Raw genomic sequence first — 144,179 nt, forward strand, 5'->3', positions numbered from 1 at the left:
ATAGTGACATCAATAGGTTCTATCTCAAGAGGCGCAATCTCATCTTTGATTTCATCATATAAGGATTGAGGTATTGCACTAACACTAGCACCCACGTCACATAAACCATGATAACAATGATCTCCTATCTTAACAGAAACAATGGGCGTGCCAACAACAGGCCTATGTTTGTCTCTAGCATGTGGTTTAGCAATTCTAGCAGCATCTTCACAGAAGTGAATATCATGGACATCAACATTGTCGGACAGGAGATCTTTGATAATAGCAATGCTAGGTTCAACTCTAATTTTCTTAGGGGGTGTAGGTGTTCTAATGTAGCCCCTACGTATCACAATTGAAGCTTTAGAATGATCCTTTATCCTAACAGGGAAAGGTGGTTTCTCAATGTAAGCACTGGGAACAATAGGATTATTATAGGCAATGACTTTCTCTTCAACTGGATTGGGTTTAACTACATTGACTTCTAAGGGAGGATGATATTTAAACCACTTCTCTTTGGGGAGATCAATATGAGCAGCAAATGATGCACACAATGAAGCTACTATTTTAGAGTCAAGTCCATACTTAGCGCTAAAATTACAAAAAATATTTGTTTCCACAAAGGATTTAACGCAATCAAACTTGAAATTCATACCTCACTCCTTACCTTCATCAAGCTCCCAATCTTCAGAGTTGCGTTTAATTCTCTCCAATAAATTCCATCTGAAGTCAATATCCCTCTTCATAAAAGAACCGGTACAAGAAGTGTCAAGCATGGTGCGATCATCATGAGAAAGCCGAGCATAGAAGTTCTGAATGATAATTTATCTCGAGATCTCATGGTTGGGGCATGAATATAACATTGATTTAAGCCTCCCCCAAGCTTGAGCGATGCTTTCTCTGTCACGAGGCCAAAAATTATAAATATAATTCCGATCACGATGTACTAGATGCATAGGATAAAACTCTTGATGAAATTCCAATTTCAACCGATTGTAGTTCCATGATCCAGTATCATCACATTGCCTATACCATGTCAATGCCTTATCCCTCAAAGATAAGGGAAATACCTTCTTCTTGACCTCATCCTCGGGCAAACCTGCAAGCTTAAATAAACCACAAACTTCATCTACATAGATTAGATGCAAGTCTGGATGTGATGTTCCATCTCTTGTAAAAGGATTAGCCAGCAGTTTCTCAAGCATACCCGAAGGAAATTCATAGCAAATATTTTCAGTAGGTGCAGCAGGTTGAGGAGAAACTCTTTGTGCTTCCGTTCGAGGTGAAGATACTCCGAACAAGCCCCTCAACGGATTAGTTTCCATAGTGACAAGTGACGATAAATTTCAGCACACTACATAAATGTTTCCTTACCAATTTCCACTTACCAAAGGCGCTTCACTCCCCGACAACGACACCAGAAAAGAGTCTTGATGACCCACAAGTATAGGGGATCTATCGTAGTCCTTTCGATACGTAAGAGTGTCGAACCCAACAAGGAGCAGAAGGATCTGACAAGTGGTTTTCAACAAGGTAGTATCTGCAAGCACTGAAATTATCGGTAACAAGTAGTTGTGTGGTGAGATGATTCGTAACAAGTAGCAAGTAATAAAAGTAACAACGGTGCAGCAAAGTGGCCCAATCCCTTTTGTAGCAAGGGACAAGCCTGGACAAAGTCTTATAGGAGGTAAAACGCTCCCGAGGACACAGGGGAATTTTTGTCACGCTAGTTTTCATCATGTTCATATGATTCGCGTTCGCTACTTTGATGGTTTGATATGTGGGTGGACCGGCGCTTGGGTACTGCCCTTACTTGGACAAGCATCCCACTTATGATTAACCCCTCCCGCCAGCATCCGCAACTATGAAAGAAGAATTAAGACAAAGTCTAACCATAGCATTAAACAAGTGGATCCAAATCAGCCCCTTACGAAGCAACGCATAAACTAGGGTTTAAGCTTCTATCACTCTAGCAACCCATCATCTTCTTACTACTTCCCAATTCCTTCCTCTAGGCCCAAATAATGGTGAACTGTTATGTAGTCGACATTCACATAACACCACTAGAGGAAAAACAACATACAATACATCAAAATATCGAACGAATACTAAATTCACATGACTACTTATAGCATGACTTATCCCATGTCCTCAGGAACAAAAGTAACTACTCACAAAGCATAATCATATTCATGACCAGAGAGGTAATGAGTAGCATCAAGGATCTGAACATATAATCTTCCACCAAGTAATCCAACTAGCATGAACTACAAAGAGTAATTAACACTACTAGCAACCTTACAAGTACCAATCGGAGTCGCGAGACGAAGATTGGTTAATAGAGATGAACTAGGGTTTGGAGATGAGATGGTGCTGATGAAGATGTTGATGGTGACGAGTCCCCTCCGATGAGAGGAGTGTTGGTGATGACGATCGCGACGATTTCCCCCTCCGAGAGGGAAGTTTCCCCGGCAGGACCGTCGTGCCGGAGCTCTAGATTGGTTCTGCTCAAGTTCCGCCTCGTGGCGGCGGCGAATCCACCAAAAAGCCTCCTCTTGATTTTTTCAGACTGAAACCCTTCTTGTAGCAAAGGGGGGGGGAGCCAGAGGGCCAGCTGGGAGCCCACAAGCCCCCTAGGCGCGGCCAGGGGGTGGCCGCGCCTAGCAGTCTTGTGGCCCCCTGCTGGAGCCCCTTCGGTACTTCTTCGGCCCAGTAATTTTTATAAATCCCAAAAAAAATCCACGTTGATTTTCACGGCTTTTGGAGTTGCGCAGAATAGGTATCTCAAACTTGCTCCTTATTCAGGCCAGACTTCCAGCTGCCGGCATTCTTCCTCTTCATGTAAACCTTGCAAAATAAGAGAGAAAAGGCATAAGTATTGTACCGTGAAGTGTAATAACAGCCTAAAAAGAGATAAATATCAACATGAAAGCATGATGCAAAATGGACGTATCAACTATGAAGCTATAGGCCGGGTCAAACCCTTAGCTGAGTTATAAACGTGGGGAATATCACCAACGGTCGTATAAGTTGATTCCTACCCACACATGCACATGAATGAATCAATTGATTCCTATCCACACAGTACGGGAGAAGGAACCGGGAAGGAGACCTTGTCCATTCGGTGTTCTTTTTATTTAGCCCATACAGTTTCTAAGAACTAAGTATTGGTCTGTCGTTTGCACCATAGCCCTGATAGGTTATAAAATTATCTGATGTACATTATCACTCTTGCTAAATTTGTATTATAACCCTCAGGTTATACGTATATTGTGCAAACACATATTTTCCTCAATACATATGCATACGACTCTTGGGTCATTCTAAATTAAATACGACATAATTATACACGATTTTACAATGGGTAAAATTCTCATTTGAAAACCTAATGCCTTCATATATTTGCGTAAGTATGTAAATTAACTTTTACACGTATATGTATTACCGTAGTAATACTGTGGCAAAAGGATATGTATATATATTTGCTTACATTCTGTGGAATTTAAGAAATTCATGCGTCTTTACCTCTCGCATTACATGCGATTTATGACAACAATTACATTTGCAAAAATGAAATTAACTTTCTTTGCAAATTTTGATGTAATTCAAATAAGAATTATAAGTATCATTCTTAATATGACTAGCCCAAAAATTATTTGTTAATCACAAGGTATTGGTTGCATCTACTGCACCATTTGAAGATTATCCATCTCTACTGTGAGGTCTACATCATGTCATTTCGACAAGATGACTATCTTAAACGTGCTCTTCCAAATATTAATACTAAATGTGACTACCTCAAGATATCATAAGGTAATACTGGCATCTACTGCAAATTTTTGCAGACAATCCACTATTACTGCAAGGTCTACATCATGTCACTTTGACACATGGTTACCTTCAAAGTAATTTGATACATTCAGCATAGCATAAGGTAATAGAATTATAAACATCTACTCACAAAAGTTAGACTATGTTTTCTATTACTGCGAGTCCTACACCATATTGGTGATTATCTTCAAAGTGTTATCCTATATCACTTGAGGTCTACACATAAGGCTATAAGGCATAAGCGATACAAAAATTTGCTCCTCTGAAGCACTTATGTTGTTGTTCACCAAAATATTTTACTCTCGTAGTAAAATACCATTTATGGATAGTCACTACATGCTGAAATTGTATTTTTGTGCCAATATGAATTATTCAAGCCTCAATTTTCTTGAATGGGTCTTGGAAAATTATGCAAATATTTGCATACTCCAACAATTACCTTCTATTACATTGGTAAAATACATGGCACTGGAGCCTATGTCACTATTTGTGATTATAGTGGCGTCCATCAATCAAGATGGATACCATAATTTATAGCAAATATCTCAAACACTGTTGGAATGTCCACATCACATTGTGGTTAGAATTTCATAGTGACTAATCAATGTTAAACATGCAATGTTTATGTTTTTGGCAGTGACTCTAAAGGTATATATTTCCTCGAGAATAAAGTCCAAAATGTTATCAATGATTTCATCACATGCGTTGCATTGAAGGATACACCGAGGTTCACCAAGGATTACCTTGGCGATGATTGTTCTCAAGAAAAATCGTTTTATCCATATATATATCGCTTACTCTTAGAAGTAAATTAAATAAATGCATGAGCATTTTCATGTAACACATGAGTGACATGTCCAAATGTGAATTCATGTTAGGTGGGAGTGTTTATTTTAAGATGATTCATGATACCAATCATTGTATCCATCTACAACATTTGTAGCCATATAGCTCATCCTTCAGGAAAATGTGTTATGGATATTCTCTTAATAGCTAAGTATGTAATTATGGCATTTTATATGTCATCAACTTCACTTAGTTCTCAAGCCAAGTACATAATGGATGAATATTTATTCTCCTTGAATATATCATTTTCAAGCGATCACAAAGACAAATCTCAAGTTTTTCAAATGTGTGATTATATGAATATAATACCTATGATTACCAAACCCAAAAACATATAGTCAAACCACACCATAAATTTATTAAAATGGCAAATAAGTTCATTGGGATATTTGAAAATTTGCAAACATACAACTGATACTCGTGATCTGCGTTGGGTTTTCCGTGAAGAGGAACAGGTTATCATAGCACAAAGTGGGTAAGTATTTCCCTCAGTAATGAAACCAAGGTTTATCAAACCAACATGAATATCAACCACAACCGTGTTCCGCGGCTGCACACAAAATAACAAACAACTTGCACCCAACGCAGGCAAGAGAGTTGTCGATCTTCTTGTCTTGTTATTTGCAAGCAAGTGAGATGTGTAGATAATTGTAGATAGCAAGATAAAATAAAAACAAGTAAAATAACAACAAGGTAATGAAGGTTTTATTAGTATGTTGTGAATAGACCCGGGAGCCATAGCTTTCCCTAATGGCATCTCTCATGAAAAATAGCATACGGTGGGTAAACAATTTTTTGTTGGGCAACTGTAAAAAAACACAAATAGTTATGCCATATTCATGGCAATGATTATGTGTATACATGCATCACGTCCATAAACAAATAGGTCGACTCCTGTGTGCACCTATTACTATTACTCTATTCATTGACCGCTATCCAGCATGCATCTAGAGATTAAGTAAAACAGAGTAATGCATGGAGAACAATGACATGATGTAGACAAAGTAAACTCAAGCAATATGAATAAGCCCCATCGTTTTATCCTTAGTAGCAACAACACAAAGACGCATCTTGTCCCTTTCTGTCACTGGGATATATAAATTCACCAGGTTGAACCTACCACCACTCACCTCTCCCACCGAAGAAATATTGATCTAGTTGGCCAAACTATTTCAATAGATCGGAGATAATTATGAAGATATCATAATCATGCACATACGAATCATATAAGTATTCAGATTTGACTAAAATATTTATCATGAATAATTTGAACATAAACCCACAATTCATCGGATCCCAATAAATGCACCGCACAAAAGGAAATACATCATATGGATCAAAGTGAAGATGCGATGATCATTGTATTGAAGATCAAAGAGAGAGAGAGATTGCCATCTAGGTACTGACTATGGACCCATAGGACTGTCGTGAACCACTCACACATCATCGTGAGGGAAGAAAGGTTGATGAAGAGGTCCTCCGTGATCGAACACCCCTCCGACAGGGTGTCGGAACGGATCTCCAAATGGCCTACCGTCGGAACCCACACTTGTATTTCGGGACTACCTCTGGTATTTTTAGGGTACACGAATTTATAAGGCAAAGAATGGAGTCGTGAGGGCCACGAGGGAGGCACAAGACAATAGGGCACCCCGAGGCCGCACCCTGTTGGCTTGTCGGCCCCTCATGAGGCCTCCAACTATGGCGCTCCGCCTCATTACCAATGTAGTCAGACGGTCGCCACGCATACCATCCCAAGAAATCACTGTGGCATGCATGTTTACAACAAGTATCATGAACACATGCATTTCTATTAATGAATATAAGAGTTTTACATGATGAACTACAAGGGTGATGGCAGCGGGAAAAGCTCTATCTAAGGTAGCATGGTGCTGGTGCGGCTCCAATCCACAGGGATCTGACTACGTTACTCTTCTAGCCCGCGAATGCTCCGGTTCCTTGGCGATGGACGACGGATCCTTATGTGAACCTGACCATGTTAAAAGCCGCTGAGTACTTTTGAATGTACTCGCAAGCAAAACAAGCTAACATATACATTACTCAATGCAATCCATGGCATTCAAGCATGCATAATTGTTAGAGCAATATTAATTATCATGGCATGGCTTACCTATCTAACATGATTTAATATCACGATATAATAGGATTATCCAACAAGATAACTACTAAACTAAATACGTTAAGGTAAAGCACATTAAGTAAATGACATATACTTCGAATATTATCACGATCCAATATGAATCTGTTCCACATCCAATCCAACTCATGTGGTCCTCTGACCATGTTGGGGAATGTTGCATGGGAAACAAATATTTTCCTACGCAGACGAAGACCTATCATGATGATGTCATCTAAGAGTGGAGGTTGGATCTACGTACCCTTGTAGAATCCACAGCAGGAAGCGTTAAGAAACGCGGTTGATGTAGTGGAACGTCTTCACGTCCCTCAAACCGTCCCACGAACCGTCCCGCGATCCGTCCCGTGATCCGTCCCACGATCCATTCCGATCTAGCGCCGAACGGATGGCACCTCCGCATTCAGCACACGTACAGCTCGACGATGATCTCGGCCTTCTTGATCCAACAAGCAAGACAGAGAAGTAGATGAGTTCTCCGGCATGATGACGACGCTCCGGTGGTGGTGATGATCTACTCCTGCAGGGCTCTGCCCGAGCTCCGCAGAAATCTGATCTAGAGGTGAAACTGTGTGGTATAGGCTAGAGTTGCACGTGGCAAAGTTGTGTCTCAAAAAGCCCTAAACCACCACTATATATAGGAGGGAGGGGGAGGGGCTAGCCTTGAGGGACAAGCCCCTCAAGGTTCACCGGCCGCCAGGAGGAGGAGGACTCCTCCTCTAATTCTGTTTGGGAAGGAGGAGTCCTCCTCTTCCTTCCCACCTCCCTCTTTCCTTTTTCTTTTCCTTTTCTTTTGGTATTTTCTTTATGTGGCGCCATGGACTCCTTGGGCTGACTCCACCAGCCCAAAAAGGACTTGTGGCACCACCCTAGGGCCTTGGGCTCACTCCCGGTGGGTGGGCCCTTCCCGGTGAACACCCGGAACCCATTCGTCACTCCCGGTACACTGCCGGAATTGCCCGAAACTTCCCGGTGACCAAATGAAACAATCCAATATATCAATCTTCGTTTATGAACCATTCCGGAAACCCTCGTGACGTCCGTGATCTGATCCGGGATTTCGAACAAGATTCGGAAACCACACATATAACTTAACTATACTAAAACATTATCGAACCTTAAGTGTGTAGACCCTGCATGTTCGAGAACTATGTAGACATGCCCCGAGGCACTCCTCGATCAATATCCAATAACGGGACCTGGATGCCCATATTGGATCCTGCATATTCTCCAAAGATCTTATCGGTTGAACCTCAGTGTCAAGGATTCATATAATCCCGTATGTCATTCCCTTTGTCCTTCGGTATGTTACTTGACCGAGATTCGATCGTCGGTATCCGCATACCTATTTCAATCTCGTTACCGACAAGTCTTTGTACTCGTTCCGTAATACAAGATCCCATTACCTACACTTAGTCACTTTGCTTGCAAGGCTTGTGTGTGATGTTGTATTACCGAGTGGGCCCCGAGATACCTCTCCGTCACACGGAGTGACAAATCCCAGTCTTGATCATACTAACTCAACGGACACCTTTGGAGATACCTATAGAGCAACTTTATAGTCACACAGTTACGTTGCGACGTTTGATGCACACAAGGTATTCCTCCCGTGCCAGTGAGTTATATGATATCATGGTCATAGGAACAAATACTTGATACGCAGAAAACAATATCAATAAAACGACACGATCAATATGCTATTTCATTGTTTGGGTCTAGTCCATCACATGATTCTCCTAATGATGTGATCCAGTTATCAAGTGACAACACTTGCATATAGTCAGAAAACCTTGACTATCATTGCTCAACTGGCTAGCCAACTAGAGGCTTGCTAGGGACATTGTTTTGTCTATGTATCCACACATGTATCTATGTTTTCATTTAATACAATTTATAGCATGGATAATAAACGATTATCTTTAAACAGGAAATATAATAATAACTATTTATCATTACCTCTAGGGCATATTTCCAACAGTCTCCCACTTGCACTAGAGTCAATAATCTAGTCCTCACATCGCCATGCGATTTACATTGTAATAAATCAAACACCCATACAGTTATGGTGTTGATCATGTTTTACCCGTGGAAGAAGTTTAGTCAGCGGATCTACTACATTTAGATCCGTGTGCACTTTGCAAATATTTACGTCCTCTCCTTCGGTGTAGTCGTGGATGAGGTTGAAGCGTCTTTTGATGTGCCTGGTCTTCTTGTGAAACCTTGGTTCCTTTGCTAAAGCAATGGCACCAGTGTTGTCACAGAACAGAGTTATTAGATTTAGTGCGCTCGGCACAACTCCAAAATCCGTCATGAACTGCTTCATCTAGACACCCTCCTTTGCTGCCTCCGAGGCAACCATGTACTCCGCTTCACATGTAGAATCTGCTACGAAGCTTTGCTTGGAACTGCACTAGCTTACCGCACCCCCATTAAGAATAAATACGTATCCGCTTTGCGACTTAGAGTCATCCGGATCGGTATCAAAACTTGCGTCGACATAACCTTTTACGACAAGCTCTTCGTCACCTCCATAAATGAGAAACATTTCCTTAGTCCTTTTCAGGTACTTCAGAATATTCTTGACCACCATCCAGTGATCCACTCCGAGATTACTCCCAAACCTGCCTACCATACTTATGGCCAAGCTGACGTCTCGTCTAGTGCACAACATTGCATACATGATAGAACCTATGGCTGAAGCATAGGGGACAGAACTCATTTGTTCTCTATCTTCCGCAGTTGTTGGGCACTGAGTCTTACTCAATTTTATACATTGTAACACTGGCAAGAACCCTTTCTTGTACTGATCCATTTTGATCTTCTTCAAAACTTTATCAAGGTATGTGCTTTGTGAAAATCCTATCAGGCGTCTCGATCTATCCCTATAGATCCTAATGCCTAGAATGTAAGCAGCTTCTCCTAGGTCCTTCATAGAGAAACTTTTATTCAAGTAATCTTTTACGCTCTCCAAAAACTCCACGTTGTTTCCAATCAGCAATATGTCATCCACATATAATATTAGAAATGCCACAGAGCTCCCACTCACTTTCTTGTAAATACAAGATTCTCCAACCACTTGTATAAACCCAAATGCTTCGATCACCTCATCAAAGCGCTTATTCCAACTCCGAGATGCTTGCATTAGTCCATAAATGGATCGCTGGAGCTTGCACACTTTGTTAACATTCTTTGGATCGACAAAACCTTCAGGTTGCATCATATACAACTCTTCCTTAAGAAAACCGTTAAGGAACGCCGTTTTGACATCCATCTGCCAGATTTCATAATCGAAAATGCAGCTATTGCTAACATTATTCAGATGGACTTAAGCATCGCTACCGGTGAGAACGTCTCATCGTAGTCAACTCCTTGAACTTGAGAAAAACCCTTTGCCACAAGTCTAGCTTTATAAACGGTCACATTACCGTCTGCGTCCGTCTTCTTCTTAAAGATCCATTTGTTCTGAATAGCCTTGCGGCCTTCAGGTAGTACTTCCAAAGTCCACACTTTGTTCTCGTACATTGATCCTATCTCGGACTTCATGGCCTCCAGCCATTTGTTCGAATCTTGGCCCACCATTCCTTCCTCACAATTCGCAGGTTCATTGTTGTCTAACAACATAATTCATAAGACATGATTACCGTACCACTCAGGAGCAGAACATGATCTTGTCGACCTGCAAGGTCCGATAGGAACTTGATCCGAAGATTCATGATGATCATCATCAACTTCCTCCTCAACCGGTGTCACAATGATAGGGGTCTCCCCTTGCCCTACGCCACCATCTAGAGGGATTAGAGGTTCGATAACCTCATCAAGTTCTATCTTCCTCCCACTCAATTCTTTCGAGAGAAACTCCTTCTCAAGAAAATCTCCGTTTTTAGCAACCAACACTTTGCCCTCATATTTGAGATAGAAGGTATTCCCAACTGTCTCTTTTGGGTAACCTATGAAGACACACTTTTCCGCTTTGGGTTCCATCTTTTTTAGGCTGAAGCTTTTTGACATAAGCATCACATCCCCAAACTTTAAGAAACGACAACTTTGGTCTTTTGCCATACCACAGTTCGTATGGAGCCATCTCAATGGATTTTGATGGTGCCCTATTTAAAGTGAATGCAGCTGTCTCTAATGCAAAACCCAAAAACGATAGCGGCAAATCGGTAAGACACATCATAGATCACACCATTTCTAATGAAGTACGATTACGACGTTCGGACACACCATTACGGTGTGGTGTTCCAGGCGGTGTCAACTGTGAAACAATTCCACATTGGCTTAAGTGAGCACCAAACTCGAAACTCAGATATTCACCCCCACGATCAGACCGTAGGAACTTGATCTTCTTGTTATGATGATTTTCAACTTCACTCTGAAATTGCTTGAACTTCTCAAACATTTCAGACTTGTGCTTCATCAAGTAGACATAACCATATCTACTCAAATCGCCAGTGAAGGTGAGAAAATAACGATATCCGCCGCGCGCCTCCACACTCATCGGACCGCAGAGATCGGTATGTATGATTTCCAACAAGTCACTTGCACGCTCCATTGTTCCGGAGAACGGAATCTTGGTCATCTTGCCCATGAGGCATGGTTCACACGTGTCAAGTGAATCAAAGTCAAGTGACTCCAAAAGTCCATCGGAATGGAGTTTCTTCATGCGCTTTACACCAATATGACCTAAGCGGCAGTGCCACAAAAACATGGCGCTATCATTATGAACTCTAAATCTATTGGTCCCAATGTTATGTATATGTGTATCATTGCTATCAAGATTCAATATGAACAATCCTCTCACATTGGGTGCATGACCATAAAAGATATTACTCATAGAAATAGAACAACCATTATTCTCTGACTTAAATGGGTAACCATCTCGCAATAAACAAGATCCAGATATAATGTTCATGCTTAACACAGGTACTAAATAACAATTATTTTAGTTCATAACTAATCCTGATGGTAACTGAAGTGAAACTGTGCCGACGATGATTGCATCAACCTTGGAACCATTTCCCACGCGCATTGTCACTTTATCTTTCGCCAGCCTTCGTTTATTCCGCAGTTCCTGTTTCGAGTTGCAAATATGAGCAACAGAACCGGTATCGAATACCCAGGCACTACTATGAGAGTTGGTTAAGTACACATCAATAACATGTATATCGAATATACCTGATTTTTTTTCTTGGCCGCCTTCTTATCAGCCAGATACTTGAGGCAGTTGCGCTTCTAGTGACCCAGTCCCTTGCAATAATAACACTCTGTTTCAGGCGTAGGTCCAGCCTTGGGTTTCTTCGTCGGATTGTAAACAGGCTTGCCACTCTTCTTGGAGTTACCCTTCTCGCCTTTGTTGTTTGTCTTAAAACTAGTGCTCTTATTGACCATCAACACATGATGCTCTTTCCGGAGTTCTGACTCTGCGACTTTCAGCATCGCGAATAACTTTCCGGGTGACTTGTTCATCCCTTGCATGTTATAGTTCAACACAAAGCTCTTGTAGCTTGGAGGCAGTGATTGAAGAATTCTCTCACTGATAACCTCTTGCGGGAGTTCAATCCTCAGCTCAGCTAGACGGTTTGAGTACCCAGACATTTTGAGCACATGTTCACTGATAGACTAATTCTCCTCCATCTTGCAAGCATAGAATTTATCAGAGGTCCCATACCTCTCGATCCGGGTGTTCTTCTGAAAGATAAACTTCAACTCCTGGAACATCTCATATGCTCCATGATGCTCAAAGCGACGTTGAAGTACCGACTCTAAGCCATACAAGACTACACATTGAACTACTAGTAGTCCTCCTTACGTGTTAACCAAGCATTCTTAATATCTTGATCAGCCGTAGCATGTGGTTCATCTCCTAGCGCAACATTAAGGACATAATCCTTCTTCCCACCTTGTAGGAGAAACTTAAGATTATGAGCCCAGTCTACAAAGTTGCTTCCATTATCTTTCAACTTAGCTTTCTCTAGGAACGTATTAAAATCCAGGGTGACTGTCGCGTGAGCCATTGATCTACAACACAAATATTTCAAAGCGGACTTAGACTATGTTCAAGATAATTAGAGTTTAAGTAATCAAATTACTTGCTAAACTCCCACTCAAAAAGTACATCTCTCTAGTCATTTGAGTGGTACATGATCAAAATTCACTAACTCAAGTCCGATCATCACGTGAGTTGAGAATAGTTTTATTGTAAGCATCTCTATGCTAATCATATCAACTATACGATTCATGCTCGACCTTTCGGTCTCATGTGTTCCGAGGCCATGCATGCACATGCTAGGCTCGTCAAGTTTAACCCGTGTGTTCCGCGTGTGGAACTGTTTTGCACCCGTTGTATGTGAACGTTGAGTCTATCACACCCGAACGTCACGTGGTGTCTCGAAACGACGAACTGTCACAATGGTGCACAGTCGGGGAGAACACAATTTCATCTTGAAATTTTAGTGAGAGATCACCTTATAATGCTACCGTCATTCTAAGAAAAATAAGGTGCATAAAGGGATTACCATCACATTCAATTCATAAGTGACATGATATGTCCATCATCATGTGCTTCTTGATCTCCATCACCAAAGCACCGGCATGATCTTCTTGTCACCGGCTCCACACCATGATCTCCATCATTATGATCTCCATCAACATCTCGCCATCGAGGTTGTCATGCTATCTATGCTATTACTGCTAAAGCTACGACCTAGCAATATAGTAAACGCATCTACAAACACAAACGTTAGTTTAAAGACAACCCTATGGCTCCTGCCGGTTGCCGTAGCTTCGATGTGCAAGTCGATATTAACTATTACAACATGATCATCTCATACATCCAATATATCGCATCACGTCATTGGCCATATCATATCACAGGCATACCTTGCAAAAACAAGTTAGACGTCCTCTAATTTGTTGTTGCATGTTTTACATGGCTGCTATGGGTATCTAGTATGATCGCATTTTACTTACGCAAAAACCACAACGGAGATTTGCAAATTGCTATTTAACCTCTCCAAGGACCGCCTCGGTCAAAACAAATTCAACTAAAGTTGAAGAAACTGACTCCCGCCAGTCATCTTTATGCAACAAGGTTGCATGTCAATCGATGAAACCAGTCTCTCGTAAGTGTACGAGTTATGTCGGTCCGGGCCGCTTCAATCCAACAATACCGCCGAATCGAGAAAAGACTAAGGAGGGCAGAAAATCGAACATCACCGTCCACAAAAACTTTTGTGTTCTACTCAAGATGACATCTACGCATGAACCTAGCTCATGGTGCCACTGGTGGGGAACGTTGCATGGGAAACAAAAAATTTCCTATGCACACAAAGACCTATCATGGTGATGTCCATCTACGAGTGGAGATTGGATCTACGTACCCTTGTAGATCGCACAACAGGAAGCGTTAAGAAACGCGGTTGATGTAGTGGAACGTCTTCACGTCCCTCGAACCGTCCCATGAACCGTCCCGCGATCCGTCCCACGATCCGTTCCGATCTAGCCCCGAACGGACGACACCTCCGCATTCAGCACACGTACAGCTCGACGATGATCTCGGCCTTCTTGATCCAGCAAGCAAGACAGAGAAGTAGATTAGTTCTCCGGCAGTGTGACGACGCTCCAGTGGTGGTGATGATCTACTCCTGCACGGCTCCGCCCGAGCTCCGCAGAAATCTAATCTAGAGGTGAAACTGTGTGGTATAGGCTAGACTTGCACGTGGCAAAGTTGTTTCTCAAAAAGCCCCAAACCACCACTATATATAGGAGGGAGGGGGAGCGGCTAGCCTTGATGGAAAAGACCCTCAAGGTGCGGCGGCCGCCAGGAGGAGGAGGACTCCTCCTCCAATTCGGTTTGGGAAGGAGGAATCCTCCTCTTCCTTCCCACATCCCTCTTTCCTTTTTCTTTTCCTTTTCTTTTGGTATTTCCTTTATGTGGCGCCATGAACTCCTTGGGCTGACTCAACCAGCCCACTAGGACTTGTGGCGTCACCCTAGGGCCTTGGGCTTACTCCCGGGTGCGTGGCCCCCTCCCGGTGAACACCCAGAAGCCATTCTTCACTCCCGGTACATTGCCGGAATTGTCCGAAACTTTCCGGTGACCAAATGAAACCATCCTATATATCAATCTTCGTTTTCGGACCATTCCGGAAACCCTCGTGACGTCCGTGATCTGATCCGGGATTTCGAACAACATTCGGAAACCACACATATAATTTAACTATACTAAAACATCATCGAACCTTAAGTGTGTAGACCCTGCGTGTTCGAGAACTATGTAGACATGCCCCGAGGCACTCCTCGATCAATATCCAATAACGGGACCTGGATGCTCATATTGGATCCTACATATTCTCCAAAGATCTTATCGGTTGAACCTCAGTGTCAAGGATTCATATAATCCCGTATGTCATTCCCTTTGTCCTTCGGTACGTTACTTGCCCGAGATTCGATCGTCGGTATCCGCATACCTATTTCAATCTCGTTACCGACAAGTCTTTGTACTCGTTCCGTAATACAAGATCCCGTTACCTACACTTAGTCACTTTGCTTGCAAGGCTTGTGTGTGATGTTGTATTACCGAGTGGGCCCCGAGATACCTCTCCGTCACACGGAGTGACAAATCCCAGTATTGATCCATACCAACTCAACGGACACCTTCGGAGATACGTGTAGAGCACCTTTATAGTCACCCAGTTACGTTGCAACGTTTGATGCACACAAGGTATTACTCTGGTGCCAGTGAGTTATATGATATCATGGTCATAGGAACAAATACTTGACACACATAAAACAATAGCAATAAAACGACATGATCAATATGCTATGTTCATAGTTTGGGTCTAGTCCATCACATGATTCTCCTAATGATGTCATCGAGTTATCAAGTGACAACACTTGCATATAGTTAGAAAACCTTGACTATCATTGATCAACTGTCTAGCCAACTAGAGGCTTGCTAGGGACATTGTTTTGTCTATGTATCCACACATGTATCTATGTTTTCTTTAAATACAATTATAGCATGGATAATAAATGATTATCTATAAACAGGAAATATAATAATAACTATTTATCATTGCCTCTAGGGCATATTTCCAACATACCACTCATCTCATAGCCATCCCATGGCTAACATATCATATTCCCGACATCATTGGATGTCTCCACAAGACGAGTTCTTCCATCATTATTATTGCTGGTACAGTTGACCACCTCCCGAGGTCTGGATGGGCTTTCCAATACCATGGATGCGACTATTCGAATAGATTTGACACTCTGCAGAGGTTGCACACTTTACCCACACCATGGAGCACTGACTTCGTGATCCCATTCGGGTGGACTAGTGTTGCTCCAACGAAACTTGTCTGACCCATGACTCTTTCATCGTACCACCGGTATTCATTCTCCCCCGGAGTCCTGCCCTAGGTGGTGCTGTGTCCTTGCTACGGCAACAAAAGTCCTTCCCCGGCAACGCCAGGAATTCTTCTTTCTACTTCTCTTGCTTGCGGCGGTTTTTCCCTTGAAGAGGAAAGGGTGATGCAGCACATGAGCAGTAAGTATTTCCCTCAGTTTGAGAACCAAGGTATCAATCCAGTAGGAGAATCTCGTCAAGTCCAGAGTACCTGCACGAACACAAAAGAGCTTGCACCCAACGCTATAAAGGGGTTGTCAATCCCTTCAAGATTGTTTGCAAAGTGATATCTGAAGGCGAAAAGTGCAACGAAGTAAAAAGTGCAAGGCTGAAAATATGGTGTGGAGTAGACCCACGGGCCATAGTCTTCACTAGAGGCTTCTCTCGAAATAGCAAATATCATGGTGGGTGAACAAATTACTGCCGAGCAATTGATAGAACCGCACAAAGTCATGACGATATCTAAGGCAATGATCATACATATAGGCATCACGTCCGAGACAAGTAGACCGATACTTTCTGCATCTACTACTATTACTCCACACATCGACCGCTATCCAGCATGCATCTAGTGTATTGACTTCATGACGAACAGAGTAATGCCTTAAGCAAGATGACATGATGTAGAGGGATAACCTCAAACCAATAATGAAAACTCCATCATTTTACCCTTGATGGCAACAACATGATGCGTACCTCGCTACCCCTTCTGTCACTGGGTGAGGTCACCGCACGGTATGAACCCAAAACCAAGCACTTCTCCCATTGCAAGAATCATAGATCTAGTTGGCCAGACAAAACCCACAACTCGAAGAGAATTACAAGGTTATGAAATCATGCATAAGAGAGATCAGAAGAAACTCAAATAAGATTCATAGATAATCTAATCATAAATCCACAATTCATCAGATCTCAACAAACACACCGCAAAACAAGATTACATCGGATAGATCTCCATGAAGATCATGGAGAACTTTGTATTAAAGATCCAAGAGAGAGAAGAAGCCATCTAGATACTAGCTATGGACCCGTAGGTCTATGGTGAACTACTCACGCATCATCTGAGAGGTCATGGTGTTGATGGAGAAGCCCTTCGTGTCCGAATCCCCCCTCCGGCAGGGCACCAGAACGTGCCTCACATGGGATCTTGCGGAGACAGAAGCTTGCGGCGACGGAAAAGTACTTTTGATGATCTCCTGATTTTTTTCTAGGATTTTAGGGAATATATAGGCGCAAAACCTAGGGCAGAGGTGGCCCAGGGAGCTCACAAGACTGGGTGGCGCGGGCCCCCCTGGCCGCGCCATGAGGGCTTGTGGGGTCCCTGCAGGCCCCCTGCCTTGATTCTCCGGCTTCCCGATCTTTTTCTGTTTCGGAAAAAATCTTTTTGGCAGTTTCATTCCGTTTGGACTCCGTTCAAAATCCTCCTCTGAAAGGGGTCAAAAACATGGAAAAAACAGGAACTGACACTTGGCACTGAGTTAATAAGTTTGTCCCAAAAATATATAAAAGGCAAACAAAAAATCCAAAGTTTGACAAGATAATAGCATGAAACCATCAAAAATTATAGATACGTTGGAGACGTATCAGTCCTCATGACATGTGCCACCGTCCTGGCCAAACTAAATTGTCCCAAACGGGGATGGGTACCCACAAAACAACTCAACTGGATCACATGGTTATCACCGCCTACCTGATCAGGGTAGCGCGCGTGCATAACCCTCCCTCTTTGGAGGTACCGATGAAAGGGCACGCGATCAGACCAAGTCACGGCTGTCCCATACCGGCAAATGTGGTTGAACTGATAAGCCCGGACAGGTGACTCTGGATCAACCGACTACGTTTAGTTTTAACAACATAATTATCAAGCATGGTTGTTCATCAAGGATAACCTAACATGATAATAACTCTGTATGAGGTAGCAACGGTAGAAACACAACAACCTATCTCTATATGACCATGAGTCATTAATAAGACATGATGTAAATGGAAAGTTATTACTTTACAATTTCTAGCTGTAAGTTATGACCCTCGAAACTCTTACATAAAACCGGCAAATAAACCGGTAGGCACCAGAACGGTCTTTACAACACAAATCTTGGACATTACCGGAATAGCTCAACCCCGGCTCAAGACGGCTGGAAAGCAGCTCACAGCATGAGGCAGTGTTGATAAGAAGAATGTAGCAGTTCCCTAAGACGACCGAGGAACAACTCAGAGGGTAGGGTCACTTCTACGAAAAGAAATTCAACTGCTGCCCGGGACGACCGAAAAGCAGCTCAGAACACGGGCGAGTTGCTGACAAGAGAAATATAAAGTCGGCATCCACCCCAGACGGACGAAAGCAGCTCAGACTCAGGCATGGTGCCGTCATTGAAGAAAGTGCAAGCAAGGGTTCGTCAGCATCTCATACAACACACTTCTATGCACACGGACCTAAGCATTTTAATTAAATATGCAAGAAAACATAGAGCAAAGCTTGAGAGTATATATTAGATGGTCGTCTTGCCTCGGGGTGAAGGAATACTCCGGAGGAAGTGCGATCGCTTCGCGGAAGGATTCGCCGGAACGGTTCTCTCTCGGAGAGGGCTGATTTAACAATGTGAACACATTGTGAAAATGATACCAAAAGAACGCGCTCGATGAGACGAATATGTGGGCATTGGAATCACCTCAATCGGAGTTACGGTTGCCGAGATACGTTTGTTCATTCGTTAGGCATTCAAATAGACAAAAACTGTCCACCTTAGTCCTTAACGAGTGAACTTTCATTAATTAACTACTTCGGCAGCCGGCTGGAAAGATGAAAGCGCATTTTCCAGAGTACGCTTCTGATAACAGAAAACGTATTTTGGATAATACGTTTTCATTTAAAACTGGCTGGGTCAATGCTGAGAGGGTGACAAGTGGGGCCACGACATCTCGTTCCTCTCTCCTCGTTGGCCTTCTTCCACCTCGCGATGGAGGGCATAGTAGCGGGGGCGACGGATGGGTTCGCCACCTCATCACCTGAGAGGCCCGGACGGTGAGCGCAGGGGCTCATCCTCTCCACGCCGCCCCTGCTGGAGGTCGAGGGGGAGCTCAGGGCCGCGTGCACCACCAATGCAGCGGCTCAGGCGCCATGGTCAAAGATCCTCACCGGGGAAGGCGCCGGCAGGGCTTCCCTAACTGGACATAGGGCGTTAGTGGCTGCATGAGCTTCCAGGGGACGCCACCCATGCCAAAGGAGGAAGGGGGAATAATGGCCACATGGCCGGATTCGCCACGGAGGCCCGGCAGCCGCCTTCGGCCGTTGGAAAGGTGCAACGAGCTCAGGCTTGAGAAGAGGAACATAGGAGGTTTCTGAGGTTGGAGAGGACTTGGGGCGAGCTTAAATAACCGAGGAGAAGAGTAATGGAAGGCAGGGGAGGGTGGCCGAAGCTCCAGGAGGATCGGCGACGCTCCGGTGGTTGGCATATGCATCCATGGCAGGGGCATAGTGTTCTGGACGGCGCACGCGAGTGGTGGAGGCTTCCCTACGCTCGAAGACGAGCTTCGGCCTGCTGGAAGTGACCAAACGGCGGTTGTGGCTAGATGCACCAATTTTGCGCGCTCTGCGTGTGGTCACCGCCGGCACCGCATGTCCAGAGCGCCTATTTGACTCCACGCCATGTCAAATAGATGCATTAAAGTTTCTGGACTTGAGCTGTCTAGGTTTGGAGGGAAGTGGAGACATGGATTGACTGATTGGACCTGAGAAGGCAGGTAACCGCAAGGTGTTTGGAGTTAGGTGGGGGAGATTGAGCTGGAAGCAAACTCTCATTTTTGGCTGGGAGTGATCACTCACTAAGGTGATACTCTCCGCAAAATTTTAGCTCAACACGATGAGGATAAGTGGCACTTCCTTTGCAAACTTGCAAACTGGCCAGAAATAAAGATGGGGAAGCTGGGGTCAAATGGCTACATGAATTTGGCTATAATTGGGTGGAGAGAAGTTATTTGAATATATGAAGCTATTGTAAAAGTTTAATACCCTTTGGGGACACCAAAATGGTACTTCCTTCACAAAGCTTCCAATTGAATAGAAACTTGGGAAAAATGCTGGGAGATGATTGATAGAGGGATTGATCTGATTTTTGGTTTCCATGAGTGATTTAGCAATGTTAACCACCGTGAGAAATTTCAGCTCAAGGAGATCAAGGAATCAAGCACTTCCTTTGCAAATAGGAAATCTAGACAGAATTCGCAAAGGGATATTGTGCTCAAAATTTGAACAATAGAACTTGGAATATTGATGAAAATGGGGAATATATGGACAGGAGAAGCTCCACAAATTATTTGGGATTTTTCCTCGCTACCAAAATGGTAGTTCTTTTAGAAAGTGTCCAAAATGTAATATTGGCTCTAAATAGGAGAAGGCAATTTTTCCCCATTTAATAATGACCAATATTTTATCGGAGCTCAATATTATCACAAAGAATATCTCCAGAAGTTTTCATGAACTTTGGAGATGGATAGATATTTTCCTGGATTTAATTCCTTCAACTGGCAGAAAAAGTAATTAATTATAAATAAAAAATATTGCAAATGACTTGGCAATATTTTAGCATATCCAGGGTTCAAAGATGAAGGTTGATCACTGGGAAAAGTTTGGGAGTCAAAAGATCAAAGGAAGTTGGGGTTACTTTGTAACTGGAAAGATTAGGTTTCCCTTCCGGCAACTCGGAAGGTAGGGTTTCGACAGAAAAACCCTGAGAATAGATCTTGGGTGGCAAGGTTGGACAAGGGAGAATCTCTGGTTGGATAGGAAAAGCAAGGCTAAATGACCATCTTCACATACCCAAGAGCAAGAGAAATTCGATAACATCGGGAAAAAAGACAGGAGTCGAATCCCGCAAAGGAAAAAAAACATAAGCGAAAACTAGGGTGTTACAAACCTACCCCCTTAAGAAAATCTCATCCTCGATATTTCCAGGCTTACCTCCCAGGGAAGGGGGACTTACCTGTGTGCGACTTGGATCCATCAGTTGTCTTATCTTCGTTGGTTCTTTAACCCTTTAAGTGACTCTTCGGAGGGACCAGGTGTTGCCTCTGCACATAGCTTTCTTGAATCCTTCTCTTTCCTGTCAGGTGTATTCTTTGTCCTAGTAGCGGTGTTGTTGGGTGGGTAATACCAATAAATAGCTCGTTTTCCTAGCCTGGAAGTTACTGTTTGGGGTTCTATTATGATGCTTCGTATTGTGACTGTTACGGGCAAGGCATCCTTTCCTGGTACAAGGCTCACGTGCTCGTATGCCCTCGAGTGAATGGGAGTGGCGTTCCCTTTTTTCCATGTCAGAATGTCCAGTCTGTTTGTGGGTTCCATACCGATGTTTCTTTCTGTCTTAGGCATTCTGACTTTGCCCTTAGGTGATCCATTACTCAAAGAATCAACATGATTGAACTATGGCCACTATATCCTCAACTAAAATGTCAGGCGTGATCCCAAAATAATCATACACAATAATCTCTTAATGATGTCATGATGTCTCTGAGCTGGCTTTGAGCCATTCTATCAGAATGTCTTGTTTCAAACTTGTTCACCCGTGGAGATGGCCCTGTCATATATATAGCCTCTGCAGTCCTTGCTGTGACCACTGATATAAGCATAATATCATAATCATCTGGTATATCTTCTGGAGCATAACCTCTTATCTGGGTTGATGGCTCATATTCGTGAGGAGTGCGGCAAGATTGTTTGTAGCCATAGGTAGGGCATTGTTGTGGCCGCATATGCAAGAGCGTGACAAGAACTAGTAATACCTCTCTGTCTGTGAAGCTGTATCTTGTTGACCGTCATGGAGGTTGTTTGTCCACAACTTCTTTGGTTCTTGAAGGTTCATTTGATGTACTTTTCATGTCCTATCAACATTATTCCATGATATTTTCCCTGTGTGTTGGCTTGTTCTCACAACTTACTCTTGCATACCTCGTAGGGACTGTTGTGATCATATTCTTCCTTTCAACACATGGCCGGTGTTTCTCTGACACAGTTATTCCCATGTATGAGTGGCTTGCATGAACTGATCCACTAGACTGCATGCTCACCACATATGCAGGTGTACGATAAATCCTTTCATAACCACTGAGTTATGAGGCGGGTGTGTGTCCAGACTAGTTCTTGATTCTGACACACTTATTGTAGGCACGATGGCGAAGACTGAATTCCTTATGCTCGAAGCTTCTACTAGAGTAGCGTGCTGAAGAAGGTGGGTATCATACCTCAAAAGTTTTCCTTCATGTGCCTTACTGCTGCACGTCGGGTTCCTTATGTCGGAAATTTTCCGAGGTAGCACGCTATGCAACTTGGGAGTGCCGTCTCCGAGAAGTATCTTTCACTGAGTGACGTACCGAGGAGGATTGGTAGTAAGCTCTTCTTGGTAGCGTGTGGGGGAAGGTTGGGTTCCTTATACCAGAAGTCTTCTGCTGTGATTTATCGTCAGATCTAGGGCTGGTTCTGGCTACCTTTTGAAGTATTCGAAATTTTACCCATAGCAGAGCCACAATTTCATATAGGCCATACCTTGACTGGAAATATTCCATTGATCATGCACACCACTTGTCCTTCTGCTGGTGTGATCATTGCTGTTGCAGAGGCTGCAAAACTGATGCAGGCTTTATGTTGATAATTAATTCAGGATACCCTTTGCATTCAACACAAGTGTTGCTGATGGTAAGTAGTTAACAGATGATTTGGTTCAGCTGATCTTCCAAGCATGTGAAGGTCTCATTGATTCGCAAACTTATCCATATTCCTTGCAAACCTTGCTCATGGTGTCCGGAAAACTTTGTATTTGTACTGGTGATCTTCAAAATATGCTTTGAAATTTGTACCAACATACCGAAGTTTTGTTGCTGCTTTTGGCTCATTCACATTCTTGAAATATGTCCTCGGTGGGTGATAAATGATTCTTGGATCCTTTGAAAGAAAACTCAGGGTTCACCCCACTGACTGAAATAATCCTTGTATCACGGACGGAATAACTTGTCCCTACTGATGTTCATTCTTGGTAGCCCATCTGCATATTCCTTAGGCTGATTTGTTCTGAGGCAAACTCTCTCAGGTATACTCCGGCCTTGTCTGTTGCATATATATTCTACCTTTGAATCATTTTTCTTTCTTGATAGCTCCGGTGATAATGTTCTGAATACCAGGTAGTTGGATTGGCTTGACTCTTGTTGAATCTGGATTGTTGGGTATTATCCAAGTTGTATGCTGGTCTTCTTAGGCAACTCTTGCAGATGGATCCAGTCGGAGCGGAAAAACGGAATCGACAGAAGAAACAAGAACCGTGAAGGAAACCAAAAAGCAAATAAAGCTCAAGCGTTGCAGACCTTATACACATGGCCAAGGGTCGACTAGTATAACTATTATAGCACGCTCGATGTACCTCTAAGTATTTAGAAGCGAAACCACGCAATGCTCCTGATAGCATTGGTGTCAAGCTCCTACTACTTCCTTAGGGAGCATCCTACCCGACGCATGACCATAGCCAAAGTGGCTTAGTAAACGATCCTAGGGTTATCGGGGAAAGATGGAATTTATAAGCGTCTCCCAAAGGAAACTAGAGTAAGGAGAGAAATGCCATGGCTAGCAAGCAGGGGTAATGATATATGGTTTACCTAGGGGTTTCAGGGCTCACGGGTCGTTGTCGGGTGCAAGAATTTCACACCGGGGCAAGGGCCACGAGAGTTGGGGTGTGATGGAGGCAAAGACCTATGGGGTTGCCTTATGATCAATAGTACCCGTGCGAGATGGCAAAGATGGCTGGAATCCATCTAGGCTTTCTACTTAACACAAGACAAGGAAGTCTGGCTAGGGTAACATATAGACAGCCTTGCTGCTCTGATACCATTTGTTGTGGCACTCCGCGTGATTACCAATGTAGTCAGACGGTCCCCGCGCATACAGCCCAAGAAATCACTATGGCATGCACGTTTGCAACAAGTATCATGAACACAGGCATTTCTATTAAAGAATATAAGAGTTTTACGTGATGAACTACAAGGTTGATGGCAGCGGGAAAAGCTCTATCTAAGGCAGCATGGTCCTGGTGCGGATCTAATCCACACGGATCTCACTAGGTTACTCTTCTAGCCCGCGAATGCTCCGGTTCCTTGAAGACGGACGACGGATCCTTATGTGAACTTGGCCATGTTAAAAGCCGCCGAGTACTTTTGAATGTACCCGCAAGCAAACCAAGCTAACATATACACTAAGCAATGCAATCCATGGCATTCAAGCATGCATTATTGTTAGAGCAATATTTATTATCATGGCATGGCTTACCTATCTAACAGGACTTAATATCATGATATAATAGGATTATCCAACAAGATAACTACTAAAGTAAATACGCTAAGGTAAAGCATATTAAGTAAATGATTTATACTCCGAATATTCTCACGATCCAATATGAATCTGTTCCACATCCAATCCAACTCATGTGGTCCTCCGACCACTCATCTCATAGCCATCCCATGACTAACATATCATATTCCCGACATCATCGGATGTCTGCACAAGACGAGTTCTTCCATCATTATTATCGTTGATATGGTTGACCACCTACTGAGGTCTCGACGGGTTTTCTAATACCGTGGACGCGGCTATTCGAATATATTTGAGACTCTACAAAGGTTGCACACTTTACCCACACCATGTAGCACTGACCTGGTGATCCCATTCGGGTGGACCAGTGTTCCTCCAACAAAACTTGTCTGACCCGTGACTCTTTCATCGACCACCGGCATTCATCCTCACCCGGAGTCCTGCCCTGGGTGGACCTGTGTCCTCATGACACCTGCCACCGTCGTGGCCAAACTAAACTGTCCGAAACGGGGACGGGTACCCAGAAAACAACTCAACTGGCTCACAGTGTTATCACCGCTTACCTGATCAGGGTAGCGCGCATGCATAACCCTCCCTCTTTGGAGGTACCGATGAAAGGGCACGCGATCAGACCAAGTCACGACCGTCCCATGCCGGCAAATGTGGTTGCACTGATAAGCCCGGACAGGTGACTCTGGATCAACCGACTACGTTTAGTTTTAACAACATATTTATCAAGCATGGTTGTTCATCAACGATAACCTAACATGATAATAACTATGTATGAGGTAGCAAAGGTAGAAACTCAACAACCTATCTATATATCACCATGAGTCATTAATAAGAGACGATGTAAATGGCAAGTTATTACTTTACAATGTCTAGCTGTAAGTTACGACCCTCGGAACCCTTGCATAAAACCGGCAAATAAACCGGTAGCCATCAGAATGGTATTTACAACACAGATCTGGGACATTATCGGAATAACTCAACCCCAGCTCAAGACGGCTGGAAAGCAGCTCAGACCATGAGGCGGTGTTGATAAGAAGAATGTAGCAGTTCCCTAAGACGGCCGAGGAACAGCTGAGAGCGTAGGGTCACTGCTACGAAAAGAAATTCAACAGCTGCTGACAAGAGAAATATAAAGTGAGCATCCACCCCGAACGGCCGAAAGCAGCTCAGACTCTGGCGTGGTGCCGTCATTGAACAAAGTGCAAGCAAGGGTTCGTCAGCATCTCATACAGCACACTTCTATGCACACAGACCTAAGCATTTTAATTAAGCATGCAAGAACAACACAAAGCAAAGTTTGAGAGTATATATCAGATGGTCGGCTTGCCTAGGTGTGAAGGAATACTCCGGAAGAAGTGCGATAGCCTCGCGGAACGATTCGCCGGAACGGTTCTCTCTCGAAGAGGGCTGATTGGAGGCCAAGGGCAACATGGTCATTTTCACAATGTGAGCACATTGTGAAAATGAAACCAAATGAACGGGCTCGACGAGACGAAGATGTGTGCGTTGGAATCACCTCAATCGGAGTTACGGATGCCGAGATACGGACGTTCGTTAGTTAGGCATTAAAATAAACAAAAATTGTCCACCTTAGTCCTTAACGAGTGAACGTTCATCAATTAACTACTTCCGCAACTGACTGGAAAGATGAAAGCGCATTTTACAGAGTACACTTCTGATAAAAGAAGACGTATTTTAGATAATACGTTTTCATTTAAAATTGGTTGGGTCAACGCCGAGAGGGTGACAAGTGGGGCCACAACATCTCCTTCCTCTCTCCTCGTTGGCCTTCTTCCACCTCGCGATGGAGGGCAGAGCAGGGAGTGCGCGAGATGGGTTCGCCGACTCGCCGCTTGAGAGGCCCGGACGGTGTGTGCAGGGGCTCGTCCTCTCCACGCCGCCCCTACTGGAGGTCGAGGGGGAGCTCGGGGCCGCCTACAGCGCCAGCGCAGTGGCTCGGGCGCCATGGTTGAAGATCCTCACTGGGGAAGGCGCCGACAGGGCTTCCCTAACTGGACAGAGGGCGGTGGTGGCTCCATGAGGTTCCAGGGGACGGCACCCATGCCAAAGGAGGAAGGGGGAATGGCCACAGGGACGGATTTGCCGCGGAGGCCCGGCGGCCGCCTTCGGCCATTGGAAAGGGGAGAGAGATCCGGCTTGAGAAGATTGACTGGGGAGGTTTCTGAGGTTGGAGAGGACTTGGGGCAAGCTTAAATAGTTGAGGAGGAGAGCTCTAGAAGGCGGGGGAGGGTGGCCGAAGCTCCAGGAGGATCAGCGACGCTCCGGTGGTCGGCAGATGCATCCATGGCGAGGGGCAGAGGGTTCTAGATGGCGCACACGAGTGTTGGAGGATTCCCTGCGCTCGAAGACGAGCTTCGGCCTGCTGGAAGTGACCAAACGATGGTTGGGTCCACAATGCACCAATTTGGCGCCCTCTGCGTGTGGTCACTACCGGCACCGCGTGTCCAGAGAGCCTATTTGACTCCAGGTCAGGTCAAATAGATGCATTAAAGTTTCTGGAGTTGAGTTGTCTAGGTTTGGAGGGAAGTGGAGACATGGATTGACGGATTGGACCTGAGAAGGCACGTAACAGCAAGGTGTTTGAAGTGAGGTGGGGGAGATTGAGCTGGAAACAAACTCCGATTATTGGCTGGGAGTGATCACTCACTAAGGTGATACTCTGTGCAAAATTTCAGCTCAACAAGATGAGGATAAGTGGCACTTGCTTTGCAAACTTGCAAATTGGCCAGAAATAAAGATGGGGAAGCTGGGGTCAAATGGCTACATGAATTTGGCTCAAATTGGGTGGAGAGAATTTATTTGAATATATGAAGCTACTGTAAAAGTTTCATACCCTTTGGGGACACCAAAATGGTACTTCCTTCATAGAGCTTCCAATTGAATAGAAACTTGGGAAAAATGCTGGGAGATGATTGATAGAGGGATTGAGCTGATTTTTGGTTTCCATGAGTGATTTAGCAATGTTAACCACCTTGAGAAATTTCAGCTCAAGGAGATCAAGGAATCAAGCACTTCCTTTACAAACAGGAAATCTGGACATAATTTGCAAAGGGATGTTGTGTTGAAAATTTGAACTATGGAACTTGGAATATTGATGGAAATGGGGAATATTTGGATAGGAAAAGCTCCACAATTTATTTAGGATTTTTCCTGGCTACCAAAATGGTAGTTCCTTTAGAAATTGCCCAAAATGCAATATTAGCTTTAAATAGGAAAAGGCAATTTTTCCCCATTCAGTAATGGCCAATATTTTATGGGAGCTTAGTATGATCACAAAGAATATCTCCACAAGTTTTCATGAACTTTGGAGATGGATATATATTTTCCTGGATTTAATTCCTTCAACTCGCAGAAAAAGGAATTAATTATAAATGAAAAATATTGCAAATGACTTGGCAATATTTTTGCATATCCAGGGTTCAAAGATGATGGATGATCAGTGGGAAAAGTTTGGGAGTCAAAAGATCAAAGAAAGTTGGGGTTCCTTCGTAACTAGAAAGATTAGGGTTTCCCTCCGACAACTCGGAAAGTAGGGTTTCGACAGCAAAACCCTGAGAATAGATCTTGGGTGGCAAGGTTGGACTAGGGAGAATCTCTGGTTGGATAGGAAAAGCAAGGTAAATGACCATCTTCACATACCCAAGAGCGAGAGAAATCCGATAACATTGGGAAAAAGACGGGAGTCGAATCCCGCAAAGGAAAACACATGAGCGAAAACCAGGGTGTTACACCAACCTTATTCTCATGCTCGTTGGTCTTCTTTTGGTCCAGAAAAATCACCAAAAATATTCATGGCAATTGGACCTCGTTTGGTATGGAAAACCTGCAAAGTGAAAAACACACCGGAAATTGTAACTCGCATTGGGCACTGGGTCAATAGGTTAGTGCTTGAAAATAATATAAAAGTGTTAATAAATACCCCAAAAGTATTCTATATTGATAATATATGAGTATGTAACAATAAAAAATTATAGATATGTTGGAGACGTATCAAGCATCCCCAAGCTTAGTTCCTGCTCGTCCTCGAGTAGGTAAATGATAAAAAAAATTATGTGACATGTTATCCATGATGTAACCTTATGCATGTATGCTCATTGAGAAATGATGAATTAACGAACATTAACATATCAATACTTATAGGTAGAAGCAGCAAATCATTAACCTTTCAAAGTATACGGTCCTTGAAGATTGGTTTACCCCCCATCCTTCTTTATTATATTAGCAAGGCATGGCTCCATCTTCACCACATGAATACAAATGTCGAGGACCACGGTGTTCAAGTCAGTCAACTTGATCGTACTTTTTCGATATGCATCAACTTTTTATTCTTCACGCTATACATGAGTGTGAACCATTGGACATAGCATAAAGGTGGAATAGAATATGGTGGTAGGTGTGAAAGGGGTAAAAGTGGAGAAGATAGTCTCACATCAACTAGGCATACCAATGAGCTATGGAGATGCCCATTAGTAGATATCACTGCGAGGAGTAGGGATTGCCATGCAAACGATGCACAAGAGCAATAAGTGTATGAAAGATCCAGTGGAACTAAATGAGGTGTGCATCCAACTTACTTTCTCATGAAGACCTCAGGCATTTGACGAAGCCCGTTATCAGAATATACAAGCCAAGTTTATGAAAAAAGTGATTCCTACTAGCATATGAACGATATAACAAAGTCCATTATCTCATTTTCTCACATTCATTTTTTATTATGGGGGCTCATTTGGCCTCCCCCATTTTTTCCTCACCGGGACAATGCTCTAATAATGATGATCATCACACTTTTATATACTTACAACTCATCATGAAAACTGATAGGATGATATGACTCTGGATGAATGCCTCTGGCAGTGTACGAAGATGTGCAGAGATCTAGCATGACATGTATCAAAAACACGATGAACGGTGGCTTTGCCACAAATACTATGTCATCGCTATATGATCATGCAAAGCATTATAATGATGAACGAACTTGTCATGTGAAGTGGCGATGGCATTTGCATGGCAATATATCTTGGAATGGCTATGGAAATGCCATGATAGGTAGGTATGGTGGCTGTTTTGAGGAGGATTTAAAAATATTTATGTGCAACAGAGTGTGTCATGTCACGGGGTTTGGATGCATCGGCGAAAGTTGCACCGATCCTCAAGGTGAGAACGGGCGATGCATGGTACCGAAGAGGCTAGCAAATATGAGGAGGTGAGAGTATGTATGTCTATGGTGTCACATTAGTCATGAAAGCTCATATACTTATTGCAAAGTTGTATTAGTTTTATCACAAATCAAAGTACTACTCGCATGCCCCGAAGGAGAGGGTTGGTAGGAATTAACCATTGCACGACTCCGACTCAAAACAACACAAGGATTTCAACGAGGAATAGAAATGCTCACACATCATCTCCATGCCTTTTTAATTTTTTAGATGAACAAGAAGTTTAACATCTCTTAATATCAACACAAATCTTAATTAATAGTAATGCACTCAAACTTTCTCATATCACCACATCAATACCATTAACCCACGATTTCTCTATATGTGCTACATGATGGTTTTTGTCATCACTCACTGGATACTCATTATTTTTGATCTAGTCTTATGACCCATGCAAATTACCATAACTATTTGTCTAGCTCTCAAAAAAATATAAGTAAAGAATGAGATCATAATATTTCTATAAAATCTACACGCCACCATGCTCAAAAAGACATAAGTGAAGTACTAGAGCAACTGCTAAGTTCAAAAGATATAAGTGAAGCACATAGAGTATTCTTACAAATTGTGATGATGTGGTATCTCGCTCAAATAGGTGTGTCAAGCAAACAATGATAGTGGTAAACTTAAATTAAATGCAAACATAAGAAAACGACGCTCCAAGCAAATCGCATATCATGTCATGAATAAAAATATAGCTCCAAATAGCATACCGATGTATTGAAACGAAAAGAAGGGATGCCTTCCGGGGCATTCCCAAGCTTAGATGCTTGGGTCTTCCTAGAATGTTACCTTGGGTGCATTGGGTATCCCCAAGATTAGGCTTTAGCTTCTCCTCAATCCTTTGTCCATCGGGACAATACCAAAAACTTGAAAACTTCAATCACATAAAACTCAACAAAACTTCATGAGATCCGTTAGTATAAGCAACATATCAAATACTATTAGGTGCTGTTACAAATTGATTCTTATTTTATTTTAGCATAGGTTACTGTATATTAACTCCCCCATGGCTTATACCCTCCGATACAATCCATAGCATCATCAAAACAAGCAAACTACACATGTAAAAACAGAATCTAACTGAAACAGAAAAGTCTATAGTAATCTGTAATGAACCTATACTTATGTAACTCTAAAAATTCTTAAAAATTAGGAATGCCCGAGGAATTTGTATATCAGTACTATTTAAACAATTCATCTTTAAAAATGTTCCGGTAAAATCTAAGAAATTCTGCAGTGGATATCAAAGTTTCTGTTTTTGCACCGTATCAATTCTAATCATCATGCAAATCATCCCAAAGCCTTTACTTGGCACAAACAACAATTCTAACATAAAACACAATAGTTATATAGGAAATAATCATTTTATGACACAATAACATAAATAAAAAGAAAAAACCAAATATAACTATTGGGTTGCCTCCCAACGAGCGCTATTGTTTTACGCCCCTAGCTAGGCATATTGCATAGTTTCAAGTGTTGTTATCTTTGAAAGAATGACCCATAATTCTATAATCGTATTCCCTACTTTCAGCGGCAAGCTTTCTGATAGGTTAGAAAAAATAATTGAAGGGACTAAATAGCACAACATTAGGATCCAGAAGGTCTACTTCTAGAGGAACATGAGGCTCTTGCTCGGGTTTTTCATAAGTGATAGTTCCTCATTGTATAAATTCCTATGGAGGTATTTCCTTAATTTTGTTTGAAGCTGATGATCGAGTCGAAGTTTTTGTACAACAATTTTATCACCATGTTCAGAAATTTTATCAACTAAGATATTAAGCGGTACCTTCTTTCTAAGGTCCTCACCATAAGAAACATAGTGTGTGGATCTTAGTTTTCTTATTTCTTGCAACTCATAAAGAATTCCCTCTATGGGTGGGAACTCATTGTTAACCTTATAATGATAAAATATATCCCTAGCTTATTGTATGATATTAATATATTCTTGACAAAGGAATATAGTAGCTAGACGTTTAGTTGAAGCTTCATGGATATTAGAGAATTCTAGGAACAACCATTGTATAAAAGGATGCATGTGCACAAATTACCTCTCCAATTGTGCTATAAGCAAAGACATTGCATCTTCATAACTTGTAGTTCTAGCAATAGTAGTACCTCCTATCAAAGGTAATGATCCCGCACAAGTGAAAAAATATTGGTTCACACTCTTTACAATAATATTACCACTTATTATTCAGAATGTCTTAGTTTGCACAATAGGTTCCACCTGAGGAGGATCATCATTCGCAAGATTATCAAATTTTTCATTAGCAACTTCATCAAAATTTCTTTTAGCATTCTCATCGCGAGGTGAAGTTGGCCAATCAAGGGTTGCTGCACTAGAGTCAGAAGCATTACCAACTTCAAACTTAGACATGATAGCAACTTTCAAGTATACCAGAGAGGAAAAATGCAATCTAGTGACAAGATAAGCAAGCAAAGATAACTATTTTTGTATTTTTATTTTTTCATGATACAAACTGAATATACCATAAAATAAAAGAGGAACAATAGAATGAAATTTTGTGTGGAGCTACTTGGTAGTTGGTTATGATATTCCCTGGCAGCGGCGCGAGAAATCCTTCCTCATACTCGTGATCTGCATTGGGTTTTCCATGAAGAGGAACGGGTTATCGCAGCACAAAGTGGGTGAGTATTCACCTCAGTTATGAAACCAAGTTTTATCTAAAAAATAGTAATATCAACAACAACCGTTTTGAGCGGCTTCACACAAAAGAACAAACAACTTGCACCCAATGCGGGCAAGAGGGTTGTCAATACTCTTGTCTTATTATTTGCCAGCAAGTGAGGTGTGTAGATAATTGCATATATTAATATAAAATAAAAACAAGTACAAGGCAACAAGGTAATGAAGTTTTTATCAATATGTTGTGAATAGACCCGGGGGCTATAGCTTTCCCTAATGGCATTTCTCATGGAGAACAATGACATGATGTAGAAAAAGTAAACTCAAGCAAGATGAATAAACCCCATCCTTTTATCCTTAGTAGAAGCAACACAAAGACGCATCTTGTCTGCTTCTATCACTAGGATATAGATATTCTCTAGTTTGAACCTTCCACAATGCACCTCTCTCACGGAAGAAATATCGATCTAGTTGGCCAAACTATTTCAATAGATCGGAGAGAATTACGAAGCTATCATAATCCTGCACATAAGAATCATATAAGTATTTAGGGATGACTCAAATATTTATCATGAATAATCTGAACATAAACCCACGAATTATCGGATCCCAACAAATGCACCACACAAAAGGGATTACATTATATGGATCTAAGTGAAGATGCGATGACCATTGTATTGAAGGTCAAAGAGAGAGAGAGAGAGATTGCCATCTAGGTACTGACTATGGACCCGTAGGTGTGTGGAGAACTACTCACACAACATCATGAGGGCAACAAGGTTGATGAAGAGGCCCTCCGTGATTGATCACCCCTCCCGCAGGGTGCTGGAATGGAGCTCCAGATGGCCTCCTGACGGAACAGAGACTTGCGGCGGTGTAAAAAGTGTTTCAGGACTCCCTATGGTGTTTTAGGGTAGATGAGAATTTAACACAAAGAACAGAGTCAGGAGGGCCACGAGGGAGGCACAAGCCATGAAGGCACGCCCCCAGGTCGTGCCCTGTTTTCTTTTGGGCCCATCTTGAGGCCTCCAGCCTTCTTTCGAAGCTCGTTGGTCTTCTTTTTGTCCAGAAAAATCACCAAAAAGTTTCAGGGCAAGGGGACCTCGTTTGGTATGGAAAACCTGCAAAGTGAAACACATGCAGAAAACAACAACTAGCACTGGCACTGGGTCAACATGTTAGTGCTAAAAAATAATATAAAATGGTAAATAAATACCCCAAAATTATTCTAGAATGATAATATATGAGCATGGAACAATAAAAATTATAGATACGTTAGAGACATATCAACAACCAGAATTTTTCTTGGTAAGTGATTATTCTCAAATCTTCATGAGAAGGAGAACCAAAAATATTGTGCAACAAAGGAAAGATGAATACCTTTGCACCGATGATATGTTTGCATAATAAAATATTCAATAATATCTAAGAAGTCATGTCATCTCCTAATTATTTCCCAAATATCATTAGCATATACTTGTTCTACTACAAGTAGTGCGATATCCAATATCCTGTTTGTTGGACATGCTATAAAATAAATTAGAATGTATGGATCATCCCATACTCAATATTGTTGCATACACAATAATTTTCTAAATTTTAATAAATTAATATTTTTCTTGATAGCCTTAACATCCTAGTTTGGGGATGATTAGAAAATTCTTGCCAATTCTCTTGGTCACAATTTACCAAGTTGTAAAATCCCCCAAATCCTCATATTTGAGATGCACCATATGTGCTAAAGGGGAAATAAGATTGAAGTACCTCTCACCTTAAAATTCTAACTGAGCAACTCCTTCTTCCTTGAATACATTCAGGAGATATATGTGGGTTACTTAACGAGTATGTGGTATTATATAGATGCTTCATGGTACTCATAGAAAAATTTATAAATTGATTTCAAGTGTGTCTCTTGTCATACAAAACCATTAATGATATACCTAAATTAATTGATCAACTTATCATAGTAATATCCTCCTAAACAAGGTATAAATCCATTTGAAAGGACAACTTCGCTGAACTCATTTCAAAAGCAATGTCTAATTATAAATAATACTTTCTCTACATACCCAGAATGGTTTATATAAATATCTTATCAAAGATAGTTAAATTAATTACATGACCAATCTTAAAGAACTGTAAATTTACCAGCCTATTATTGGACACATACGACATTACACACCGCAAGTATGATCTAAATCATACCAACTACGTATCATACTACTTTACCCTTGTAGTAATTACATGGAAATCAACAAAGTATTTCCTATCTGCGATAATTCGGTTACATATCGATATTACCACTCGAGCATATATTAATGGGCCCTGAGAGAAAATTAGGGATCTATGTGAGAAATAACAATTTATCCATCAATCAAAATTATTCATAGCCTGTGTGCTGATTGCATGAGCAATAAGGACATTTCCGGTATTAGGGGGAGATAAGTACTACAAAGAATGATGAGAAATTAACTAGAAATGTTATTGACATGTAGTCCTTATATCCACGTACTCAAAGAATCCTAACTAGAAGTTTATAGAATCATATATTTGCAACAAATTGCAATCTGCCACATGCATTTACTGATGACAAAGGTGTCACTAAATTTTATATTCATGCAGTTAAGTGATAGAAAGAGTGGAGGTACCTGGTTAACAACTCTTCTTCCAAAATGAGAGCAACAGGGGGAGAAATCTGACTACATGAGATAAAATCTTGCATATGCTTCCACGGAAACAGAGGAATTCAAATCCTCAACCAATACGTAATTCAACATCAAGTTGAAAGACACCTCACTGGATGCCCATCATCTAAATCCCGACACAAATGTGCACAAAAGTTTTGGTGTCTGGACATAGAAATACCTTGACTCCATTGTTGTAGGAAATCACAAAGAGTTAAAAGGAATAAATACATTTCCAGAAATTTCATCGATTTCTCCATAATCATATAATATAACTTGTCGACATATATTTCTTCTCAAAATTGCTAAAACCTTTTGGGCCGTGAATCAAAATCCATGGTAGAGTGCCTCTTGCACTCATATTGGTTCACATAAAAGGAAGAAAGTAATAAAGAATAGCACTCGCTCTGCAAATGAGTGGTATTTGCCACATCAATACCTACTCCTCATAAGTATCTCCCATATGGAATACTAAAACTTCTCATTCATAGACAAAGTAAATGAGGTGGTGAGAAAGCAAGGCTTGTAGCAGAAGGGTTCACGCAGAGATCCGACATTGATTATGATGTAACATACCCTCTTGGTATGAGTGAAACTATGTTTCGACACTAAATATCATTAGCAAAAACAATATTATCCATGCAGTTGATGGATGAAGTGGCTACATACTCATATGAGTCAATCATTTTGGAAATCTATCTTCAAGTCCTTGAAGGGCTTACAGTTCCAAATCCAAAAAGAAATTGCAACATGTATTGTGTAAACCTTCATAAGTCAATCTATGGCTAGAAATAGTCGTGAATCATATGGTACTACCAACTAGATGAGTTCCTTATTCAAAGGATTACTCAAAGGATGATGATTTTTTATGTGTTAATAAAGGAATCGCAAAAATTTATATCCTTGCATCACCTTAGTGTATATCTATGATTCATCATCAATGTCTCTACGAGACATAAACATACACAAAATCATCTCAAGACAGAAAATTTGGATCCGACCAAATTTAGATTAAGTATACAACTTGATCATTCTATTAAGAACACGTGTCAATCTACATATATCCAAAACATATATAAGAAGTTCAGTGTGGATATGTCATAACAATAAAAAACATGCATGGTCATAGTACTTTGATAAGGTACAAATCCATTCATACCTAGCGGTGATAGTGAAGTGATACTAGGACCTGGAATTCTATATCTCGTTAATGTCAAAAGTCAAAACACTCATATAATTGCAAACTACGTCAGGCCTGACACAATATTTGCTATATGTATTCAGAGTGCAACCCCCAACAAAAAGGTATATGGTTGATATAAGTGTTGGGGAACGTTGCATGGGAAACAAAAAAAATCCTACGCACACGCAAGACCTATCATGGTGATAATCATCTACGCGAGGGTAGATTGGATCCACATACCCTTGTAGATCGCTAAGCGGGAAGCATTAAGAAATGTGGTCGATGTAGTAGAACGTCTTCGCGATCCAAATCGCAAGCCGTCCCACGAACTTCGTCCACATCTAGCAACGAACGGACGACACCTCCACGTTCAACACACGTACAACTTGATGACGATCTCTGCCTTCTTTATCCACCAAGAGGGGCGGAGAGGTAGACGAGTTTCCCGGCAGCACGACGTCATGGTGGTGGTGGTGATGAACTAATCCAGCAGGGCTTCACCAAGCAATGCAGGACTAATCTAGATGAGGAAGACGACGTGTGGAGGAGAGGGTAGCACGTGGGTTTTTCTGGTGTAGTTTGCCCTCAAAACCTCCACTATATATAGGAGGAACAAGAGGGAGGGTTGCCTTGCCTCCTACTCAAAGTAGGAGGGCTTCGGCCGAGCCAAGGGGAGGAATCCTCCAATTTGGTTTGGTGCAGGACTCCCTTCCCACTTGTCCACCTCCTTCCCTTTTCCCTTTTTCCTTTTATTTTTGCCTTTGGCTGAAATAGGTTATTGGGATGGCCTCACGAGCCCACAAAGGGCTGGTGCACCATCCTTGGGCCTACTAGGTCCTCTCCTGTGTGGGTGGCCCCTCCCTGTAAAACCCCAGAACCCATTGGTCACTCCCGGTACTTTACTGACAATGCCCGAAATCTTTCCGCAAGTCAAATGCAACATTCGTATATATCAATCTTTAACTCCGAACCATTCCGGAGCTCCTCGTGACGTATAGGATCTCATCCAGGACTCCAAACAACTTTTGATCACCAACATACATAACTCAATACTACCGAAACGTCACTGAACCTTAAGTGTCCAAACCCTGCGGGTTCAAGAACTATGTAGATATGACCGAGACACTCTCGAGTCAATATCCAATAGCGGGACCTGGATGCCCATATTGGATCCTACATATTCTACGAAGATCTTATCGGTTTAACCTCTATGTCAAGGATTCAGTTAATCCCGTATAACATTCCCATTGTCCTTGGGTATGTTACTTTCCCAAAATTCGATCATTGGTATCTTCATACCTATTTCAATATAGTTACCAGAAAGTCTCTTTACTTGTTCCGTAATACAAGGTCCCGTGGCTAACTCTTCAGGCACATTGCTTGCAAGGCTTGTTTGTGATGTTGTATTACGGAGTGGGCCCTGAGATACCTCTCTGTCATACGAAGTGACAAATCCCAGTCTTGATCCATGCTAACTCAACGGACACCTTCGGAGATACCCATAGAGCACCTTTATAGTCACCCAGTTATGTTGCGACGTTTGATCCACACAAGGCATTCCTCCGATGTCAGTGAGTTACATGATCTCATGGTCATAGGAATGTATACTTGACATGCAGAAAACAATATCAACAAAATAACACGATCACATGCGACGTTTATGGTTTGGGTCTTGTCCATCACATCATTCTCCTAATGATGTGATCCCGTTATCAACTGACAGCACTTGTCTATAGCTAGGAAACCTTGAACATCTTTGATCAACGAGCTAATCAACTAGAGGCTCACTAGGGACATTGTTTTGTCTATACATCCACACATGCATTTGTGTTTCCATTCAATACTATTATAGCATGGATAATAAACGATTATATTAAAACAGGAAATATAATAATAACTATTTTATTATTGCCTCTATGGCATATTTCCAACAGTCTCCCACTTACACTAGAGTCAATAATCTAGCTTCACATATCTATGTGATTTACAATGTAACGAATCTAACACCCATACAGTTCTGGTGTTGATCATGTTTTGCTCGTGGAAGAGGCTTAGTGAGCGGATCTGCAACATTCAGATCCATGTGCACTTTGCAAATATTTATGTCCTCCTCCTTGATATAATCGCGGATGGAATTGAGGTGCCGCTTTATGTGTGTGGTCCTCCTGTGAAACCTTGGTTCCTTGGCTAGAGTAATGGCACTAGTGTTGTCACAGAACAGATTTATTGGATCCAGTGCACTTGGCACAACTCCAAGATCTGTCATGAACTACTTCATCCAGACACCCTCCTTATCCACCTCCGAGGCAGCTATGTACTCTGCTTCGCATGTAGAATAAGCTACAACACTTTGCTTGGAACTGCACCAGCTTACCACACCCCCATTAAGAATAAATATTTATCTGATTTGAGACATAGAGTCATCCAGATTAGTGTCAAAGCTTCCATCGATGTAACCCTTTACGACGAGCTTTTCATCACCTCCATAAATGAGAAACATTTCCTTAGTCCTTTTCTGGTACTTCGGAATATAATTTACCGCTGTCCAGTGCTCCATTCCTGGATTACTTTGAACCCTGCCTGCCATACTTATGGCAAGGACGACATCCGGTCTAGTGCACAACATTGCATGCATGATAGACTCTATGGCTGAAGCATAGGGGACCACACTCATCGTTTCTCTATCTTCTGCAGTCACTGGGCATTGAAACTTATACCTTGTAACACAGGCAAGAACCCCTTCTTGGATTGTTCCATTTTGAACTTCTTCAAAATCTTATAAAGGTATTTGCTTTGTGAAAATCCTATTACGCACCTCGATCTATGTCTATAGATCTTAATGCCCAATATGTAAGCAGCTTCTCCCAGGTCCTTCATTGAAAAACTTTTATTCAAGTAATCCTTTATGCTTCCCAAAAGTTCTACATTGTTTCCAATCAGCAATATGTCATCCACATATAATAAACGCTATAGAGCTCCCACTCACTATCTTGTAAATACAAGCTTCGCCAAAAACTTGTATAAACCCGAACGCCTTGCTCACCTCATCAAAGCGCAGATTCCAACTCCGAGATGCTTGCAGGAGTCCATAAATGAAACGCTGGAGCTTGCACACTTTGTCAGCATTCTCTGGATCGACAAAACCTTCCACTTGCATCATATACAAATCTTCCTTAAGAAACCGTTAAGGAACGCTGTTTTGACATTCATGTGCCAAATTTCATAATCGAAAATGCAGCTATTGCTAACTTGATTCTGACGGATTTAAGCATCACTATGGGTGAGAAAGTCCCATCGCAGTCACCTCCTTGAACTTGTGAAAACCCCTTGCCACAAGTCATGATTTATAGACGGTCACATTACCATCCGTGTCCGTCTCCTTCTTCAAGATCCATTCGTTCTGAATGGCCTTTCCGCCCTCATGTAATACTTACAATGTCCATACTTTGTTTTCATACATAGTTCCTATCTCGGACTTCATGGCCTCTAACTATTTGTTGGAATCCGGGCCACCATTGTTTCTCCATAGTTTGTAGTTTCATTGTTGTCTAACAACATGATTGATAAGAAAGGATTCCCATACCACTCAGGAGCAGTACGTGCCCTTGTCGACCTACGAGGTCCAATAGCAACTTGATCTGAGAACCAAACTCGTAACTGAGATACTCACCTCCTGATGACCCACAAGTATAGGGGATCAATCATAGTCCTTTCGATAAGTAAGAGTGTCGAACCCAACGAGGAGCAGAAGGCTCTGATAAACGGTTTTCAGCAAGGTAATAACTGCAAGCACTGAAAGTAGCGGTAACAAGTGATGGTGTAGCGAGGTGAAACGTAGCAAGCAAAGAGTAACAAGTAACAAGTAGTAGCAACGGTGCAGCAAGTGGCCCAATCCCTTTTGCAGCAAGGGACAAGCCTGAACAAAGTCTTATAGGAGGAAAAATGCTCCCGAGGACACACGGGAATTTCTGTCATGCTAGTTTCATCATGTTCATATGATTCGCGTTCGTTACTTTGATAGTTTGATATGTGGGTGGACCGGCGCTTGGGTACTGCCCTTACTTGGACAAGCATCCCCCTTATGATTAACCCCTCTCGCAAGCATCCGCAACTACGAAAGAAGAATTAAGACAACGTCTAACCATAGCATTAAACTAGTGGATCCAAATCAGCCCCTTACGAAGCAACGCATAGACTGGGGTTTTAGCTTCTATCACTCCAGCAACCCATCATCTACTTACTACTCCCCAATGCCTTCCTCTAGGCCCAAGTATGGTGAAGTGTTATGTAGTCGATGTTCACATAACACCACTAGAGGAAAAACAACATACAACATATCAAAATACCGAACGGATATCAAATTCACATGACTATTATTAACATGACTTATCCCATGTCCTCAGGAACAGAAGTAACTACTCACAAATCATAATCATAATCATGATCAGAGGTATAATGAATAGCATCAAGGATCTGAACATAAACTCTTCCACCAAGTAATACAACTAGCATCAACTACAAAGAGTAATCAACAGTACTAGCAACCTTACAAGTACCAATCGGAGTCGTGAGACGGAGACTGGTTACAAGAGATGAACTAGGGATAGGAGAGGAGATGGTGCTGATGAAGATGTTGATGAAGATGCCTCCCCTCCGACGAGAGGAGTGTTGTTGATGACGATGGCGACGATTTCCCCCTCCGGGAGGGAAGTTTCCCCGGCATGATCGTCCTACCGGAGCTCTAGATTGGATCTGCTCAAGTTCTGCCTCCTGGCGGCGGCGAAACCATGAAAAATCTCCCGATTAATTTTTTCTGGAACGAAACCCTTCATATAGCAAAAGAGGGGGGCTAGTGGGCCGTCAGGGAGCCCACAAGCTTGCCCTCCGCCACCAGGGGGTGGCGGTGGCAGGGCTTGTGGCGCCCTGGCAGCCCCCCTCTGGTACTTCTTTGGCCCAGTATTTTTTATATAATCCCAAAAAATCCCACGTAACTTTTCAGGGCATTTGGAGATGTGCAGAATAGTGGACTAAGATTTGCTCCTTTTCCAGTCCAGAATTCCAGCTGCCTGAATTCTCCCTCTTCAATTAAACCTTGCAAAATAAGAGAGAGAAGGCATAAATATGGTACCACAAAGTAATATAACAGCCCAAAAAGCAATAAATATCAACATGAAAGCATGATGCAAAATGGACGTATCACCTCCTCGATCGGATCGTAGGAATTTGATCTTCTTGTTATGATGATTTTCAACTTCACTCTGAAATTTCTTGAAATTTTCAAACGTTTCAGACTTGTGCTTCATTCAGTAAATATAACCATATCTACTGAAATCATCGGTGAAAGTGAGAAAATAACAATATCCACGGCACGCCTCTATGCTAATTGGACCGCACACATCAGTATGTATGTTCTCCAACAATTCACTTGCACGCTCCATTGTTCCGGAGAACGGAGTCTTAGTCATCTTACCCATGAGATATGGTTCGCATGTGTCAAGTGATTCAAAATCAAGTGACTCCAAAAGTCCATCAGCATGGAGTTTCTTCATGTGTTTTACACCAATATGACCTAAGCGACAGTCCCACAAGAAAGTGGCGCTATCATTGTTAACTCTACATATTTTGGTATCAATGTTATGGACATGAGTGTCATCACAATTAGGGGTGGGCAAAAAAACCGAGAACCGAAGACCGGAGCCAAAAAAATCAAGACCGAAGTCGAAAAAACCGAGGACCAAAGATTCGGTTTATTGTTTGGTTAGCAATTGTGGAAACAAGAAATTACATCGGTTTGTTCGGTCATTGGACCCAGCTGGCCGAATTCCCCCCAGCAACCGAGGTATTGGAATTTGTGTGCAGGGAAAGCTCCATAGCCCATCCACGATAAAAAAGAGGTAATATGTACAGAAAGTATACTCAGCCTTTTCTCAACCCAATTCTTAGCCCAACACGCGTTGCGCTCACAGCTTATCCCTGGTGGCGGTGCGCTCCTTGACGCACGAAATCACGCAGTAGACGCAGCGCCGCCACCTCATTTTTCATAGATCGCAATCCAAGCGGCGGCCAGTGGCCAGCGGCGCCCGTGCTCTCCCTTGGTGGCAGCCGACTGCGCCCGTGCTCCTTCATGGTTGACGGCCAGCGGTGCCCGTGGCTCTCCGTCGGTGGCGACCGACAGCGCCCGTGCTCCTTCATGGTCGAGGGCCGGCGGCGCCCGTGGCTCTCCCTCGGTGGCGGTCAGCACCGTCTGTGCTCCTTCATGGTCGGCGACTGACGGCGCCCGTGGCTCTCCCTCGGCGGCGGCCGGCGGCGCCCGTGCTCCTTCATGGTCGACGGCCGGCGGCGCTTGTGTCTTTCCCTCGGTGGCGGCCGGCAGCGCCCGTGCTCCTTCATGGTCGATGGTCGGCTTGCATCCATATCATGTTGTATGTCTTTCCTCAGACCATTCACGTATGATATGCAAGGGAGACTGGGGTGGCCAGATTGTGATTGAGCCATATTACACAACGTTAAGCATGCTTTGATTAATTCCTTCTCTTGCGTTCATTGTTTCTCACTCAAATTTGACTCCCGATTTAATCCTCCATCTAGTATGGTTCTCTCTTCAAGTTTGTCAAAAAGGTGTAGGTTCTCTTCGGTTTTAACCAAGGACCGAGCCGAATTCTTAGTGGACCGAACGCCTTGGTTAGTGAATGCTTAGCAGACTGATCGGTTCATAAAATCAGGAAACCGAATTTAAAAATAAATCGAGGCACCGAACCAATCGGTTTGGTTTAACCGAATGCCCAGGCCTAATCACAATCGAGGTTCAACATGAACAAACCCCTCACACTGGGTGCATGACCATAAAAGATATTACTCATATAAATAGAACAACCATTATTCTCTGACTTAAATGAGTAACCGTCTCGCAATAAACAAGATCCAAATATAATGTTCATGCTCAACGCACGCACTAAATAAAAATTATTTAAGCTCATAACTAATCCCGATGGTAACTGAAGTGAGATCGTGCCGACGGTGATCGCATCAACCATGGAACCATTTCCCACGCGCATCGTCACTTCATCCTTCGCGAGCCTTCGTTTATTCTGTAGTTCCTGTTTCGAGTTGCAAATGTGAGCAACAGAACCGGTATCAAATACCCAGGCACTACTACGAGAGTTGGTGAGGTACACATCAATACCATGTATATCAAATATACCTTGCTTGGCGTTGGTTGCCTTCTTATCGGCCACATACTTGGGGCAGTTTCGCTTCGAGTGACCGGTCCCCTTGCAATAATAGCACTCAGTTTCCGGCTTGGGTCCAGCCTTGGGTTTCTTCGTGAGAGGGGCAACATCTCTTCCACTCTTCTTGGAGTTAACCCTTCTTGCCCTTACCGTGTTTCTTTAAACTAATGGTTTTATTGACCATCAACCCTTGATGCTCTTTCTGGATTTGTGAATGAGCGACTTTTAGCATTGCAAATAGCTCGGCGAGTGACTTATTCATCCCTTGCATGTTATAGTTCAACACGAAGCTCTTATAGCTAGGTGGGAGTGCCTAAAGAACTCTGTCAGTGATAGCCTCTTGCAGGAGAGCAATCCCCAGCTCAGCTAGACGGTAAGAGTACCCATACATTCTGAGTATGTGTTCACTGACATACCCGTTCTCCTCCATTTTTCAAGCATAGAACATATCGGAGGTTTCACACCTCTCGATTCGGTTATTCTTCTCAAAGATAAACTTCAATTCTTGGAACATCTCATATGCTCCATGACGTTCGAAACGTCTTTGAAGTCCCGGTTCTAAGCCATACAAAACTGCACATTGAACTAATGAGTAGTCATCCTTACGCGACTGTTAAGCGTTCAAAATGTCTTGGGTCGCCGTATCGGGTGGTGCATCACCTCGCGCTGGATCAAGGACATATTGATTTTTGGCAGTTGTGAGGATAAGACTCAGATTACGGGCTCAGTCAACAAAGTTGCTTCCATCATCTTTCAGCTCAGCTTCCTCTAGGAACGCATTAAAATTCAGGGTTGCTGTTGCGCTGATACGTCCCAAACCTATCTATAATTTCTTCTTGTGTCATGATCTTTTGGGTGACATTGTTATATGTTTTGCTACACTTTTATATCATTTTACACATATTTGGACTAACCTACTAACTAAGTGCACCTAGTGCCAGTTTCTTTCTGCTGATGTCTTTTTTTGCACGGGCTTTTACCCAATTTTCCGAAGCCCGAAAAAATCCAGGAAAATATATTAAAAAAACATCGAAACAGAAGCTTCGGGAACACCGAACGAGGGCTAGAGGGGGGCCAGGGGCCTCCGAGGCGGCCTGCTGGCGCAGCCAGGCTCCAGGCCGCGCCAGGAGGTCGTCTGGGTGGGCCCCATCAACCCCAGTGCCCTCCTTTGGCCTATATTTAGTGTTCCATGAGGAAACCCTCCCAGACTTTCTGGAATCGCGAATTTCTCCATCCTTCCGCCGCCGCAACGCTTCCGAGATCGGGAACATCAGGAAACCTCTTCCCGGCACCCTGCTGAAGGGAGGATTGACCTCCGGGAGCTTCTCCACCGCCATGGACGCATCCCGGACATGCCGTGAGTAGTCCTCCTTGGACCATGAGTCCATGACCAGTAGCTCGGTGATGTCTTCTCTCCAACCTTGTGCTTCAATAGTTAGTCCTTATGAGCTGCCCTGCATGATGAAGACATCTATGAAATTCTCTTGCTATTGCTATGCTCGGTTTGTTGGGATCCGATGGATTATGAGATTATGTTCAGATTGTTATGAGTTATATATTTGATTATCCTTTTATATTATGTTCCTTAGTGATTCTTGTATGTTCTCCGTTGTTTTTTATTGCTTTGGCCAAGTAGTAGATCATAACTCCAAGAGCGAGCGTTATGCATGATTGTGGGTTCGGGGTCCTCGATGTCTAGCTTGAGTGATAGAAACATGAGACTAGCGGATGTGTTTGTTGTCACCAGGGAGACAACAACGGTGCTTGTGACCACGGTTGCAAGGATTGTTTACCTTACGCATAGTTCGTTAATGCAGTTGTCCGCTGCTTTGAGTTTACACTTTGGGTGGGGCTCGTAACTTAATACGAGAGAGATGTTTTGGATAGATATCTCAAGGTGGATGATTAGTAAGTAGATGCTGATGAATAAACGGTCTACTTGTCTTGGTGTATTGCCCATTACTATTGACCTCTAACTACCAAGGATCATAATTATCATTGCGGTGCGATCATAATTTTGTCAATTGCCCAACCGTGATTTGTTTACCCTAGCATAGTTGTTTATCGTCTTTTGGGAGAGAGACATCACTAGTGAACGTCATGTGACTCCAAACCATATCACCATCATTGCTTACACATCCATCATTTACCGCTTTCCTTTACTTTTCCGTTGCAATCACTATTACCTTACTGCTTGTGTTTTGATCCTTTGCAAACTACAAGGCCGGAGAGATTGATAACCTCTCTGTACTCGTTGGGAGCAAAGTTATTTGTTGTGTGTGCAGGTCCATGTCTTCTGCTAGCGACAGGGTGGAAGACACTGATTGTTTTGTTGTTTATCCCTTGCAACGATGCCAGAAATAGTTGTGTCGACGGCACCAGGAATCCTTCAGCTACGTCTACGCCTTAAGGGACTTCCTAGGCAAGTATGCAAAGGATTTCCCCCGTGGTCTTGGAGCCTTGCGTTGGTGTTCCCTCGAAGCGGAAAGGATGATGTAGCACAACGACAGTAAGTATTTCCCTCGGTTTGACAATCCTGCACAAACACAAACACAAACACAACCAAGGTATCAATCCGGCGGAAGAGTATCACAAGATCCTGCACAAACACAAAAGCTTGTACCCAACGCTATGAAGGGGTTGTCAATCCCTTATAGATTGTTTGCCAAGTGAGAACTGAAAGCAACAAAGTAACAAAGCAAAGTAAAAGCAGAGATGTAAACGATGGATGTGAATAGACCCGGGGGCCGCAGTGCTTACTAGTGGCTTCTCTCATGAAAGCAAGTAGACGGTGGGTGAACAAATTACTGTCGAGCAATTGATAGAACTGTGCAGAGTCATGACGATATCTATGCAATGATTATTTCTATAGGCATCACGTCCGAAACAAGTAGACCGATACTTTCTGCATCTACTACTATTACTCCACACGTCGAAAGCTATCCAGCATGCATCTAGTGTATTAAGCCCGTAAGAACAGAGTAACGCCTTAAGCAAGATGACATGATGTAGAGGGATAATCTCAAACCAATGATAAAAACCCCATCTTTTTACCCTAGATGGCAACTGCTTGATGTGTACCTTGCTGCTCCTACTGTCACTGGGAAAGGTCACCACATGGCAGAACCCAAAACCAGGCACTTCTCCCATTGCAAGAATCATAGATCTAGTTGGCCAAACAAAACCCAAGACTCGGAGAGACTTACAAGGATATCAAATCATGCATATAAGAAATCAGAAAAGAATCAAATATATATCATAGATAATCCATTCACAAGTCCACAATTCATCGGATCTCGACAAACACACCGCCATGGAAGATTACATCGGATAGATCTCCATGAAGATCATGGAGAACTTTGTATTGAAGATCCAAGAGAGAGAGAAGAAGCCATCTAGCTACTAACTACAGACTCGTAGGTCTGAAGTGAACTACTCACGAGTCATTGGAGGGGCGATGATGATGATGAAGAAGCCCTCCACCTCCAAAGTCCCCTCCGGCAGGGTGCCGGGAAGGGTCTCCAGATGAGATCTCGCGGAAACGGAAGCTTGCGGCGGCGGAAAAGTATTTTTGAGGCTCCCTTGATTTTTTGCGGAATATTTGGGAATATATAGGTGCAAGACCTAGGTCAGGGGGCGGCCAGCGAGGCCACAAGCCTGCCCACCGCCGCCTCCCCCTGTTGGTGGAGTGGGGGCTTGTGGGCTCCCTGGAGCCCACCTGGCTTGGCCCAAAAGCCCCGTGGACTTCTTTCGTTCGGGAAAAAAATCATTTCGGGGTTTTTCTTCCGTTTGGACTCCGTTCCAAAATCAGATCCGAAAAGAGTCAAAAACACGGAAAAAACAAGAACTGGCACTTGGCACTGAATTAATAAGTTAGTCCCAAAAGATATAAAAAGGGTACATAAAACATACAAAGAAGGCAAGATAAGAGCGTGAAACCATCAAAAATTATAGATACGTTTGAGACGTATCAAGCATCCACAAGCTTAACTCCTGCTCGTCCTCGAGTAGGTAAGTGATAAAGAATGAATTTTTGATGCTTTCATGCTACCTACCATAGGTGTCCTTTGTAATTCCTCTTATGTGACGTGAATGTTCAGATCCATTAGATTCAAAACAATAGTTTGCTATTGATGTGGAAACACTAATAATTCAAGAAAACTAGCAAAATAATCATGAACTTTCAAAATAACAAGGCAAAAAGAAAGTTATCCCTACAAAAGCATATACTCTGATTATGCTCTATCATCATTGCACAACGAATTTAAATCATGCACAACCCCGGTATTGGCCCTAATTGTTTCACACCTTTACTTTCTCAAACATTTTCAACCCTCACGCAATACATGAGCGTGAGCCATGGTTATAACACTATAGATGGTGTGGAATGTGGTGGAGGTTGCAAGACAAAAAGGAGAAGATAGTCACATTAACTAGGCATATCAATGAGCTGTGGAGATGCTCATCAATAGATATCAATGTGAATGACTAGGGATTGCCATACAAATGATGCGCTAGAGCTACAAGTATGTGAAAGCTCTTAAAGAAAACTAGTGGGTGTGCATCCAACTTGCTTGCTCACGAAGACCTAAGGCAATTTTGAGGAAGCCTATCATTGGAGTATATAAGCCAAGTTATATAATGAGAATTTCCCACTAGCTATATGGTGGTGACAAAATGAGAGACTCTCAATCATGAAGATCATGGTGCTCAATATGCACAAGTGTGGAAAAAGTGGTAGCATTGTCCCTTCTCTCTTTTTCTCTCATTTTTTTGGTGGGCTCTTTGGCCTCTCTTTTTTATGGGCTTCTTTGGCCTCTTTTATTTCCTCACATGGGACAATGCTCCAATAATGATGATCATCACACTTTCAACTCAAAACTTAGAGCAATTATGACTGTATATGGAATGCCTTCGGTAGTATACCGTGGCAATGATCTAGCATGGCATAGACATCAACATCATGCTAGCTATCTTACGATCGTGCAAAGGCAATGTAGACGTGGTGGCACATATCATGGTGGTAGTTGCATGGCAATATATCTCAGAATGACTTTGAAATAGCCATAATAGGTAGGTATGGTGGCTGTTTTGAGGGAGGCTAATGGTGGGTTTTGTGCACCGGCGAAAGTTGCACGACACTTAAGAAGATAGTGATGGTGGAAGGTGAAAGTGCATCTAAACCATGGACTCAACATTAGTCATGAAGAACTCATATACTTGTTGCAAAAGTTTTATTAGTAATCGAAACAAAGCATTCAACGCATACTCCTAGGGGAAGGGTTGGTAGGTATAAACCATCGCGCGATCCCGACCGCCACGCAAAGGATGACAATCAATATACTAATCATGCTCAGATTTCATCACATAGCGGTTCACCATATGTGCATGCTACGGGAATCACTAACTTCAACACAAGTATTTCTAGATCCACAACACCTTACTAGCATGACTTCAATATTACCATAACCACAACTCAAAACTTATTGAGATGAATCAAACTTCTCTAACTATTCAATGCACATGAAGGTGGAAGTTTTCGTATCCCTTTGGATAACTACCCCTTTTGAGACTACTTTCAAAGCATAGATCAACTACCAAGCCACGCACCGCCGCGCTCTAAAAGATATAAGTGAAGCACTGGAGCAAAAGTATCTAGCTCAAAAGATATAAGTGAAGCACATGTGAGCTGAATTGTCTACCAAAAGATATAAGTGAAGCTCGACAAAATCACGGTGTGTGCATGTCTCTCTCTCTAGGATGATCGTGACACACCAAGAAAAATAAAAGACTCCTACGATACAAGACGCTCCAAGCAAAAACAAATAACATGTGGTGAATAAAAATATAGCCCCAAGTAACGTTACCGATGGATTGAAGACGAGAGAGGGGATGCCTTCCCGGGGCATCCCCAAGCTTAGGCTTTTACGGCATCCTTGAATCTCTTGGGGTGCCTTGGTCATCCCCAAGCTTGAGCTCTTGCCACTCTTTATCTTTTTGTCCAGAAGAACTTCACCCAAAACTTGAAAACTTCACAACACGAAACTTAAACAGAAACTCGTGATAACATTAGTACAAGAAAGCAAACCACCACTTCCTTAGGTACTGTAGCAAACTTAAATTCTACTTGTGCTGATGTTGGGCTACTGTACTTTCAATCTTCCATGGCTAATACCCCCCGATACTATCCATAGTTTCATCAAAATAAGCAACCATCACAACAAAAACAGAATATGTTAATAGCAGACCAGTCTGTAGCAATCTGTATGTTTCGTATACCTCTGGTACTTAAAAAATTCTGAACAATTACGACAGTCTGAAGAATTTGCTTAGAAATCAGAAGCAAAAAGAATCAACTCAAAAGCTCTTACATAAAAAATTGAAAATTCTTTTCGTGAGCAGAAAGTTTCTGTCTTTTCCAGCATGACCAAACGATCATCCCCAAGACTAATCATAACGGTTTTGCTTGGCACAAACGCAAAAAGAAACACAAAAAACACAATCATAAAAGAATTATGAAAGTTTGGAAAACAAAAAAAAGAAAGAAAAATGATAGATTCGTTGGGTTGCCTCCCAACAAGCGTTTTTGTTTAACGCCCTTAGTTAGGCATTCAATGATGCTCTCACAAAAGACAAGAATTGAGGCACAACGAGAGCATCCTAAAGTATGTGAAAACCACATCTAAGTCTAACATACTTCCTAGGCATAGGCATTTTATAGGAAAACAGATTGTCAAGACAACCAATAGTTGCCATATACAAGGAAGAAGAAAGAGACAAGAGCAATCTCAACATCACGAGAGGTGATTTGGTAACATGAAAGTTTCTACCAAAATATTTTCCTCTCTCATAGAAATTACATGTGGGATCATATTCAAATTCAACAACATAGCTATCCCATAGGATATTCTTTTCATGATCCACATGCATGCAAAGTTGACGCTCTTCAAAAATAGTGGGATTATCATCAAATAAAGTCATGACTTCTCCAATCCCACTTTGAGTATTGTTGCAAATATCATATTCATCATGAGGTTTGAACAAATTTTAAAGATCATAAGAAATATCATCACCCCAATCATGATTATTGCAACAAGTAGTGGACAAAGCAAAAGTAGCATCCCCAAGCTTAGGGTTTTGCATAATTTTAGCATGATTATCACTATTAGAATTTATAGTGAAACCATTGCAATCATTCTTTTCATCCAAGGAGCCCTCATGAATCACTTCATGAATTTCTTCCTCACAATTTTCAGATTCACGCATCTTACGCAAAACTCCAAAGAAATAGTCAATTGCCCTCAACTCACTAGCAATTTGTTCCACACGAGTGGGTCTCTTAAAGAGACTAGCAAGTGGATGAGGATCCATATCACTAGATTTTCAGCAAGCGAAGATGCAAGCATATTGAGGGCACATGGCACACAAGCGAACAGAAAGCAAGCGAGAAAAAAGGGCAAACGAAAAAAGCAAAAGAAAACGGCGAAGGCGAAACGCGAATTAAAACGGCAAATGGCAAGTGGGGGAGAGAAAAACGAGAGGCAACTAGCAACAAAAGTAAATGCAAGAGAAGAGTTTGTGAGACCTTCTTGGATAGATCTTGATTTCTCCTCCCCGGCAACGGTGCCAGAAATACTTCTGATTGTTTTGTTGTGTATCCCTTGGAACGGCGCCAGAAATAGTTGTGTCGACGGCACCAGGAATCCTTCAGCTATGGCTACGCCTTAAGGGACTTCCTAGGAAAGTATGCAAAGGATTTCCCCCGTGGCCTTGGAGCCTTGCGTTGGTGTTCCCTCGAAGCGGAAAGGGTGATGTAGCACAACGACGGTAAGTATTTCCCTTAGTTTGAGAAACAAGGTATCAACCCGGCGGAAGAGTATCTCAAGATCATGCACAAACACAAAAGCTTGCACCCAACGCTATGAACGGGTTCTCAATCCCTTATAGATTGTTTGCCAAGTGAGAATTGAAAGCAACAAAGTAACAAAGCAAAGTAAAAGTGGAGATGTAAACGATGGATGTGAATAGACCCGGGGGCCGTAGTGTTTACTAGTGGCTTCTCTCATGAAAGCAAGTAGACGGTGGGTGAACAAATTACTGTCGAGCAATTGACAGAACTGTGCAGAGTCGTGACGATATCTATGCAATGATTATTTCTATAGGCATCACGTCCGAAACAAGTAGACCGATACTTTCTGCATCTACTACTATTACTCCACACGTCGACCGCTATCCAGCATGCATCTAGTGTATTAAGTCCATAGGAACAGAGTAACGCCTTAAGCAAGATGACATGATGTAGAGGGATAATATCAAACCAATGATAAAAACCCCATCTTTTTACCCTTGATGGCAACTGCTTGATGTGTGCCTTGCTGCCCGTACTGTCACTGGGAAAGGTCACACATGGCAGAACCCAAAACCTAGCACTTCTCCCATTGCAAGAATCATAGATCTAGTTGGCCATACAAAACCCAAGACTCGGAGAGACTTTCAAGGATATCAAATCATGCATATAAGAAATCGGCAAAGACTAAAATATATATCATAGATAATCTGATCACAAGTCCACAATTTATCGGATCTCGACAAACACACCGCCAAGGAAGATTACATCGGATAGATCTCCATGAGGATCATGGAGAACTTTGTATTGATGATCCAAGAGAGAGAAGAAGCCATCTAGCTACTAACTACGAACCCGTAGGTCTGAAGTGAACTACTCACGAGTCATTGGAGGGGCGATGATGATGATGAAGAAGCCCTCCACCTCCAAAGTCCCCTCAGGCAGGGTGCCGAGAAGGGTCTCCAGATGAGATCACGCGGAAATGGAACCTTGCGGTGGCGGAAAAGTATTTTCGAGGCTCCCCTGATTTTTTGCGGAATATTTGGGAATATATAGGTGCAAGACCTAGGTCAGGGTGCGGCCAGGGAGGCCACAAGCCTGCCCACCGCCGCCTCCCCCTGGTGATGGAGTGGGGGCTTGTGGGCTCCCTGGAGCCCACCTGGCTTGGCCGAAAAGCCCCGTGGGCTTCTTCCGTTCTGGAAAAAATCATTTCGGGGTTTTTCTTCCGTTTGGACTCCGTTCCAAAATCAGATCTGAGAAGAGTCAAAAACACGAAAAGAACAGGAACTGTCACTTGGCACTGAATTAATAAGTTGGTCCCAAAAAGATATAAAAAGGGTACATAAAACATACAAAGAAGGCAAGATAACAGCGTGAAACCATCAAAAATTATAGATACGATTGAGACGTATCAGACACCTACTTGTTGAGCCTAGGAGTCCTCCTGGTTCGATAAACCTTACAGTCTCCATGTAAGGGAAATTTTCTACTGACTACATCTCCACCTTCCACTTGGGGTATCCAACGAGGGGCGAGAAGTATATACATCATCTCGTCATCAAGCGAATTTCTGGCGCCGTTGCTGGGGACTCCACTCTTGAAGATAGGGGAGTTGCACACTATCTTTTACCTTTGCTTTTCAATCTTCTTAGTTTGCTTTCTAGTTTTTGCTTTAGAGTCTTATACCCAAAAACCACAAAAAAATTAGTTGATTTGTTCTTGCTCGTTGCGGTTGCTATGGGTTCCGCTGAGAACACCATGTTGGGTGACTCCACTAGTCACAACAACAATGAGTACACTTTCTCCTCTATTGCTCCAGTTACCACCAAGGGTCTTTTTACAAGTAAACCATGTGACTATACTAGTCATTATGGAGAATTATTCACTTGGCATGGTTGCGTCGGAAAGCCACAAGATCTTTGGTTTGAAGTTGCTCCTAAACGCCCCCAAACTTGGGAAGACGTCCAAACTCTTATAATGGAGAGAAAATCAAATGTAGAGGATGACACTACAATTTTACTTAATAGCAATATTATTGATTTTGACAATTGTAGTCTCTCCGAAGTCATCACCTTTTTGCAAAGAATGGGTAAAGACCCCCACACTAGTACGCTTTATATTGCCTTCACCGAGCATATTACCAATGCTCTTATCAAAGCTAGGGAGGAGAAGCTCAAGCTAGATACTTCTATTCCTAGGAAGCTAGAAATATGGTTGGGTTCCTATGGTCAAAATTAAATTGAATAATATCTATTGCTTTGCTTGGTGTGATGTTGGAGCTAGTGCCTCCGTTATGCCCAAAATAATGTATGATATGCTTGATTGGAAACCTTATGATCCATGTTCTTTTGCTGTTCGTCTTGTTGATTCTTCCATAAAGAATCCTTTAGGAAGAATTGATGATGTGCTTATTATTGTCAATGATAATTATGTGCCTGTTGATTTTCTTATTATGGATATTGAATGTGATCCTTCATGTGCAATTATTTTGGGATGCCCTTTTCTCTGCACCGTTGGTTCTATCATTGATATGAAAGAGGGAATTATTAAATTCCAATTTCCTCTTAAAAAGGGAATGGAACACTTCCCTATAAAGAAGATTAAGTTACCTTATGAGTCCGTTACACGGGCAAGCTATTCTTTTGGAGTTGATAACACTAGATCTTCTTGCATTATGCCTAGCTAAAAGGCATAAAAGAAAGCGCTTGTTGGGAGGCAGCCCAATATATTTTTACTTTCTGTTTTAGTGGTCTTGATGTGTGTTACTACTGTAGCAACATCATTGTATCTTTATTTTTAAGCTTTGTGCCAAGTTTAAGCCTCAGATTTCAAGAAAGTCCAAAAATTGTGACATGTTGTCCAGAAACAGATTTTGTATACTTGACAGAAAAAATTGCCAACCATCACCAGATCATCTTTTTGATCTGAATTGTTTTGACATCAGGATCTATGTAATTGTCTTTCTGGCATATGTTCTGAGTTTTTTGATTTGAGTTGTAGAAGTGCCCCTAATAAATTATTAATTACCTGATGTTCTGTTTTTCACAGATGCTGCCATGTTTGTGTTTTCATTGTTTTGCGAATCCTAAGCTTGCTTTTTATTTGCGAAAATATTTTTTGCATTCATGAGAATCTATATTTCCAGCAGGTATTGAATTATTTTATTAAGGGAACTAACTACTATAATCAGCTTATGATGAGTTTTGTATGAAGGGAGTTTTCAAGTATTGCGATGGAGAGATGATGAAAGAAGATAAAGGAGTGTCAAATGCTTAAGCTTGGGGATGCCCCCATGCATCCCAAGAAATATTAAAAGGAGACTCAAGCGTCTAATATTGGGGATGGCCTCGTGCATCCCCCTTGTCTACAACAATCATCAGGTCGTCCATCCCCATACTATATTTTTATCACTTCATATGATATGTGCTATGCTTGGAGCGTCCCGCTATTTACTTTTTAGTTTGTTTTTGAAATTGCGTTATATCGACTGGAGGGGGTGAATAGGAGTTTTTTAGAATTTCATCACTGAGGAAATTCCTCACTGATGACTAACTTGCAGCGGAAACAACAAAGGATCGGGAGTGCAAAGTATCACTACAGCAGTTTTTCAAGGTAAAGAATATGAAAATTAGTTTGCATAGTATGCAGGTACAGAGACAGCAGGTGAAGAATTACTCGTGTTAAGAATTTGGGGTTGAGGAATTTCAGAGAAAGTCTTCAGCAAATTCTTCAAACAGTGGCAATGAAAGTCTTCAACATACAATGTGAGGAATTGAAAGAGTTGAAGAAATAGAACCTGTTTCACAGTGAAGAGAGTGGTTGATGACCCAGTTCCAACTGCTGTGACAGTTGTACATCTGGTTTGGAGCGGCTTGGTATTGAAACCAAAATACACATAGTGCCGGGACACACAGTCCCTACCGTATTCTCCTTGAGCTAAGAACACACAGTCCTCGCCCAACACTTGTGGTAAGTCTTCAGGGCAAACTTCCAAACCCTCACAAACTTGGTCACCTGGCAATCCACAATTGACTGCTGGATTATTCTAGACCATGACGCCTAACCATCTGGAGGATGCAGAGTCCTCAAAGGTAAAAGGATTCAGTCCCACACAGGAACAACTTCTTCAGTGATGCTCAATCACTTGGTTTTCGGTTTGTGGTTTGGTGTTTGGGGTATTTCCTCACTGATGAATTACTCTCGAAGACTCTGAGGAATTTGGGTTGCTCTTATGACAAGTGTCAGTTTCCAATGGAGTAGCCAACCTGCTAATGGTTGTGGGGCGGCTATTTATAGCCTGGGAGCATCCTGACATGATTTGACATTAATGCCCTTAAATAATATGACCGTTGGTGTGGATAAGATCACTGATGTGGCACGACTTGCGGCAATGGTTGGGACCCTCAACTGTGAGAGTCCTCATGTCTCTCATATTCCTCACTTGAGGCTTTCGGTAGGATTAGGCTTGGGTTGAGCATCATGAGGAAATTCATTCCGACGTGTTACTTTGACCCCCTTTAACAGTACGTTGTTCCTATGACTCAAAGGTGAAGAAAATAAAACTGACAGAATAAATCTTCATGCTTCAAAATCTTTAGATGGTTTTTCTTCGGGACACACCGAATTCCTCATCTTCAATTTCTTATGAGGAATTTCAATTTCATCGCAATTTCTTCGCGATTCAATTCTTCAGCTTCAGACCAATTTCTTCAGCCAAAGATATACATTTTTAGGGGTCGATATTCAACGAATATTTCAAACTCCTCAGCGACTTATAGATCATGTGTACACTCATGAACACATTAGATACTTAACATATAAGTCTTCAAACCACCAAAATCACTAAGGGGCACTAGATGCACTTACAATCTCCCCCTTTTTGGTGGTTGATGACAATTACACTACTGGAAAATAGTTTTTTGCCATCTGCCTAGTCTTTGCCGTCTGCTAGCTGATGGCAAAGAGTGTCTTTGCCGTCAGCTTCAGCAAAACAGACGGCACAGTATTGGCTGATGGCATACAGTCTTTTTGCCATCTGTCACCTCTTTGCCGTCTGCTAGCGGACATCAAATAGTCCGGGGGCAGACGACAAAGATATAGATAGGCCCACCTGACCGCGGGGTGGCTAGGTCAAACAGGAGTCGGACCTTTGTCGTCTGCTAGCGGACGGCAAAGAGTCCGGCGGCAGACGGCAAAGAGTCTAGACTCTTTGCCGTCCGCCGACAGACGGCAAAGCGCTAACTCCGTTAACGGCTCCTTCCCCCCCTCCCCGCCCCTCTCTCTCTGTAACGGCTCACCCCGCGCACCCTTCGCTCTCTCTCCCCACCCCGCGCGCTCCTCTCTCTGTAACAGCCGCCAGGACCACCGTCGCGCCGCTGGCCCCGTCGCGTCGCCGCCCCTATCGCCCCTGTCGCACCCCACTGCCGCCCCTGTCACCCCTGCCGCCGCCCCTCTCTCTCTCTCCCCACCTCGCCCCCACTGCCGCTGCCACTGCCCCACCACCGTCACGCCGTCGCCCCTGGCGCCCCCGGCGCCGCCCCGCCACCCCCAACACCCCGGCCCCTCCACAGCCGCCCCTCTCGGTGAGCCCCCACACCCCACCCCCAACCCCCCACCCGCATTATTTTTTACTAGTTTTATTATTTTTAGTAGTTTTAGTAGTTGTTATTGTTAGTAGTTTTAGTGGTAGATTTAGTTAGGTTAGTAGTTTTAGTTAGGTCAGTTAGTTAGCTTGGTTAGTTAGGTGGAGGAGGAGAAGAGGAGAAGAGGAGGAGGAGGAGGACAAGAAGAGGAGAAGAAGAAGAGGAGTAGGAGGAGGAGGACGACGAGAAGAAAAAGAAGAAGAAGAAGAAGAAGAAGAGGAGAAGAAAAAAATAAGAAGGAGAAGAAGAAGAAAAAGAAGAAGAAGAGAAGAAAAAAATAAGAAGGAGAAGAAGTAAAGAAGAAGAGAAGAAGAAGAGAAGAAGAGAATAAGAAAAAAAAATAAGAAGGAGAAGAACAGAAAAAAGAAGAAGAAGTTGATTTTTTATTGTTTGGTATTTAGTGGTAGCTAGATTCTTTTTTAGTTACTTAGTGGTAGATTCTGTTTTTGTTATAGTGGTAGATTCTGTTTTTGTTATTTTTTTGTTGTTTAGTGCTATCTAGGTTTAGCGATAGGTTTAGTTAGCTTGGTTAGTTAGGTTAGTTAGTTAGTTAGCTTACTAGAAAGAATAGGAAGAAGAAGAAGAGGAGGACGAGGAGAAGAGGAGAAGAGGAGGAGGAGGAGAAGAAGAAGAAGAAGAAGAATAGGAGGAGGAGAAGACAAAAAGAAGATCACATGCTTGGTATTTAGTTTTTTGAATTAATTAGTAGTTTAAGGGTAGATTCTGTTAGTTAATTAGTAGATTTAGTGGTAGATTCTCATAGTTTATTGGCCCATCATTATTGCTTAGGTTCAAGACTACTTCAAAGAAGATCACATGTTCTTTTGTTGAAATCAAGTCTGTCAAAATAATGTATCGTCTATATTTATTGGTACCGGAGCAAAACAGGACAACTTAAATAATATTGCCATGCTCAAATGTAGAAAATATCAAAAAGTTTTATATAAACTGAAAAGTAGTATAGGTAACCTGGCAACTTCTGGACATGCGAACTTTGCATGGTAGGTGCATGTCCATGCACCAGGGTAATTAACCCAACAATGACATAATTAGCCCATTTAGCTCCAAAATACCATAATAAGCTCAAAATGGCATAAGAACCTTTGTTAGCTCATTAAGATTATATACTTAGCTAGTTTTCCTCTAAAATGGGATAATTAGCCCATTTAGCTCAAAAAAGACATAATTAGGTAATTTAGCTCCAACAAGAGGAGAAGAGGAGAAGAAATAGGCAAAATGAAAAGAAAGAAGAAGAAGAGAAGAAGGAGAAGGAGGAGGAGGAGGAGGAGAAGGCCAAGGACCTTCTATCCTTCTCCTCCTTCTCCTCCTTCTTCTTGATTTCTTCTTTTTCTCCTCCTCCTCCTCTTCCTTCTCCTCTTTCATATTATCCTTGCTTTAATTAACCCAACAATGACATAATTAGCCCATTTAGCTCCAAAATACCATAATAAGCTCAAAATGGCATAAGAACCTTGGTTAGCTCATTAATATTATATACTTAGCTAGTTTTCCTCTAAAATGGGATAATTAGCCCATTTAGCTCAAAAAAGACATAATTAGGTAATTTAGCTCCAACAAGAGAAGAGGAGAAGAAATAGGCAAAATGAAAAGAAAGAAGAAGAAGAGAAGAAGGAGAAGGAGGAGGAGGAGGAGAAGGCCAAGGACCTTCTATCCTTCTCCTCCTTCTTCTTGATTTCTTCTTTTTCTCCTCCTCCTCCTCTTCCTTCTCCTCTTTCATATTATCCTTGCTTTAATTAACCCAACAATGACATAATTAGCTCATTTAGCTCCAAAATACCATAATAAGCTCAAAATGGCATAAGAACCTTGGCTAGCTCATTAATATTATATACTTAGCTAGTTTTCCTCTAAAATGGGATAATTAGCCTCAAAAAGACATAATTAGGTAATTTAGCTCCAACAAGAGGAGAAGAGGAGAAGAAATAGACAAAATGAAAAGAAAGAAGAAGAAGAAGAAGAAGAAGAAGAAGAAGAAGAAGAAGAGAAGAAGGAGAAGGAGGAGGAGGAGGAGGAGGAGGAGAAGGCCAAGGACCTTCTAGTCCTTCTCCTCCTCCTCCTTCTCCTCCTTCTTCTTGATTTCTTCTTCTTCTCCTCCTCCTCCTCTTTCTTCTCCTCTTTCATATTATCCTTGCTTTAATTTCCGCAACAATGACATAATTAGCCCATTTAGCTCCAAAATGCCATAATAACCTCAAAATGGCATAAGAACCTTGGTTAGCTCATGAATATTATATACTTAGCTTGTTTTACTCTAAAATGACATAATTGGAATATTTGTGTTGATCGGGTGGATTTACATGTGATAGTTGTCTCGTCGCTGTGAGGTCTGATGTGCGAAGACCTGCCCGTGCGTTGTACGAGCTCCGCCCTGCATTCGTGGGTCAGTACAAATTTCATCTCCTCCCCGCCCCTTCATTTACTGTGGCTCAGTTTCCGGATGAAACTTTCTAGATTTAGGTAATTCAATTAATTTATCAGTATGCATGACCAGTATGCGTCTCCCGTTCGAAAGGGTGACATCTATAAATATGCATGTCTTTGCATATTTATAACCGCCATCCTTTCGAATTGTACAACATTATCCATGGACAGCCCGAGTATGTGTAGATTGGGTTCGTTTTCCCGTATGTTGTGCTATGGATCCGATACGGAATTTCGTCAGTGCATCCCTCTTGTTCTCCGGATGCACATTCTCTCTGTTTATTGCGGAGACGTGTATCAGGAGAACAGCGGGGAGGTGCTGCCGAAATTTTGCGTTGGATCCGGAGGAGAGCATGGGAAAACGAACCCAATCTACACATACTCGGGTGGGATTAGGACCTATCTTTACCTATTAGCGTGTAGGTTGCCTGGACGTAATAAAAATGGCGAACCTGATTAACCGATGAATATAAATGCTAAATTATATATATATATATTTCTTCTGTCTTTAGTAGCTACGCAAGATGAGTGATCGTGCGTGGATGTATACCGGTCACCCTAGTCAGAAAGAGATGAGGAAAGAATTGTTTTTAAAAACAAAGGAATTTGTGAAAGCCGCATTCGCAAATAGCCAGGAAAGAAACTATTGCCCCTGTCCTGGATGCGACAACTATAAAAAGACGACAGAGGCTGTAATGATTAAACACCTATAGAGGAGGGGTTTTAAGCCTAATTATACGGTGTGGACATTTCATGGTGAGTCTATACAACGCACAAGAGCTGAGGTGGTCCGTCGTCGCACGGACGAGCATGGTACCGGGATCGAAGACATGGTGCAAGACTTTGATGATGCTCGGGATTCGGAAGATGAGATGGAGGAATCTGCAAAGGCCTTTTATGAAATGTTGGAGTCTTTGAAATGTCCTCTCCATGAGCACACCGAGCTCTGTCAGCTGGATGCAATTGCACAAGTAATGGCTCTGAAGGGTCAGTTCAACATGGGAAGAGAATGCTACGACGCGATGATGACAATATTTGGACGTTTCCTACCCAAAGGCCATGTCATGCGTGCAAACCTGTACCAGTCGGACAAAATACTTCGTGTACTTAAGATGCCCTATGAGAAGATAGATGCATGTGAGAAAGGATGTGTCTTATTTAGGAAGGAGTATGCACACTTGGACTATTGTCCCAATTGCGAGTCTTGCAGGTATCTTGTGGTAGACAACGGTATGGGTGAGAAGAGGCAAACCAAAATCGCAGTTAGTGTTCTTCGGTATATGCCAATCGTACCAAGACTTCAACGTCTTTTCATGGTCGAAGAGACAACCAGACAGATGACATGGCACAAATTGGACAAAAGAACCGAACTAGATGCGGATGGGAATAAGATGATGGTACACACATCGGATGGGGAAGCGTGGAAACATTCCGATGGATTGCATCAGGATAAAGCGGCAGATCCAAGGAATCCTCGAGTCTGCACCGCCACGGATGGTTTTAATCCCTTCGGCATGACAGCAACCCAATACAGTTGTTGGCCTGTATTTGTCATTCCACTCAATCCCCCCCCCGGGCAGATTATGCAAAGAAAGAACATATTTCTGACATTGATAATTCCAGGGCCCAATTATCCGGGGAAGAATATGAATGTGTACCTGCAACCGCTTAAGGATGAATTGGAAGAAGCTTGGGAAAATGGGGTCAAGACATACGATGCCGCTAGAAAAGAAAACTTCAAAATGCATGTGTGGTACATGTACTCTATGCATGACTTGCCAGCGTATGCGCTATTCTCTGGATGGTGTGTGCATGGAAGGTTCCCGTGCCCCCAATGCAAGGCAGCTCTTCAGTTTCATTGGTTGCAGGAGGGTCGGAAGTATTCTTCCTTTGACTTGCATAGACAGTTCCTGGATCCTGACCATCAGTTCAGAAAAGACAAGAAGAACTTTACCAAAGGTAAAGTTGTCAAAAACTTGGCACCACCTGCGTTCACAGGCCAATAGATCCTGGATCAGTTAAACGCCCTCGAGCCTGATCCAGAGCGTCCAGGGTATTTCAAGGGGTATAATTCAAAACACGCCTCGACTCACAAGCCATGCTTCTGGGATCTGCCTTACTTCAAAGACCTCCTTCTTCCACACAATATCGACATGATGCACACTGAAAAGAATATCGGAGAGGCTATTTTTGGTACATTGTTCGACATAGATGGGAAGACAAAGTATAATATTAAGGCTAGAGTCGATCAAGAGACACTATGTCATAGACCGTTACAAAACATGCGAGAAGGCAAAGGAAAGCAGAAGTGGTCGAAGCCAAAGGCCTGGTTCAATCTTGGAAGGCCAGCTATGAGGGAAATTATCTTGTGGGTCAAAATGCACTTGATGTTCCCCGATGGGTATACAGCGAATCTAAAGAGGGGAGCGAGTCTTGAAACATTAAAAATCTTTGGTCTCAAGTGTCATGATTGGCACATATGGCTAGAGCGGGTAATGCCGGTGATGTTCCGTGGCTTTATTCCTGAGGATGAATGGCTAGTACTGGCGGAGCTGAGCTATTTCTTCCGTGTTCTTTGTGCGAAAGAATTGTCGCCTGGCGTGGTAGAAGACATGGAGGAGTTTGCACCGGAGTTGTTGTGCAAGTTAGAGATCTTTCCACCGGGCTTCTTTAGTCCAATGCAGCATTTGATTTTACATCTACTGATCGAGGCAAGATTGGGTGGGCCCGTGCAAGATCGTTGGTGCTATGCAACTGAGAGGATGCAGAAGACCCTTCGAGCTAAATGTAAAAATAACATAGAATTGAAGCATCGATGGCTGAGGCATTCATTACTGAGGAGGTGGCAAACTTTGTGACAGCACACTACGAAGCCAAAAATCATCATTTGCATAATCCGAAGCCTCGGCACAATGATGGAGACCCTAAAAAAGGTGGGTCCAACCTCAGCCTATTCAAAGGGAAGCTCGCACCAGCCGGTGCTTCGAAACCAATAACGTTGGATATGGAAGAATGGTGGAACATTTCGTTGTATATCTTCAACAACCTAACAGAAGTGCGGCCGTACATCGAGTGAGTTCTCGGCACATTTTCCCGTAACTTCTAATTCATTTGAACTGCTCTTATTCCCGGATGTTTCAAACAGCCGTTACGTCGTCAAATTCTCGGATGGAGCAGTGATCGAAAATGATTCCGTCGAAGAGTATGAGCTTCTGTCAAAGACAGGAGGCGGCTATCCCGGTTTCATCTCTTGGTTCAAACAAACGGTAATTATCAATAATGGACCATTTCATTCTTGGTCTAACTTGCGGCTAATGCAACAACCGTTTCGTATTAAACTTGTAGGCTAATTCAGAGTCTATGGACGCCGAATTGAGACAAGTCGCTAATGGTTTTGACTATAAGGTCTGTTCATTTGAGAAATACAACATCAACGGGTATCTCTTTCGTACCTTTGGCAAAGAGCTATCTATGCCCGACCGGAAATCTACAAATTGTGGTGGCTCTGCTATCGGCGAAGGTGTTATCGGGTATTATGGAAGAGTTGAAGCAATTTATGAACTTCAATTCTATGGTGAAAACCCACCGAACGTCGTAGTCTTCAAATGTTATTGGTTCTAGCCGAAAAAGACTAGAAGGACTCATGAACATATAGGACTAGTCGAAATCAATCCAAACACCCATTTAAATGTTCCCGATGTCTATATTACGGCTCAACAGGCGACCCAAGTTTTCTATCTACCGTGGGCATGCCAAACGGATAAGAATCTGGAAGGTTGGTATGTTGTTTATGAAGTTCCACCACATGTCAGACCACCTCTCCCAAATGAACAGGATTATGAACCTCACATTAACCCAGACACATATGATGGAGAATTCTTCCAAGAAACACGCCTTTCCAAGAAACATTTCAAGAACCGCCGTGCTTCATCCAAGAACATAGAAGTAGACAGCGACAATGAATTCGACTCCAGCCCTGAGCCGGAACCAGAAGACCTGGAACTCGTAGAGGTTACTGATGCGGATGACCTGTCAATGCTTCAACGATTAAAGGAAGGCCTTTCACAACTTCACGCCGTTGAACCCGATGAGCACGTCATTCATGAAGACATGCGTGATAGTGATGATGATGATGCATTTATTGATGATGATTATTAGTTTGTAAGATTCACAACTTAAATTATATATATTTTAATCTTTATTATTCATGTACATATTATTATTCATGCCAGTCATTCAATTTTTTTATGTTGTACTAATTTCTTTTAATCTTTATCATGGCAGGTGTTGAAAGATGGTGGGCGCGGGTCCATAGCGCTCGATGGGTTCTTCCCAGGCGCCCCGCACGAGGGGTGGTACTTCCCTTCCACCCCTATCTCTCCGTAGAGCCTTGGCAGACAGTCTTTCGACACCAGCCAGGGGTTCTTATTTGTCGGCGGCATTGCCCACAGGGAGAGGTGCTGGTCGGGTAGGGAGGAAGGGGAAGGGTACAGGGAGAGGTGGTGGCCGCGGAAGATTCAGGAGGACTGTTGAGCCGTCCTCGCCAGCACCACCAGCTCATTCACCCGAGCATAGGACTAGTATGGTCGACCCGTTTGCGGAGGAGGCTACGGGGACTCCGGTCCAGGAGCCTGGTGTTCACGGGCATTCGTCCCATGAGACTCCGGTCCAGGAGCAGCCTCGGGTCGAGGTGCATTCAGCCCAGGAGCAGCCGGAGGAGACTACGGTTCCGGAGGCTTCACCCGACGTGGAGAGGCCCGGATGGGAGCCTTGGCCGGATCGTACCGAGTTGCCGGATTGGACCGAAGGTCCGGGTGGCTCAGGGGGCGGGGATGGCGGGGATGAGCTTACGGATAGTGAGGGCGATGTGCAGGTGGACGGGGCCACCGTGTACAAGAGTGGTAGTACACGTCTCCCGGTCGCCCCGGCTACCCGCGAGCAGAGGCCGGTGATTAAACCGGAAGGAGATAGGTAAGTACATTTACCCTTTTTTTAGCTTTTGCCATCAAGTTTGTTCAAATATCTAATGCGCTGACCTTATCATACTGCAGGAGATGGGTACACCCTCTTGGAGTCCGCAGGCTGAACTCCGTCCTTGGTGTGCTTTGCCGGACAAATTTCCCGGGGTTTGTCACGTTGCCTGGTGAGGGTCAGGTTCCTACACTAGGATTTACCTAGAGCACTACCAGGCTACGCAGGCCCCGCCGGAGGAGATTATAGATGGTGTCTTGTGCCACACGAGGGCCGAGATGGTGATCAAGAGCTTTTGGGTAAATTATCCTTTTACAGAATCTAAAATTAACAATATAGCTAATTATTGTACTAATCGGTGTTTTCACGTTTGATTGCAGACCTTCTATAGGTGTGAGGATGGATATGAGGAGGAGGCGGCCAGGGTTCTCGAGGTCGAGTGTAAGCGGTTACTACAGAACTTGCGCCACGAGGCTCGGCCGTAGGCTATTCGAGATTACTACGCCACGCGTGGTATTAAGAAGGAGAACAAGGATTGCCGCGGAAAGTTTCTGAAGAAGGAGCCATAATAAGCTCAAAATGGCATAAGAACCTTGGTTAGCTCATTAATATTATATACTTAGCTAGTTTTCCTCTAAAATGGGATAATTACCCCATTTAGCTCAAAAAAGACATAATTACGTAATTTAGCTCCAACAAGAGGAGAAGAGGAGAAGAAATAGGCAAAATGAAAAGAAATAAGAAGAAGAAGAAGAAGAAGAAGAGAAGAAGGAGAAGGAGGAGGAGGAGGAGAAGGCCAAGGACCTTCTATCCTTCTCCTCCTCCTCCTCCTCCTTCTTCTTGATTTCTTCTTCTTCTCCTCCTCCTCCTCTTTCTTCTCCTATTTCATATTATCCTTGATTTAATTAACCCAACAATGACATAATTAGCCCATTTAGCTCCAAAATACCATAATAGATCAAAATGGCATAAGAACCTTGGTTAGCTCATTAACATTATATACTTAGCTAGTTTTCCTCTAAAATGGGATAATTAGCCCATTTAGCTCAAAAAGACATAATTAGGTAATTTAGCTCCAACAAGAGGAGAAGAGGAGAAGAAATAGGCAAAATGAAAAGAAAGAAGAAGAAGAAGAAGAGAAGAAGGAGAAGGAGGAGGAGGAGGAGGAGAAGGCCAAGGACCTTTTATCCTTCTCCTCCTCCTCCTGCTTCTTCTTGATTTCTTCTTCTTCTCGTCCTCCACCTCTTCCTTCTCCTCTTTCATATTATCCTTGCTTTAATTAACCCAACAATGACATAATTAGCCCATTTAGCTCCAAAATGCCATAATAAGCTCAAAATGGCATAAGAACCTTGGTTAGCTCAGTAATATTATATACTTAGCTAGTTTTCCTCTAAAATGGGATAATTAGCCCATTTAGCTCAAAAAAGACATAATTAGGTAATTTAGCTCCAACAAGACGAGAAGAGGAGAAGAAATAGGCAAAATGAAAAGAAAGAAGAAGAAGAAGAAGAAGAGAAGAAGGAGGAGGAGGAGGAGGAGGAGGAGAACGCCAAGGACCTTCTATCCTTCTCCTCCTCCTCCTACTCCTTCTTCTTGATTTCTTCTTCTTCTCCTCCTCCTCCTCTTTCTTCTCCTCTTTCATATTATCCTTGATTTAATTAACCCAACAATGACATAATTAGCCCATTTAGCTCCAAAATACCATAATAAGCTCAAAATGGCATAAGAACCTTGGTTAGCTCATTAATATTATATACTTAGCTGGTTTTCCTCTAAAATGGGATAATTAGCCCATTTAGCTCAAAAAAGACATAATTAGGTAATTTAGCTCCAAAAAGAGGAGAAGAGGAGAAGAAATAGGCAAAATGAAAAGAAAGAAGAAGAAGAAGAAGAAGAAGAAGAAGAAGAAGAAGAAGAGAAGAAGGAGAAGGAGAAGGAGGAGGACGAGGATGAGGAGCAGGAGGAGAAGGCCTAGGACCTTCTATCCTTCTCCTCCTCCTCCTTCTCCTCCTCCTCCTCCTTCTTCTTGATTTCTTCTTCTTCTCGTCCTCCTCCTCTTCCTTCTCCTCTTTCATATTATCCTTGCATTAATTTCCACAACAATGACATAATTAGCCCATTTAGCTCCAAAATACCATAATAAGCTCAAAATGGCATAAGAACCTTGGTTAGCTCAGTAATATTATATACTTAGCTAGTTTTCCTCTAAAATGGGATAATTAGCCCATTTAGCTCAAAAAAGACATAATTAGGTAATTTAGCTCCAACAAGAGGAGAAGAGGAGAAGAAATAGGCAAAATGAAAAGAAAGAAGAAGAAGAAGAAGAAGAAGAAGAAGAGAAGAAGGAGAAGGAGGAGGAGGAGGAGGAGGAGGAGAAGACCAAGGACCTTCTATCCTTCTCCTCCTCCTCGTTCTCCTCCTTCTTCTTGATTTCTTCTTCTTCTCCTCCTCCTCCTATTTCTTCTCCTCTTTGATATTATCCTTGCTTTAATTAACCCAACAATGACATAATTAGCCCATTTAGCTCCAAAATACCATAATAAGCTCAAAATGGCATAAGAACCTTGGTTAGCTCATGAATATTATATACTTAGCTTGTTTTCCTCTAAAATGGGATAATTAGCCCATTTAGCTCAAAAAAGACATAATTAGGTAATTTAGCTCCAACAAGAGGAGAAGAGGAGAAGAAATAGGCAAAATGAAAAGAAAGACGAAGAAGAAGAAGAAGAAGAGAAGAAGGAGGAGGAGGAGGAGGAGGAGAAGGCCAAGGACCTTCTATCCTTCTCCTCCTCCTCCTTCTCCTCCTCCTCCTCCTTCTTCTTGATTTCTTCTTATTCTCCTCCTCCTCCTCTTTCTTCTCCTCTTTCATATTATCCTTGCTTTAATTAACCCAACAATGACATAATTAGCCCATTTAGCTCCAAAATACCATAATAAGCTCAAAATGGCATAAAAACCTTGGTTAGCTCATGAATATTATATACTTAGCTTGTTTTCCTCTAAAATGGGATAATTAGCCCATTTAGCTCAAAAAGACAAAATTAGGTACTTTAGCTCCAACAAGAGGAGAAGAGGAGAACAAATAGGCAAAATGAAAAGAAAGAAGAAGAAGAAGAAGAAGAAGAAGAAGAAGAAGAAGAGAATAAGGAGAAGAAGGAGGAGGAGAAGGCCAAGGACCTTCTATCCTTCTCCTCCTCCTCCTCCTTCTTCTTGATTTCTTCTTCTCCTCCTCCTCCTCCTCTTTCTCCTCCTCTTTCATATTATCCTTGCTTTAATTAACCCAACAAAGACATAATTAGCCCATTTAGCTCCAAAATGCCATAATAAGCCCAAAATGGCATAAGAACCTTGGTTAGCTCATTAATATTATATACTTAGCTTGTTTTCCTCTAAAATGGGATAATTAGACCATTTAGCTCAAAAAAGACATAATTAGGTAATTTAGCTCCAACAAGAGGAGAAGAGGAGAAGAAATAGGCAAAATGAAAAGAAAGAAGAAGAAGAAGAAGAAGAAGAAGAGAAGAAGGAGAAGGAGGAGGAGGAGGAGGAGGAGGAGAAGGCCAAGGATCTTCTAGTCCTTCTCCTCCTCCTCCTTCTCCTCCTTCTTCTTGATTTCTTCTTCTTCTACTCCTCCTCCTATTTCTTCTCCTCTTTCATATTATCCTTGCTTTAATTTCCGCAACAATGACATAATTAGCCCATTTAGCTCCAAAATGCCATAATAACCTCAAAATGGGATAAGAACCTTGGTTAGCTCATGAATATTATATACTTAGCTTGTTTTCCTCTAAAATGACATAATTAGCCCATTTAGCTCAAAAAGACATAATTAGGTAATTTAGCTCCAACAAATGATATATAGTTCACCACACATATACTTAGCTTGTTTTCCGCTAAAAATGACATAATTAGCTGAAAAACATCATATTTTGTTCTTCTTCTAACTTTCTTATTCACATTTTTGCAGATTGGATATACTACATGCATGGAAGCTGGCATTCATGGAGTTGAACAATGTCGATGGATGAACTTTATATGTATATCATCTAGTTTTCATTTGAGTTGATGAACAATGTCGAACTATATGTATATGTATATATGGATAAATAGTGCAATACTTGGTATGTTGGTTCTTTGGATATATGGGGATGTACATTGGTGAATCATATATGTGTGGTGAATTATATATATGTGTTGGCAAGTATATGTGTGGTGAACTATATATCATATATGTGTGGTGAATTATATAAATGTGCTGTCAAATATATATATATATATATATATATATATATATATGTGTGTGTGTGTGTGTGTGTGTGTGTGTGTGCTGTGAAATAATATAAAACAAAAAAAACAGGAACTATATGGTCTTTGCCGTCTGCCAGCTGATGGCAAAGACCTGTACCATCAGCTGGCAGACGGCAAAGGTGCCACATGGCACCCAGCTGTGCATTCTGGGGTGTCTATGTAGTCTCTTTGTCGTCAGCCTCCAGGGTGGGAAGACGACAAAGAAGAGGGAACATGGGAGGGGGAGGAGGAGGCAGACGGCAAAGAGTGGAGGGGGAGGGGAGGGGAAGAGAAGGCAGACGGCAAAGATGGACGGGGAGGCAGACTTCAAAGATGGATGGGGCGGAGGGGAAGAGAAGGCAGACGACAAAGATGGACAGGGAGGCAGACGGCAAAGATGGACGGGGAGGCAGACGGCAAAGCCTCCGTTAACCCCTAACGGAGGCAACGCCTGTCGGCTGTCGTCTCGAGCACTTTGCCGACTGCTCCTAAGGAGCTTTGTCGTCTGCTTTGGGGGGCAGACGGCAAAGAAGGTCCTATGCCGTCGTAGGCTGACGCAGAAATTTTGCCGGCCGTGAGAATCTTTGTCGTCTGTGATATTCTCTTTGCCGTCCGGGATATTGTCTTTGCCGTCTGTGATGGCAGACGGCAAAGAACCTTATTCCTGTAGTGTTAGGTTAAGTATTCAACGGGGATAAAAATATGAAGTTTAAATACTCATTTGAGGAATTTGAAATCAAGATTCAAAGAGACTCCCCCTGAAGATGTGCATATCTTGAGGATTTTGCTTTTCACAGCAAATGCACATTGATGATTTATATCATGGAGATCTCCCCCTGAGTCTTGTAAATCATGCATACATTTGACATATAGTATAAAGAAATTGAGAATGCATGATGAGAAATGGTATCTGACGAATTCCAGCATGCGTGCATAAATTATTTTGAGGAATAAGCATGCGAAGAAAAACGTTCAAAAGCATCAGAGTACCATCGGGCTTAACTTACAACTCATTACATAAAACACTTCAGAAGAGCCAAGAGTTTGTAACTTAAATAAAGTTCATAAGCCCCAAAATATATCCCGCGTGAAGACTAACTCTCACATTTCTCCCCCTTTGTCATCAAGTGACGAAAAGGGACAAAACTGAGGACTAACGCCCCGTGAAAACTTTCACTTCTTGGTAGTTGAGGAAGACGCGTGAGGATTCTTGGGAGCAGACTTCCTCCTTGGACCAGTGGCAGTGTCTTGTTGGTCTTCATCTAATTCTGCAATGCGGAAAAACGAACTGTCCTCAAGGTCTGGAACTGGAATTGGCCTGAATTTCTTCTTTGGCGGCCATGACCAGTCGAAGTCCTATGCAAACTCCAATTCTTCAAGTTCTGGTGGAGTCTTCAATTGAGCTAGTGTGTGCCAGGTGCAATCAAAAACCTCATAAAGACAATGATGATTAAGCTTCACAACATTCTGGGTCTCAGTGAGGGTTTTCACAATGGTGCCGAATTGGCGTTTGATCCACTTGTGATTTCGATCTACCTTTTGATGAAGACTGAGGAGAAGCTCTCTCGTATTCATCGCCCTTGGAGCAACATGACTTGGTGGCCGGATTTCAGTGTCATCCCATGAGGAATATGCATATGGCTCTCAGAACTGGCCATCAAGGGGCCAACTGCCTTCATCAATCACAGACTTGCCTTTTCCTTCAACAGGCTCGAAAGTCTTCTTGTTGACCCTTATTGGAGGCATATATCCAAGGTGATTATTGAAATCAGCATGATAGTTGATGCCTGACCTGCGTCTGATGAATCTCATGATCCATGGAGCATAAATCTTCAGGTCAAAAGGGGACATAGCATTTTCTGCCAGAGTCCTCAAGAAGAAATCGTGAGTGTTGATGGGAATGCCATGGATGATGTTGAAGAGGATATTCTTCATGATTCCTACGACATCTTCTTCATCATCATGGCCCTTGATTGGCGCAAGAACAGTCGTGGGTTCATACTTCAGCTCATGGACCAGGAAGGTTGTTCTTTGTGGTTGCCCCTTGGCCAAAGGCTTCATGAGGACTTCCATCAGCTTATTCGGCAGCGCCCGTTCATCATACATCTTTACAACCTGCTCTAAAGGAATTGACACAGGAAGTTCTCGCAGCAGCTCATTTGCACGGGCCTTGAAGTGTGTGTGCTGCGTCATCGAATCCAGCTTACAAGTGTTGATATCTGTTGGATCTCCAGAGATGTGCAGAGTTGCATAGAATTGAAGAACGATGTCATTGTTCCAATCACAGATATCAGAGCACAGAGGGAGCAGTCCTGCTTCATGAAGAACGTTGAGGACTGGGGCAAAGCAAGCAATTTCTTCAAGCTCAACATGAGGAATATGCTTGTGCTGAATTTTTTTTGTTTGTTCCAGAAAGCACATATGCATAGTAGTTGAGCTAAGTCCTGGTCCAAAACTCATATGCCTGATGCGAGGCTTTTCATAGGGATTTTCTCCGATGAAATACATGCATTCCTCAAAGAATGCTTCCTTCTGAAACTTTGGCCGCTTGGAGAAGGGCCGACGCTGCATTGGCTGAAGGTTGTGCTTCTTCCCTTGAGGGGAGACAATCATTGCAGTTTCTGGATTGATAACTACAAGAGCATTCTCTGGATTTGGTGCAAGGGCATTTTCTTCAGCATGTTCCTCAGGATGAGAAATTTCATCTTCCTGTGCTTCGGGCTAAGGATCTTGCTTTGTGTGAGGAATGTCATCAACTGGATCCTCTAGTTGAGGATTTTGCACAGGAGGAGGAATCTCTTCATCTTGAGCCTCGGGTTGAGGGTTTTGCTCAGGATTTGGATTTTCTTCAGGCTGAGGATTTTCTCCTTGGTTTTCCTCAGCTTGAGGGGTTTGCTTGGTGGGAGAGCCAAATTCTTCAGCTAGTGCAGCTGATCCTTGAGCAGGTTCTTCAGGAGGAATAAAGGTGTGAGGACTGTCATCAATCTGAATTTCTTCATCAGTGTGTTCCTCACACACAACATTCTTCATTTCCTCACCAGTCATGTGCTCCTTGTCTTCGCTTTTGAAGGGAGTCATCTCATAGGATGGAGCAATGTTGAGAGGCACAGGATCCAGAGGAGCATTTTCATCAAGAGATTTGAGGCGTTTGGCCTCAGTTGATTCTTCTGTTGAGGAAGCTTTTCTCTTCTTAGCTTCCTTTTCAGTAGCTCTTGTTTTCTTCACGTCTGATGCAGACGGAGTCCTTTTGTTCACCTTTGAAGGTTTTGGTGAAGGCATTTTCTCTTCAGGAGGCGGAGTTGTATCCTACCTGGTAGTTTCCTCAGCTGAGGCAGTTTCTTCAGCTGGGGCAGAGTCATCAGCTGGCTTAGAAGCATCAGCTAGAGCAGTTTCATCAGCTGGAGCAGAGTCATCAGCTGGAGTTTCCTTGGTGATTTCCTCACTAGCCAGTTCATCAGCACGGCTTTCTTGATGCATTTCCTCAGCAGGGGCAGTTTGTTCTTCTTCAATCTCAGGGTGCTGAGGTGTTGCTAGAAGGGCAGCCTTTTTGTTGTATTCATCAACGACATCAGTAGCCAACTTGATGGAATTGTTCTTGAGACTTTGATGATCAGATAGCTTGGTGTACTTGTCTGTCAAAGTATTCAATTCAGCCTGAGTGGACACAAGTGCATCAGGCGTCAGACTGAGAAGATTCTGTCTGAGGAATTTCTCCTTTTTTAGCTTCACAGCCTTTTCTTGTTTGGCTTGCGTCTCCTTCCACTTGGCCTCATTGATGAAAGTGGCCACCATGTGGCTGATGCGTGGGGAAGCTTCAAATCATCAATAGGTGTGTTGGGGTCATCATACCATATATTGATGTAATCCAAGAGGATTTTTGGGTCCATGGCCAGAGGAATGGCGCTGTCTGAAGCTTGTGCTACCCTCTCCTACTTGTTTCTGATGATGGCTTGCAGAGTCTCATCACCATATTCATCACTGCCTTCTGATGCAGAAGGGTTGCATGGGCTAGGTATGGTTCCTCTCACAGCAGTCACCTTAGTCTTCACTGGAGTTGGTGAAGACTTTGTTTCTAAGCTAGTTGTAGAAGGAACAAAGGAGCTAGAAACAGTCGGCAGTTGCTTCACAATCTGCTTGTGTTCAGGCTTTGAAGCCTTTGGTGGTGCTGATGGTTTTGGTGCGGATGCTGGTGCAGCTTTCTAAAGAAATTTCTCCTGAGGCTTTGAACCCTTTGGTTTTGGCGGCACAGATTTCACTTGAGGAATGGTCGTGCCAGAAGTTTCAGCTTCAGAGGAGGTGGCGGCAGTAGCTGCAGCAGTAGATTCTTCATTGAATTTCCTCACAGCAGCTTTTGGCTGCTTCTGAAGCTTTGATAAATGTTTTGTCTTTTCCTCAGGATAGTCATCAATTGTCTTGAGGCTTGAGGGGTGTGCATCCTGATAATCTTCGAGAGGAGGCCGTTTGCCATGAGGCTTAAGAGCGAATTTCTTCGCATACTTGAGAGTGACGAATCTGTATTCTTTCCACTCCTTCGCCCACCGGCGTTCTATCTTTTGAAGCCTTATCTTCCTCTTGGGCGTTGTCTTTTGCTCATCAGGTGTGCAGTATTCCAGGTATATGTCATCAGGAATATCGATGAGAGTGTTCTGTTCAAGTGTCTTGCCACCCTTTTGCTTCCTTTCATCTTCCATTTTCTTCCGCTGAGGCTTTTGCTGAGGAAATTGAACTCTTGAGTATTCTAATGAAGCTTGCAGATTTTCTTCAAGAAACGCTGCAAATGAGTTAAGTTGATGAGAACCTAGAGATTCATCAGCCGATATTTTGTACCTGTGAACAGAGTATAGTTGCGAGGAATTTGGAGAGGTCGTAGGCGTTCTCAGATTTGATGAAATTGAAAAAAAATTAAAGTTGAGGAATTTGACCAGTGGTTTGAGGAATTTGTCTAAGCACTCTGATCTTGGGTTCCAGAGTTGTACAGATTCAAAAATTTGCACAATTGAGGAATCTCGTGAAGACTTTTAGATGCTTAGTGAAATTCATCAACAGTTGAGGAATGAGCAGTGTTTGAGGAATAGAGACTGATAGACACTAAGGAAAAACAGATTCCACGAATCTAAGGTAAAATAGTATATTGAAAGGGACTGTAAAAATAGGGTTTTATTTACCCTATATATCACGCACGAAGAATAGAAGAAGAAGCAGTAGTAGATGCTCTTCGGTGCAAGTCCACTGTGCCCTAACTTGGCAACAGAGGACGGCTACGGCGGCGGCGGACGAAGACGTTCCGGTTTCGTCGTGATTTCGGCGACGGAGAGGTCGAGGCAGTGAAGCTTTTCCTCGCCGACGACGAAACTTCTAGAGGTGGTGCTAGGTCTTGGCTGTAGTGGAGAGGAGGTCAAGAGAGAACGAAGAGTTTTGACCGGAGGGGGTAAGGACATATTTATAGCTCAGGTGAAAACTGTCCGGCCGATTCTTTCGGACCGAACTACCCCTGCCCTTCCGTCTCCGCAGGACACGTGTAGCAACTGTTTAAAGCGGTGGAGATCATGCTTATCTGATCGTGGGAAGTGGGGTTCAGTTACAGTGTAACACATAAAAACATTTTTGAGGATTTGAGGATTTTGTTACAAAATCATCAGCTGACAAGGACGCAGTGGGGATTTTGAACAAAGTTTCAAGTAGAACGCATATGAAGAATTGGATAGACTGGATGAGTATAGCATAGAAGGTAAGTAGGGTCCGATCACATTCACTTAGATGGAATATCAAGTTGAAGACATAGCTATAACTAAATGCTGTTGAGGACTTTGAAATCACAGTCTGTATATATATAGGCAAATGAAAATCATCAAGTGTTTTGAAGATTTTGACTAACTTGAGGATTTTGTGACAAAGCGTCATTTTGACGAATTTCAGCTTTGAAGAAAAACACGTTTGAAGAAAATCAACTTTGAAGAACAACACCTTTGAAGAAAATAAACTTTGAGGAAAAACAACTTTGAAAAATTTCATCTTGAGGAATTTCAAAGTTGGGTGGTGGCGTGACCCACCGTATAAGAATGATGATTTCACGCGCCGCGAACAATTTTCGTAGGGCCTTGAGAATCAGTTTGTTCATTAATTTCCTCACACTAAGAGTGGTATTCTTCATTGGTTGAAGAAAAATGATTCTTCGTGTGTTGCACATCTAAACCATCAATTTTGCATAAGTGTTAGGATTTGTGCATGTTTTTACAAAACATTTGAAGATTCTAAGATATTTAGCTCACACCGCAACTTGCAAAACCTTTTCTCATCCAAGGGCTTAGTGAAGATATCTGCTAGTTGATCGTCAGTCTTCACATGGTCGATGAGGATATTTCCCTTGAGGACATGGTCCCGAAGAAAATGATGACGAATTTGGATGTGCTTAGTCTTCGAGTGTTGTACTCGGTTGTATGCAATCTTGATTGCACTCTCATTGTCGCAGTAGAGAGGCACATTCTTCATGTTGATGCCGTAGTCCTTGAGGGTTTGCTTCATCCATAGCAATTGAGCACAGCATGAACCAACAGCAATGTACTCAACTTCGGCAGTGGAGAGTGAAACGCAGTTCTGCTTCTTTGAGGACCAGCAGACTAGTGATCTTCCGAGGAAATGACATGTGCCAGAGGTTGACTTGTGATCCACACGGTCACCAGCATAGTCAGAATCAGAATATCCCACAAGATGAAGATCTGAGCCCTTGGGGTACCATAATCCTAGTGTTGGTGTGTGAGCTAAGTATGGAAGAATATGCTTCACGGCCTTATGGTGTGATTCCTTCGGTTTTGCTTGAAAACGTGCACACATGCAAACACTAAGCATTATATCTGGCCTGGATGCACACAAATACAGTAAAGAGCCAATCATGGAGCGATATACCTGTTGATCGAATTCTTTACCATTTTCGTCAGTGCAGAGGTGGCCGTTGGTAGGCATTGGAGTCTTGACACCTTTGCATTCATGCATGTCGAATTTCCTCAGAACATCCTTGAGGTATTTCTCCTGTGATATGAAGATTCCATTGTGTTGTTGACGAATTTGAAGACCTAAGAAGAATTTCAGCTCCCCCATCATAGACATCTGATATTCTTCACTCATCATGTAAGCAAATTCATCACTGTAACGTTTGTCAGTACAGCCAAATATGATGTCATCAACATATATCTGGCACATAAATAGTTCATTATCATAGGATTTAGTGAAAAGTGTTGGATCGAGTGAACCAGGTTTGAAGCCTTTCTTCATGAGGAATTCCCTCAATGTATCATACCACGCCCGAGGGGCTTGCTTGACACCATAGAGCGCCTTTTTGAGTCTGAAGACTTTGTCTGGATTCTTTGAATCCTCAAAACCTGGGGGCTGAGCAACATATACTTCTTCCTCAAGCTTACCATTGAGGAATGCACTTTTCACATCCATTTGATATAAGATAATGTTATGATGATTAGCATAAGCAAGTAGTATTCGAATAGCTTCAAGTCTAGCAACAGGTGCAAAAGTTTCATCGAAATCTTCCTTCAACCTGTGTGTAGCCTTGGGCTACAAGTCGTGCCTTATTCCTCACCACTTGACCATCCTCATCTTGCTTGTTTGGAAAAATCCACTTGGTGCCGATGATATTGTGCTCGCAAGGATCTGGTTGTTTGACGAGCTCCCATACGTCATTCAACTTGAATTGAAGAAGTTCGTCTTGCATGGCTTGGATCCACTCCGGTTCCATGAAAGCATCAGCAACTTTTGAAGGTTCTGTGATAGACACAAAAGAAAAATGCCCATAAAAGTTAACTAAGTGTGAAGCTTTTGAGCGAGTGAGAGGACCTGGCGCGTTGATGTCATCGAGGATTTTGTCAAGTTCTACTTCATTTGCAATCCTTGGATGAGCTGGTTGAGGATTTCGTCCGGGCTGAGGAATTGGTTCGGGAGCAATTCCCTCAGGAGCATCTTCTTGATTTTCATCAGTGCTAGGGATGATCTCTTCATCAATTTCCTCAGTGGGTAAAATGTCTTGAGTTTCTTTGAGCTTTATTGCTTCCTCAGGAGACAACTTATCTGGATCAGGAGGCAATTGCTCTCTTTGCGAGCCATTATTTTCATCCAACCGCACAGTCTCAACAACCTTGTTGTTATAGGTGTTGAAGACTCTGTAGGTGTGCGAGTCCTTTCCATAACCGAGCATAAAACCCTCATGTGCCTTAGGTGCAAACTTTGAGCTATGGTGAGGATCTCTAATCCAGCATTTTGCACCGAAGACTCTGAAGTAACTTACATTGGGTTTCTTGTTAGTGAGGATTTCATATGAGGTTTTCTTGAGGAATTTGTGAAGATATACCCTGTTGATGATATGGCATGCAGTGTTAATTGCTTCAGACCAAAAGAGATGAGGAGTCTGATATTCTTCAAGCATGGTTCTTGCCATCTCAACCAGAGTCCTGTTCTTCCTTTCGACGACACCATTCTGTTGAGGAGTATAAGGAGTAGAAAATTTGTGAGTAATACCAAGTTCATCAAGATAATTATCAAGACCAATGTTTTTGAACTCTGTTCCATTATCACTCCTGATGTGTTTGATCTTGACGCCGAAGTTCGTCGAGGCCCTTGAAGAAAATCGTTTGAAGACTTCCTGCACTTCAGTTTTATATAAAATGATATGCACCCATGTGTATTTGGAATAATCATCAACTATGACAAAGCCATATAAAGATGCTGCATTTGTTAGAGTGGCATAATGAGTAGGTCCAAATAGATCCATGTGAAGCAATTCAAATGGACGAGTAGTGGTCATGATAGTCTTCGAGGGGTGCTTGGATCTGGTCATTTTCCCAGACTCACAAGCACCACAGAGGTGGTCCTTGAGGAATTTGACTGATTTGATGCCGATGACATGCTTCTCCTTCGCGAGCGTGTGCAAATTCCTCATGCTTGCATGACCAAGTCTTCAATGCCACAACCACCCTTCTGAGGTTTTTGCTAGTAAGCAAGTGGCTGGTTGAGGACCTGTAGAGAAATCAACAATGTACAAATCCCCTCTTCTAACACCTTCGAAGACTTTGGATCTGTTATATTCCATGATGACAGCACATCTATATCTTCCAAAGATAACAATCATATCAAGATCACAAAGCATTGAGACTGACATGAGGTTAAATCCAAGGGATTCAACAAGCATCACTTTGTCCATGTGCCTGTCCTTGGAAATAGCCACTTTGCCAAGTCCCAATACCTTGCTTTTACCTTTGTCAGCATAAGTGATTTGCTTCAGGGGTGATGGAGTTAGTGGCATATGCATCAGCAAGCTTTTGTCACCAGTCATGTGATGTGTGCAACCACTGTCAAGAACCCACTCAGTACTCTTGGGTTTGTTATCCTGAAGAAGAATTAGTATAGCTTACCATCTCATATGCTTCAGACTTGAAGAATATGATATCAATTTCATTAGATAGGAATTTCATCATAAACAGTAATTATTGGGACGTGTGAAATATTTTCATTTCATCAATATTAGCCTGTGTCCTATCAAGCGTTTTCCTCGGGTCTCCAGCAAATTCTTCAGATGATGATTTTCATCTGGAGACCTGACCTGCAGAAGTGATTAGTTCAATTTCTTCACCACCCACATCTGAAGGGGTGGTAAAGCATTCATCATCCTGCGAGCACCATATGCGAAAGGGGGCATTGAAGCTAATGCACTTCTCTTAACAGTAGGGGGGTTAAAGTACTCAAATGAATATGCAGAGAACTTATTTGAGGATTTATGAACATAATGATTTGAAGAATAACGCTCATATTCATATTCCTTGTCATTTCCCTGCATGTTAGAAGCATTAGCACGGGTACGAGCATAGTTTTGACCAGTTGAGGCTTTTGATCCTCTTGAAGACTTTGGTCCTCCTGAGGAATTTGATCCGGGGTTCAAATTCTTCATAGGTGGTGTCATGAGGACATTTACCTGAAGATTTTCAAGGCAACTTTTGGGAACCCACATCTTCCTTAGGGGAGGCCCATTCCTGCACTTAGTTCCAACATATCGAGCAAATACTTCACCAGATTTATTTTTGAAAAGTTTATAGTTAGAGTCAAATGACTCATCTGAGGAATAGGATAATTCACATGAAAAGCCTGTTAGATTGGATGGATCGAAAGGAGTCCCAGTAGAAGCAACCCATGAGGTTTTGGGATACTGCTCAGGTTTCCAATATGATCCAAAATTCCTTCTTTCCTCGGGTTCCAGTTCAAGATCTACTTTTTGAGCACATCACAAAGGGTTTGGTGTCCTTTGAGACTTTTGTATATTCCTGTCACATACAATTCATTCAGCCCTACATTTTCATCAGTGACATTTGTAGTTTCCTCAAGTGAGGAATTTGACACTACAGGAGCAGTTGAAGAATTTGTAGAAGTAGAAGCATTTGATGATTCTGGTGAAGAATTAGCAGTTTCACGTTCGATGCATTTAAGACATGGAGGAATGAATTCAGCTTGAGCAGCACTGATCTGTTGAGCTAGTAATGAATCATTTTCCATACGAAGATCGTCAATAGAAATCCTCAGCTTCTTAAGATCAATCTTCCTTTGAAGAAATTCATAGGAAAGTTCCTCATGATCAGCGAGGAGTGTAACATGACGATCTTGAAGATTATCAAATCTAGACTGAAGAGTTTTCATATCTTCAGTGAGGATTTGGGTAAGATTCATTTCATCATTCAACAAATCATCGCTTCTGTCTAGCAGTTTCTGAAAATTTTCCAGGGCAGTTTTTTGTTTAGTGGCAATGATAGAAAGTCTACTGTAACTGGGTTTTTATAATCATCAGGTTCACTGTCACTTGAATCAGAGGAGGAAGCAGCATTTGGTACCATTGAACCTTTTGCCATGAAGCAATAGGTTGGAGCGAAGTCATCATCATAGTCATCAGTGTGGATGGTGTTATCATTTTCTTCAAGGTTGAAGATTGACTTGCTGATGAATGTGGTTGCAAGTGCGAGGCTAGCCTGTCCAGATTCTGAGTCTTCATCAGAACCCTCCATTTCATCACATTCCTCGGATTCTGCCTTGGAATCCATTTCCTTGCCAATAAGTGCCCGAGCCTTTCTGAAACTAGTCTTCTTGTGTGATGAGGACCTTGAGGATGAGGATTTTGAAGATTTCTTCTTTTTCTTCGAGTCATCACAACTTTCATCCTTGTATTTCTTCTTCTTTGATTCCTTTCCCCAATCAGGACAATCAACAATGTAGTGACCGGATTTCTTGCATTTGTGGCAGGTTCTTTTTTTGTAGTCCTCAGATGAAAATTCTGATTTCCTCATATCTCTTCTTGAAGATTTACCAAACTGGCCACCTCTTGTAAACTTCTGGAATTTCCTCACGAGCATTGCAAGCTCCTATCAAAATTCTTCAGGATCACCAATGCTTCCATCCGAGTCTTCTTCTTCAGATGAGGAAATTGCTTTGGCCTTCAGTGCACGTGGTCTAGAATAGCTTGGTCCATACAGATCTCTCTTTTTTTCTTGTTGGAATTCGGGAGTATTGAGTCTTTCGAGTATATCAGTTGGATCAAGCATCTTGTATTCTGGTCTTTCTTGAATCATCAAAACTAAAGTATCAAATGAAGAATCCAAAGATCTTAGCAGTTTCTTCACAACTTCGTGATCAGTAATGTCTCGATCTCCCAGTGCTTGCAGTTCATTTGATATGTCAGTGAGGCGATCAAAGATATCTTGGCAGCTTTCATTATCAAGCCTCTTGAAGTGATTGAAGAGATTGCGAAGAACATCAACACGAGAATCACGCTGGGTTGATACTCCTTCATTAACTTTGGACAGCCTTTCCTAGATAAGTTTTGTTGAGCCCAACGCACTCACTCTGCCATACTGGCCCTTACTCAGATGGCCATAGATGATATTCTTCGCTTGAGAATCAAGTTGCTTGAATTTCTTCACATCAGCGGCAGACACAGTAGTAGTGACGATAGGAACACCATGTTCCACAATATACCAGAGATCATTGTCAATAGCTTGTAGATGCATCTGCATCTTGGTCTTCCAGAAGGGAAAGTCCTTTCCTTCGAAAGTAGGTCATCCTGCAGTAACCTTGATCATGCATGCAATCGACATAACTAAAACTCCAGGTGGTTACACCAAAATCACACAGAACAAGGGAGTACCTCGCTCTGATGCCAATTGAAAGTGCGTTATATCGACTAGAGGGGGGGTGAATAGGAGATTTTTAGAATTTCATCACTGAGGAAATTCCTTTTGAGGAAATTCCTCACTGATGACTAACTTGGAGCGGAAACAGCAAAGGATCACGAGTGCAAAGTATCACTACAGCAGTTTTTCAAGGTAAAGAATATGAAAATCAGTTTGCACAGTATGTAGGCACACAAACAGCGGGTGAAGAATAACTCGTGTGAAGAATTTGGGGTTGAGGAATTTCAGGGAAAGTCTTCACCAAATTCTTCAAACAGTGGCAATGAAAGTCTTCAACATACAATGTGAGGAATTCAAAGAGTTGAAGAAATAGAACCCGTTTTACAGTGAAGACAGTGGTTCATGACCCAGTTCCAACTGTTGTGACAGTTGTACATCTGGTTTGGAGCGTCTTGGTATTGAAACCAAAAGACACATAGTCCCATGACACACAGTCCCTACCGTATTCTCCTTGAGCTAAGAACACACAGTCCTCGCCCAACACTCATGGTAAGTCTTGAGGGCAGACTTCCAAACCCTCACAAACTTGGTCACCTGGCGATCCACAATTGACTGCTGGATTGCTCTAGACCATGACGCCTAACCGTCTAGAGGATGCACAGTCCTCAAAGGTAAAAGGCTTCAGTCGCACACAGGAACAACTTCTTCAGTGATGCTCAATCACTTGGTTTTCGGTTTGTGGTTTGGTGTTTGGGGTATTTCCTCACTGATGAATTACTCTCGAAGACTCTGAGGAATTTGGGTTTCTCTTATAACAAGTGTCAGTTTCCAACAGAGCAGCCAACCTGCTAATGGTTGTGGGGGGCGGCTATTTATAGCCTGGGAGCATCCCGACATGATTTGACATTAATGCCCTTAAATAATATGATCGTTGGTGTGGATAAGATCAGTGATGTGGCGCGACTTGCGGTAACGGTCGGGACCCTCAACTGTGAGAGTCCTCATGTCTCTCATATTCCTCACTTGAGGCTTTTGGTAGGATTAGGCTTGGGTTGAGCATCATGAGGAAATTCATTCCGACGTGTTACTTTGACCCCCTTTAACAGTACGGTGTTCCTATGACTCAAAGGTGAAGAAAATAAAACTGACAGAATAAATCTTCATGCTTCAAAATCTTTAGATTGTTTTTCTTCAGGACACACTGAATTCCTCATCTTCAATTTCTTCACGAGGAATATCAATTTCATCACAATTTCTTCGCGATTCAATTCTTCAGCTTCAGACCAATTTCTTCAGCCGAATATATACATTTTTAGGGGTCGATATTCAACGAATATTTCAAACTCCTTGGCGACTTATAGATCCTGTGTACACTCATGAACACATTAGATACTTAACCTATAAGACTTCAAACCACCAAAATCACTAAGGGGCACTAGATGCACTTACAGTTTTAGTTTTTCTTGCTGTTCATAACAAGTCGGAACCTAGCCTACCTTGTTTGGGAGAGACACACGCTCCATTCCACTCTAGAACACAACATAGGTTTTCATGCTTATTCTTTTTATGTGTTCTTCATCTTTTCATAGCTACTGTCATGCTTAGCTCTTAGCTTTCATACTTATCTTCTTAAGAGCTTTTATTTAGGTTGATTTTGGAACTCACTTGAGTTATCATACTTATCTTGTTTAGAGAGTTGACTTGTTGCACTAAGTTGTGTGTCTTGGATGAGTAGGTAATTGAGGTTGCTATTTAAGTATAGTAGTAACTTGCAATACTTTTGAGGTATTGGTTTGACTAATGTTTGGACTATTGGTGCCAAGAGCTTGAGACTATTAGTGATAGGTGTCGTATTTTGGGAAATCTGTGTGTTTTTCAAAAACTAAAAGGTATTTGAGAACTCTAGCTACGAAATTGATCGCTAACATCTGGAGGGGTTGGAATATATAGAGTACCCTCACGTTACCATGAGTCGAGGATGCGCAAGGATAACCAAACCCCCAAACATTCCTCCTCGGGGTACTTGTCTTTTTGTGAATTTCCTAACTAGATAGAGAGTTACCGATAATAAGTGTATGAGTTCTTCGGACTAATGTGAGTATTCGATTGTTGGCACTTCCACCATCCATATTTTGCTAGCCTCTTCGGTACCGTGCATTGCCCTTTCTCACATTGAGAGTTGGTGCAAACTCCGCCGGTGCATCCAAACCCATCACATGATACGCTCTGTCATACATAAGCCTCATTATATCTTTCCTCAAAACAGCCACCATACCTACCTATTAAGGCATTTCCATAGCCTTTCCGAGATACATTGCCATGTAAGATCCATCATCTCATGACTTGATCTTCATGTCATACATGCTTTTGCTTGATCATAGAGCCGCATGCTAGTTGGGCCTTGCCCTCATTACTGCTACATGACGCGCTAGTATCATTGCATATCCTGCTACACTCGCAGAGGCATACATTTGCATACATCATGATAGTTTTCACTTGTCTTTATGTTGAGTACTTCTTATAAAGTGTGATGATTTTTCTTTCTATTCATGTAAAATATAGAGTGTTTCCCTTAAGAGAGGAAAAGATCCCAAAGAGGACAAACAAAATATCCCAAAGAGGACAAATGAGAGATAAAAAGAAAGAGCCAAAGACGCCACAAAAAAGATAAAAATATAAAAAGAAATAAAAAAGAGAGAATGGGGCAACACTACTATTCCCTTTGAAAGATCCACACTCGTACTCCATTACTATATTGGTACTACATAGAGATTATGATTTATGCATAACTATGTGGGGACCCTTACACTATAGAACTTGGTTTGCATATTCCAATGATGAGCCTCCTCAAATGAGCTGTAAGTATTCATGAGCAAACAAGTTGGATGCACCCCAACTAGTTCCATTGGAGAGCTTACCTTAGCTCATATATGCACCCGTTACAAGGCAATCCCTACTCCTCACATCATATCTATCATTTGGCTTTCTCTCGCCTATGGTATCCTCATTGATGTGAGCCTTTCACACCTTTTTATCTTCCTTCCCCATCATTATTCTATTTTCCATCCTAAGTGCCAACATATCTTGCTTACGCTCATCATTGCATGAGTGCTCAAAATCGAAAGGGAGAGGATCATTTTGACTTGTGCCTGACAAGTGGTCTGGGGATGAGTCAAAATAATATTCCGAAGGAGACTAAGTGTGAGGTTTAGTAGATTGAGTTCTCAATTAAAAAATATTTTATCTCTGAACCCATCTCCCACTTCTTGCACGCAAACACCATTTGGAGACATTCGAGTCATGGACAGCGAGAGCTCTTGCACGTTTATGCTCTTACATTGCTGAATTCAATACTAGATATAGACTCTTGCTTGTTATTGTCTTGACTTGAATTGCATATTTCACTTGCTTTACTTTGAAGTTCTTAGATGTGTGTTAGCATGTCACCACATAAATTATTGTGTTATCATTTATCTACTCGAGGACGAGCAGAAATTAAGCGTGGGGATGTTCATACGTCCCAAACGTATCTATAATTTCTCCTTGTTCCATGAACTTTTGGGTGACATTGTTATATGTTTTGCTACACTTTTATATCATTTTACAAATTTTTGGACTAACCTACTAACTCAGTGCACCCAATGCCAGTTTCTGTCTGCTGATGTCTTTTTTGCAGGGGCTTTTACCCAATTTTCCGAAGCCCGAAAAAATCCAGAAAAATATACAAAACAATCAGCGAAACAGAAGCTTCGAGATCACCGAAGGAGGGCCAGAGGGGGGCCACGGGCCTCCCAGGCGGCCTACTGGCGCGGCCAGGCCCCAGGCCGCGCCAGGAGGTCTCCTGGGTGGGCCACACCTCCTCTGGTGCCCTCCTTTAGCCTATACTTAGTGTTCCATGAGGAAACCCTTGCAGACTTTCTAGAATCGCGAATTTCTCCATCGTTCCGCCGCCGCAGCGCTTCCGAGATCGGGAGCATCAGGAGACCTCTTCCCGGCACCCTGCCGGAGGGAGGATTGACCTCCGAGAGCTTTCTAACCACCATGGACGCCTCCGGATGTGTCGTGAGTAGTTTCCCTTGGACCATGAGTCCATGACCAGTAGCTATGTGATGTCTTCTCTCCAATCTTGTGCTTCAATGGTTAGTCTTTTTGAGCTGCCTACATGATCAAGGCATCTATGTAATTCTCTTGCTATTGCTATGCTCGGTTTGTTGGGATCCGATGGATTATGAGATTATGTTCAGATTGTTATGGGTTATATATTTGATTATCCTTTTATATTATGTTCCTTACTGATTCTTGCATGTTCTTTGTTGCTTTTTATTGTTTTGGCCAAGTAGTAGATCGTAACTCCAAGAGGGAGTGTTATGCATGATTGTGGGTTTGGAACCCTCGATGTCTAGCTTGAGTGACAGAAACATGTGACTACGGGATGTGCTTGTTGCCACCAGGGAGAAAACAATGGTGCTTGTGACCACAGTTGCAAGGATTGTTTACCTTACGCATAGTTCGTTAATGCAGTTGTCCGTTGCTTTGAGTTTACACTTTGGGTGGGGATCGCGACTTAATACCAGAGAGACGTTCTGGATAGATATCTCAAGGTGGATGATTAGTAAGTAGATGCTGATGAATAAACGGTCTACTTGTCTTGGCTTATTGCCCATTACTATTGAACCTCTAACTTCAAGGAGCATAGTTAGCATTGTGGTGCGATCATAATTCTGTCAATTACCCAACTGTGATTTGTTTACTCTAGCATAGTTGTTTATCGTCTTTTGAGATAGAGACATCACTAGTGAATGTCATGTGACTCCGGTCCATATCACCATCATTGCTTACACCTCCATCATTTACCGCTTTCCTTTACTTTTCCGTTGCATTCACTATTACCTTATTGCTTGTGTTTTGATCCTTTGCAAACTAGAAGGCCGGAGAGATTGACAACCTCTCTATACTCGTTGGGAGCAAAGTTATTTGTTGTGTGTGCAGGTCCACGTCTTCTGCTAGCACCAGGGTGGAATACACCTACTTGTTGAGCCTAGGAGTCCTCTTGGTTCGATAAACCTTACAGTCTTTGTGTAAGGGAAATTTGCTACTGACTACATCTCCACCTTCCACTTGGGGTATCCAACGAGGGGCGAGAAGTATATACATCATCTCATCATCATGCGCGAGCCATTGATCTAAAACGTAAAATTTTGCAAAGATTACTTAGACTATGTTCAAGATGATTGAGGTTAGCTAATCTTATTACTAATAAACTCCCACTCAAATTGGCATCCCTCTAGTCATTCGAGTGTCGCATGATCCAAATTCACTAACTCAAGTCCAACCATCACATGAGTTGAGTTTAGTTTCAATGGTGAACATCTCCATGTTGATCATATCAACTATATGATTCATGCTCGACCTTTCGGTCTCTTGTGTTCCAAGGCCATGTCTCTTCATGCTAGGCTCGTCAAGTTTAACCTGAGTATTCCGCGTGTGCAACTGTTTTGCACCCGTATTATGTGAACATAGAGTCTATCACACCCGATCAACATGTGGTGTCTCGAAACGACAAACTGTCTCAACGGTGCACAATCGGTGAAAACACAATTTTATCTTGAAATTTTAGTGACGGATCATCTTATAATGATAACGTCGTCCTAAGCTAAACAAGGTGCATAAACTTTTTCTTCTTGATCTCCATCACCAAAGCAACGGCATGATCTCCATCGTCACCGGCACCACACCATGATCTCCATCATCGTGCTGCCTTCGAGGTTGTCGCGCCAACTATGCTGTTACTACTAAAGCTAAAAATAGCGATAAAGAAAAGCATCACCAAGCACAAAATAATTAAATACAACCCTATGGCTCCTGCCGGTTGTCGTCGCATCGACGTGCAAGTCGACATTTAACTAATACAACATGATCATCTCATACATCCAATATATCATATCATGTCTTTGGCCATATCACATCACATGCATACCCTGCAAAAACAAGTTAGACATCGTCTAATTTGTTGTTGCAAATTTTACGTGGCTTCTATCGGTATCTAGTATGATCGCATCTTACATACGCAAAACCACAACGGTGATATGCAAATTGCTATTCCTCCGGTGCCCGGGAGTTGCATGATCTCATGGTCATAGAAACAGATACTTGACATGCAGAAAACAGTAGCAATAAACTGACACTATCATATGCTACGTTCATAGTTTGGGTCTAGTCCATCACATCATTCTCCAAATGATGTTATCCCGTTATGAAAATACAACTCGTGTCTATGCTCAGGAAACCTTGACCATCTTTGATCAACGAGCTAATCTTTAGAGGCTCACTAGGGATAGTGTGTTGTCTATGTATCCACACATGTATTTGAGTTTCCAATAAATACAATTCTAGGATGGATAATAGAGATTATCATGAATAAGGAAATATAATAATAACTAATTTATTATTGCCTCTAGGGCATATTTCTAATAGTATCCCACTTGCACTAGAGTCAATAATCTAGTTCACATCACTATGTGATTCACACCCAATAAGTTCTGGGGTTTATCATGTTTTGCTTGTGAGAGAGGTTTTAGTCAAGGGGTCTAAACCTTTTAGATCCGTGTGTGATTTAAAAATCTCTATGTCATACTCTAGATGCTGCTACCATGCTCCATTTGGAACAATTCCAAATGATTGCTCCACTATACGAATCCGGTTTGCTACTTTAGAGTCATCCAGATTGGTGTCAAAGCTTGCATCGACGTAACCTTTTACGACGAACTCTTTTGTCACCTCCATAATCGCGAAACATTTCCTTAGTCCTTAAGTTACTAAGGATAATTTTGACCGATGTCCAGTCATCCATTCATGGCAAGGCACACATCAGGTGCGGTACATAGCATGGCATACTATAGAGCTACGGCTAAGGCATAGGGGGTGACCTTTCAAAAATGCAGCAACTCCTTGAACTTGTCAGAAACCTCTTTGCGAGAAGCCTAGCTTTATAAATGGTGACATTCACCATCGTCATATGTCTTCCTTTTAAAGATCCATTTGTACTTAATAGCCTGACGACCATCAAATAGTTCTTCCAACGTCCACACTCTGTTTTCATACATGGATCCTATCTTGGATTTCATGGCCTCCATCCATTTGTCGGAATGCGGACCCAACATCGCTTCTCCATAGCTTGTATGTTCATTGTTGTCCAACAACATGACCTCCAAGATAGGATTACCTATGAGGTCGGTAGTAACTTGATCAGAAGCTTCATGATCATCATCATTGGCTTCCTCTTCAATTTGTGTAGGCGTCACAGGAACATATTCTTGTGTCCTACTACACTCTGTTTGAAGTGACGGCTCAAAAACCTCATCAAGTTCCACCATCCTCCCACTCAATTCTTTCGAGAGAAACTCTTTCTCGAGAAAGTACCCATTTTCAGCAACAAACACTTTGGTTTCGGATCTGAGATAGGAGCTATACCCAACTGTTTTGGGTATCCTATGAAAATGCTTTTATCCGCTTTAGGTTCGAGCTCATCAGGCTCAAGCCTTTTGATATAAGCAGCGCAACCCCAAACTTTAAGAAACGACAACTTAGGTTTCTCCAAACCATAGTTCATATGGTGTCATCTCAATGGAATTACGTGGTGTCCTATTAAAGTGAATGTCATTGTCTCTAATGCATAACCCAAAAATTATTGTGGTAAATAGATAACAGACATCATATTATGCACCATATCTAATAGGGCATGGCTACGATGTTCACACACACCATCACACTATGGTGTTCCAGGCGGCATGAGTTGTGAAACAATTTCCACATTGTCTTAAATGTATACCAAACTCGCAACTCAAATATTGACCTCTACGATCACTTCGTAGACATATCATCCTCTTGTCACAATGATCTTCAACTTCACTCTAAATTTGATTGAACTTTTCAACACTTCAGACTCCTGATTCATCAAGTAAATACACTTGTATCTACTGAAATCATCAATGAAGTAAGAACATAACGATATCCACTACGTCCTTCAGCACTCATTTGACTGCATACATCAAATGTATTATTTCCAATAAGTCACTTTTTCGTTCCATCTCACTGGAAAATGAGGCCTTCAGTCATCTTTCCCATGTGGCATGGCTTGCATGTCTCAAGTGATTCGAAATCAAGTGAGCCCAAATGTGTTGGAAATATGCCCTAGAGGCAATGATAAATAGTTACTATTATATTTCCTGTTTAAAGATAATCGTTTATTATCCATGCTATAATTGTATTGAATGAAAACAAAGATACATGTGTGGATATATAGACAAAACAATGTCCCTAGCAAGCCTCTAGTTGGCTAGCCAGTTGATCAAGGATAGTCAAGGATTTCTGGCTATGTGCAAGTGTTGTCACTTGATAACTAGATCGCATCATTAGGAGAATCATGTGATGGACTAGACCCAAACTATGAACGTAGCATATTGATCGTGTCGTTTTGTTGCTATTTTTTTCTGCGTGTCAAGTATTTGTTTCTATGACCATGAGATCATATAACTCACTGGCACCGGAGGAATACCTTGTGTGCATCAAACGTCACAACGTAAATGGGTGACTATAAAAGTGTTCTGCAGGTATCTCCGAAGGTGTCCGTTGAGTTAGTATGGATCAAGACTGGGATTTGTCACTCCATGTGACGGAGAGGTATCTCGGGGCCCACTCGGTAATACAACATCACACACAAGCCTTGCAAGCAATGTGACTAAGTGTAAGTCATGAGATCTTGTATTGAAATAGGTATGCGGATACCGACGATTGAATCTCGGGCAAGTAACATACCGAAGGACAAAGGGAATGACATACGGGATTATATGAATCCTTGACACTGAGGTTCAACCGATAAGATCTTCGGAGAATATGTAGGATCCAATATGGGAATCCAGGTCCCGCTATTGGATATTGACCGAGGAGTGCCTCGGGGCATATCTATATAGTTCTCGAACCCGCGGGGTCTGCACATTAAGGTTCGATGATGTTTTAGTATAGATGAGTTATATGTGTTGTTACCGAATGTTGTTAGGAGTCCCGGATGAGATCACGGACCTCACGAGGGTTTTTGGAATGGTCCAAAAACAAAGATTGATATATAGGATGTTTTCATTTGGTTACCGGAAGGTTTTCGGGCATTACCGGCATTGTACCGGGAGTGATGAATGGGTTCCGGAAGTTCACCGGGAGGGGGGCAACCCACCCGGGGGAAGCCCAATGGCCTTAAGGGTGGTGCACCAGCCATTAGTGGGCTGGTGGGACAGCTCAAGAGGGCCTAGGCGCCAAGAGAAGAAAGCCAAAGAAATAAAAAAGGGGAAGGTGGGAAGGAAGAGAAGGACTCCACTTTCCAATCCTAACTGGAGTAGGAATCCTCCTCTCCTCTTGGTTGGCACACCCTTCAGGGCTTGGCCCTCAAGGCAAGCCTCCTTTCCCTCCCTCCTATATATAGTGGTGATTTAGGGCTGATTTGAGACAACTTTTGCCACGTGCAACTCAGATCTAGACACCATAGTTCTTCCTCTCGATCGTATTTCTGCGGAGCTCGGGCGGAGCCCTGCACGAGTAGATCGTCACCACCACCGAAGTGTCGTCACGCTGCTGGAGAACTCATCTACTTCTCCGTCTTGCTTGCTGGATCAAGTAGGCCGAGATCATCGTCGAGCTCTACGTGTGCTGAACACGGAGGTGCCGTCCGTTCGGCACTAGATCGGAACGGATCTTGGGACGGATCGTGGGACGGGTCATGGGGCGGATTGAGGGACGTGAGGACGTTCCACTACATCAGCCGCATTTCTGAACGCTTCCTGTTGTGCGATCTACAAGGGTACGTAGATCCAAGTCTCCTCTCGTAGATGGACATCACCATGATAGGTCTTCGTGTGAGTAGGAAATTTTTTGTTTCCCATGCTACGTTCCCCAACAGTGGCATCATGAGCTAGGTTCATGCGTAAATGTTATCTCGAGTAGAACACAAAGGGTTTTGGGGACGGTGATGTTCGATATGCTGCCCTCCTTAGTCTTTTCTCGATTCAGCGGTATTGTTGGATTGAAGCGGCCCGGACCGACATTATTCGTACGCTTACGAAAGACTGGTTTCATCGATTAACATGCAACCTCGTTGCATAAAGATGACTGGCGGGTGTCAATTTCTTCAACTTTAGTTGAATTGGTTTTGACCGAGGCGGTCCTTGGAGAGGTTAAATAGCAATTTGCACATCTCCGTTGTGGTTTTTCCGTAAGTAAGATGCGATCATACTAGATACCCATAGCAGCCACGTAAAACATGCAACAACAAATTAGAGGATGTCTAACTTGTTTTTGCAGGGTATGCTTGTGATATGATATGGCCAATGACGTGATGTGATATATTGGATGTATGAAATGATCACGTTGTAATAGTTAAGATCGACTTGCACATCAATGGTACGGCAACCGGCAGGAGCCATAGGGTTGTCTTTAAACTAACATTTATGTTTGCAGATGCGTTTACTATATTGCTAGGACGTAGCTTTAGTAGTAATAGCATAAGTAGCACGACAACCCCGGTGGCGACATGTTGATGGAGATCATGGTGTGGTGCCGGTGACAAGAAGATCGTGACGGTGCTTTGGTGATGGAGATCAAGAAGCACAAGATGATGGCCATATCATGTCACTTATGAATTGCATGTGATGTTAATCCTTTTATGCACCTTATTCTTTTTAGCACGACGGTAGCATTATAAGGTGATCTCTCACTAAAATTTCAAGGCGAAATTGTGTTCTCCCCAACTGTGCACCGTTGCTACAGTTCGTGGTTTCGAGACACCACGTGATGATCGGCTGTGATAGACTCAACGTTCACATAAAATGGGAGCAAAATAGGTGCACACGCTGAACACTCGGGTTAAGCTTGACGAGCCTAGCATGTGCAGACATGGCCTCGGAACACATGAGACCGAAAGGTCAAGCATGAATCGTATAGTTGATATGATTAGGATAGAGATGCTTACCACTGAAACTATTCTCAACTCACGTGATGATCGGACTTGAGTTAGTGAATTTGGATCATGTACCACTCAAATGACTAGAGAGATGTACTTTTTAAGTGGGAGTTTAGCAAGTAATTTGATTAAGTTAAACTCTAATTATCTTGAACATAGTCTAAGTCCACTTTGAAATATTTGTGTTGTAGATCACTAGATCACGCGACAGTCTCCCTGAAATTTAATACGTTCCTAGAGAAAGCTAAGTTTAAACATGATGGAAGCAACTTTGTAGACTAGGCTCATAATCTTAAGTTCCTCCTGCAAGCTGGGAAGAAGGATTATATCCTTAATGCTGCGCTAGGAGATGAACCACCCGCTACGGCTGACCAAGACATTAAGAACGCTTGGTTAACACGAAAGGAGGACTACTCAGTAGTTCAATGTGTAGTCTTGTATGGCTTAGAGCCGGGACTTGAACGTCGCTTTGAGCGTCATGGAGCATTTGAGATGTTCCAGGAGTTGAAATTTATCTTTCAGAAGAACGCCCGGATCGAGAGGTATGAGACCTCCGATAAATTCTATGCTTGCAAGATGGAGGATAATTCGTCTGTCAGTGAACATGTGCTCAAAATGTCTGGGTACTCAAACCGTCTAGCTCAGCTGGGGATTGAACTCCCGCAAGAGGCTATCACTGACAGAATTCTTCAATCACTACCACCAAGATACAAGAGCTTTGTGTTGAACTATAACATTCAAGGGACGAACAAGCACCGGCGAGTTATTCGCGATGCTGAAAGTCGCAGAGTCAGAACTCTGTAAAGAGCATCAAGTGTTGATGGTGAATAAGACCACTAGTTTCAAGAGAAACGGCAAAGGAAAGAAGGGTAATTCCAAGAAGAGCGGCAAGCTTGTTGCCAATCGGATGAAGAAGCCCAAAGCTGGACCTAAGCCTTAAATGGAGTGTTATTATTTTAAGGGTATGGGTCATTGGAAGCGCAACTGCCCCAAGTATCTGGCTGATAAGAAGGCGGCCAAGGAAAAATCAGGTATATTCGATATACATGTTATTGATGTGTATTTAACCAACTCTCGCAGTAGTGCATGGGTATTCGATATCTGTTCTGTTGCTCATATTTTCAACTTGAAACGGGAACTACGGAATAAGCGAAGGCTGGCGAAGGATGAAGTGACGATGCGCGTGGGAAATGGTTCCAAGGTTGATGCAATCACCGTCGGCACAGTTTCACTTCATATACCATTAGGATCAGTTATGAACTTAAATAATTGTTATTTAGTGCCTGCGTTAAGCATGAACATTATATCTGGATCTTGTTTATTGCGAGACGGTTACTCGTTTAAGTCAGAGAATAATGGTTGTTCTATTTCTATGAGTAATATCTTTTATGGTCATGCACCCAATGAGAGAGGATTGTTCATATTGAATCTTGATAGCGATGATACACATATACATAACATTGAGACCAAAAGAGTTAGAGTTAACAATGATAGCGCCATGTTTTTATGGCAGTGCCGCTTAGGTCATATTGGTGTAAAGCGCATGAAGAAACTCCATTCTGATGGACTTTTGGAGTCACTTGACTTTGATTCACTTGACACGTTCGAACCATGCCTCATGGGCAAGACGACTAAGACTCCGTTCTCCGGAACAATGGAGCGTGCAAGTGACTTGTTGGAAATCATACATACCGATGTGTGCGGTCCGATGAGTGTGGAGACGCGTGGCGGATATCGTTATATCTCACCTTCTCTGACGATTTGAGTAGATATGGTTATGTCTACTTGATGAAGCACAAGTCTGAAACGTTTAAGAAGTTCAAGCAATTTCAGAGTGAAGTTGAGAATCATCGTAACAAGAAGATCAAGTTCCTGCGGTCTGGTCGTGGGGGTGAATATCTGAGTTTCGAGTTTGGTGCGCACTTGAGACAATGTGGAACTGTTTAACAATTGACACCACCTATAACACCACAGCGTAATGGTGTGTCTGAACATCGTAATCGTACTTTATTAGAGATGGTGCGATCTTTGATGTCTCTCACCGATTTGTCGTTATCGTTTTGGGGTTATGCATTAGAGATAGCTGCATTCACTTTAAATAGGGCACCATCAAAATCCGTTGAGACGACACCATACGAACTGTGGTATGGCAAAAGACCAAAATTGTCGTTTCTTAAAGTTTGGGGATGTGATGCTTATGTCAAAAAGCTTCAGCATGAAAAGATGGAACCCAAAGCGGAAAAGTACGTCTTCATAGGTTACCCAAAAGAGACAGTTGGGTATACCTTCTATCTCAAATCCGAGGGCAAAGAGTTTGTTGCTAAAAACGGAGATTTTCTTGAGAAGGAGTTTCTCTCGAAAGAATTGAGTGGGAGCAAGATATAACTTGATGAGGTTGTCGAACCTCTAATCCCTCTAGATGGTGGCGCAGGGAAAGGGGAAACCCATGTTGCTGCGGCGCCGATTGAGGAGGAAGTTGATGATGATGATCATGAAACTTTGGATCAAGTTCCTATCGGACCCCGCAGGTCGACAAGATCACGTACTGCTTCTGTGTGGTATGGTAATCTTGTCTTGACGATTATGTTGTTGGACAACAATGAACCTGCGAATTATGAAGAAGCAATGGTGGGCCCGGATTCCAAAAAATGGCTGGAGGCCATGAAGTCCGAGATAGGATCCATATACGAGAACAAAGTGTGGACTTTGGAAGTACTACTTGAAGGCCGCAAGACTATTCAGAACAAATGGATCTTTAAGAAGAAGACGAACGCAGACGGTAATGTGACCGTTTATAAAGCTCGACTTGTGGCAAAGGGTTTTTCACAAGTTCAAGGAGTTGACTACGATGGGACTTTCTCATCGGTAGCGATGCTTAAGTCCGTCTGAATCATGTTAGCAATAGCTGCCTTTTACGATTATGAAATCTGGCAGATGGATGTCAAAACGGCATTCCTTAATGGTTTTCTGAAGGAAGAGTTGTTTATGATGCAACCCGGAGGTTTAGTCGATCCGAAGAGTGCTAACAAAGTGTGCAAGCTCCAGTGATCCATTTATGGATTGGTGAAAGCATCTCGGAGTTGGAATAAGCGCTTTGATGAGGTGATCAAAGCATTTGGGTTTATACAAGTGGTTGGAGAATCTTGTATTTACAAGAAAGTGAGTGGGAGTTGTGTGGCGTTTCTAATATTATATGTGGATGACATATTGCTGATTGGAAACAACGTGGAGCTTTTGGAGAGCATAAAGGATTACTTGCATAAAAGTTTCTCTATGAAGGACCTAGGAGAATCTGCTTACATTCTAGGCATTAAGATCTATAGGGATATATCGAGACGCCTGATAGGACTTTTACAAAGCACATACCTTGATAAAGTTTTGAAGAAGTTCAAAATGGATCAGTCCAAGAAAGGGTTCTTACCAATATTACAAGGTATAAAATTGAGTAAGACTCAGTGCCCAGCAACTGCGGAAGATAGAGAACAAATGAGTTTCGTCCCCTACGCTTCAGCCGTAGGTTCTATCATGTATGCAATGTTGTGCACGAGACCAGACGTCAGCTTGGCCATAAGTATGGCAGGCAGGTTTCAGAGTAATCCAGGAGTGGATCACTGGACGGCGGCCAAGAATATTCTGAAGTACCTGAAAAGGACTAAGGAAATGTTTCTCGTTTATGGAGGTGACAAAGAGCTCGTCGTAAAAGATTACGTCGGTGCAAGTTTTGACACCGATCCGGATGACTCTAAGTCGCAAACCAGATGCATATTTATTCTTAATGGGGGTGTAGTAAGCTGGTGCAGTTCCAACCAGAGCGTCGTAGCAGATTCTACATGTGAAGCGGAGTACATGGCTGCCTCGGAGGCAGCAAAAGAGGGTGTCTGGATGAAGCAGCTCATGACAGATCTTGGAGTTGTGTCGAGCGCACTAGATCCATTAACTCTGTTATGTGAAAACACTGGTGCCATTGCCTTAGCAAAGGAACCAAGGTTTCGCAATAACACCAGACACATCAAACGACACTTCAACCTCATCCGCGACTACGTCGAAGGAGAGGACGTGAATATTTGCAAAGTGCACACGGATCTGAATGTAGCAAACCCGCTGGCTAAACCTCTTCCACGGGCAAACATTATCAACACCAGAACTGTATGGGTGTTCGATTTATTACAATGTAAATCGCAAGGCGACGTGAGGATTAGATTATTGACTCTAGTGCAAGTGGGAGACAGTTGGAAATATGCCCTAGAGGCAATGATAAATAGTTATTATTATATTTCCTGTTTAAAGATAATCGTTTATTATCCATGCTATAATTGTATTGAATGAAAACATAGATACATGTGTGGATACATAGACAAAACAATGTCCCTAGCAAGCCTTTAGTTGGCTAGCCAGTTGATCAAGGATAGTCAAGGTTTTCTGGCTACGTGCAAGTGTTGTCACTTGATAACTAGATCACATCATTAGGAGAATCATGTGATGGACTAGTCCCAAACTATGAATGTATCATATTGATCGTGTCGTTTTATTGCTATTGTTTTCTTCGTGTCAAGTATTTGTTCCTATGACCATGAGATCATATAACTCACTGGCACCGGAGGAATACCTTGTGTGCATCAAACGTCACAACATAACTGGGTGACTATAAAGGTGTTCTACATGTATGTTCGAAGGTGTCCGTTGAGTTAGTATGGATCAAGACTGGGATTTATCAGTCCGTGTGACGGAGAGGTATCTCGGGGCCCACTCGGTTATACAACATCACACACAAGCCTTGCAAGCAATGTGACTAAGTGTAAGTCACGGGATCTTGTATTACAGAACGAGTAAAGAGACTTTGGGGTAACGAGATTGAAATAGGTATGTGGATACCGACGATCGAATCTCGGGCAAGTAACATACCGAAGGACAAAGGGAATGACATACTAGATTATATGAAACCTTGACACTGAGGTTCAACCGATAAGATATTCGGAGAATATGTATGATCCAATATGGGCATCCAGGTCCCGCTATTGGATATTGACTGAGGAGTGCCTCGGGGCATGTCTAAATAGTTTTCGAACCCGCAGGGTATGCACACTTAAGGTTCAATGATGTTTTAGAATAGATGAGTTATATGTGTGGTTACCAAATGTTGTTCGGATTCCCGGATGAGATCACGAATGTCACGAGGGTTTCTGGAATGGTCCGAAAACGAAGATTGATATATAGGATGGTTTCATTTGGTTACCGGAAGGTTTTCGGGCATTACCGGCATTGTACCGGGAGTGACGAATGGGTTCCAGAAGTTCACCGGGAGGGAGGAAACCTACCCAGGGGAAGCCCAATGGCCTTAGGGGTGACGCACCAGCCCTTAGTGGGCTGGTGGGACAGCCCAAGAGAGCCTAGTCGCCAAGAGAAGAAAACCAAAGAAAGAAAAAAAAGGGGGAAGGTGGGAAGGAAGAGAAGGACTCCACTTTCCAACCCTAATTGGAGTAGGAATCATCCTCTCCTCCTGGCCGGCGCACCCTTGAGGGCTTGGCCCTCAAGGCAAGCCTCCTCCCCCTCCCTCCTATATATAGTGGTGATTTAGGGCTGATTTGAGACAACTTTTGCCACGTGCAACTCAGATCTAGACACCATAGCTCTTCCTCTAGATCGTATTTCTGCGGAGCTCGGGCGGAGCCCTGCACGAGTAGATCGTCACCACCACCGGAGCAACGTCACGCTGCCGGAGAACTCATCTACTTCTCAGTCTTGCTTGCTGGATCAAGAAGGCCAAGATCATCGTTGAGTTGTATGTGTGCTGAACGCGGAGGTGCCGTCCGTTCGACACTAGATCGGAACGGATCGTGGGACGGATCGCGGGACGGTTCGTGGGACGGTTCGTGGGGTGGATCGAGGGACGTGAGGACGTTTCACTACATCAACCGCGTTTCTTAACGCTTCCTACCGTATGATCTACAAGGGTACGTAGATCCAAATCTCCTCTCATAGATGGACATCACCATGATAGGTCTTCGTGTGTGTAGGAAATTTTTTGTTTCCCATGATACGTTCCCCAACAAAAAGATCCATCTGCATGGAGTTCCTTCATGCTTTTACAGCAATAGTCATGGTACGCATGTCTCAAATGATTCAAAAAGAGTGAGTCCAAAGATCCATCAGCATGGAGATTCTTCATTCGTTTTATACCAATATGACTTAAGCGACAGTGCCACAAGTGAGTGGTACTATCATTACTACTGTGTATCTTTTTGCATCAATATTATGATCATGTGTATCACTATGATCGAGATTCAATAAACCATTCATATTAGGTGCATGACCATTGAAGGTATTATTCAAGTAAACAGACTAACCATTATTCTCTTTAAATGAATAATTGTATTGCAATAAACACGATCCAATCATGTTCATGCTCAACGCAAACACCAAACAACATTTAGGTTTAACACTAATCTCGAAGTTAGAGGGAGCATGCGATGGTGATTAACCTTGGAAACACTTCCAACACACATCGTCACCTCGCCTTTAGCTAGTCTCCGTCTATTTTGTAGCTTTTATTTCAAGTTACTAACATTTAGCAACTGAACCGGTATCTAATACCCAGGTGCTACTAGGAGTACTAGTAAGATGCACATTAATAACATGTATATCTAATATACTTCTGTTGACGTTGCTAGCCTTCTTATCTACCAAGTATCTAGGGCACTTCTACCTTAGTGATAATCCCCCTCATTATAGAAGCACATAGTCTTTGGTTTCGGTTTAACATTTGGTTTCTTCATTGGAGCGACAACTGACCTGTCATTCTTGAAGTTTCCCTTCTCTCCCTTGCCCTTCTAGAAACTAATGGTTTTACTAACCATCAATACTTGATGCTCCTTCTTGATTTCTACCTTCGTGGTGTCAAACATCGCGAATAGCTCAAGGATCATATTCTCCATCCCTGATATGCTATAGTTCATCACGAAGCTCAGTATCTTGGTGACAATGACATTGGATAACTATGTCAATCACTATCTCATCTGGAAGATCAACTCCCACTAAATTCAAGTGATTGTGGCACCCATACAATCTCAGCACATGCTCAACGATTGAGCTTTTCTCCTTTACTTTATCGACAAAGAATCTTGTCGGAGGTCTCATACCTCTCAACACGGGCATGAGCCTAGAATCCTAATTTCATATCTTGGAACATCTCATATGTTCTTGACGTTCAAAATGGCTTGGACGCCTCAATTCTAAGACGTAAAGCATGACACACTAAACTATCACGTAGTCATCAAAATGTGTATGTCGGATGTTCGCAACATCCACAAACGACGCTTGGGGTAGCACATCGAGTGTTGCATTAAGGACATAAGGCTTCTGTGCAGCAATGAGGACAATCCTCATTTTATGGACCTAGTCTGCATAATTGCTACCATCATCTTTCAACTTAGTTTTCTCTAGGAACATATCAAAATACAGGGGAGCTACAGCGCAAGCTAATCATCTACAACATAATTTGCAAAGACATTTTGACTATGTTCATGATAATGAGTTCAATTAATCATATTACTTAAGAACTCTCACTGAAATTGACATCCCTCTGGTCATTCGAATGGTAATACGATCCAAATCCACCAACCCATGTCCGATCATCACGTGAGATGAGGTGGTTTCAATGGTGAACATCTCCATGTTGATCATATCTACTATAAAATTCATGTTCGACCTTCCGGTCTCGTGTCTCCGAGGCCATTTCTGTACATGCTAGGCTCATCAAGTTTAACCCGAGTGTTCCGCGTGTGCAAAACTGTCTTGCACCCGTTGTATGTGAACGTAGAGTCTATCACACCTGATCATCACGAACGACGAACTATCGCAATGGTGCACACTCGGGGAGAACACAATTCTATCTTGAAATTTTAGTGAGGGATCACCTTATAATGCTACCGTCATCCTAAGAAAAACAAGGTGCATAAAAAGGATTAACATCACATGCAAATCATAAGTGACATGATATGGACATGAACTTGTGCTTTTTGATCTCCATCTTCAAAGCACCGGCATGATCTCCATCGTCACCGGCACAACACCATGATCTCCATCATCATGATCTTCATCATTGTGTTGCCATCAAGGTTGTCACGCCAACCATGCTTGTACTACTATTGCACCGTTTAGCGATAAAGTAAAGCATTACATGGCGCTTAATGATTGACACGGAGGTCATACAATAATTAAAGACAACCCTTTGGCTCCTGCCGGTCGTCGTGGCATCGACATGCAAGTCGATATTAACTATTACAAGATGGTCATCTCATACATCAAATATATATTATCATGTATTTTGCCATATCATATCACAACATACCCTGCAAAAACAAGTTAGACGTCCTCTAATTTGTTGTTGCATGTTTTACGTGGATGTTATGGATATCTAGTAAGAACGCTTCTTACCTACACAAAAGCACAACGATGATATGCAAGTTGCTATTTAACCTTCTACAAGGACCGCCTTTGTCGAATCCGATTCAACTAAGGGGGGAGAGACACACACCCACCAGCCATCTTTATGCAACAAGTTGCATGTTAGTCGATGGAACCGGTCTCTCGTACGTGGACGAGTAAAGTTAGTCCAGACCGCTTCATTCCACAATACAGTTGAATCAAGAAAAGACTAAGGAGGGAAGCAATCTGAATATCAACGCCCACAAACTCCTTTGTGCTCTACTCGTGATGTCACAGAACTAGCTCATGATGCCACTGTTAGGGAACGTCGCATGGGAAACAAAATATTTTCTACGTTCACCAAGATTAATCTATGGACACTAACATCTACGAGAGGGGGAGTGCATCTACATACCCTTGTAGATCTCTATGCGGGAGCGTATATAACGCGGTTGATGTATTCGAATGTCTTTGCGTTCCAATCATGGTCCGTCACGCGATCTCATCACGATCCATCCAGTTATCCCATCACGATCCATCTCAATCTAGTGCCGAATGAACGGCACCTCCGCGTTCAAAACACGTACAGCTCGATAACATGTCCTCCTTCTTGATCCAGCAAGATAGTAAGGAGAAGTAGATGGGATCTCAACCAGCAAGACGTCATGGTGGAGAAGATGGTGGAGCAGTGCGAATTGGGCTTCGCCAAGTGCTGCCAGAACCGATCTGAGGAGAAAACAGAGTTATGGGAGAGGTAGGGCTGCCACCGGACATGGGAATTGATGTGTTCAGCCCCTTCCTCACCCCCACTATATATAGGAGGCAAGAGGGAGGGTTGGGTCGCATCCCTAGCCCCTCCTCCAATGAGGGGGCGTTGGCCTAGGGAGGTTTCCTCCCTCCTCAAGGCACCTAGGAGGTGCCTTCCCATTTAGTGACTCTTCCCTCCAAACCGCATGGGCCCTTGGGGGCTGGCCCAACAAAGCTTGGACCCCCCTTACAGCCCATCCACGTCCTAGGGTCCGGAGGGACCCTTCCAGACTCCTCCGGAACCCTCTGCGACCTTCCGAAACCTTTGAGAAGCTTCCCGGTACAATACCGATAAAACCCAAAACTTTTCCGGTAGCCAAAATAGGACTTACCATATATAAATATTTACCTCCATACTATTTTGGAGCACATCGTGACGTCCGGGATCTTATCCGGGACTCCAAACAACATTCGTTCACCAATGTACATATCCCAATACTACTGTAGCGTCAACGAACATTAAGTGTGCAGACCCTGCGGGTTCGAGAACTACGCAGACATGACCGAGACACCTCTACGGTCAATAACCAATAGCGGTACCTAGATGTACATATTGGCTCCTACATGTTCTACGAAGATCTTTATCAGTCGAACCACGATGTCAAGGATTCAATCAATCTCGTATACTGCTCCCTTTGTCCATCGGTATATTACTTGCCCGAGATTCATCGTCGGTATCTGCATACCTAGTTCAATATTGTTACCGGCATGTCTCTTTAATCGTTCCGCAATACAACATCTCGTGACTAACTCCTTAGTTACATTGCTTGCAAGCTCATTGTGATGTTGTATTACTAAGTGGTCCCTAGAGATACCTCTCCATCATACGGAGTGACAAATCCGAGTCTCGATTCGAGCCAACCCAACATACACCTTCGGAGATACCTCTAGAGCACCTTTTATAGTCACCCAGTTATGTTGTGACATTTGATACACACAAGACATTCCTCCGGTGCCCAGGAGTTGCATGATCTCATGGTCATAGAAACATATACTTGACATGTAGAAAACAATAGCAATAAACTGACATGATCATATGCTACGTTCTTAGTTTGGGTCTTGTCCATCACATCATTCTCCTAATTATGCGATCCCGATATGAAATGAAAACTCATGTCTACGCTCAGGAAAGCTTGACCATCTTTGATCAATGAGCTAGTCTTTAGAGGCTCACTAGGTACAGTGTATTGTCTATGTATCCACACATGTATTTTAGTTTCCAATCAATACAATTCTAGCATGGATAATAGATTATCATCATGAATAAGGAAATATAATAATAACTAAATTATTATTGACTCTAGGGAATATTTCAAACATATGCAATACATCATCGTTAATGAAGTTGCATATGGAAACACTAATGAATTAGTCGCATGCCCATTCCGATCATAAGCCGCTGGTTTTAGACACCGAGCACTCTCCAATGCTTATGCAATTGAGTGGAAGAGGAACTTTTTAGGCCGATTTGCCTTAAATTGTGTCCAATTCTCGTGGAGCATGCAAAATTAGCTAGTATTGATCCCTCCCTGGTGCTAGAACCAAACAATGGATGCAAATCTTCATACTTGGGGTGGCGAGGTCTTACTTGGCCCTCCATAGAGAACAAAAAATATAAAATGATAGCAAGAGTAAATTCATGGCAGTCCTTTGAGTGTTGAGATGCGAACGTGTCAAAAGGAGTTGCATGTGCTTATTGAAAATCTTTTGGGCCGGGAAAAAATATACTGGTTGCAAAGGTGGAAGGGCAATCTGGTTGCTGCATCGAGAACGTAACACGTCTTATTTTCACTATGTTGCGACAACTAGGAAACAAAGAAATCAAATTATAAACCCGTTTAATGATTCTAAAATTTAGCACCAAAGTACAGAGCTAAAACACCATATTTTGAATTATTTTACTAATCTCTTAACATCTAAAGTTGATGACCCAGATCATGTTGTTCTTTCCCGTGTGCAACGGGTATCAGCAGAGATGAATAATGCTCTTCTAGCGCCTTATTCTGTTGATGTTGCTCGTAAAGCACTTTTTGATATTGGTGATATGATAGTGCCAGGACGAGATGCACTTAATGACATATTTTTTGTAGGAGGTTTTGGACTATATAGGGTGATGATCCAGTGGAGGAGTCGTTGCATGCAATTAATTTTTGTATGGTTCCTTCTGGTTGTAATGACACGAAAATTGTGGTTATCCCATAATTGAAGTCCCCCAAGAATGTAACACAATTCATACCTATACATCTTTGTAACATGATCTATTTATTTCAGAGATGATAACTCAAAGTGCTTTCGTACGGGAAGAATGATACCGAAGATTTGCTCTTAGCCCACAAATGTTACCATATGGTAGAAGGTAAACATGTTTGTAAAGAGGGTCTTTGTACAGTTAAGTTAGACATGCTTAGAGCTTATGACAAAGTTGTGTGGATCTTTCCCACAGAAGTTTTGTTACCATACTACATTAGTTAACATGGACATGCAATGTCTTTGGTAAGTGGCATATTGTGTTTGTCTCAATTTGGGAGAATCTCAAAGTTTTAAACCCATGAGGGGACTGGGCCAGGTGATTCTTTATCACCTTACTTGTTCCTGCTATGTTCTGAGGGATTGGCTGCTTTACTCTCTCATGAAGAGGAAAATCGCTACCTCATTAGAGTACAAGTGCGTAGGATGGCACCGTCCATCACAAATATGTTGTTTGTTGACGATTCTTCAGTAATTATGAAGGCTACATTCGAGAATGCAGTATGCATGAAAAAATTCCTTACACATATTGTGAGGCATCAGTATAAATGGTGAGTGTGGAGAAATCTAGTGTAATTTTTAGTTCGAATACAAATGTTGGCACAAAGGTACAAATCCCACTCTTCTGGCATTATGACTGGAGCTCTTAAAGATAAACATATGGGTTTGCATGCCATTGTTGGAATGGGTAAAATTGATTGTTTCAGATATTTGGTGGACACAGTATTACATCGGGTAATTAGGTGGAAGAAAAAAGTGTCAACGTCATGGGGGAGAGGGAGGAAGTTATGCTCAAGTCAGTTTTTCAAGCTACGCAATCATGTGCTATGTACATTTTCTAAATGCACACGCAAATTTGCAAGGGAATCATTACTCGATGACAAGATTCTGCTGGGCAGATGAGGACAACCAAAAGTGGATGTACTGAATGGTGTGGTGGTAAATGTGCGCACAAAACAAGCTAGCATATGATTGCAAAACAAGCAATGTTTTAACCTAGCAATGTTTGCAAAACAAGCTTGACACCTTATTGACAATATAGATTCCCTTTGTGCCATGATCTCGTGCGAAAAATATTTTCCGAATGGTGACCTTCTGAATCCTAAATCTAATAAGGTCATCTTTTACTTGGTAGAGTGCTATGGTTGGCATCGATATGTTAAAGCATGGCTATATTTCGAGCGTTGGCGATGGATAGAAAATTAACAGTCGGGATGATGCATGGATCTCGAATTGTTCTAGCTGGAAGATAATCACTTGCCCGAGGGGGTAATAATAATATACACGCAAAAGTGAGTGGTCTAATTTACCCTACCATGGTTCTTTGGGACGAATAATTAGTTAACCAGACACTATGATCGGTTCATGCTAAATGGGTGTTATCTATTCTACTCCCATCAAATGATATGTGTGATCTTATTGCATGGAACTCCACAAGGAGTGGAATTTTCTTAGTATGGGTGAAATATCATGCAGAATGGGAATTCTAGTCATACGAGAATAAGTAGACTTGATGGTAGAGGTGCAATATCTGTTATAGCATTCGAAGTAAAATATGGAAACTTATGTGTCCACCGAAGGTGACAATATTTATATGGCGCACACTTCATGGCTCCATTCCATGTCAAGCCATTCTTGCAAACAGACATCTCAAAGTATCACATCGGCGCTCGTTCCATGATCAAGGACCTAAGGATATACACCATGTATTGTTTCAATGTAGAAAAGCAAAGAAGGTCTGGAACCTAGTGTCACTAGAAACCTTGGTCGGAAGTGCTTGCGGTAGCGATCCTATGGGCAAGGCCGCACAATTTTTTTGATGTCATGCAAGTCTACATGATTTATTTGCAGTCTTTACGAAATAAGAGTATTGGTGCCACATGAAACATAGGAAATGTTCCTTCCTTTTGTAAAAGTTTATTGTGATATGCCTGCAAATTAATTTTGCTCCAAAGTAAAAGTGTTGCAGAAGTAAAAAAATTGTAATTGAATGTAACAATGCAAAGTAATAATGAAGAACAAAAGAGTAATGGAAAATGATGAAATCGACAATTGGGCTAAGGCGTTCTCAAGGAGGCTCGATGTCCAACTACTGTGTATATTGCTTAACAGCTCTAAGATTTGCCTATATGTGGGAGTGCCCTTTTGTCGATTCCCCTCAAGGAGTCTCATGGTGTGGCAGTGCCATTTTTCCGGTTTCCCCTCTGAATCCCTTTTGGAGGTGAGGATTTGTAGTTCCGGTGTCTCTGTTTGTAGGTGAGGATTTGTAGTTCCGGTGTCTCTGTTCGTCCTCCCTGAGATCCGATGGCACGGGTTGAATAAGTTGTTAGGGTGAAGGTAGCACCATGCGGTACAAATGTTGGTACGACTGTACCCCATGGCATCTCCTCGCCTCGATGCCTCTTCGGTCTTCGTGGTTGGTTTGTGTCTCATTTGAAAGACACTTCATATGGTACGTAATTATCACATAAATTGACATGATTTCTAGCCATAAATGGGTGTTCACAACTAATGCTCCAAATATCATTTTTAGGATCCTAATGAAATAGGCAAAAAAGAAAAAGATGTGTGAACAAGGCAAAACTCTGAAAAATCCTACAATTAAGATGCAAAAGAAACCCCATAAGAAAAGGTAAATAGTGATGCAAAATAGGATTCCCTCCCCCGACCTCCGGCATTGAAAAATAAATAAATATGTGCTTCATTTATTTTATTTCTCAAAGGACTAAATACATGCACGCGCGCGGTGGTCTATGTATCACTCCTAGCAAGCGACAGGGTTGCACCGCCCCGTGAAGCCCCACAGCCCCACCATAGGATAACCCAATAGCTCGGCTAGCATTTTTTTTTTTTGTGATATTTCTTTTTCTTCTTTATTACATTATTCGTTTTGTCTATTTTTTTTACTTTCTTATTTTTCTTTCCCACCTCTTTATATATTTCATTATAGTCCAAAATAATATATATTTCAGATAAGTTCTGGGCCAAAAGGTTAGTTAATGCAACTAAAACAAATGTTCATTGTGTATTAAAAAATGGTCGTTTTCTTTCGAAAAATATATTTGCCATTTATTTTTAATAATCAACATGCGTTTTACTAAGTGTACTAAAAATGTTTAATATTATTTTCAAATTTGTCATCATGTATTTGGTTAATGTTCACTAATGTTCAGCATGTATTTGACTTTGTTTACCACATAACAAAGATATGTCCATCGTATATTAAAAAAATGGCCGACTTGTATCTGCAAATGGTTACACATGTTTTCAGAAAAATATTCATCGTGTTTTAGTACATATTAATGCATATTTAAAATTTTAGTCAATGCATATTAAAAATATTCAACGCATAGTAATAACTTGTTCATCATGCAAATAAAATATTCTTTGAGGATCACATATTTTAAAAATATGAAAATTGTTCAAGTCTTACAAAAAGATACATTTTAGAAAAAAATTGAAATTGTTCAAGTGGTACAAAAAGTTAAAAAGGAAATCGAAAATAAAATTGGGAAATATAAAAATATACATACACTTCAAAAAGGGAAGCAAGATATATAATGGAAATAAAATAAAAATGAAGATGAAGATGAAAAGAAATTTGAGAATTAAAACCCAAGGAGAAAAACCCAATACTTGAGCGAACTACAAAATGAAAAAGGGAGAACATGTAAATTGCTTGTGAGCTTGTGTGCTTACTAGGCTAGCTCACACCGAAACCAATGTAGACGACTCCTATGTATCACTTGGGAGGTGTTTGTTTTGGTCACCGGTAATGTAAACGTAAATGGGAGCTGATTACACAAGGTAACGGCACTGGAATGGACAAACATCATTTTGTTTGGTTGTACAGTGTAAAGGAAACAGTTACCTTACCAGTGTTTGGTTTGGCACACAGTAACAACAAGCATTTTTTCTTTTTTTCCGCGTACAAAACATAACACAAGCTTTCACACACAATTTGCAAGTGCTTCACCAGCACAAATTTCAAATTCATCAAACAAGTAAATAATTTAAAAATATTTTTGCATTCATCCAATGCAAAGACATCTTTGAACAAGAATTTGGCTCAACTTTAATGACATTACACATTTTTAAAATGCATATTAGGCCATGGATACAAACCCAAAATTCAACGACACACTTTGAAATAAACTGCATAACTAGTCCATAAAATTGTTTTCATAGGATAAATAAAAAGGCTAAGTTCAAGATCTTCAAAGCAGCTTTTCCGTCGATCTTCATCTTCTAAGGCACACCACTGAACACATTTTCTAATCAACCTTGCTTATTTTTTTATCTGCCAATAAGCAAGAGTTAAAATGAGAATAAAGAAACACACAAGAGACAACCAGTAAAAAAATTAATAAGAGAAATATACCAGCAATAAGCGGTGCACATAGATAGCTCACATTTCACAATAAAATGAACTAAAAAGAACAATGAACCTGGCAGCATCAAGCAAGCAACTAGAGCTAGTGCGTGTGTGTGGAGTAGAATGGCTCCAGACTGTGAACGTACATGCTCACACTTCTAAATCACGCGGGATGCTTTGAGGACTACGAGCATGCAGCGTTGCTGTTACCTATCACGGCAAATATAATTGACAACAAAACAGGAGAGTCGTGGAAGGAAAATATGGGACTGCATGTGATTTCCTGAACACGCAAATATAAGTAACAGGAGAGCGCTGATGTTTCTTCTTTTCCTGAACAGAGACGAGACTGCATGTGATTTCGAATTAGAAGAAAAAATGTATAAATGACACGCATTTTACAAAGCAAAACAGCACAGTTTATTGTACCGCCAACTCTACTTGTGATCAAGCCTCTTGAAGCATGGTTGTTATTGCACAGTTTCTTGCACAGTTTCTTGTACCGCCAGTTTGTTGTGTCACACTGTTTAGCTGGTTGTTGACATCTTGAAGCATGGCTGCAAAAGGATCGCTTGGTCCCGTCGCCCTCTTTGGCCTTGGCTCCTTCTTTTGTCTCTTAGAAATAGTTGTATCAATAGAGCAAGTGTCAATGGACCGTCTAGCTGTCCTTGTTGAGATCATATCCTCTTCCTCATTTTCTTCTTCCTCCATAGCAATTTCCTTCTCCAAGTTTCCGACTGCCTCTCCAAAGCCTTCAGCATTTTCCCCTGTTGCGATGTCCTTGCCATAGATAGCAGCCAATTGCTCAAAGTATGGAAATGATACACCATACAATCCCTTAGCCTCATTGTGATTCTACATGATTTTTACAAAATAAGAAAGTTGGTTTTAGCATGGACAATAAGAAAAAAGTTACACTACAACAATAGGTAACCAAGGTGCAATTGCAAACAAATTCAGCACAATGCATTAGTGAGAAATTCAGTTTTAGTGGTTGAAGTGATCTACCTTACAATGTTCTTCATATTGTGCCTTCTCGCATTGAATCATCTTCCTATTTCCATCCCATGTAAAACCACTTTTGGATATCATTACTTCAAGAGCACCAAATTTCTTCCTGAAGTGCCTCACTCTTGATTCAATGTGTGGAACTCCGGTGATACCACGGCCTGGACACTTCTCAACAAGATGTTTTTCCAATATTGCCAAGTACCCACCTTTGAATGAACCATCGGCTTTCCACCTCGGATCCAAAGACAACTCATACAAGGCTTTAATTAGCTCATCGTCCTCATCGGAAGTCCAATTCCTTTTGTTCCTGCCTCTTCCACGCAACGTGGTTGAGCTATCCACGCGGTCCATATCTACACAAGAAAGAATGGCTACAAATGAGATGGAAAATATATATGAAAGAAAATAAATGCAAATGTGATGCAATCATAGCTTATTTATTAAAACTAAAAGAAACATAGAGAAAGAAAATGAACAAACACAAATAGTTTATACCTCAATGCGCCCTAGCAGCCCTATGTCTATTATACATGCTCTGCGCAAGACCATTCCGAAAATTTGTCCACTCATTCGAAGTAGATATAGAAGTGATGAATTCTGGTTGGTCTACTTCTCCGTCCATGTCTTCCAGTGTTTCTTGCATTAATTGCTCGTCGATATCAACTGGGTCGATAGGCATATTTTGTAATATAAGATTATGCAAGAGCGTGCATGCCATGATGATTCGACATTGGGTCTTCATAGGAAAAAATGAAGGGGACCTCAAAATTGCCCAACGACCCTTGAGCCTTCCAAAGGCCCTTTCTATAATATTTCGGGCTCTAGCGTGGCGCATGTTGAAATACTCCTCCGCACTACGAGGTGGGTTTTGTGGTGTCCAACCACCCAAGTGGTATCTTTGACCTCGGTATGGAGCTAGAAATCCTCTTGCGTTTGTGTAGCCAGCATCGACAAGGTAATATTGGTCTTCGGGGAAACGTAACCCATTTGGCCTTGAGATGGCATCCCTAAGAACACGGCACTCGTGTGCAGAACCCTCCCAACCAGGTAATATGTAGATGAACTGCATGTCAGGTGCACATACACCTAACGCATTCGTATCTATATCACCCAACCTTGATCTATATCTTCCTTTCAGATTAGCTGGGACAGTTACGTCTATGTGTGTGATGTCTAACGCTCCAAGGCAATTCTACAATATAAACAACAATGTGAAAATATTAGCATCTTTTACCACTATTGAGATCATCTGGTGAATAATATTTTTTCTTAGTAGTTATTTACCTTGAAATACTTCCATTTATCATCCGTGCAATCCTCGGGTATAGGTTCAGGTTTCTTAAGTAGCAGATGGTGCAGCATCAGGACAGCTAGAAGACAAGCATTGAAGTTTCTACTAACCGGCTCCGGGCTTCGATAGAAGAATTTTCCTATTGTCCTATTTTTAAGATGGTGTGATAATACATACAAGAACCATGCCACTATCTCCTCTAAAGATGTGTTCCTCGTGCCCTTTAGACCACTAACATCTCTCACCATCTCACATAATATATGAAATGTTCTCCTATCCATACGAAGTTGACTTATACACATAGCATCGCTCTCACCAATTAGCCGGTACAAGTTCTCTCCCCTTAACTCTCTAATTTTAATTCTCCTTTCTATTTGCCAACATTTTCTCTTATAAGCTAATGCAAACATGAACCACACATAATAATATACAAGCATGATGGAAGTGGTCAGATTAAAAAATGTTGCGTTTCTCCTTCCACGTCTCGCACTCAAGGGAAGACGAGCCATAACTGAAAAGTAGAATACGATATATATAAGCATAATAATATAGCTCTATAACACTGGATAACAACAGGGAGCATCTGGCCGGTATCTAACCGAGAGCCTGGGCGGTTCTGAACAAGTGCATCTGGCCAATTGTTAACTGAAATATGGCACAAAAAGATTGTTAACACAAAGATTGCTTTTTATGAGGCACAGTTAGCTACTGGTACTTGATAGACAAGTGCATCTGGCCAATTGTTAACTGAAATATGGCACGTTCTGAACCTAAGCTGCTCTGCTTCTTGGCGAACAATACATGTGAACCTTCATTCAGACAAGAAAAAGCCCCTTTTTCATTTGTTTCCAGGAACGGTTCTATCAGTTGATGAGTTAACTTATTAAAATTTGTACTACTATATTAGGCGATTTCCTTTTTAAGCTACGGATTGATCTGATGTGCTTCTACATAAATTGTGACATAGTAAAAGGTCTACCAAATCTACAGGAAGCAATGAGAGAGCTGCAAATATATGCTACACATCATCCATCACAAATAACTAATGGATCAAGAACAGATAAAGAACATGCATTTTTTGGACTTTCAGATCAAGAACAGGGATCGGTAACCTAACCTCCAGATCCACGGCACGAGGTTGATGGAGGAGGGATAGATCCACGACACGAGGTTGATGGAGATGGGCCTTGGTGCTCCTGTCGCTAGCTTTAACCGTACATCTCCGTCGGCGGCGTGGCGGTGGCGGCTGGCGTTCCGGTGACTGATGTGGCGTCTTCCTTCCAAGCGGCTAGACCGGGAGGAGAGGACCGAGGGGAGTCGTCGGCGGCTGGACGGAGATCGAGGGGAGGTGGCGGCGGCGTTGGACTTGAAGGAGATCGAGGGGAGGTGGCGGTGCAGAAGGGGATCGAGGGGAGGCGTGGAGGGAGGAGGAGGGCTCGGGATGAGGAGGTAACGCGCGTTACCGGTGGGGGGTGGGGGCAACGAGGGATAACTGGCCTGGATCTGATTACGGTGGAACTTGATTCCAGTGTGCTATTACCAAACAGGGGTAAAGGTATCTGTTTACACTGTAAACCGATGCGGGGCAAAAAAGGATGAAACAAACACGTCCTTGGAGTCAGCTATATGCCTACTCATATACATCGCGTTAACCGACAAACTGGCGCTACACTGCTCAATAGCACCCCGATCTGTCCTTTGATCTTCCAGATGAAAGCTAGCTTGGTCCCTCCAAGAAAAAATCGTTACCTTTAGTTAGCACCCAGAAAATGGGAAAATGTTATCAAGGAGCTCGTTGTTTAAAACATATTTTTATAAAAATATTCGGAAACTTGAAAAATCATGAGATTTATAGAAATCTCACGAAAAAAATGTTCTTGAATTTTTTTAAATACATCACATTTTATAAACATATTCACATATTGATAGAATGTTTACATATTTACAAAATCACAATTTGAAAGATGTAGGTACATTTAAAAAATGTAATGAATTTTACAAGAAATTTCGAGAATAAAAAAATCAAGAAGTTTCAGATTTTTTAAAAACATGGAAATACGGAATACCGTATAGTAAAGAACAATTGTGAAAACATCAAAGAACCACGACGAGACACACAATTTTAGCGAACAAGGTGAACCAAGGAAAAAATAGATGAAAACTGAGGGAATAAAGCAGTAGAAAGCTAGCAAAGAAAGTAAAATATCTAAAATGGGCCGGCTCAAGTTATGTTAAGGATGCAACTTTTCTACACATGTGATTCTATTTTACACTACCAAATAAGCATAGAGTATTGCCCCTACCTTTATGTGCATTGTTGAAACTCAGATTCACCGGTCGAGCGTAGAAAGTTTAGCTTCTAATATTGGTTACGGTAATGCTTTTGCGGTGAGTAGTCAAGGTAAAAGTGGTGGTATGGGTTTGTTCTGGAATATTCCAATAAAAACGACATTATTGGTTATATGGCTTACCATATTGGTTGTTGCATTGAGGAACTGGATGCTGACCCGTGGAGGATGACCCTTTTCTACGGGGAAGCACAAACACATCTACGCCATGAAGCTTGGGATGTCTTAAAAAGGACAAGCACCCCGAGGAGCCTCCCTTGGCTTTGCATTTGGAGATTTCAACAAAGTCCTACGTCCGGAGGAGCATGATGGGGTTGGAGAAAGAAGCAACGCCTATATCCAAAGGTTTAGGGATCCGGTGGATGTGTGCATGCTCATGGACATTGGTCATCAAGGAAACTTCTGGACTTCCAAGAAGAAAGTAACTGGTGGGAGTTTTACTCGGGTTCGCCTAGATCGATTGCTGGCAACAAACGAATGGAATGACAGGTTTCCTGATGCATCCCTCTCGCACTTAACAACAACAGCATCTGACAATTGCCCAATACTGCTGAAGTTGCAGGGGATGATGTGATGGAGGCGGAGTTGTCCGTGTCTTTCTATGAGATGGTGGCTAACTTTTTGGTGGAGTAGACTTTTACAATCCTTCTACGAATGTGCGAAGAGGTCACACATTAGCAATCGCTAAACCAACTCCGAGAGGTTATTGACCACGCTGGAGCACGATCAACCTGACCACGAGGGTTTGTTTCCTGCACGCAAATAAAAAACAAGCAAGAAACTGAAATTGCAATCTGGAGATTGCAGATATAAGAGGAAAGCTTTATTGATGAAAGTGGGGTTCTGTGATGTATTGGTTTGGTCAGAGAACACAAACGAAGAAGACGAAGTTGCAGCTATGGAGAACTTGTAATCTAAACAACATCCAAGTCTAAACGGTGTCCTAAGGGCTGTATATATGAGGGGATAGAGAGGGATTTTCGTGACCATTGGAGAAGGGGTCCGAAAACTACCCTAAACTCGGTTTCCCCACACACACGGACTCGAAAAACAACATATGTGGTAGTATTTCGAAATTACATGGGCTTGTCCAAAAAATAAGGTGACACAACACCTATAATAGCCTATGGACGAAATTTATGAAGTGACAACTTGTATATTTCGTCCAAGCCTTTATGCTTTCGTTATAACGACTTCAAAGTCCGAAAATAGCCACTCGAAGCTCCCTTGTTCTTTCCTACGTGTGCACCTTCCCCTCCTTGCTTGATCTCGCTCCAATGGCCATCATCTTTGTCCATGCTAGTTCCTTCATTCATAAGAAAAACAAAAGTATCTAATTTAGGCAGCATCATATGTTCATGAATATTAGAAGGATTTCCAAGAAACGAAAGTACACAGTAACTCAATTGGCGTGCGTGAGCTCTAGTAACAGGTCCACTAGGTATAGCAGGTGTAACAATGGTATAAATGTTCTCATCATCCTCCCCTTCTTGAATTGAAGTCGTCCTCGGCAGAAGCTCATCTTCCTCACCCAAATAAGGCTTCAAATCTACAATGTTAAAAGTGGGACTAACCCCAAACTCTCCAGGAAGCTCAAGTTTATATGCATTATCATTTATTTTCTCTAACACCTTAAAAGGACCATGAGCACGTGGCATTATCCTTGACTCGCGCAAATAAGGATGTCTATCCTTACGCAAACGCAACCAAATAAGACCTTCAGGTGCAAAGACAACATGTTTTCTACCCTTATCCCAACAAGTTTGTATTTAGCATTCCAATGCTCAATATTTTTCTTAGTTACCTCTTTTAATATCATTTCATCACGATGTTTAGCATCAAAATTAACCTTCTTCGAAGATGGAAGAGGCAACAAATCAATAGGTGCACGAGGTATGCAACCATACACAATTTTAAAAGGGCACATCTTAGTAGTAGAATGCAATGAACGATTATAAGCAAATTAAATATGAGGTAATCATTCTTCCCACATTTTCAAGTTATTCTTCAAAACAGCCCTAAGCATAGTAGACAATGATCTATTGACTACTTTAGTTTGCCCATCAGTTTGGGGATGACACGTAGTACTAAAAAGTAATTTAGTCCCCAACTTAGCCCATAAACATCTCCAAAAGTGGATAAGAAATTAAACATCACGATCTGAAACAATTGTATTTGGTACACCATGCAAGCAAATAATTTCATAAAAGAACAAATCAACAACATTAGCAGCAACATCACTTTTATGACATCGTATGAAGTGTGCCATTTTTGAAAATCTATCCATGACAAAAAATATGTTATTCCTCCCCTTCTTTGTTCGAGGTAAACCTAAAACAAAGTCCATAGATATATCATCCCAAGGAACACTAGGTGCAAGAAAAGGAATATATAAACCATGACGATTGAGTCGTGACTTAGCTTTTTGACATGTAGTGCAGCAAGCAACAAAACGCTCAACATCCCGTATCATCTTTGACCAAAAGAAATGTGTAGCAAGTACATCCTCCGCCTTCTTCACGCCAAAGTGTCCCAATAATCCTCCTCTATGCGTCTCCTGCAACAACAAAAGATGAACAGAGCTAACTGGAATGCATAGCTTGTTAGCACGGAACACAAATCCATCACTAATGACAAACTTGTTCCATGTTCTACCTTCTTTACAATTCTGCAACACATCTTTAAATTCAGCATCATGCACATATTGATCTTTGATGGTCTCCAAATCAATATTTTAAAGTCAATTTGTGAAAGCATAGTATAATGACGATACAATGCATCGACAATAACATTTTCTTTACCCTTCTTGTGTTTAATGACATAAGGGAAAGTTTCATTGAATTCAACCCATTTGGCATGTCGACGGTTCAGTTTTTCTTGACTTTTAATATGTTTCAAAGATTCATGATCAGAATGTATAACAAATTCTTTGGACCATAAATAATGTTGCCATGTTTCAAAGTCCGAACAAGAGCATATAATTCCTTATCATAAGTAGAATAATTCGGACTAGGCCCACTCAATTTTTCACACAAGTATGCAACAAGGTTACCATCTTGTAATAACGCACCTCCTAATCCAATTCCACTAGCATCACATTCAATCTCAAAAGTCTTATTAAAATCAGGAAGTTGGAGTAAAGGAGCATGTGTTAACTTATCTTTCAATACCATGAAGTCTTCTTCGTGTGTGGTACCCCAAGCAAAAGGGACATCCTTATTTGTAAGCTCATTGAGAGGTGCAGCAATGGTGCTGAAATCTCTCACAAAACGCATATAGGAACTAGCGAGGCCAAGAAAACTCCTCACTTGTGTGACCGTTTTGGGCTGCGGTCAACTCTCAATAGCTTCAATCTTGGCTTTATCAACTTCAATTACCCGTGGAGTAACAACATAGCCAAGAAAAGATACTTGGTGGTGCAAAAGGTGCACTTCCCGAGGTTACCAAACAAATGTGTATCACGTAGAGCAAGAAAAACAGCACGCAAATGTTCCAAATGTTCCTCCAAAGATCTTCTATAAATCAATATATCATCAAAATAGACTACCACAAATCGTCCAATGAAAGCATGTAAAACCTCGTTCATTAATCTCATGAAAGTGCTAGGTGCATTAGTTAACCCAAAAGGCATGACTAACCACTCATATAATCCAAACTTAGTTTTAAATGTTGTTTTCCATTCATCTCCCAGTTTCATACGAATTTGATGGTATCCACTACGCAAATCAACTTTGGAGAAAATGGTAGAGCCACTTAATTCATCAAGCATATCATCTAACCTAGGAATAGGATGACGATAACGAATAGTAATATTATTAATGCCTCTACAATCAACACACATTCGCGATGTACCATCCTTTTCTGGCACTAGAATAATAGGAAGAGCACAAGGACTAAGGGATTCATGTATATAACCTTTGTCGAGTAGCTCATGTACTTTACGCATAACCTCCTTCACCTCCTGTGGGTTGGTACGGTATGGAGCATAGTTGGGCAGTGTTGCATTGGGAATTAAGTCAATCTAATGCTCAATCCCTCTAATAGGTGGTAATCCCGGTGGCACGTCTTATGGAAAGACATGAGCGAACTCATGCAAAATGTTAGTGACAGCAGGAGGCAAAGAGGGAGGTACATCCTCGAATGAAAATAACACCTCTTTACAGACAAAAGTATAGCAAGCAAATGTTGTAAAATCCAGATCAGTAATATCAGATTTAGTAGCAAGTAAACATCCACTCTTTAATTTTATATCAGATGCAATGCTAGATGATGGTTTATTAGGCTTATTGTGTTGCTCAAATTCCTTTGCCACAATTTGATTTTCACTCTTATTTAGCTGATGTTTTGCTTTACTAGCTCTAGCAACGTCATCTTTCATAATATGTCCAGGAGACATAGGAAGCAAAGTTATATTGTGATCCTTATGAACAAGAGTATACTGATTTGTCCTACGATGGTGTACATAATTTTTATCAAATTGCCATGGTCTACCAAGTAAAATAGAGCATGCTTGCATGGGTACCGCATCACAATCAACATAATCATAATATGTAGCAATGCTAAAATGCACACGAACAGTACGTGTTACCTTAACCTTGCCACTGTTGTTGAACCAGTGGATGTAATAAGGATGAGGATGTGGTCTGGTGGTTAGAGACAACTTCTCCACCATCTCCATGCTAGCCAAGTTGTTGAACTCCCCCCATTGATGATGATGCGGACAAAATGTTCCTTCACAACTCCTTTTGTATGGAACAAATTGTGCCGCTGATTTTGTTCAATCTGTGTTACCTGCACACTCAAAACACGTTGATCAGCTAAACTTTCATACCTGTCTTTGACCATGTATTGTGTTTCATGTTCAGTATCGTCGACACTCTGTTCGTCACTAGCAAGACGAGCCTAAGTCTCCTCATCATAATCACTAGTGGAGTCATATCCACCATCCTCAATAACAACCATCACACGCTTGGATGGGCAGTCTCTCGCATAGTGGCCTCCATCATGGCAGCAACGACATATAACCTCATGTGTTCTCCCTGTGGACGCAACGGATGAAGATGCGTTGTGTGCAGACCCGGAAGGTGTGCTCTGGGCGGAAGGTGGGGAAGGTGTCTGTTTCCTGCTATCTCGGCTAGAGCTAGTGGCTGAAATGGGTGATGCCGCAGCAGGACGTTTGGAAGAAGATGAGGTTCATGGCATCCATGATGAAATGTGACACCAGAAAAATTAGTTCTGTCCAATGCCTGTTGATCCTGCACTTCACAATTAGCTTCGCAAGCAAGACGGAATAAACGAGTGATAGTGTTATGCTCCTTATTTTCTAAACTAGTCTGAGTATCTCTATTTAATCCACCCATAAATCGTGCAAGCATAGCTTCATTGTCCTGAACAATACCACATCAAATCATGCTAGTCTATAATTCCTGATAATATTCTTCTACATAATTTTTTCCTTGTCTTAAACGCTGCAATTTTTGAAGTAATTCACGTTGATAATATGGTGGAACCCAACAAGTAAGCATAGCAATTTTCAAAGCAGACCAAGTAGTTGGAATATTTGCATGATGTATTCTACAATGTTCAAACCACCAAACACAAGCAAAACTAGTGAATGAACAAACAACAGCAGCAACACTTCTATCCTGAGAAAATTGTAAGCATGTAAAATGTTGCTATGTTTCTAACTCCCAAGTAAGATATATATATCAGGAACATATCTACTATCAAATGTAGGAATATTCAATTTAAGTTGAGGGAGATGGTCATGATCCCGTACCTTAGGGGGGTGCAGCCCTACTATTGCGATTGTATCCATGTGGACGACCCGGTGCTTGTGGTGGTGGTTATTGCCCCTAGTGCTGATTTGGAGCAACCTCTCCCTCATCATCGTAATCACCATCATAATCCTCATTCTGCTCAGTCAAAGAAACCTCAGTAGTAGCAGCAGGAGCATTAGCAGGAGCAACAACACCAGAATTATGTGCTTGGCCGGAAGGCACACATCGCGCTGGTCCCATAAAATCCAGGCCTCATTGTTGTCGTCGTTGTTGTTGTTGTTGGAGAGAGACGAAAGTGGTAGCTGGTGGTGGTGGATGGGAAAGCACCTCAGTGAACTTGGCGTCCATCTTGGTGTGGAATGTCTTCTCCAAACATTCTAGCTTCTCCATGGCCTCTCCAAGGCTGGTCACGAACTCTTGTACCTAGCCAGCCATCATTTGCTAAAATTTATCATGGAGCTCCTGGTTGGTCAGGCTCTCTGAGTTGATCTCATCAGCTTGTGATCCTGGCATGGTGTGACAGCCCGATGCCGACGTTCCAGAAGATTCCCCTCTCTTTCCGTTTTCGTCGTGTGTCTGTTTTATTTTGTCGCATCATCATCGCATCATTCACATCATCTGCATTGCATCGGCGTCTCCGTTGCCGCCAGTTTTCAAACGTTGCATTCGTTGTTAGTTGCCGGTTAATCTCGTTGTTCGTTCCGAGCCTGACAGCACACGCACGCGCCCGCGGCACCATCGTAACTCTGTTTTTAAAGTGTGTATAAAACTTTCTCCGATTGAGCTGGAATTTGTCGTGTGGTTTTATTTATATATAGGTAGGCCGCCTGTCAAATTTCGTCGCGATCGGAGTCCGTCTGGTACCCGAACGGTCGACCATAGCGGCACCGTATTTAGTCTACCGTCGGACGTCTGTCGGTGTTTTAAAATTCGTGTTGCGCCGCCCATTCTCCCTCTCGTCTCCTGATATCCCCTCTACACGGCCGCGTAACCGTTCCCTCGTTCGGAATCATCCAAATCCGACCCCGCGGTTGGATCCGGAACGCGATTCCGGTTAACCCCAGCCCCCCATATGTCTATAAATAGACCCTCCCGTGCCTATTTTTAGACAGCACCCCTGCCTCGGGATCCGTGCCCCTCAAACCCTAGCCGCCATCTCCCCCAGCAGCCTCTCTCTCCCTCCTCCAGCCGCCGGGCCCGCGTAGCCCGCGTTGGGCCCGCCCGAGCCCATATGGGCCCGAGGCTCCCGCAGCTTCTCCCCATGGCGCCTCCCTGCTCCCGAGCAACAGCCTCGCGTGCCGCTCCGCCCTAGGCCGCCGCCGGAGCCCCTCTGCGCCGCCTCCTCGCGACCCTCCTCGAGTCCCTAAGCCGTGCCCCGCCGCCGGCAGCCGCTCGCCGGAGAGCGCCGCAACCTGCACCGATCTGCGTCGCAGCCGCGCCGCCCTCTGCCTACAGCAGCCGCCACCTCGCCTCCCTGTAGTTGCGTCATCGCCGAAGGGTGCCGTCGGCCGGATCCGGTCCGGGGAACCATCTCCGGCCAGCGCCACCCCTCGTCCTCGCCGGGTCCCCAAGGCGTCGTCGGCGTCGTCTGTGTCGGTCTCGCGAGGCCAGGGAGACGAGCACATCGCCCCAACGCCGAACGGGCCACGTCAGCGCCACCCTTCGCCGGCCCACTCGCGGGCTAGGCCGAGGCCTGCCTCGCTTCACCCCTGGCCGCGTGGCCACCGCCAGCAGCCGGCCTAGAGCGCCCTCGAGGCCCAGCTACTCTCCCCCGCGACCCAGGCCCCCTTCGGCCCACTGCCTCATCGCCCCAGGCCGAGGCCTGCTAAGGTGAGGCCCTCTCTTGCCTAAATCACGCACTGGGCGCTAGGTTTTATCCTGCGCCCCCGGTGAAGCCCAATAGTGTTACTATTTTTAGTTTTAGAATTTAATTAATTTCAGGAGATAGACGTGTTTTAGTTTGCCCGTAGTTTAATAACCGTGTGTCTGAACAAAGCGTATAATATATGGTTTTCGCGTAGTTTTACGCGTAGATTACGTTTGTGCACCTTGCGTATTTGTTCGATTTAGTTTAGCGTGCCAAATGCATTGTTTACCGTGCTGTCTATATAGGATAGACACCGTATTTATTTTTCGCGCTAGACCGTATTGCCCGAATGCCGTTTTAGAAATGTCCATGTTTTAGGAATCATTTTTGCATGTATTTTAGAGCGGTCATTTGTATTTTTTCGTGTAGGGAATTGCCTCTAGTTTATTTTTCCGTACATAGGTTATTTTCCCGCATTTATGTGTGGCTATATTTTGTGTTGCAACCCCACATATTTTATATGTTTCCGGGGTAGAAAAACCCCATGGATTTTTCTGTGCAATTAGTTTTAACTTTTGAGCAAGTTAGTTCGCGCGATATTTTGCCGTGATGCCATTTTTTTTATTTCGTAGGATTTAATCCGTGCTTCGTTTGATTAAGTTGTCAACTAGAGAGTTGATGTTGGATGTTTTGTTTAGCCCCTGGTATTTTTGGTTGCAATAGAAATGCATGTTTAGGTGTGGTTTGATTGCTCTCAAGTTGATAGGAAATAGTGCTGATTTGGAGGTGCTGAAATATTTCTAAGTCTGGATTCTGTTATATTTTGTTGCTGTCTTGTCTTGCTTGCATCTTGTGATCTGTATCTCTTTTGAGGTTGGTCCAATGGAGTTAGTTGTACCCCTTGTGTTTCTCTAGCATGTTGTAAATGTTCATGCCATTTGGAGTCCTGTAGCTTAGGATTTTTCTGCTGCCAATTTTGCTTCAGATCGAAAACTGCACTTTAATGAGGTGTAATTTTCACTAAGTCTAAAATAGTGTGTGAGATGCCATTTTGTGTCTTCTTTCCCTAGTGATCAATGATGCCATGCTAGCTGTTGTTAGTTGCTTGTAGTAGTGCTTCTTGCCCACTTCCGTGCCATGCCTTGCTTGAGCATATCGGAGTTGTGTACCGTAGTTGTGGGGCGTAGAAAATGCTATGTGGCTGATTTTGGCAGATTGTAGTGATTTCTTGTTTTGCTCGTAGTTTTTGACCCGTAGCTCCGATTTGATCGTGTCCTACATGAAACTTGCTTAGAATCTCGTGTAGTTTCATTTTATCTTGCTGGTTGTATGTTTTGAAGTGCTCGTGCCCGTCGTTGCACACATATTGCGTTCATGCCATCATATCTTGCGATGCTTGTAACTTTTGATCTGTAGCTCCGTTGGAGATGTTCTTCATGTGTAGATTGCTTGAAATGATGCATAAAATCACGTGAACCTATTTGTTTTGCTGTTTAACAACTAATTAAATGTGTTAACTTAAATCTGGACAGAATTAGAATTTAACATGTGAGGTCGTCTCGGAGATGCTATATGTCATTTCCGACCTCATTTAAAATGCCTAGATAAGTAGTTTAATTACGCTTCACCTCTTGCCATGTTTAATCACATTTAATATTGTCGTGTATCTAATCGGGATAGAACTAAATAATTAACGTGGAGTTTCGTCAATATGCAACTCGTTGCATATTGAACTTCACTTAATGTGTAGTGTTTGATTGTGTGAATTGTCATGCCGTGACTTGCATGTATTCAGCTGCTCATGCCTCATTTGTGTTGTGCATCGTGTGGTGAATTCCGTGTGATGATTGTGTTTCCGGTTTGCTTCGTCTCGATAGAGTTCCGCAAGCGTGTCGGATGTGAGGACCCGTTCGACTACGTAGGTTCGTCTGCTTCACGGAGGCATTCTTCTTCCAAGCGGAATCTCAGGCAAGATGATCATTTCCCCAGATACCATCACTATCATTGCCATGCTAGTTATTTCGATGCTATCGATTATGTCTCGTTGCCTACCACTTGTTAAATATCAGCCTCTCGACAATGCCAGGAAAACCTTCAACCTGTTCAACCTAGCAAACCACTGATTGGCTATGTTACTGCTTGCTTAACCTTGTGTTAGCGTTGCTAGTTGCAAGTGCAGTTGCTTCCATGTGAAAACATGGGTTCCTTGTTATATCACCATATTAAATGCTATTTAATTTAATCCACCTATATACTTGGTAAAAGGTGGAAGGCTCGGCCTTTCTAGCCTGGTGTTTTGTTCCACCTTTGCCCCCTTAGTTTTCGGCTACCGGTGTTATGTTCCATAATTGAGCGCTCCGAACACGATCGGGGTTGTTATGGGGACCCCCTTGATAATTCGTTTTAGATTAAAGCTGGTCTGGCAAGGCCCAACTTTGGTACTACATTTTCCTAATCACCTAATAAAATTGCATAGGGACTTCCCGGGCCCCGAGGATAATTTAATCTACCCCCGGGCCAGTGCTCCTCATGAGTGTTGGTCCAAAACTAGAGCCGTTTGCGGGGCCAACCCGGGGCAAATCGGGAGATTTCTATTAGGCCACCATACGTTGTGCTTATCCGCCGTGTCTTGAGAACGAGATACGCGGCTCCTATCGGGATCGTCGACACGTCGGGCGGCCTTGCTGGATTAATTTTACCTTTGGCGATGCTTTGGGTAATCTCAGAGTTGAGGTTTTCCACTAGGGAATCCGACGAGATCGTGAGCTTCGTGATTGAGGATTTCTATGCGGCTTGTGGTAATTTGTGATGGACTAGTTGGAGCACCCCTGCAGGGTTAAATCTTTCGGAAAGCCGTGCCCGCGGTTATGTGGCAACGTGGAAACTTTGTTTAACACTGGTTCTAGATAACTTGAAGTTAACTTAATTAAAACATGCAAACTGTGTGCGCAACCGTGACTGTTTGACGTATGTAGGTGTTCAGGATCATTCATATGATCATCAGTAGTTCATGTCCGTTATGCGTAGATCTTCCCCCTCTTATTTCTGGTATTCGTAAGTTAGCCACCAAATATAAGCTTAGCCGCAGCTGCAACCTCACCACTTAACCATGTCTCACCCAGTAAGCTTTGCTAGTCTTGATACCTTTGGAAACGAGATTGCTGAGTCCCTTGTGGCTCACAGATTACTACAACACCAGTTGTAGGTACAGGTAAAGGTTACTCGACGCGAGCGCGTTGGTTGATCATTTGGAGTTGCTTATTCTTCTTCTTCTTCATCGATCTAGGATGGGTTCCAGGCCGGCAGCCTGGGATAGCAAGGATGGACGTCGTTCTTCTTTCGTCGTTTGTTTTCGTCCGTAGTGGGACCCTGCTCTTACTCTTGATGATTATGTAATGTACTGATGTGACTCTGATGTAGCTTGTGGCGAGTGTAAGCCAACTCTTTATATACCTCTTCTTTTCAGTACATGTACTTGTAACGATATCCATTCTTGCGACACGACGAGATGCGCTTCTATCCCTGACGAGGCCTTCGTGCCAAATTGAGGATAGGGTTGCATCTTGGGCGTGACAAGTTGGTATCAGAGCAGTTCCGACCTAGGAGCCCCCTTGATTGATCGAACTTGGTCGAGTCGAGTCTAGTGAAGTGCATTGAGTCTAGTTATAGATCGGAGGGTAGGATTCTTTTTTCTCCTCGTCTATGCTCTGGTGAGGAATCTTGACGTAATATTTTAATTCTACTCCTCTTCTCACTCAAAAAAATTTTAGGATCACGCGGATATTTTTGGAATCTATATGATGCCGATGTGACGGAGTTCTGTCTTGGTGCCTCCTATCTGCTCTAAGTCTCAGGGGAGTTGAGCTGCAGGGGATTCTTGAGCACATCGTTATCATTCAGATTTCTTAGTATCTCAGAACGAAGGATGTTCGTAATTGCTTCAATACTAGTAGTGGCGAGATAACCCTGATGTCCCCAGTACTGGTGCAGATTGTTCGGGAGTACTGCCATACTTTGTATCGTTGTGATCACGAGGGTCTGTTGTAGATGAAGGTCCGAGATTCTGGTTGTGTGTTGACGGATGTGATACAGGTGACGGGTTAGTATAGGAGTTGTGTGATTATTACTCCTTGTATCCGTGAACCAGATTGCATGACCAGATATTTCGGGATTTCATAGGTGGGAATTCAAGTAGCTACTTATAGGACATTCTTCCAACAAATGCATGCTGTTAGGTTGGGGTTCGTTGTCTAGTGGATTCGTTTGTTCACGGTCGACTTACAGCGGTACACGTTGTGTCTTAAAGAGTCCTTGTAGCTTGCTACGACTCGGGGACGCTTCGTATGTCGGGTGCACTGCCTTGCACTTGATGGCTACTGTAAGGATCGAGCCCGTGCGATCCTGTCCACGAAAATATCGGACGTAATCTTTCTCATGAGTTTGTTCTGGCTTGTTTCTTAAGCCTCATCCTTTGTGTTGTTGAATTTGGTAATTCATGTTGCTTCGATGTCAAATGGTGATTTCAGATCTTTCCTAAGAGGTGTTCTCATATTTTTATGAGAGTATTAATTCTTTGCTCTATCAATTGTCTAGTCAATTCCTTTCAACTGGAGTCATCGTATCAATTCCATTCAACCGGTGTGTTTCTCTCCAAGTGAATTCAATCCTTTCCAATGTTGCAAGATCAGTCTCTCATTTTATTCCGGAGTTCATCTCATCTAGCCCAAGTTGTCTTTGTTTTTTCCCCACCCTCCCGCCCTTTTTCTCAGTGATTCAATTTTCATTAAGACTTTTCTTTTCATGGTGCTTCCGCTGTCTGTTCTTTCTCTCTTACCCGGTGAATTTAATTTAGTTGTCCGTGTCATCTTGTCCATTCATCCCTGTAATTCTTTCCTATGTTGGGAATTCTTATGAGCCTATCTTGTTATTTATTCCTCTCTTTTCGATCCGGAGCGTTGAAGCTATCTTAGAAGTTTTTGTTTCCAATCTTTTCAATTATTTCGAGCTGCTAACCTCATCTAGTTCTCTTCATACCGGTGCATTATCTCTCTTCTAAGCAATCTTTTCTAACGGTGGTTCCTTTGAGTGGGCCCATAACCCACAGGTTCTTTCCCAGGATCTTTCCTGGCTCTTTTAATCTTTTCCCGGAGATCATTAATTCTTTTCAGCTTTGACGTATGTATGAATTTCATCAGTCATATTCTTTCTTCAAGATCTATTTGAATTAATTCTCAGATTTGGCTCAACCTTTCATTCTTCACTATTCCGGAGTATCTCTTTATCCTTGGTGCTGTTTCTCGTCATCATTCTCGGCTTGCAATCCGAAGGAGTGTTTCTCTCGAATCTTGGTCCATTCTCTTGGAGATTCATCATTTCAGCTTCGTGCATCCTCTCAATTGTTGTCAATCATGAGTACCCCTTTCTTGCTATCCGGTGCATTTCTGAGTTGTTTTATTTCTCGTTCCTCCGAAGGCCATCATTTTAGAAGATTCTTCGTTCTCAGCTTTCAGCTTTCATCCTCAAATCTTCCTAATTGTTGCCTCTTCGTTCGTCTCTCGATTATCCGGTGCCTTGTTCAAGTTTTCTCTCAGGTGGCTCATGATCTCTTCATTCTCAGGTGTTTCCATGCATTCTTGGAATTCCCATTCATTTGTGAATTCTTACCGGTGCTTCCTTCAATTTTGCTTCAAGTGGTGTTTTTCCTCTCTCTCTCTCCAAGATTCATTTCTAGAAGAATAAGTTGTATGCTAAATCCGTTGCTTGTCATCAATTTAATTTGATGAAGGATGAGCATAACATAATTCTTATTATTGTCCTTCCTTCTTCCAACAGATTTCAATTCTTCTTCCGGAGTGGCTCATGATATCAATTCCTTTTCTCAAGTGTTCTTATCTTTTCTTTTCCGGAGTTCTAAGTTCTATCAAGTTTCTCTCCGTGAGGCTTCATCTAAATCTTCGCAAGGCTTCAATCTTATTCTTTCATCCTTGATATCGTTGCATCATTCATTTATATACGGAGGTCCTTCATGGTGGTTCGTCATGATATCAATTCATTCTCAAAGTGTTCTTCAAGATTCTTGTTGGAGGACCTCAAATATCCGTTCTCTTGCATTCCCAGGTGCATTTGTTCTTCCTTATCCTTTGAGGTGGTATTATAGCCTTCTTGTTAGTGTAGGAGCCTCAGAGAGATTTCCTTTCAATAATGATACAAATAAATCCATCAATTCTATGATCATGAGATATTTCAACCCATGATTTCTTCATTGAGCTATCTTGGTTTGGATTTCACCTAAAGCTTTTCCTATGGATTATGCTATCATGGTGCTTGTCATTTGCCCAAGTTCTCAATGTATCCTCTTGGTGTAAGAATTGTTCATATCTTGTTTCTCCAAATCTATCCTTGTTTCTTTTAGTGGTTGGTTGTCACCTCTTATATGTTGAGATGATCTTCATAAGCCCACTACTATCTTGTTCTTTTCGTTGTTGGGTTTCCAACTACTAAGTCAAATCTCTGTCCGGAGGCTCTTCAATTCTATTGTGATGGTAGTTGTCATTCTTTTTCTTCATTCTCTTCTTCCGTTTGAGCTAGTTCATATTCTCTTGTTCCGGAGGCTTGTGATGTTGCTCTTTTGGGTCTATCATATTGTTCTATCAAGTTCATGGTGTCCCTTGCTCTATTTTACTTGTTTGTTGTGAATATTGTCTATTTCTCCCATCTTATCTGATTTTTTTGTCCCATTTTCCTACCGAAGTGCTGCCGAAATTTTCCGTGAATTCTTGCTTCCTTCTCATATCATTCCTCATCGCCTTGCAACTTTCAAGGATCATTGGTTTCACTCGTTTGTCAAAGAAGCGACTAAGTTTTTACCTCTTGTTCTTTCTCATCCTCTCCCCCTTTCATTCTTGGATCTCGGGGTGAGATCCTCTTGTAGTGTAGGAGAGTTGTGACAGCCCGATACCGACGTTCCAGAAGATTCCCCTCTCTTTCCGTTTTCGTCGTGTGTCTGTTTCATTTTGTCACATCATCTGCATTGCATCGGCATCTCCGTTGCCGCCAGTTTTCAAATGTTGCATCCGTTGTTAGTTGCCGGTTAACGTCGTTGTTCGTTCCGAGCCTGACCGCACACGCACGCGCCCGCGGCACCGTCGTAACTCTGTTTTTAAAGCGTGTATAAAACTTTCTCCGACTGAGCTGGAATTTGTCGTGCGGTTTTATTTATATATAGGTAGGTCGCCTGTCAAATTTCGTCGCGATCGGAGTCCGTATGGTACCCGAACGGTCGACCGTAGCGCCACCGTATTCGGTCTACCATTGGACGTTTGTCGGTGTTTTAAAATTCATGCCGCGCCGCCCGTTCTCCCTCTCGTCTCCGGATATCCCCTCTACACGGCCGCGTAACCGTTCCCGCGTTCGGAATCGTCCGAATACGACCCCGCGGTTGGATCCGGAACGCGATTCCGGTTAACCCTAGCCCACCATATGTCTATAAATAGACCCCCCCTGCCTATTTTTAGACAGCAGCCCCCTGCCTCGGGATCCGTGCCCCTCAAACCCTAGCCGCCATCTCCCCCAGCAGCCTCTCTCTCCCTCCTCCAGCCGCCGGGCCCGCGGAGCCTGCGTTGGGCCCGCCCGAGCCCATCTGGGCCCGAGGCTCCCGCAGCTTCTCCCCATGGCGCCTCCCTGCTCCCGAGCAGCAGCCTCGCGTGCTGCTCCGCCCTAGGCCGCCGCCGGAGCCCCTCTGTGCCGCCTCCTCGCGACCCCCTCGAGTCCCTGCGCCGTGCCCCGCCGCCGGCAGCCGCTCGCCGGAGAGCGCCACAACCTGCCCCGATCTACCTCGCAGCCGCGCCGCCCTCTGCCTACAGCAGCCGCCACCTCGCCTCCCTGTAGCTGCACCGTCGCCCAAGGGTGCCGTCGGCCGGATCCGGTCCGGGGAACAATCTCCGGCCAGCGCCACCCCTCGTCCTCGCCGGGTCCCCAAGGCGTCGCCGGCATCGTCTGTGTCGGTCTCGCGAGGCGAGGGAGACAAGCACATCGCCCCAGCGCCGAACAGGCCACGTCAGCGCCACCCTTCGCCGGCCCACTCGCGGGCTAGGCCGAGGCCTGCCTCGCTTCGCCCCTGGCCGCGTGGCCACCGCCAGCAGCCGGCCCAGAGCGCCCCCGAGGCCCAGCTACTCTCCCCCGCGCCCCAGACCCCCTTCGGGCCACTTCCTCATCGCCCGAGGCCGAGACCTGCTAAGGTGAGGCCCTCTCTCGCCTAAATCACGCACTGGGCGCTAGGTTTTATCATGCACCCCCGGTGAAGCCCAATAGTGTTATTATTTTTAGTTTTAGAATTTAATTAATTTCAGGAGATACACGTGTTTTAGTTTGCCCGTAGTTTAATAACCGTGTGTCTGAACGAAGCGTGTAATATATGTTTTTCGCGTAGTTTTACGCGTAGATTACGTTTGTGCACCTTGCGTATTTGTTCGATTTAGTTTAGCTTGCCAAATGCATTGTTTACCGTGTTGTCTATATAGGATAGACGCCGTATTTATTTTTCGCGCTAGACCGTATTGCCCGAATGCCGTTTTAGAAATGTCCATGTTTTAGGAATCATTTTTGCATGTATTTTAGAGCGGTCATTTGTATTTTTGCCTGTAGGGAATTTCCTCTAGTTTATTTTCCCGTATATAGGTTATTTTCCCGCATTTATGTGTGGCTATATTTTGTGTTGCCTGTAGGTGCTGAAATATTTCTAAGTCTGGAATCTGTTATATTTTGTTGCTGTCTTGTCTTGCTTGCATCTTGTGATATGTAGCTCTTTTGAGGTTGCTCCACTGGAGTTAGTTGTACCCCTTGTGTTTATCTAGCATGCTGGAAATTTTCATGCCATTCGGATTCCTGTAGCTTAGGATTTTGCTGCTGCCAATTTTGCTTCAGATCGAAAACTGCACTTTCATGAGGTGTCTTCTTTCCCTAGTGATCAATGATGCCATGCTATTTGTTGTTAGTTGTTTGTAGTAGTGCTTCTTGCCCTCTTCCGTGCCATGCCTTGCTTGATCATATCGGAGTTGTGTAGTCGTAGTTGTGGGGCGTAGAAAATGCTATGTGGCTGATTTTGGCAGATTGTAGTGATTTCTTGTTTTGCTCGTAGTTTTTGACCCGTAGCTCCGATTTGATCGTGTCCTACAAGAAACTTGCTTAGAATCTCGTGTAGTTTCATTTTATCTTGCTGGTTGTATGTTTTGAAGTGCTCGTGCCTGTCGTTGCACACATATTGCGTTCATGCCATCATATCTTGCGATGCTTGTAACTTTTGATCCGCAGCTCCGTTGGAGATGTTCTTTATGTGTAGATTGCCTGAAATGACGCGTAAAATCACGTGAACCTATTTTTTTTGCTGTTTAACAACTAATTAAATGTGTTAACTTAAATCTGGACAGAATTAGAATTTAACATGTGAGGTCGTCTCGGAGATGCTATATGTCATTTCCGACCTCATTTAAAATGCCTAGATAAGTAGTTTAATTACGCTTCACCTCTTGCCATGTTTAATCACATTTAATATTGCCGTGTATCTAATCGGTATGGAACTAAATAATTAACGTGGAGTTTCGTCAATATGCAACTCGTTGCATATTGAACTTCACTTAATGTGTAGTGTTTGATTGTGTGAATTGTCATGCCGTGACTTGCATGTATTCAGCTGCTCATGCATCATTTGTGTTGTGCACCGTGTGGTGAATTCGGTGTGATGATTGTGTTTCCGGTTTGCTTCGTCTCGATAGAGTTCCGCAAGCGTGTCGGATGTGAGGACCCGTTCGACTACGTCGGTTCGTCGGCTTCACGGAGGCATTCTTCTTCCAAGCGGAATCTCAGGCAAGATGATCATTTCCCCAGATACCATTACTATCATTGCCATGCTAGTTATTTCGATGCTATCGATTATGTCTCGTTGCCTACCACTTGTTAAATATCAACCTCTCGACAATGCCAGGAAAACCTTCAACCTGTTCAACCTACCAAACCACTGATTGGCTATGTTACTGCTTGCTTAACCCTGTGTTAGCGTTGCTAGTTGCAGTTGCAGTTGCTTCCATGTGAAAACATGGGTTCCTTGTTATATCACCATATTAAATGCTATTTAATTTAATGCACCTATATACTTGGTAAAAGGTGGAAGGCTCGACCTTTCTAGCCTGGTGTTTTGTTCCACCTTTGCCCCCTTAGTTTTCGGCTACCGGTGTTATGTTCTATAATTGAGCGCTCCTAACACGATCGGGGTTGTTATGGGGACCCCCTTGATAATTCGTTTTAGGTTAAAGCTGGTCTGGCAAGGCCCAACTTTGGTACTACATTTGCCTAATCACCTAATAGAATTGCATAGGGACTTCCCGGGCCCCGGGGATAATTTAATCAACCCCCGGGCCAGTGCTCCTCATGAGTGTTGGTCCAAAACTAGAGTCGTTTGCGGGGCCAACCCGGGGCAACTCGGGAGATTTCTATCAGGCCACCGTACGCTGTGCTTATCCGTCGTGTCCTGAGAACGAGATACACGGCTCCTATCGGGATCGTCGACACGTCGGGCAGCCTTGCTGGATTAGTTTTACCTTTGGCGAGATATCTTGTGCATCGGGATTCCGGTGATGCTTTGGGTAATCTCAGAGTTGAGGTTTTCCACTAGGGAATCCGACGAGATCGCAAGCTTCGTGATTGAGGATTTCTATGCGGCTTGTGGTAATTTGTGATGGACTAGTTGGAGCACCCCTGCAGGGTTAAATCTTTCGGAAAGCCGTGCCCGCGGTTATGTGGCAACGTGGAAACTTTGTTTAACACTGGTTCTAGATAACTTGAAGTTAACTTAATTAAAACATGCCAACTGTGTTCATAACCGTGACTGTCTCTTTCGTGAGTTCTTTCCCCGATTGAGGACACGGTGGGGTTATGTCTGACGTATGTAGGTGTTCAGGATCATTCATTTGATCATCAGTAGTTTACGAACGTTATGCGTAGATCTTCCCCCTCTTATTTCTGGTATTCGTAAGTTAGCCACCAAATATAAGCTTAGCCGCAGCTGCAACCTCACCACTTAACCATGCCTCACCCAGTAAGCTTTGCTAGTCTTGATACCTTTGGAAATGAGATTGCTGAGTCCCCTGTGGCTCACAGATTACTACAACACCAATTGCAGGTACATGTAAAGGTTACTCGACGCGAGCGTGTTGGTTGATCATTTGGAGTTGTTTCTTCTTCTTCTTCTTCATCGATCTAGGATGGGTTCCAGGCCGGCAGCCTGGGATAGCAAGGATGGACGTCGTTCTTCTTTCGTCGTTTGTTTTCGTCCGTAGTGGAACCCTGCTCTTACTCTTGATGATTATGTAATGTACTGATGTGACTCTGATGTAGCTTGTGGCGTGTGTAAGCCAACTCTTTATATACCTCTTCTTTTCAGTACATGTACTTGTAACGATATCCATTCTTGTGACACGACGAGATGCGCTTCTCTCCCTGACGAGGCCTTCGTGCCAAATTGAGGATAGGGTCGCATCTTGGGCGAGACACATGGTTAGCTGCAATAGGAACATAGAAGAATATGAACCTACAGACTACTAAGAAGTGGTGGTGGTGATGTGTCACAAATCCGTGAAGCAAATCTCTGATTCTTACCAGTTCTTACACACCAGCAGGTGGTGATCGGCAACAGGTGTAGTCAAAACTCTCAAAGCTTGTGGTGTCAAACACATGATGTAGATGTATGTGGAGCTGAGAAGGCTTATAATATGGTAGCAAAAAGGGTCAGCAAAAACTAGTTCAGAGATGCATAGTTAAAAGGACGCTCAACGACAGTACCGTGTTGGTCCTAAGCTAGACCGTACTAGAGACGCGAGCCTAGAATAGCAACAAAATCACGACGCTACACGTAATCAAGGGAAGAGCCACTCTGATTTTTTTCGCACTCTTTTTTTTCCAGCAAATCACTATAATGGTGAGTGTCTCAAAACTCTTCCGAAGGACTAAAAAAATTATAGGCTCAAAAAAATGACTATTTGTTTTTGGAGTTACTCGGGGCTGCGAAAACCAAAAATTGTGACAAAAAAATCGCTATGATGGCGAGTGTCTCAAAATGTTGTGGGCAACCTGAAAACAGGACATGGAAAATATATATTCACCCGCTGAAATTTTGGCCTAAAGACTGCTATGAAAACTGTGTGAGACTCTTTTCTTCCAAAACCTATTCACGCAAGGAAACACGAAACCGAAAACAAAGGAATCTCGAAAGGACACTGAATATGTAAAGGATTCAGATTGGTGACGGATATGTGGTGGGATATATGGTAATGATGACGATAATAATGAGTGCTGCTATATGACAGTAGTGATGATAGTGGTGGGTGGGAGCGAGATCGAAGATGGGGCGGCGGCGGCGTGACAACTTGTGAATAGAACTCGAAACTCTAAAGGACTAGACTCTAAGACGAGCAACTCGACATGATGGTGCAACCACAAGTTCAACAAAGCAAAACGCCAAACAGAAAATTGCAAAAGGCTCAGATTGGTTCGGATAGGATCAACTAGCCCTAATTTTTTTTGGCTTTTTTGTGTGGACTATAGGTACGAAGAACATATGCAATCTAAACTATGAAAAACTAGTAAAATGTCACCGAGCAACCTGGAAATCTGATACCACTTCATAGAGTCACAGTTGTCCGTGTCTTTCGATGATATGGTGGCTAAAATTTTTGGTGGAGTAGACTTTAACGATCCGACTACAAACGTGCGAAGACGTCGCGCCTTAGCAATCGCTAAACCAACTCCGAGAGGTTATTGTGTTGGAGAACGTGGCATGGGAAACAAAAAATTTCCTACGTGCACGAAGACCTATCATGGTGATGTCCATCTATGAGAGGGGATATTTGATTTACATACCCTTGTAGACCGCACAGCAGAAGCGTTAAGAAACACGGTTGATGTAGTGGAACATCCTCACGTCCCTCGATCCGCCCCGCGAACCGCCCCGCGATCAGTCCCACGATCTAGTGCCGAACGGACGGCACCTCCGCGTTCAGCACACGTACAGCTCGACGATGATCTCGGCCTTCTTGATCCAGCAAGAGAGACGGAGAGGTAGATGAGTTCTCCGGCAGCATGACGGCGCTCCGGAGGTTGGTGGTGATCTTATCTCAGCAGGGCTCCACCCGAGCTCCGCAAAAACGCGATCTAGAGGTAAAACCGTGGAGATATGTGGTCGGGCTGTCGTGGCAAAGTTGTCTCAAATCAGCCCTAAAACCTCCGTATATATAGGGGGAAGAGGGGGAGCCTTGCCTTGGGGCTCAAGAGGCCCCAAGGGGGTCGGCCGAGCCAAGGGGGGAAGGTCTCCTGTTCCAAACCGAATCCAACTTGGTTTGGAAGGTGGAGTCCTTCTTCCCTTTCCCACCTCCTCCTTTTTTTTCTTTTCTCTTTGATTTTCTTCCTATGGCGCATAGGGCCTTCTTGGGCTGTCCCACCAGCCCACTAAGGGCTGGTGCACCACCCCCAAGGCCTATGGGCTTCCCCGAGGTGGGTTGCCCCCCCCCCCCCGGTGAACACTCGGAACCCATTCGTCATTCCCGGTACATTCCCGGTAGCTCCGAAAACCTTCCGTTAATCAAATGAGGTCATCCTATATACCAATCTTCGTTTCCGGACCATTCCGGAAACCCTCGTGACGTCCGTGATCTCATCCGGGACTTCGAACAACATTCGGTAACCAACCATATAACTCAAATACGCATATAACAACGTCGAACCTTAAGTGTGCAGACCCTGCGGGTTCGAGAACTATGTAGACATGACCCGAGAGACTCCTCGGTCAATATCCAACAGCGGGACCTGGATGCCCATATTGGATCCTACATATTCTACGAAGATATTATTGTTTGAACCTCAGTGCCAAGGATTCATATAATCCCGTATGTCATTCCCTTTGTCCTTCGGTATGTTACTTGCCCGAGATTCGATCGTTAGTATCCGCATACCTATTTCAATCTCGTTTACCGGCAAGTCTCTTTACTCGTTCCATAATACAAGATCCTGCAACTTACACTAAGTCACATTGCTTGCAAGGCTTGTGTGTGATGTTGTATTACCGAGTGGGCCCCGAGATACCTCTCCGTCACACGGAGTGACAAATCCCAGTCTCGATCCATACTAACTCAACTAACACCTTCGGAGATACCTGTAGAGCATCTTTATAGTCACCCAGTTACCTTGCGACGTTTGATACACACAAAGTATTCCTCCGGTGTCAGTGAGTTATATGATCTCATGGTCATAGGAACAAATACTTGACAGGCAGAAAACAGTAGCAACAAAATGACACGATCAACATGCTACGTTTATTAGTTTGGGTCTAGTCCATCACATGATTCTCCTAATGATGTGATCCCGTTATCAAGTAACAACACTTGCCTATGGCCAGGAAACCTTGGCCATCTTTGATCAACGAGCTAGTCAACTAGAGGCTTACTAGGGACAGTGTTTTGTCTATGTATCCACACAAGTATTGTGTTTCCAGTCAATACAATTATAGCATGGATAATAAACGATTATCATGAACAAAGAAATATAATAATAACTAATTTATTATTGCCTCTAGGGCATATTTCCAACAGTCTCCCACTTGCACTAGAGTCAATAATCTAGTTCACATCACCATGTGATTCCAACGAATCCAACACCCATATAGTTATGGGGTCTGATCACGTCTTGCTCGTGAGAGAGGTTTTAGTCAACGGTTCTGAAACTTTCAGATCCGTGTGTTCTTTACAAATCTTTATGTCATCTTATAGATGCTGCTACTATGTGCTATTCGGAAATACTCCAAATATCTACTCTACTATACGAATCCGTTTCACTACTCATAGTTATTCGGATTAGTGTCAAAGCTTGCATCGACGTAACCCTTTACGACGAACTCTTTAACCACCTCCATAATCGAGAAAAATCCCTTAGTCTATTTAGTTACTAAGGATAACTTTGACCGCTGATCAGTGATTCAATCCTGGATCACTCTGTGTACCTCTTAACAGAATTGCTGCAATGCACACATCAGGTGCGGTACTCAGCATGGCATACTTTAGAGTCTACGGCTAAGGCATAGAAGATGACCTTTGTCTATTCTCTTTATTCTGCCATGGTCGGGTTTTGAGTCTTACTCAAATTCACACCTTACAAAGCAACCAAGAACTCCTTCTTTGCTGATCCATTTTGAACTCCTTCAAAAACTTGTCAAGGCATGCATCTTGTTGAAACTTCTATCAAGTGCTTTCGATCTATCTCCATAGATCTTTGATGCTCAACGTTCAAGTAGCGCAATCCAGGTATTCCTTTGAAAACTCCTTTCAAACAACCTTGTATGCTTTATAGAAATTCTACATTACTTCTGATCCACAATATGTCAACGACATATACTTATCAGAAATTCTATAGTGCTCCCACTCACTTCTTTGGAAATACATGTTTCTCATAAACCTTGTACAAACCCAAAATCTTTGATCATCTCATCAAAGTGTATATTCCAACTCCGAGATGCTTGCACCAGTCCATTGACGGATCACCGGAGCTTGCATACTTGCTAGTATCTTTAGGATCGACAAAACCTCATGGTTGTATCTCATACAATGTTTGCTCAAGGAAACCGTCGAGGAAACAATGTTTTGACATCCTACATGCAATATTTCATAAATAATGCAACAACTACTAACATAATTCTAACAGACTTTTAGCATCGCTACGAGTGAGAAAGTCTCATCATAGTCAACTGTTTGATCTTGTCGGAAACATCTTTGCGACAAGTCGAGCTTTTCTTAATAGTGACTTATCACTATCATCGTCTGTCTTCCTTTTAAAGATCCATCTTTACTCAATAGTCCTATGACCATCAAGTAGTTCTTCCAAAGTCTACACTTTGTATACATGGATCCTCTCTCGGATTTCATGGCTTCCAGCCATTTGTCGGAATCTGGGCCCACCATTGCTTTCTCCATAACTCGTAGGTTCACTGTTGCTCAACAACATGACCTCCAAGATAGGGTTACCGTACCACTCTGTAGTATTTCGCGACCTTGTCAACCTACGAGGCTTGTAGTAACTTGATCCGATGCTCGATGATCACCATCATCAGCTTTCACTTCAATTGGTGTAGGCGCCACATGAACAACTTCCTGCGCCCTGCTACACACTGGTCGAAGTGATGGTTCAATAACCTCATCAAGTTCTACCACCCTCCCACTCAATTCTTTCGAGAGAAACCTTTCCTCGAGAAAGGATCCGTTTCTAGAAACAAACACTTTGCTTTCGGATCTGAGATAGGAGATGTACCCAACTGTTTTGGATATCCTATGAAGATGCATTTATCCGCTTTGGGTTCGAGCTTATCAGACTGAAACTTTTTCACATAAGTGTCGAAACCCCAAACTTTCAAGAAACGACAGTTTAGATTTCTCTAAACCTCAGTCTGTACTGTGTCATCTCAACGGAAATACGTGGTGCCCTATTTAAAGTGAATGCGGTTGTCTCTAATGCTAACCCATAAACGATAGTGGTAATTCGATAAGAGACATCATAGCATGCACCATACCAAATAGTGTGTGGCTATGACGTTCAGACACATCATCACACTATGATGTTCTAGGTGGCATGAACCGCGAAACAATTTCCACATTGTCTTAACTCCGTACCAAAACTCGTAACTCAGATATTCATTTCTATGATCATATCATAGACAGTTTATCCTCTTGTTACGATGAACTTCACTCCGAAACAAAATTGAACTTTTCAATATTTCAGACTTGTGATTCATTAAGCAAATACTCTAGTATCTACTCAAATCGTCATTGAAGTAAGAACATAATGATATCCACTGCGTGCCTCAGCACCCATTGGACTGCATACATCAAAATGTATCACTTCCAACAAGTTACTATCTTATTTCATCTTAATGAAAACAAGGCCTTGCTCATGTGGTATGATTTGCATGTCACTAGTGATTCAAAATCAAGTGAGTATAAAGATCCATCAGCATGGGGCCTCTTCATGCAATTTATACCAACATGACTCAAGCGGCAGTGCCACAAGTAAGTGGTACTATCATCATTACCTCGTATCTTTTGGCACCAATATCATGAACATGTGTAACATTATGATCGAGATTCAATAAACCATTGAAGGTGATTATTCAAGAAAATAGAGTAACCATTATTCTCTTTAAATGAATAATCGTATTGCAATAAACACGATCCAATCATGTTCATGCGTAACGCAAGCACCAAATAACAATTATTTAGGTTTAATACCAATCCCGATGGTAGAGGGAGCGTGCGACGTTTGATCATATCAACCTTGGAAACACTTCCAACACGTATCGTCACCTCGCCTTTAGCTAGTCTCCGTTTATGCCGTAGCTTTCATTTCGTGTTACTAATCACTTAGCAACCGAACCGGTATCCAATACCCTCATGCTACTAGGAGTACTAGTAAAGTACACATCAACATCATGTATATCAAATATACTTCTTTCAACTTTTGCCAGCCTTCTTATCTACCAAGTATCTAGAGTTGCTCCGCCTCAGTGACTATTCCCCTCATTACAGAAGCACTTAGTCTCGGGTTTGGGTTTAATCTTGGGTTTCTTCATTAGTGCAGCAATTGTTTTGCCGTTTCATGAAGTATCCCTTCTAGCCCTTGCCTTTCTTGAAACTTAGTGGTTTTACAAACCATCAACTATTGATGCTCCTTCTTGATTTCTACTTTCGCAGTGTCAAACATCGCGAATCGCTCAAGGATCATTGTATCTATCCTTGATATGTTATAGTTCATCACGAAGCTCTCACAGCTTGGTGGCAGTGATTTTGGAGAACCATCACTATCTCATCTGGAAGATTAACTCCCACTTGATTCAAGCGATTGTCGTACTCAGACAATCTGAGCACACGCTCAACGGTTGAGCTTTTCTCCTTTACTTCGTGGACAAAGAATCTTGTCGGAGGTCTTGCACCTCTTAACAAGGGCACAAGCATGAAATCACAATTTCATCTCTTTAGAACATCACTTATGTTCCGCGACGTTTCAAAACGTCTTCGGTGCCTTGCTTCTAAGCCATTAAGTATTTTGCACTGAACTATCGTGTAGTCATCATAAACGTGTATGTCGGATGTTCACAGCATCCACAGACGACGCTCGAGGTGCAGCACACCGAGTGGTGCATTAAGGACATAAGCCTTCTGCGCAGCAACAAGGACAATCCTCTTCAAAGTTTGCTACTATCAACTTTCAACTAAATTTTCTCTAGGAACATATAAAAACAGTAGAGCTATAGCGCAAGCTACATCGTAATTCGCAAAGACCATTAGACTATGTTCATGACAATTAGTTCAATTAATCATATTACTTAAGAACTCCCACTCAAAAAGTACATCTCTCTAGTCATTTGAGTGGTACATGATCCAAATCCACTATCTCAAGTCCGATCATCACGTGAGTTGACAATAGTTTCAGTGGTAAGCATCTCTATGCTAATCATATCAACTATACGATTCATGCTCGACCTTTCGGTCTCATGTGTTCCGAGGCCATGTCTGCACATGCTAGGCTCGTCAAGCTTAACCCGAGTGTTCCGCGTGTGCAACTCTTTTGCACCCGTTGTATGTGAACGTTGAGTCTATCACACCCGATCATCACGTGGTGTCTCGAAACGAAGAACTGTCGCAACGGTGTACAGTCGGGAGAACACAATTTTGTCTTGAAATTTTAGTGAGAGATCACCTCATAATGCTACCGTCGTTCTAAGCAAGATAAGGTGCAAAAAAGGATTAACATCACATGCAATTCATAAGTGACATGATATGGCCATCATCACGTGCTTCTTGATCTCCATCACCAAAGCACCGGCATGATCTTCTTGTCACCGGCGCTACACCATGATCTCCATCAACGTGTCGCCATCGGGGTTGTCTTGCTACTCATGCTATTACTACTAAAGCTACATCCTAGCAAAATAGTAAACACATCTGCAAGCACAAACGTTAGTTTAAAGACAACCCTATGGCTCCTGCCGGTTGCCGTACCATCGACGTGCAAGTCGATATTATCTATTACAACATGATCATCTCATACATCCAATATATCACATCACATCGTTGGCCATATCACATCACAAGCATACCCTGCAAAAACAAGTTAGACGTCCTCTAATTTTGTTGTTGCATGTTTTACGTGGTGACCATGGGTATCTAGTAGGATCGCATCTTACTTACGCAAACACCACAACGGAGATATATGAATTGCTATTTAACTTCATCCAAGGACCTCCTCTGTTAAATCTGATTCAACTAAAGTTGGAGAAACTGACACTTGCCAGTCATCTTTGAGCAACGGGGTTACTCGTAGCGATGAAACCAGTCTCTCGTAAGCGTACGAGTAATGTCGGTCCAAGCCGCTTCAATCCAACAATACCGCGGAATCAAGAAAAGACTAAGGAGGGCAGAAAAACGCACATCACCGTCCACAAAAACTTTTGTGTTCTACTCGAGAAGACATCTACGCATGAACCTAGCTCATGATGCCACTGTTGGAGAACGTCGCATGGGAAACAAAAAATTTCCTACGTGCACGAAGACCTATCATGGTGATGTCCATCTACGAGAGGGGATATTTGATCTACGTACCCTTGTAGACCGCACAGCAGAAGCGTTAAGAAACGCGGTTGATGTAGTGGAACGTCCTCACGTCCCTCGATCCGCCCCGCGAACCGTCCCGCGATCAGTCCCACGATCTAGTGCCGAACGGACGGCACCTCCGCGTTCAGCACACGTACAGCTCAACGATGATCTCGGCCTTCTTGATCCAGCAAGAGAGACGGAGAGGTAGATGAGTTCTCCGGCAGCGTGACGGCGCTCCGGAGGTTGGTGGTGATCTTATCTCAGCAGGGCTCCGCCCGAGCTCTGCAGAAACGCGATCTAGAGGTAAAACCGTGGAGATATGTGGTCAGGCTGCCGTGGCAAAGTTGTCTCAAATCAGCCCTAAAACCTCCGTATATATAGGGGGAAGAGGGGGAGCCTTGCCTTGGGGCTCAAGGGGCTCCAAGGGGGTCGGCCGAGCCAAGGGGGGAAGGTCTCCCCTTCCAAACCGAATCCAACTTGGTTTGGAAGGTGGAGTCCTTCTTCCCTTTCCCACCTCCTCCTTTTTTTTCTTTTCTCTTTGATTTTCTTCCTATGGCGCATAGGGCCTTCTTGGGCTGTCCCACCAGCCCACTAAGGGCTGGTGCGCCACCCCCAAGGCCTATGGGCTTCCCCGAGGTGGGTTGCCCCCCCCCCCCCCCGTGAACACCCGGAACCCATTCGTCATTCCCGGTGCATTCCCGGTAACTCCGAAAACCTTCCGGTAATCAAATGAGGTCATCCTATATATCAATCTTCGTTTCCGGACCATTCCGGAAACCCTCATGACGTCCGTGATCTCTTCCGGGACTCCGAACAACATTCGGTAACCAACCATATAACTCAAATACGCATATAACAACGTCGAACCTTAAGTGTGCAGACCCTGCGGGTTCGAGAACTATGTAGACATGACCCGAGAGACTCCTCGGTCAATATCCAACAGCGGGACCTGGATGCCCATATTAGATCCTACATATTCTACGAAGATCTTATCGTTTGAACCTCAGTGCCAAGGATTCATATAATCCCGTATGTCATTCCCTTTGTCCTTCGGTATGTTACTTGCCCGAGATTCGATCGTCAGTATCCGCATACCTATTTCAATCTCATTTACCGGCAAGTCTCTTTACTCGTTCCGTAATACAAGATCCTGCAACTTACACTAAGTCACATTGCTTGCAAGGCTTGTGTGTGATGTTGTATTACCGAGTGGGCCCCGAGATACCTCTCCGTCACACGGAGTGACAAATCCCAGTCTCGATCCATACTAACTCAACTAACACCTTCGGAGATACCTGTAGAGCATCTTTATAGTCACCCAGTTACGTTGCGACGTTTGATACACACAAAGTATTCCTCCGGTGTCAGTGAGTTATATGATCTCATGGTCATAGGAACAAATACTTGACACGCAGAAAACAGTAGCAAGAAAATGACACGATCAACATGCTACGTCTATTAGTTTGGGTCTAGTCCATCACATGATTCTCCTAATGATGTGATCCCATTATCAAGTAACAACACTTGCCTATGGCCAGGAAACCTTGGCCATCTTTGATCAACGAGCTAGTCAACTAGAGGCTTACTAGGGACAGTGTTTTGTCTATGTATCCACACAAGTATTGTGTTTCCAGTCAATACAATTATAGCATGGATAATAAACGATTATCATGAACAAAGAAATATAATAATAACTAATTTATTATTGCCTCTAGGGCATATTTCCAACATATTGACCAGGCCAGAGTACGATCAACCTGACCACGAGAGTCTGTTTCCTGCACGTAAACGAAGAACAAGCAAGAAACTGAAATTGCAATCTGGATTTTACGAATATAAGAGGAAAACTTTATTGATGAAAGTGGGGTTCTGTGATGTATTGGTTTGGTCAGAGAACACAAACGAAGAAGACGAAGTTGCAGCTATGGAGAACTTGTAATCTAAACAACATCCAAGTCTAAACGGTGTCCTAAGGGCTGTATATATGAGGGAATAGAGAGGGGTTTCCGTGACCCTTGGAGGAGGGGTCCGAAAACTACCCTAAACTCGATTTCCCCACACATACAGACTCTAAAAACAACCTATGTGGTAGTATTGCGAAATTACTTGGGCCTCGTCCAAAAATAAGGTAACGCAGCACCTATAATAGCCTATGGACAAAATTTATGAAGTGACATCTTGTATATTTTGTCCAAGCCTTCATGCTTTCCTTTTGGCGGCTTCAAAGTATGAAAATCACCACATGAAGCTCCCTTGTTCTTTCCTGCGTGTGCACCTTCCCCTCCATGCTTGATCCCGCTCCAATCGCCATCCACCTTGTCCATGTTAGGTCCTTCATTCATAAGCAAAACAAAAGTATCTAATTTAGGCAACATCATATGTTCATGAACATTAGAATGATTTCCAAGAAACAAAAGTACCCGGTAATTCAATTGGCGTGCGCGAGCTCTAGTAACTGGTCCACTAGGTATAGCAGTTGTAACAATGGTATCGATGTCCTCATTGTGATGCCACCGAAAACCAACCAGAGGTTCAGATATGAGGTGATGTGGGAGACACATGAAACTTGGTAGGACACAATCACTTCTAGCTGTACTTTGGGACGATCGGTCGAGTATTTGCACGGCTTGAGGGCAAAACTATCTGACTTGTCAAGAAGGTTGGGGTCATGGAATAAGAACACCTTTGGTATTATAAGGAAGGAAATAAAAATTCTACAACTTGAATTGGAACGCTTGCGAAGCGCATCAGGTAGAATAGCCCTGACCCGTGTGAAGTTGAAGGTTAATGAAAAACTAATTGAGTTATATCACTGGGAAGAAGAGCTAATGTGGAGGCAAAGACCTCGGTTGGAATGTCTATCAGCCGAAGATAGGAATACACGATTCTTTCACCTTTGTGCTAGTTAGAGGCGAAAGAAGAACATGATCAAAGCTCTTGCAAATTCCATGGGGTGTTGACGGAAGACACGACTGAACATAGAGCACTTGTGACCGATTTTTACAAGAATATTTACACTTATGACATGGACGATGTGTCGTCAAAGGTCTCGATCAGAGTCATGGCAGATAGGAATGCAAAGCTTGTGGCGCCCTACACAAATGAGGAAGTTAAAACCGCTCTATTTTAGATGTTCCCTACGAAGGCGCGAGGGCCTGATAGTTTTTCTGCTCATTTTTATCAGATGCATTGGGACATTTGCGGGGACGAAGTAACTAAGACGGTTCTGAAAATCATGACAGGTAAAGAGGGAGCTGAATGTGTTAATGATATGGTATTGGTGTTGATCCCGAAGGTTCTAAATCCTATCTCACTTTATCAGTTTCGTCCCATTAGCCTATGCAATGTAATATAAAAATTGTGTCCAAGGTGGTGGAAAACAGGCTCAAGGTGATTCTTCCTAACATAATCTCCGACAAACAATCAACATTTGTACGAGGCAGGTTGATCATAGACAACATCATTAGTGCCTACGAGTGCTTGCACTTCATGAAGAGGAGGAAGGCAAAATCGAATAGTTTGTGTGCCTTGAAACTAGATATGATGAAAGCGTATGATAGGATGGAGTGGCTTCCTTTCAAGCTATGATGGAGAAGCTGGGTTTTGCACGATCATGGATAAACAAAGTAATGTGCATGGTATGGTCAGTATCCTTTTCAGTGTTGTTTAATTGAGAAAATCTTGAAGAGTTTATACCCACACAGGGTATCCGTCGGGGAATCTATCTCCCCCTATATTTTCTTGATCACAACGCAGGGCCTCTCGTGCCTTTTGAAATCACGTTCTCAATCGTCAGTCCTGGACGGGATCAACGTGGCACCGACAGCTCCAGCTGTTAACCATCTCCTTTTTGCTAACGATAGCCTTATGTTGTTCAAGTCTAGTGATGAGGGATCTGCCATGGTTTCAAACCTCTTGGATACTTATTGTAATGCTTTGGGACAGAGAATCAATCATGCCAAATCGACGATTTTCTTCAACAAGGCTTGCCCACAATAGTTGGGAGATAACATCAAAAGCACTCTAAATGTTACTAATGAAGCTTTGAGTGACAGATATTTGGCTATGCCAACAGATGTCGGTCATTCAAAGATGGGGACTTTCAAATACTTAAGAGATAGGGTTTGGGAAAAGGTGAAGGGGTGGATGGAGAAGCTCCTCTCGGCTGCACGGAAGGATGTACTTATCGAATCAGTGGCCCAAGCCATACCAGATTATTCTCTGTCTTGTTTCAGATTTCCACGAGGGCTGTGTGAAAATATTGCATCTATTATTTGGCAATTCTGGTGGGGAAGCAAACTTGGCAAACGGAAACCAGCTTGGGTGTTGTGGGATGTTATGACAGAACCTAAATACCTTGGCGGAATGGGATTCAGGGACTTGGAGATTTTTAATCTCGCCTTGGTGATGGAGCCTTGGGAATCTGTAATGGTACCCGCATTCTTCCCGTTTGTTCCGGATTTTTAATCTCGATGG

The 144,179-nt window shown here is 42.7% G+C and overlaps 1 protein-coding gene across 1 annotated transcript; it reads right to left on the reverse strand.

Moving 5' to 3' along the window:
• Nucleotides 1-42,370: 42,370 nt before the first annotated feature.
• Nucleotides 42,371-109,172, reverse strand: LOC123396789. Its single transcript, XM_045091615.1, has 3 exons — nucleotides 108,796-109,172; nucleotides 108,310-108,642; nucleotides 42,371-42,742 (listed from the first exon to the last, which is right to left on the reverse strand). The coding sequence occupies exons 1-3, from the start codon at nucleotides 109,147-109,149 to the stop codon at nucleotides 42,371-42,373; spliced, it is 1,059 nt and encodes a 352-aa protein (XP_044947550.1). The 5' UTR covers nucleotides 109,150-109,172.
• Between the last annotated feature and the right edge of the window lie 35,007 nt (nucleotides 109,173-144,179).

The sequence above is a fragment of the Hordeum vulgare genome, chromosome 5H, assembly GCF_904849725.1.
Source record: "Hordeum vulgare subsp. vulgare chromosome 5H, MorexV3_pseudomolecules_assembly, whole genome shotgun sequence".
Lineage (NCBI taxonomy): Eukaryota > Viridiplantae > Streptophyta > Magnoliopsida > Poales > Poaceae > Hordeum > Hordeum vulgare.

Coding starts and splice junctions, on each gene's coding strand:
- LOC123396789 (XM_045091615.1), bottom strand. CDS start 109,149: ATGGACCGCGTGGATAGCTCAACCACGTTGCGTGGAAGAGGCAGGAAC. Junction 108,643..108,795: donor AATATGAAGAACATTGTAAG/GTAGATCACTTC, acceptor AAAATCATGTAG/AATCACAATGAGGCTAAGGG. Junction 42,743..108,309: donor TCAACAACCAGCTAAACAGT/GTGACACAACAA, acceptor TATGGATGCAAG/CCGACCATCGACCATGAAGG.